Below are 110,157 nucleotides of genomic sequence, written 5' to 3' on the forward strand. Positions count from 1 at the left end.
AGACAAGGTCACAAGGAGGCTAGGCTTGCCTCAAACTCCTCTTCTAACTGAAGATGACTTTGAATTTCTGGTCTCCAGAGTGCTAGGATTACAGCAGTGTTTTGTCACACCTGCATAAACCTCAGTTTCCCCCACAGAGCTGGCATTTCCTCTGCTCAGAGCGGAGGCAGAGAAGGAGACACTCCAAGGAGCCCGCTCTCTTCTGCCTTCCTGTGGCTTTTGGAGCCAAGAAGAGGGAACAATTCACTCCTTTGTTGTACACGCGGTTGTCCCTAACAATGGCATTCTTCAGGAATTAGGATATTAAGGATTTAATAACTACTGGGTCTGCTGTAAAACATTCCATTACACTTCTGGAAAGCGCCATCCTCATCTCTTGCCGGAATCCACCAAGTGTCTTTTAATTAACTCAGTTCTCAATGAGACACATCCTTGGTGCAGTTCACTTTCTGAATGAAGCTACCCTGAAGTACTAATTACTTGGTTTCTAATGCTTAAGGTGCCCTCCCGATGTGGTAGCAAGGGTGGGGCTGACCTGCCGGGACGCGACAAGGTCTTAGTGGGCAGCTAATGGATGCCGGAGGTGAAGTCTCCTAGGATCCAGGTTTCAGAGAATGCATTCTTGTCCTGTGGAGCCACCTGTTTGTGGCGGTTCATTACAGTAACCCTAAGAACTGGTACACCTGGGAGGGATTGAAGACTGCTGGCTGTTACTTGTCTCACTTTCTGTCTTTCTCACTACAGTTGTCCTCCTCCTCCTCCTCCTCCTCCTCCTCCTCCTCCTCCTCCTCCTCCTCCTCATCACCATCATTGTTTTGAGACAGGCTTTCTCTGTGTAGCCTTGGCTCTCCTGGTCTCACTTTGTAGACCAGGCTGGCCTCGAACTCACAGAGATCCACCTGCTTCTGCCTCCTGGAGTGCTGGGATTACAGGCGTGCGCCACCACGCCAGATAGTATCTTCGTTATTATTGAAGCAGGGTCTCACTATGCAGCCCAGGCTTTCTTAGAATTCACAGGTTGTCCTTGAACTCACAGAGATCTCCCTGCTTCTTCGCCTTTCCAAGTACTGGAATTAAAGGTGTGCCTTCCCATGCCTAGTCTCTCTCTCTCTCTCTCTCTCTCTCTCTCTCTCTCTCTCTCTCTCTCTATATATATATATATATATATATATATATATATATGCATGTCTAGGGGAGTTGTGTGTGCACATGTAACCGCAGGTGCCCATGGAGGCTAGAAGAAAGCATTAGGTCATTCCTGGAACTGGCATGCAAGCAGTTGTGAGCCACGCAAAACTTGGATGCTGGGAACTGGAGTCTGGTTCTCTGAAAGAGCAGCAAGTACTACTGAGCCATCTCTCCAGCCCACTCCAGTCCTTTTCACTATGTTGTGCATTTTCCAGATTCTGGCTGGCATAGCACTAGAGTCTGATGCCCTTGGAATGAGCCTTTACTCCTGTATGATTCATTCAAATTATCTATCTATCTATCTATCATCTATCTGTCTATCTATCTATCTGTCTATCTATCTATCTATCATCTATCTATCTATCTTCTATCTGTTGCTCATGTGCGCATGTCCTCTAGTTTTTTGAGATAGGATCTCATGTAGCCCAAGCTGGTCCGGAATTTGCTATACAGCTGGGGAGACTCTCGAACTCCTGATTCTCCTGCCTCAGCCCTCCCCGAGCAGTGCTGGGATCCTGGGCAGCACTCTCAGCCCCCTCTCTTGATGAGACAGGGTCTTGCTATGCAGTTGATGCTCACTTGAACTTTTGATCCTCTCAATAAAGCACACTCACTCATTCTAAAAATAAAAACTGCACTGGGTGTGGTAGCACACACCTTTAATTCCAGGGCTCAGGAGGCAAACACAGGTGGCTCTCCATGTGTTAAAGCCATCCTGCTCTACACAGAGAGTTCCAGGCCAGCCAGGGCTCCATAGTGAGACCCTGCCTCAAAAACAAACAAACAAACAAACAAACAAATAAATTAGGGTTGCCAAGATGGGTCAGATAAAAAAGTACTTGCTGTCCAAGCTAGACAATCTGAGATCAATCCCCGAGACCTATGTGGGGGCAGAGAGATGACTCCACAAAGTTGCTCTTTGACCTCCACATGCACACTATGGCATGAATGCACACACATACACACACACACACATACACACACACACACACACAGGAATCCATAAATATACACATAAATGAAAATACATTTGAATTTTAACAGATATTGCCAGCGGGTGCTTCAGGAACAGGCTGGGCTCCACAGCGCTCAGCTGTCTGCAGCCTCCTCAACACTAGGTATCATTTGTCTTTAATTTACATTTCATTGAAGTCTGAGAGGCAGGAAAACAAGTAGGAGGGAGGAAGGCAAAGGAAAAGGCCACGTTGAGCATGTGGCTGAATGGCAGGAGGGCTCAGGTGTACTATGTATCCCCGGCTGGTGACTCACAAGCAGTCTTGGGCAGACCAGCATAGCAGCCTCGACTGTACGTTCCAGACACCGTGGGATGCATGGGAGATGGAAGAAAGTTCCCTTCCCAGGTGTTAATAAAAGAATGCACCAAGAAGAGACTTGACAGCCTATGAGCATACACAGGGGGAGAAAGTCCCCCTCAGTCACAGTCATAGGGGAGGGGTGTAAGGGGAAAATGGGAGGGAGGGAGGAATGGGAGGACACAAGGGAAGGGATAACCATTGAGATGTAATATGAATAAATTAAAAAATAAAAAAAATGTAAGAAGTCTTGAGGACAATTTCATTTGAGTTTAGAAGGTCCAAAGCCATGCACCTCAGGAGCTGCCTAGAGGAGGGAGGCAGACACTAAGTTTGGCTAACACAGGATCAGCCACATGGCAGATAAACAGCCAATGGCCGCGAGGGAACTTTAGAGGAAGAGTAAAGCCAAGCTCTTACAGAAAGCAAGCTTAGGGGAAGGGGTCAAAAGGAAAGGTGGCTTTTTCTGACTCTCAGGAAATCCTGCCAACTGCAGCACTCTCCCGCAAATGCGCGAATGCACTCGCTTGCTGGCTCGCTCGCTCGCTCGCTCGCTCGGAGGCAGGGATGGTGGGCAATGTTATGTCAGTGCTGGAGAGATGGCTCAAGAGTTAAAAGCCTTGCTGGTTTTCTGTAGGGCTTGAGTTTGGCTCCCAGGACCCAAGTTGCTGGCAATAGCTATAAACAACAGCCCCGGGGGATCTGGTACCCTCTTCTGGCCTCTTTGAGTGCACATGCACACACACATATACAAATAATAAAAGAGTCAAACTTATAAAGGGCACATTATCTCATTAATAAGATAATTATTTTTCCTGTCTCTTTAGCAGGGTAAATCCACCCTCCCTGGTGGGTAGCCTCACCTTCCAAAGGGGTGGCCTTTTAGCCAGGTGATTTATCTAACTAAATGTCTGGTCTCCACCCAGGACAGAGATTCCATTGTTTTGACCATAAGGAAATAGTAGTCATTCAATACAATAACCCTTTAATATAGTTCCTGGTGTTGTGGTGAACACACACACACACACACACACACACACACACACACACACACACACACACCAAGCATTAAATTATTTCATTGGCTACCTCATAACTGTAATTTTGCTACTGTTATAAATTGTAATGTAAACAGCTGTGTTTTCCAATGTCTCAGGTGACCTCTGTGAAAGGGTCACTTGACTCCCAAAGAGGTCGTGACCCTCAGGCTGCAAACCACTGTTTTAATGAGTCTTTTACTATGTATTATAACACAGGCACATGGGTTTTAAAAGGCCCTTCCTGAACCTTCCTGAGGTGGTTTTTGACACAGCACTGATGTTGCAGGCTACAAGAGCCTGAGTGGTTTCTGAGCCCCACAGACAGTCCTTTCTCTCATCTTTGCCCTTCGTGGGGGGCTAACACAGCTGTCCTCAGCAGCCCTGGCTGGACCTGACTACTCCCAGTGCCCATGAGGAGGCCAAGGAAACAATGCAGCCTGGTGAGTCAGCACTTCCAGGCACTGGGCTTGCCAACTCCTAGTCGGGGACAGGCCATGAGTCACAAATTATAGGCCTTCCATATGAGCGCGCTGTTGCCAGCCTGTGAGGCGGCAACGCTGGCAGGGAACTCAGGAGCTGTAGGCTTGGGGCCATGGGAAAAGAAAGGCCCAGACAAGCCTGCAGACTGTAGGGCACTCCTATGGCTTCTCTCCCACCAGCTACCAGGCTGCAGTGCCAACACCTAGGCTTGGACATGCTCTGACACAGGACTTCCTCGGCCTCCGACCAAAAGGAAACTGGCTTTACCAGAGCCTGGTGGTGGAATTGCAAAGCCAGAGTCTTCCCATTTCAGCCATGGAGGGCGCAGTGCCAGAATGCCTGCTTTGTGCTACAGTGGGTAGCCTCTGAGGGGCCACTCCATCACCCGTCAGTCTGCCCCACCCCCACCCCCACCCAAGATACCCCAAGACCTGGAGTTGCCTTGTTCAAGAGCAGGAGGCCAGAGGCCAATGCACTGCCTTTGAGGCCACACAGGCATAATATCTTGGGCAGGCTTTCTGAGCTCTGGCAGATACTTAGCCAACGCATCGGGGGCTTCTAGAAGGTTCTGAGAACTTTCATACTGATATAAAGAAGCCAGGTGCATCCTAACCAAGTTCCTTTCAGCCCAGGACCCCGTTCTTCACAGCAACAAATTTACACACGCCCTAAATCCGATGTCTCCTTCCGATTTTCTTTTTGTTAGAAATGTCTGGGTGGCTGAGGGGAATGCAGAAAGGCACACGGAGAAAGAAATGAGGGTCAAAGCCAGGCTCGGGCAGAGGCCCAGAGAGACTGTGTCTCTCCTTGAGAAGTCCCCTCCCGACCCCCCCCCCCCCAAGGCCTCTCACCCAGGACTTTGCTAGTGATGACTTGTTTACACTTTGGGCTGGTAGCCTTAGCAACTGCAGGGAGCAGCCAAACACAGACTAATGAGCGTGCCTCGGCTACAACGAAGCAGGACTAATGAGAGGCCGGCCCCAAACCTCCACAGCCGAAAGTTCAGTGCCGTGTCTCAGAAACCAGTAGAGATAGGAACATAATCATGATGGGGCCACCATTGAGTGACTGCTTACCCAGGGCTTCCATGCCAGGATACCCAGTTCAAAGCATCCCAGTGCAACCACCAGTCCAGCCACTCTCAGTACCTGACACTGTCCCTAGCACCAGGAAGGTCCTTGGGAAACACAGAACTAAATACACTGAGGTTGGTGTACCCAGGAAAACCGAAAACCACACCTTCTCCCTCTGGTCAAAGTAACCTTCCAACACCCCTTTCTTTCTCTCTCTCATTCTCTCTGTCTCTCTGTCTGTCTCTGTCTCTGTCTGTCTCTGTCTCTGTCTCTCTCTCTCTCTGTGTCTCTGTGTGTGTGTGTGTGTGTCTCTCTCTCTCTGTCTCTTTCTCTCTCCCTCCCTCCCTTCTCTCTCTCTCCCTCCCTCCTTCCCCCCCCCCCTTCCTATTTCTTGAGACAGGATATTACTTGCGGCTCAGGAACTCATTATGTAGCTCAGGCTAGCCTCCAACTCTTTCGACCTTCCCAGTGCTGGGATTACTGATGTGTGTACCTGGACTCAGCAGTAATCCTGTAGCCTGTAGCCTTAGCCTCCCAAGTGCTGAGATTACAGGCACGAGTCACCACACCCAAATGTTTCTATTCTCTCTTCGGCTGGGGGAGGGCATGCGCCACGGCAGCAACTTGGAAGTCAGAGGATGCGTTTGTGGTGTAGGTTCTCTTCTTCCACTTTTAATGGGTTCTGGGGGTTGAAATCCAGTCACCAGATTCTCACGACAAACACCTTTACCTGCTGAGCCTTCTCACTGGCATACTGGCACCTTCTTTCTTTTCAGTTATTTAGTTTGTGCAGTTTTTGTTAATTGTTCTCTCTCTGTCTTCTCTCTCTCTCTCTCTCTCTCTCTCTCTCTCTCTCTCTCTCTCTCTCTCACACACACACACACACACACACACACAGAGCAACAATAACAATAAAAACAAAAACAAGTGCTATTAACCAAGTAGCCATCTCTCCAGCCACCTCCCCCAATTCCCCCCCCCCACCCCCGATTTTTTTGAGACAGGCTTGCACTCTGTAGGCCAGGCTGGCCTTGAACTCACAGAGATCTCCCTGCCTCTGCCTCCTAACTTCTGAGATGAGAAGAATGTTCTACCATAACCGGCTAAGATTTGTATTCTATGTGTGAGTGTTTGCCTATAACGTATGTGCATGCCTGGTGCCTACGGGGGCCGGAACTGGAGTTACAGATGGTTGGGAGCCTTCACGTGGGTGCTGGGAATTGAACCCGGGTCCTCAGCAAGAACAACAAGTGCTCTTAACCACTGAACTGTCTCTCCAGCCTGTGACAACTGCTTTTATCCATGGAACCATACTGCCAGCTCTGACTCAGCTCTGATTGTATTTCAACAGTTTTCCTGCTAACTGCCATTTCCTATTTTGGTATATCCAAAGCAATACGCATTTTCTTGCTTGTTTGGTAATTTAGCTAACACTGTAATAAGACCTCCTCACTCACTCCTCATTTTTGGGGATTGAGCCGGGGTTTCTCTGTGTATGCCTGCTCTGTAGACCAGGCTGGCCTTAAACTCAGAGCCCTGCCTGCCTCTGCCTCCTAAGTGCTGGGATTAAAGGCGCCACAGCTGGCTGGTACTCCACGCCGCCCTCCAGTCCTCTGCACAATTCCTTCCACATTGACTAAGTGATTTGCTTTGGCCAAGAACTGTTACAATTTGCCAGTCAGACACTGGCAAAGCAAACGCGATACCAGCAAAGGCTTGAAGAGCAGCTATCTATGGTGTTTGCCCTGCTTTGTGGCCTGCTGGAAATCCTACCAACACAAGGGCCTGGAATAACCTAATGGAAATGGCACTTGACTCAGCTGCCACCGCCAGGAGGGAATACCAAACAAGATAGCCGCCCTTGGGAGGAGCCCAGCTGAGACCAGCAGCCAAGGTATTCAGGCTGCCCTTCTGAACTGCCAGCCAGAGCCACAAGCATCTGGAATGGTGTTTGGGTTTGGTTTGTTATCCAGCAGTAGGTAACCCATACAAAGGGTAGTCTGTTTTCCTGTATATTTCTTTTTTAATTCTCCTTTTTTAATTAATGTGTACTTGTATCTGTCTGTGTCTATCTGTCTGTCTGTCTGTCTGTCTCTGTCTGTCTGTCTCTCTGTCTCTGTCTCTGCCTCTGCCTCTGTCTCTGTCTCTCTCTCTGTGTTTTCTCATGGAGGTCTGAGGAGGCAGGACAGGATCAGATTCTCCAGAGCTTGAGTTATAGGAGGCTGTGCGCCTCCAAATCCAGCTGTTTTGTTTTGCTTTGTTTTTTTGTTGTTGTTGTTGTTGTTTCTTCGAGACAGGGTTTCTCTGCGTAGCCTTGGCTGTCTTGGGACTCACTCTGTAGTTAGTTCAGGCTCACATCGAACTCACAGCGATCCTCCTGCCTCTGCCTCCTGAGTGCTGGGATTAAAGGCGCGCGCCACCACCGTCTAGCCCCAAATGCAGCTTCCAATGTGGGTTCCAGGTTCTAGGGAGAGGACTCTGGTCATGAAGCTTCTGTAGCTTGAGGAGAAGCTGTTTGCAACTGTTCTTTCCTCACAGTGTCTCTTATTTCACGTGCACGCCGGCAGGTGTCCACAGAGGCCGGAAGTAGACCTCAGTTCCTCTGGAATTATTTTTTTTTAATATTTTATTTAATTTTAATATATGTGCATTGGTGTAGGGGTGTCAGATCTTGGAGTTACAGACAGTTGTGAGCTGCCATGTAGGTGCTGGGAATTGAACCCAGGTCCTTTGGAAGAGCAGGCAGTGCTCTTAACCACTGAGCCATCTCTCCAGCCCCTCCTCTGGAATTATTAAAGCTACAGTCATGGGAGTTTTTGAGCCACCTGACAGGGTTGCTGGGAATGGCACAGGGTTGCTGGGAATGGCACTTGGGTCTGAGGACCATTCTGGGAGCCCAGCCTGCACACTTAATCACTCCAGGCCCGAATTTGCTTTAGTTTGTTCTGCACAGCTCCCCGCCTCAACACACTCCAGACAAGATCTCCAAAATACAACACAGCACAACACCTTTTAGCAATAAAAAAATGAAAGATGTCTGTCCAAAAGATTGGATGTATATAATTCTGTACAATGAGAAACATCTTAAGAAAAAGACAAGCCAAAGGAAATTTGATTGTGTTGTTCCCCCCTACCCCCTACTTTTCAAGACAGGTTTCTTTGTGTTGCCTTGGCTGTCTTAGACTCACTTTGTAGACCAGGCTAGGCACTCGGAGAGAGAGAGAGAGAGCGAGGTGGTCTGAAGGCAGGGCGGTGATGGGTTCAGACGGGAATGAATGGAAATTTAGAGTGAGGTTTGGAACAGAAGGAAATTGTTGTAGGAAGTATATTAGAACAAGTTCGGTAGAAAGGATCCCAGACTTAAGACAATTCTGGAAGAGCCTTCCCAGCACAAGCCACCAATTTAATAATTATAAGAAATAAGGTGATAAGATATCAGGTTTATTACATGAACATGGGAAGAAAAGGAAAGGGGGGAAGGTGGGTACCCCAGAGAGAGGCAGAGCAAGCCATGAGGAGGGTTGGGTCTTTTATAATCTTGGTCAAGGCCACTCCCCCACAGCAGGTAGGCAATGACATCACAGGTAGGCACAGGGGAGCAGAATCCTAACAACACCCAGGGCTTTCAAGGCGCCAGTGCTGTCCTACTGAGCTGTAATCCAAACCCTAATTTACAAATATTTTACATTTTTCCCCTCATGGTTTCTTCTTTTCCCTCGACATTCCTTTGACATGTTTCTTTCTCTTTTCGCGGCCCTCCGCAATCAGAAGTTGTCAATATTACTGCTTAATATAGGAGGCGTCTCCAGATTTACCCAACATGTACTTTCTCCCCCTTATTATTCTTCCATTCCAACCCTTTCAGACTCCAATTTCCTTATATTTCCCCTGTGTGTAGGAGAGAGTGTGTATGTGCGCATGCATGCTGGTGTGTGCGCCTGTATGTGTGCAGGCCTCTGTCTGTCTCTGCCTGGCTCCTTGGAGACAGTCTCTCTCAGAACTTCATACCCACTCACTACTGGGGTTATAGGTGTGTGATGGACCATTTTAGCTTGCTCTTTGGGAGCTAGGATTGGGCCTCTGGTCCTCATAATTGCAAAGCAAGCACGCGTAACTGCTGAGCCATCTCTCCAGTTCTCCTTTCCCCCCGCCCCCCGCCTTTTCTTTTTCTTTCTTTCTTTCTTTCTTTCTTTCTTTCTTTCTTTCTTTCTCCTTTTCTTTTCTTTTTGAGCTACACTCTCATGTACTCAAGGAACATCTTTAACTCTTGGTCCTATGATAGCTCCTAAGCATTGGGGTTACAGGTTTGTGACCTCTCTCTCTCTCTCTCTCTCTCTCTCTCTCTCTCTTTCTCTCCCTTCTCTTTGTTTTTAAATCTTACTAGATAGCTAGGTAGCCTCAAACATAGGATCCTCCTGCATCAACCTTCAGAGTTAACATCCAGCTTTCTGAGGAATGCTCTCTATTGGCGTTTTTGCAAGAGGCAGCTTGCAGATTAGGCCAGGCCAGCCCAGTGTACCCCAGGGACCCACCTGTCTCAGCCTCCTTGGCCCTAACATGACAAGGCTCTCATATGTGGGGTCTTAGGATCTGTCTCAGACCTGGTATTTAAAGGCAAGCACTTTCTAAAGCCTGTGGTCTCCCCAGCTATTTAAACAAACAAACAAACAAACAAACAAAAATGTATTTGGGTCAACAAGATGACTCAGTGGGTACAGGTACCTGCAAGCTCAGGGACCTAAGTTCAATCCCTGGATCTACCTGGAAGAAGGAGAGAAAGAACTCTTGTGAGTCGTGTTCTGACCTGCACATGAGCTGGAGCCCACATATTGTCTTGCTCCACCATTACTAAAGTAAAAATGTAAAAAAATAAATAAAAATTAAAAAAAAAATATATATATATATTTGGTTTTTCGAGACAGGGCTTCTCTGTGTAGCCTTGGCTGTCCTGGATGTAAAAAATAATTTTATAGATGAATTGTGGTGTAACACAGACTGTAGCTGAGGATGACCTTGAACTTCCAATCCTTCTGCCTCTATCTCTCTAGAACCTTTTAATCTTCGCTCTCAGGACACTGAGGCCCATCAGTAACTTGGAGATCAGTCCAGAACATATAAAACCCTATCTCTCAAATAGCAAATGTGTGTGCACATGCAGGCATGTACGCATATAGTCACACAGTCACACACACACACACACACATACACACACAAGCAAACATATACACTAAACCCCAAACCTCCAGGCTTAATTGGTACATTCCTCCAAAGTTTCAAAGTGTATTTAGAAGAAAATAAACTTCCATGGGAGATGGGGACAGGGGGAAAAAGATTGATTTAGAGCAAACTTTAGTTAGTTCCCGTGTCCCTGAGAACCCCAAGTCTCCCCTCAAACAGCCTCCACCTACCACCAAGTTTCAGTTGCTTTTAGATGAAAGTTAAAAAATGAATGGTAAAAGAAATCAAAAGTTTAGAATGACTTACAGTAATAAACTGCCAAGTTCAAACTTCAAAGTATTACCAGAGCTTCAGAGCGAAGGGGATTTTGTGTGTGTGTGTGTGTGTGTGTGTGTGTGTGTGTGTGTGTGTGTTCTCTCAACCTGGCGGTGAAAGATGGGGGGCCCTGCTGTAATGGTCTGTAGCCCAAAGCCCTCTGAATGTAACCGAAGATGACCCATTGCTTGCTGCTTGGCTTCCACTGGCCATCCCCTAAACACGGGGGCTGATGACCTGAGGAATGACCACACAGGGCTGAGGGTCTCTACCCCAGCCCAGTAGCCACTACCTCTTTTTGAGGGAAGTTGCATGAACAGTGTTTTAACACCTAAGTGCCCTAAGAAGACAGGGCAAAGGTGACAGACACGCAGCCCCTGGGTCTCACAGGATGATGGCTTTGCTGGAGGTGGGGGAATATACTCTTCCCTAGCATGTCATTTTTCTTTCTTTCTTTCTTTCTTTTCTTTCTTTCTTTCTCTTTTTTCCCCTGAGACAGGGTTTCTCTGTGTAGCCTTGACTATCCTAGACTCACTTTGTAGACCAGGTTGGCCTCGAACTCACAGTGATCCACCTGCCTCTGCCTCCTGAGTGCTGGGATTAAAGGCGTGTGCCACCACGACTGGCTTCTAATATGTCTTTCAAAGCTCCGCTTCTGAAGACACCGGACCAAGGCTGAGGCAGAATCCAAAGGCAGGGAAACCTTGGAGACATGAGAAGATGAGAAGAAGCAAGCAGCCCCTAAGTGTTGGAGGCACAAAGGCCCATGTGCTCATAGATCACTAGGGAAATCAGGAATGTTGAACACACAGGGGCCTCTTCTCAATTATAGGAGATAAAAAAATATCTGTTTTCTCACCCAGAAGGATTAATAGCTTGGTGGCCTTTTTGCTATCTGTAGAGGCCAACTTCACCCATCTTTTGCTATAAAGACAGATCTCATCTAAATCCCCCAGAATGCTTATCCCTGGCTCTTCCCTCCCTGGACTTTTACCCATCCTTAAGGGAGATAGATGGCTTGCTGACCTCTGTGCTATCTTGGCCAGACACCACAGTAGATTCTAGAACTTTTGGCTATAGAACCCACCCTTGTGACTACATGTACTTAGTAAAGGCATTTTTCTAAGTTGTTACACCTTAAGCTTTATTGTGCACCTAAATCAGAAAGATTGTTGTCCTGGAAACCCTTTCTTAAACAGTACTATGTCTTTTTTTTTTTTTTTAATATTTTATTTACTTTTAATTTATGTGCATTGGTGTGAGGGTGTCAGATCTTAGAGTTACAGACAGTTGTGAGCTGCCATGTGGGTGCTGGGAATAGAACCTGGGTCCTTTGGAAGAGCAGGCAGTGCTCTAAACCACTGAGCCATCGCTAGTACTATGTCTTGAGCCGGGCAGTGGTGGCACATGCCTGTAATCCCAGCACTGGGGAGGCAGAGGCAGGTGGATCGCTATGAGTTTGAGGCCAGCCTGGTCTACAAAGTGAGACCAGGACAGCGAAGGCTACACAGAGAAACTCTGTCTCGAAAAAAAGAAAGAAAGAAAGAAAGAAAGAAAGAAAGAAAGAAAGAAAGAAAGAAAGGAACCCAGCCCAATTAGTAACTACATGAGGTCTCCTTTCCCAGCCATGAACTTGTAATTTTCTAGGAATCTCACCGGAAACCCCATTTACAGGGAAAGGAGGCTTCGTGACCACCTTGTGTGCCCTAGTGGCTCCTACTTTTACCTTATCAGATCGAAAGCACATCCAGGTATCTCCAGGGCCACCTCGTGTCTCATATCAAAAAGACAGAGAGAAGGGTGGTGGTTCTTAGCAGCTTTTGAGATGTAGCCTGAGAGTCACCAAAAGGATACATATAGCTAATGCTAAAGCAACGAGTCATTTAGTTTCTCTTGGATTCATGCTTGAGTATGGCTGATTTACTCTCTGCTCTTCCTAGGAAGCACACCCCACACTTGGTACATCTTAACTTTCTTTTGAGTACCCCTTTTCCTTACGCTTAAGCCTATATTAAGATAGCTTTAAGGCAGTGGGATGACTCAGTGGGTAAAGGTGCTTGTCACCAAGTCTTCCAGCCTGAGTTCAATCCTCACTACCTAATTGGTGGAAAGAGAGGACCAACCCCTGGAGGCTGCCCTCTGACCTCTATACACACACCGTGGCCCAAACACCCACACATATACACACAATAAAATTAAATTTTATTTTGTTTTGTTTTTTTGAAACAGGGTTTCTCTGTGTAGCCTTGGCTGTCCTAAAACTTGCTCTATAGACCAGGCTGGCCTTGAACTCACAGAGATCTGCCTGCCTCTGCCTCCCGAGTGCTGGAATTAAAGGTGTGCATCACCACTGGGCAAATAAATGTGTTTTTGTTTTATTTGGGGGGGGGGGTATGAGACAGGGTCTCTCTGTGTATCCCTGGTTGTCCTGGACTCACTTTGTATATCAGGCTGGCCTCAAACTCACAGAGATGCACACACACCCATCCCCCACCCCCACCAAGCGTTGGAATTGGCTCACTTGGCTGAAATAAATTTTTCGTTTGTTTGTTTGATTGGTTTTTTGAGACAAGGGCCCTCTGTGTAATAGCACTGGCTGTCCTGGACTCTCTTTGTAGACCAGGCTGGCTTCATTAAAATGTATTTGATTGCTGGGCAGTGGCGGCACACGCCTTTATCTCCAGCACTTGGGAGGCAGAGGCAGGCTGATCGGTGTGAGATCAGAGCCAGTGTGGTCTACAGAGAAAGTTTCAGGACAGCCAGGGCTACAGAGAAACCCTGTCTCAAAAAAAAAAAAAATCTTTTTTTTAGCTGGGCATGGTGGCACACGCCTGTTAATCCCAGTACTCAGGAGGCAGAGGCAGGTGGATTCTGTGAGTTTGAGGCCAGCCTAGTTCACAAAGCTGGTCCAGGACAGCCAGGGCTACACAGAGAAACCCTGTCTCAAAAAAAAAATTAATAAAATGCCCACATCAGTTAGTTAAACTATCCAATCCTCAGCATCAAAGCCACTAACCCAGGTTTGGCTTGACTCAAGGTCCCCAGAAGTCCAGGGGAGCTTTTCAGGCTACCAAGGGTGGCAATGTGGAGCTGTGTCGCTGCCCTCTCATCACTACCAGGGACCCTGGAGTGTCGTTGGTACCAGGGAAGCTGGATGCTGGCCATGCCCTAAAGAGTGGCACTGAGCAGTGGGCACAGCCTAAGGGACTCTGGTTGGGAGGCTCTCCTCGGCACCGCCCCATGTGTTTCCACTCTGTGATTCCACCCATATCCCTCAGGCTGGAAGAAGTCAGCCGTGGAAGGCTGCAACGCCAGCAGCCAGCCATCTACAAAAGGGAGACGCTAGCTCCCCAGATCTGACAGTCTAGGGGGCTGTTTCAAAGAACAAACTGGAAAAAGATGTTCTGTCCCTCTTAGGGATGCCATTCAAATTCAGAAGTGACAGGGACTCTGCAGGTAAAGGGACTGGTGACCACACCTGACAACCTGCATTCAGTCTCTGGAACCTACAGGGTGAGGAGAGAGTAGCAATCCACAAATTGTCCTCTGACTTACACACTTACACACACACACACACACACACATGCAAATTTTTTAAAAATTAGAAATTAAGAAGCTTGGCAGAACCGGGTGTGGTGGCGCACGCCTTTAATCCCAGCACTCAGGAGGCAGAGGCAGGCGGATCTCTGTGAGTTCGAGGCCAGCCTGGTCTACAGAGGGAGTTCCAGGACAGTCAAGGTTACACAGAGAAACCTTGCCAAAAAAAAAAAAAGCAGTCCTCTGACCTCTGCATACACAAAATAAATACATGTAAAAGACCTAAATTTAAATGCATAATTTATAGCATATTAAATTTGATATAAAAATTTTCAATTTTTTGATATAAAATAATTTTAAAGTTTCAGGAAAACCGAAAATAACAACAATCTGAACCCAGTAACCAGAGAGAACCAGTGCTAGTCATTTGGTGTCTTGTCCTCAGGCCTCCTCTCCATCACCCCCACCGCGGTTCTTGAGGCTTATAAAGGTTGGCAAACCTAGTATCAAGGGATTTTTAATTTGGGGGTACTCCATGTTCTCTGTGATCTGAAGTCATGCCTTTCCTCTGCTGTAAAGAGTGAACGCAAGGGTTTCTCTCTCTCTCTCTCTCTCTCTCTCTCTCTCTCTCTCTCTCTCTCTCTCTCTCTCTCTCTCTCTCTCTCTCTCTACTGCTCTGGAACTTTCTGCATCTGTCTCCCAATTCCAAACAACATTTTAAGTCTCCTCACATATATTTACGTTTATTTCCTAGCAATGCTAGTAACAGGTCAAAAGTCTGAGCAGGGATTTCACTGGAAACTAGTCCTTGCGCCTCACCCTGCCAGGTCCAGATCCACTAGTGTACTCCGGCCCTGCGCAGATCTCCCCACTCCTTGAGAAGGAAACCCTTAAGTGTTGGAATGGTCCCTGCTCTTGGTCCCCAAAAGAACGCCAAACAACACGCTTGCGCCAAGACACTCAATGGCAGAATCTGCAGGGAAGCCCACTCCAAGCAGAATGGCTCTCCAGAACAGCAAATGTCGGAGCCCTCCTCTTAGGATTAATAAAGAACAAAGGGCGCCCAGTGGGTGTCACCAACCCATTCCCTTGTAAAGAGGTGCGCTACCAAAGTGATGGGCGGGAGGGAGGGGGCGGTCCGCGAAGGTGGGTGAGAGCGGACGGACGAGATGGAGACAACCAATCCAAAGGAGGGGCCTGGGGGCAGCTGCCTCTTCAAAGCTCTCCGGCAGTTTGGGCCAAGAGAGGGTAACCCCCGCTTTTATCCCCACCTAGTCAGGTTCAGCCCCTTAGGGGCTGGATCCGCAAACCTCCAGCGGGTGCCGCCGCCAGCGCTATAGTATGGAAGGCCGAAGCCTGTTCTACCCAGACCAAAAGTAACACCTGAAGCTTTTCCACTGAGCAGAATTCCCCTGAGCTCCGATGTCCCCCATTGGGTTAGAAGAGAGGCTTGAAAGAAATGCGAAGTCTGCTTTTGAGTCACAAAGGATTAGAAACTTCTGCCATTCCCACCCCCACCCTAGTTCCAATATTACTGCAGAGTTGGAGGGGAAGGTGGGGGGCAGTAGGGGGGGGGGGAGGTGTGTCTAGAGGGATCCTGGACAGAGCCTTTCCTAGCCCTCAGCTGGTACGGACAGAACTTAGGCTCCTGCAGACACGGATCCACTCCACCCCACTGGAAGCGGGCTCCTTTGAGCTTCCCCCTTGAGGCTAAGCTTGTCTCAAGTAAACCCTGGTTACAGAAGTTGTTTCTATGGGGTGGGGCCCAGCCCCCTCCACTGTAGAGTATAAGAGGGTCTCAGATACCTGTAGCCCCCCACTCCCAGGAGATAAGCACTCGAGTCCATCTTGCAGACGCCTTCTAAATCCTCCTTCATTCACTCAGCAGTCTGCTGGGTGTCTGTAACTCCGTGCGGGTGTGCTGGGGTCACACCCACGTACAGCTGAGGCAGGACAGACAGGACTTCCGACGTCACTCAGTGAGAGAGAGGGGCGCCCCAGCACATCAACTGCATCAGGACTGGACCCCAGCTGTGTCCCACAGGTGACGGGGCCTGGAGCAGCTCTCTTCCCTTCTCATTCGTGGCAGGTGACCCAGCCTCCCGTGGGACACCTGCAATAAAGAGAGGAGCCAGCAGTCCAGGGAGAGCCTCTTTCCGTTCAAGGACAGATGCTGTTGGTCGAAGACAAGCAAGGAGCCAGTGAATAGTAGGGCATCAAGGCTCTTTGGCAAAGGTGTAAGATAAATGCACCCTAGGCCTGACCTTCAGCCTGCAAACAGACCACCCTCAGGCTACCTAGTTTGCGCAGGTGCAGAGGTAACCCTAAAGGCATCAGGAAGACCTGGGGAAGGCCATGGTTCCTTCTGGATGGTCTTTAGTTGCAAGGGTCTAGGGTCCTGCTTCTCCCCATCCATTGTGACCTCTTGCAGCCATATGAAGGGCTTCCTAGCCCTCAAGCCTTGAGACCTATGGAAGACCTCACCAGGGAATGTTTTCTTGTCCTCACGCACCCCAGCCTCTCTGAGACAACATTCTTTAAAATAAATTCTCTCTCTTTCTCTCTCTCTCTCTCTCTCTCTCTCTCTCTCTCTCTCTCTCTCTCTCTCTCTCTCTCTCCCCTGTGTGTGTGTGTGTGTGTGTGTGTGTGTGTGTACACGTACACACAAGTGCCAAAGTGGAGGTCAGAGGGCAACTTTGTGGAGCAAGTTTTCTTCCACCCTAACGTGGGCCCTAGGAACCAAATTCAGGTTGGGGGAGGTCAAGGTCATTTGCATGCTAGGTCAAATAGGCCTTTAAATAAAATAGACTTCTGTTATCGACATAAATATTACCAACTCCCAAGAAAAACAGCATAGCTAAAGCTGGGAGCTCTCCAACTCCCATGGCCCTGCTCCAGAGGCAGAAGATGGAAGGATCCTCTTGGTCAGCTTTCGGTGTACACTTTTACAAATTTATGTATTTTACATATTTACATATATACACACATGGGTAGATGGATTTACTTGCAGTATATTGTACCTCAATATGTCAGAATATTACATAAAGTTTTGGTTTGTTTTTCTTGTGCATGCTGGGCAAGCAGTCTACATATATATAACCTCTCTATATAGCTCTAATTGCATGTGTGTGTGTGTGTGTGTGTGTGTGTGCATTTATATGTGTGTATGTGTGTGCCTATCTCTCTTCCTCTCTTTCTTTCTTTTATATTTTTATTAATTTATTCATATTACATCTAAATTGTTAGCCTATCCCTTGTATCCTCCCATTTCTCCCTCCCTCCCCTTTCTTTCTTTCTTGTACTGGGGATTAAACCTATGACATCACCTATGTTGGGTAAGCACTGAGCTACATCACCTTCTTTTTACACATTATTTTGACACAAGGTCTCACTAAGTTGCCCAAGTTAACCTTGATCTCACACTTAGCCAGGCAGAACTTGATTTTGGGGTCCTCTTGTTTGGCTTCCCTGTGGCTATGATTATTTACTCTTTGCTGATGGATGTATAGTATTCCAAGTGTGTACCCACTCCCCTACTGTTCAAAACATACAATGTGTTCAGATTGTTACAATCACAAAGAACATTCTAGCAGAGGTCCTTGTATTTAACCCAGCCTGCTTCATCTAAAGGTTGGCTGCTTTGCTGAGCAATGAGCCCTCTATCAAGGCATTCGAGTAAGAGATAAAAAAAAAAAATGTCACTCGAGTTTGGGGATGCTCAAGCTTTGTTGTTCATGAGAGCCACCTGGAGAGCTTTTAAAGCCACTATAGATGCTGAGCCAAACACAGGTGTTTCTGGCTTAGGAGTTGAGGGTGGGACTAGGGATTTGTACTATAGTTTGTTGCCAGGTGGTGACTCTGGTGGCCTCAAACTCACTCTGTAGCCAAGGATGCTCTTGAATGCCTTCCTCATCCTGCTTCTAACTCCCAAGGGCTAGGATCACAGGCATGTGACACCATGCCTAATTCTAATCCAGTGTGTTGTTGTCGTCATCCTCATCCTCATCCTCATCCTCTGTTTGATAGAGTCTGACTGTGTAGCTCTAACTAGCCTGGAACTCATTATGTAGATTATGTAGTACAGAGATCACTGGCATCTGCCTCCTAAGAGCTGGGATTAAAGGCACGAGCCACCTGGTCTAGCTGATCAGGTTGTTTTGAACGAATGTTGGGTATTACTGTATAACCCAGTCTGACCTTACACTTGTGATCATCCTGTTTTAGCCTCCTGAGCAGTTGGTTTTCAGGCTCAGGTGGGGGCTGACCTTTGCTCTTTGATTATTTTTCCATTTGCCTAGGAAGGAAGACTTTTTGAGTGCTAAAATAAAGGTTTGAGGTGAATGTTTAGTCTCTTAAAAGAATAAACAAAGGGTGGTGGGGGGTGGGGGGTGGGGTGGCGCATGCCTTTAATCCCAGCACTTGGGAGGCAGAGGCAGGCGGATCGTTGTGAGTTTGAGGCTAGCCTGGTCTACAAAGCGAGTCCAGGATAATCAAGGCAACATAGAGAAACCCTGTCTCAAAAAACCAAAACCAAACCAAACCAAAACAAGACAAAAAAAAAAAAAAAAAAAAGGATACACAAAGCCAGATGTGGTGGAGCACATCTATAATCCCAGCACTCGGGAGGCAGAGGCAGGAGGATCGCTGTGAGTTCGAGGCCAGCCTGGTCTACAAAGTGAGTGCAGGACAAGCAGGGATACACAGAGAAACCCTGTCTCATAAACCCCAAAAAATAAAACACATACTCAAGAGTACTGGGTATGTGCTAGCCCCCCTCCTCCCCCAACCAGGAAAGGCTTCTCTTATTCAAGTAGGGTGGGGCTGGTCTTCAGACAGGAAGCCATATCCAACCCCTGCCCTCTCAGCCTAGAGACCCCTGGAGAGGATGCTTGCAGAATGGATCACAACACACAAGTGGAGAAAAGAGATCATACCTGGCGGCACACCCTGTCATCCCAGGCAACGGATCAGAAGTTCAAGATTGTTCTCTGCTATAAAGTGAATTAGAGGCCAGTCTGAACTGTGGATACAAGAGACCTTATCTTAAAATCAGCCAGCCAGCAAGCAAACAAACAACATCAGAGGAAGGGAGACTGACTCTGAGATCAAGGGGTCCAGGACAGTGAGGAGAGGGATAGGGGATAACAGAGGGCAAGAGCTGCCAGGCTAGGACAGAGGTCAGGGGCAAGCAGGCTTCATCAGAACCCTGCGTGGAACTCAGGAAGCCAATACGACTGTGGCCTCTTCAGGGACCCACAGAGGGCTGGGCGCTGTCAACACAGACACAGAAACAGCAATGATCCAAGAAGAGGAAGGTGCATCTGGGCCCGGGAGGTCACAGTAGGACCTTCAGACTCACACAGGACGTGGGCATGGATGAGAAGCAAAGATGTCCATGTGTGATGCGGTCCCTGGGGCATCCAGGAAGATGCTTCGACCACCATGCGGTTTGTGGGTAGAAAGAGATGGGGCGGGGCCTTGAGGACATAGTGCAGGAAGACCCTCACAGGTGGCATGGGGAGGGGCTGCCCTTAGGGAACCTGAGGAAGAAGGAGAGATGGACTTTGTCTCCACTGGGGAAGGAAATGGGAAAGAGAGGAGCTAGGGAATACCTCCAGGGCATCGGCAAGGCCATGGGCACAGAACAGGATGGCGTCCCAGGAACACACAAAGAGCTTGTCTCGTCTCGGGACATGCAACTTCAATATGGATTGACTGAACATATGTGTATTGCAGGCCCACTGTATGCAGGCCCACTGTGTGCTCGGCCACAGTCCACCTTCACTGGCAGAGCATTTGATGATCTAGGTCACCCTCCACGCCTGACAACACAAAGGCCTTAGCCCAGCCTTCCTGGAGGAAGCGGTTCTTTGGGGGCGCTTTGCTAGAAGCACCCCCCTCCCCCAAAGCTCACTGATACCCTCAAACATTCATCCCCAGAAGCCCACGCCACCAGGGAGCCGCAAAGCTGAACAGAAAGAGAACATAAGCTGTCGTCAACACAGGAAAAACCCAGGCTTCCTGTTTGAACTTGGGGCAGGTACTGGAAGCTGTGAGTAACGCTGAGGCGGCCTGCGGTGGGGGCTTCTCACCGTGGCTGTGAAGCCTGGCTTCCAATCACTGGCAGGGTGGCAGAGTGGGGGCCCAGAGGGTGTGTGGCTGTGTAGAAGGAACGCTGCATCCACGCAGGCAGGCCACAGGCCAGGCGACATCAAAGCCGGCTGAGCTGCGGTCTCTCAAAGGCTGCTCCTTGTGGTCAGCTGTCCTGGATAAGGGATGAGGTATCAGAGACGGAGGCCATCTGCTGTCACAGTCCCTGCTGGCCTTCATTTGCATAAGACAGCCATTGACCTGTCCTTGGGAACTCATGTTGTCTTCTTTTGCCCAACTTGAAGTCTGGGGTCCACTCTGGACTAAGAGTGTTGAATGTATCCAGAAGCTTCCTGAAGGACCATGGGCAGGGGCTCTTGTCCTCTCTCCCAGTTTCAGACTCGTGAATGAAAAAGGGCCCAACAGAAACTGCCAGGCCTCTGGAGAGGTTAGGCTCCCACACAGGGTAAGTGAGGGGACAGCAGCCACTGACACTTAACTGTGCCCTCATCCTGTATGAGACAGAGTGAGCCAAAGTCTTACCCCATTTATTATTATTGTTGTTGTTATAGATAAGATTTCTTTTCTTTTATGGTTTTTCAAGACAGGTTTCTCTGTGTAGCCCTGGCTGTCCTGGAACTCGATCCATAGACCAGGCTGGCCTCGAACTCAGAAATTCACTGCCTCCCAAGTGCTGGGATTAGAGGCATGCACCACCACAGCACAGCAAAGACAAAGTTTCTTTAAAAACAAAAACAAAAGCCGGCTGTGGTGGCGCACACCTTTGATCCCAGCACTTGGGAGGCAGAGGCAGGCGGATCACTGTGAGTTCGAGGCCAGCCTGGTCTACATAGTGAGTCCAGGACAGCCAAGGCTACACAGAGAGACCCTGTCTCGAAAAGCAACCAACCAACCAACCAAAAACAAACTTTTAAATGTCATCCTTATCATGTGTGTATGTGTGTGTGTGTGTGTGTGTGTGTGTGTGTGTGAGAGAGAGAGAGAGAGAGAGAGAGAGAGAGAGAGAGAGAGAGAGAGAGAGATGTGTGTATGCTGGGGAGGTGAAAGGAACTCTCATGCCACAGTGTATTTGTAGCCATCAGAGGACACCTTTTGGGAATCGGTTCTCTCCATCTACCTCAGGTCATCAGGCTTGGTGGCAAGCCCTTTTACTCAAGAAGCCGTTTTACAAGCCTCTCAATGAGAAAGAGTCTCTTGGATCTCAGGATGCCCTTGAATTTGATGTGTAGTTGAGGATGTTTTGAACTTCTGACCCTCCTGCCTCCATGTCAAGCCTTGGGCTTTTCAAGTTAGATCATAGGCAGATATGGCAGCACAGATCTGCAGTCCCAACACCTGGGAGGCAGAAGCAGGAGGATGCCAAAAGTTCAAGGTCATATATCCAGGCTCTGTAGGGAGAGGCAGGGGTGAGGTGGAGGGATGTTAAATCATAAAATTCATAAAAATTCTAATTCTAGGCTCCGGGAATGACCTGGGCTGCTCCTCAGTACAGAGTTCTTGTCGATCCAGCTCAAAGTCCTGAGTTCTAATCCCAGCTCAGAAGGTTAAAACAACCCCTGAGGTCACTAAGTTGCCGAAGACCAAAGCAAGATTTTACGTTTTGTTTTGTCTTTCTTTATTTCTTTCTTTCTTTCTTTCTTTCTTTCTTTGTGGTACTGGGGTTTCCAACCAGTAAGGCTGCTCCATAAGACAGGGGTTATAGCTCCCTGTATGTCTGCACTGGCCCAGACAGCGACCAGCTTATCACTGCTCATTCCTCTGTAAGCCACAAGATCGCTCTGTGCCTCTGTTTCTGAAATGGGAATATAACAGCTTGGCACATGTGCCTGTTTACTCACAGCTCTGTGGCATCTGCGGAAAGATGTGAAAACACTTAGAAACCTAAATGTTACATTTATGCAAATCCTGGCGATTCACAGACTCACAGCCTGTATAACTTGGCAGTGGCACTCACATCTAAAGAGCTTGTGCTGCGAAGCCTGGAATTTTCTGACGATGAGGTTGAAGCCCAGAGGGGCGAAGTAACTCACCTAAAGTCACACAGTTAGAGGACACAGCGCAAGACTTGGCTTCTCTGATCTAAGCTGGCTTTCACCGCTTACCCTCACAGGCTTGGAGCTTTGGGGTTCATGCTCGCAAGACAGAGCTAAAAATGATGCCTGCCTAGGAGCTCAGCGTAGTGCTCGCCTAGCATAGACAAGGCCCTGGGCTGGGTTTCCTCTCCAGCACAGCACGCACCAGGCCTGGTGGCACACACCTGTAATCCCAGCTCTTGGGAGGTGGACGTAGGAGGAGCAGGAACACAAGTTTATCCTAGCTATACAGGGAGTTCTAGGCTAGCCTGGGCTACATGAGACTCTAAAAAAAAAAAAAGGAATAGGGGAAAATGGGGCTAGAGAGAGATGGCTCAATGGTTAAGAGCACTTGCTGCTCTTCCAGAGGACAGGGGTTCAGTTCCCAGCACCTACATGGTGCCTCCCGACAGTTGCAGTTCCAGGGGATCCAATGCCCTCTTCTGGCCTCTGTGGGCACTGAACACATATGGTTCATAGACATACAAAAAGGCAGGCAAAACAGCCATACACATAAAATAATAAAATAAAAAAACAAATTAAAAAAAAAAGAAAAGCAGACAAAAAGACATTACAGTAAAACCAACAGCCAAAAGAGTGTCTAAGATGCCAGGGAAGCCACTGACTGACACCAGGGAAGAGCTGGGGGCATCCTTGCCTCTTCTATACAGACACAGTAAGGGCCTCAGGATTCTTTCTTCTGTGGTTGCAGCTCAGGCTGGCCCGGAACTGAAGGTCATCCTGCTCCAGCACTCTAAATGCAGAGAAGACAGAAGTGGCTCTTTATGCCTCACAGCCTGCAAACCCTGAGGCGCTCACCTCACTCACAGAAGCAGCAGCAACTCCTAAGACATTGAGATACCCCAGGTTCTAAGGGATACTGGGCACCAGAGGGCCTGCCTTGGTTTTGTATTGCTTTGTTGGGAGGTAGTGTCTTGTTACGCAGCCCAGGGTTACATAGGAACTCAGTCCTTCTCCCTCTCCCTCTCCCTCTCCCTCTCCCTCTCCCTCTCCCTCTGTCTCTCTCTCTCTCTCTCTCTCTCTCTCTCTCTCTCTCTCTCTCTCTCTCTCTCTCTCTCTGTCTCTCTCTCTGTCTCACTCTCTCTCTCTGCAAATCTCCAGTGCAGGCAGGCACAAGGAGCATTTCACAGACTCAGCACTTTCTTCCCGCTGTGGAGCTCAGGTGTCTGATTTTCCCTTGTGACGCTCCTAGTGGTGAGCCGGGGGTACAGTGAGCGGTTTTGAAGGCAGGTTCCTTATCTCTAGTTATCTAAGCATCAAAGGCCACTTGAAGAAAAAAGCAGTTTCAACATCAAACTTGAAGGTTTGACTGTTAAAAGGAAGAGCCGGGACAAAGCGACCACAGCTTTTATCGCACGTTTGTGAAGGTGGCGTGTGGTGGGAATACTACGTCTCAGGTCGGCTGCTGAGAATGCTCTGTGGCCTTTGAACAAAAAACAAAACGGTGGATGGAAACTGCCGGTAATTGTCTTTACCTAGGGTTTCAGAGGGCGCACACCGGGGGCCTTGCGGTTGCGGGCGCTATTTCATGCTGGGGTTCGCGTCCCCGGCCCTGCCTGGCACCCAGTGGAACAGATCAGGCCTCAGATCTGTGTGCACCTGTGGTTCCCGCAAGGAGGCAAGTGGATTACCGCGAGATAGGACAACAATGGAAAGTTTTCACACCTGAAAGGTCTGGGGGAGGGGGAGGGGAGTGCTGTGTGCCCCGGGGGGGGGGGGGGGAGACTCGTGTGCCCCAGAAAAATAAGGAGCCTGAGCAAGCCAGCCCCCTCTCACCCAGGAGCCCCCAGGCTTACCCTGTTGATTTCTATGTCATAGGTCTCTTCTACCGCGGGCGATGCCCTGCTTTGTCTGTCAATAGTTTCTGAGGAAAATAAAGAGAGCAAACAGAACTTTGAAGATGAGAGTTTTTTTTTTCTCTCTCAAAAAGGTTCACGGGGTTAAGGATATGCCTCTGTCGGTAAGAGTGCTTGCTTAGGAACTCACAAAAGCCCTGGGTTCGATTCCCAGAAGCATATCAACGGTGTGCTGGTCCATGCCTTTAACCCCAGCACTTGGGAAGGAGGAGGATTAGAAACTGAAGATATCCTACTGAGTGATTTCAAGGCCAGCCTGGGCTACCTGAGACCCCATCGCAAAGAACACGTTTGTGTTCTACAGATGCACTCTGTGGCACAGCAAAAGGCCTGCTGGCTGTCTCTCAGAGTCGGCTGGCATGGCCCAGACAGGCTTAGTACCAGGGAGCACCCGGCGGTGACACACAAGGTTCATGTGACACACAAAGTTCATGTGCTCTTGATGGGGACAGCGGCAGCTCCAAGGACCCTGCCAACATGGCCAAAGAATTCTGACATTTCCTGACTCCAGAGGAAAACCGTGCAACTTTTCTGAGCAGGAGAATTGGTCCCCAAGTTCAGGAGGAAGCCTTCCCCAGGTCCCAGTGCCAGATGAGGGCCAGAGTGTCAGGGGCTACTTAAAAAGGGGACTCCATGGCCCCTACACTTCAGGCCCACTGGGGGGGGTCAGTAAGCTCCATCAGCCTGTGATCCCATCAGCCTGAAGCCAAATTGTCTTGGTCCATCTTCTGTTGCTAAGATAAAATACCTGAGCTGGGATAACTGATGAAGAGCAGAGGCTGATTTGGCTGACAGTCTGGAGTCCGAGAAGTTCAAGAGCACAGTGGCAGCAGCTGTGAGAGTCTTCTCGTTGCGTTATGACCTGACTGGGTAAAGCCATTAGAGAAACCCCACACTCACACTCCAGCCACCCACACCCCTGACCAGCTCCCCAAGTCCCCAAATCTACATGCCATCGACATATGACTGTGAGGATTGAGTTTGCAACACACGAGCCTTTGAGGGCTACACACTCAAATCACAGCACAGGCCTAGACCTGAGCCAGGTGGGCAGTGGCCTGACCACAGGTATGGAAGAACAGACAAGGAAAACCTTGTAAAAGGACTGAGGGGACAAAAATGAGACCAGAAGAGAGCCAAGTAGAGAGGGCAATGGGGAGGCAGGCTATTGTTCAACGCCCCTGCTGTAGGTTCCCAAAATTAGGGGTTTTTTTTTGTTTTTGTTTTTGTTTTTTTGTTTTTTTTCCGAGACAGGGTTTCTCTGTGTAGCCTTGGCTGTCCTAGACTCACTCTGTAGACCAGGCTGGCCTCGAACTCACAGTGATCCACCTGCCTCTGCCTCCCGAGTGCTGGGATTAAAGGTGTGTGCCACCACACCTGGCTCCCAAATATTTTATATTTGATTTTTCTTCTTCTTCTTCTTCTTTTTTTTTTTTTTTTTTGCAATGTTAGAGGTTAGAGCCAGGGCCATGTCTTCCAGCTTCTAAACAAAAGCTCCACCACTAAGCGCCATCCCCAGCCCCTTAGCTGTTTTATTCTAAAAAGTAACACAGAAGAAAAACTCATCAGGGGCAGTCACACAACAATCTGAGGAGCAAGAAACAGCATGGCTGGGCATGGTGGCTCTTGTCAGGCTGAGGCAAGAGGATGACGGTTCAAAGATATAGTAGGTTAGAGGCCAGCCTGAGTGAGATAAAGTGTGGGGGGGAATGACACTTAGGTGACAGTGCTCCCCCTAAAACCATAGACTATCTAACAAAGTCTCTAATGCCAGGCATGGGAAACCTCCTTTCAAGTTGGTGGTCAGGAGAGTCCTATCACTAACTGTATTCTATTTACTTATAGAGAATATATGTGTGTGTACATATATATATAAACATATATATACTTATATAGAATATATATGCTCATATAATCTCTAACTGCGTTCTATGTACTCATCTCTACACCCACGGGTACATGTAGCACTCACTCCTCACCAAAGAAGCTCCTCTTTACAGCAGACAGAGATCATTGCGGGAAGCCATCGCTGGTCAGAATGCAGAGATCAACTGAGCATGGCGGTGCCTGTCCCCAGTTGATCCATTTTCAACACAACCCCTCCACTTAAGGCTCAGGAGACATGGAGGAAGAGGGGGAGGAAAGACTTTAGAAGACCAGAGCATCTGTCGCTGTGACACAGTCTGTTCTGGGGGGGGGGCGCCTGGAAAGAGCAAGGAGGAGGAATGGGTGGATATAATCAAGATACATTGCACGAACTTCTCAGAGAATTAATAAAAAAACATATTATTTAAAACCAAAGCCCTTGCAAACAGACTAAGGAAATAACAGGAAAGCACGACCGTTCCTGGAAACATCCCAGCTCCACGCCATCTTCATTCAAGATTACCATTACGGCAGCATTCTTTTCTTTTAATGACTTATTTATTCTTATTTTATATACGTTGGTGTTTTGCCTGCATGTATGTCTGTGTGAGGGTGTCAGGTCTCCTGGAACTGGAGTTGCAGACAGTTGTGAGCTGCCATGTGGACACCGGGAAGTGAACCCAGGCCCTTTGGAAGAGCAGTCAGCATTCTTAATGGCTGAGCCATCTCTCCAGTGCCTATGATAACATTCCTAAAAGTTATTTTACTTATACTAATATGTGGCTGTGTGTATGTGCTGTCCCAGGCATTGTATGTTTGCTTATTTGTTTAGCTGTTTTGTTCAAGACAGAGTTTCATGTAGCTCAGACTGGCCTCATATATGGCCAAGGATTGATTGCTGAGCCTATGTTTCCCGAGTCCTCTGATTATGAGTATGCCCTATGGCTCCCAGTGCTGGGAAGTCAAACCCAGGGCTTTGAGCATGCTGGGAAAGCACTCTACTAACAGAGCCACATCCTTTCCCTGGCACTGAACTTTGGATCCTGTCACCTTCGCCTCTCAGGTTCTGGCATTACGGGCAAAGTCACCATACCTGGCTTACTTTGCTTTTGTGAGATAAAGTCTCATTTGCTACACTAGGCTGACCTTAAATTCACTATGTAGCCCAGAGTGGCCTCAACTCACAGCAATCCCCCTCCCTGCCCACCGGACTCCTGAGTACTAGGACTACAGATGTGAGCCATCAGGCTTAAAACCTTTCACTCTCAGTGTAGCTGGCTCCTTGGCTTACCTCAGTGGAACCCTCCGGCCCCTGGCCCCCCCAAGCCAGGGGCCCCAGGCCACCCACAGACTCTAGGCTGTGACCACATACTGCTTTCTCCAGAAGGCTGCTCTGTGGAGGCTGGGGAGGACACAGAGCAGAGTGCGCCCAACGGCCTCTGCAGAACTTTGCACGGGGCATTCTGAGGTTTGCAAACGGCTCGCCCCAGCCTTAGTACCGGATGCCCGTCAAGGAGAATAACACCCATGGCTGCTCTGCTGTCTCCAAAAGCCACTGGGCACTGGGATGGGACAAGAAACCCATGTAGGTCCCAAACGAGAAGCAGGTGGCTTCCTGAGAGCCAATCCTACTGCGGCCTCCTCTTGGTTTCCCTCTCTCCTATGCGGTTCCCATTTGCAAGAAGCTGAGCCTTTAAAGCTCAGATGCAAAATGATCTAAATTACAGTTTGCCACTCCAGCCTGGCTGCTTGGGATTTTGTCGTAAACATTAACGCACAGGCATCCTGATTATAAGGGAGAGGCACAGAAGAGAGCCAGGGAGGGCTGGGGAGTGCCCCCCACACACACACACAAACTGGCCTCTCTCTGCTCCTTTTTGCATGAAGGGAGGGGCCAGCTCAACTCTGCCAGGCACCTTAAGGACCAGGCATCCCAACAGCTAGCCAGGAGGTCCTGAAGCATCACCCTCTATGGACGTGCTGGCCCCTCCTCCCTTAATTCCCATTTCTCAGGCCAAGCTGGGTCCTGCCTTTTCTAGCTATCTGAGGGTGCCCCCACCCCAAGAGCCATTGTGACCTTCACGGAATCTTCCTGGGCATTTGGTTTAGCAACCCACTGCTGTTCTACCACCGGGAGCTTGGCGTCTCTCCTCTTGCAGACCACACCAATTAGCCCTGATTACCAAATGAAGGCACAATTCTCCAGGGTCGCTGTGTGCAAATCCCAGTCTCCAGAATGGGGGTGGGCGTGCGCATGTTGAAGGGGCAGCAGAAGGTGGGGGCGGGTCAAGCCTCCGACCCTCTCAGTGGGATGCGCAGGAGCAATGGTGAGACCCCCCCCCCCCAACCCTGGAAAGTCCAAGATCAGCCTGGCGTGCATGATGGGTGGGGGGAGCTTGAAGCCCCCCTGTCCCTCAACCCAAAACAACACTAGCCTAAGTGGCTACTTCAGGAGAAGTGGGTGTCCCTTCCAGCTCCAGCCTATGTCAGGAAATTCTTTGCCAAGGACCCTCAAGCTCAAAACTGGAGGGTGGGGAGTACCTCCACAGCATCCCTTCCCTCCTCCCTCACCCCCCCCCTCGACAGGCAGCCTGAGGCAAAACATCCTACACCACAGAGAACTTCTAAAAATATGATGTTTTTGTCAGAGAACCACCTACTTCCTTCAGGCTTTGATCTTCACACAAGCCCTTTCACTGACAATAACAGTCCGTGGCTGCCATCTTGTTTTGGAGGCTACAAATCCAAGATCCGGAATCCCAAACTGGGCATGGGAGCCCCTGGACCTTTTGCACATGCGCAGCTGCTGACAGTTTACATAGCTGGTCCCGCCCTGGGTGAGGGGGTCTGGGGTCAGGGACAGAGGCTGCCAGAGCACCTATCGGTCGCAGAACTTCGTTCAAGTTTACGAGATCCCCGTCTAAAAACTAGAACAATTAGTGATAGAAAAACCAGCACTCAAATAAGGGTTTAAGAATGGAGAACCGAGTTGAGCGTGGTGGCGCACACCTGTAATCCCAGCACTTGGGAGGCAGACAGAGGCGGATCACTGTGAGTTGGAAGCCAGCTTGGTCTACAGAGCGAGTCCAGGACAGTCAAGGCTACAGAGAGAATCCCTGTCTCGAAAAACCAAAAAAGAAAAGAAAACAAACAAACAAACAAACAAACAAAAACACCTGGCTTTTAAAACTCAGTTGCACACTGTGAGGAAAGCGTGCGCATGTGTATGTGCGTGTGTGTGTGTGTGTGTGTGTGAGAGAGAGAGAGAGAGAGAGAGAGAGAGAGAGAGAGAGAGAGAGAGACAGAGAGCATTGTATGTGTGTATGTAAGGCTCACTTGTGTTCTATGTGAGCTGTGCCCCAGGGATGTGGGGAATGGCAGTCTTGCTTGTGTGCTCATCAAGTCCACAGGAAAGCAAACCCGCCGGACATGGCAGTGCACATCTGGAGTTCCAACACTCAGGAGTTCCTGAGGTTAAGGCCAGCCTGAGATATATAATGAGACCCTGGAGATGTTGGGGGCAGAAGAAAGAGGAGGAAGTGGGGAAGGAGGGAGAGAAAGGAGGGGGGAAGAAGGAAGAGGGAGGAAGAAAGGAGGAGGGGGAGGAAAAGGAGGAAGGAGAAGAAGGGAAGGAAGGAGGAGGAGGAAGAAAAAGGAGAGGAGGAAAGGAGGGGACACACACACACACACACACACACACACACACACACACACACACACACTCGGCATTTAGGAAGTAGAGTCGGGAGAAGCAGGACCTGCAGCAAAAAGTTTCAAGGTCACTTTTGGCTACACAAACGAGCTTGAGGCCAGATTGTGCTGCCTGCGACCCTGTCTCAAAAAATAATAAAAGGGGCTGAGCACGGTGGCGCACACCCTCGGTCCCAGCACTTGGGAGGCAGAGACAGGCAGATCTCTGGGTTCAAGGCCAGCCTAGGCTACAAAACAAGTTCCAGGACAGCAGAGCTACCCAGAGAAACCCTGTCTCAAAAAATAAATAAATAAATAAATAAATACAAAGAATGGACAGAAAGAAGGGAGGGAGGGAAAGAAAGAAGAAAGGAGAGTGAGAAGAGGGAAAAAAAAAAAAACCAGGAGCCGGCTGAGGCCTGGGGAGATGGCTTATTGGTAGAGAGAGCGCTTGCCTAGCATGCGCAGAGCCTCCAGTTCCACTTCTGACTTCTGAGCACGCCACGCTCACACCTGCAGTCCTAGTCCTAGCACTTGGAAGATAGAAGTAGGAGGATCAGAAGTTCAAGGGCATTGGGGCCCAGCCTGAGATATAAGAGACACTGAGAGGCCAGGCCTGGTGGCACACACCTTTAATCCCTGCACTCGAGAGGCAGAGGCAGGTGGATCTCTATAATTTCGAGGCCATCCTGGTCTACAAAGTGAGTCCAGGACAGCCAAGGCTACACAGAGAGACCCTGTCTCGAAACAACAACAACAAGAGAGAGAGAGACAGAGAGAGAGAGAGAGAGAGAAGAAAAATAGCAAGCCGCAGCCTGAGGCAGCCTGTCCCCACAAGAGGCAAGGCTGATGGGCTGTGCACACACATCCATACACATGATTTTAAAAAGAGAGAGCAAGAAAAAGATTCAAAGCTGAAAATCTCACCTAGCCCAAGCCTTGCAAGTCTGTGAGTGCTCACTGGTTGTCAGTGTCCTTTACTGACTCCAGATGAAACTCCAGATGTGCCCCGCTGTCAGCGTGGGTCCTTGGAGGGATTGCACATCGTCCACCACAGCTCCTGCTTTGGGCACTAAGAAGTGAAATGATCAGGTCAGTGCCAGAAAGGCAGGGTAGGACCACATCAACCAAGCTCTGGGGTAGTAAAGGTGAGGGCACCCCTCCCCACTGCCCAGAGAGAACTGAGCTAAACCTCTTCAGAGGGTATCAGACCAAAACGCAGTCAAGACATCCACACCCCTGTTGGCCAGTTCCTGTTCTGGGAAGCACAGTGGGACCCTACTGCCTCTTCCCCCCCAAACTGTGAGTCTGCTGTGGGCCTCACAAGGAGTGATTGTTATTTCCCTACCTTTGGCAGTACCAGCGCCACTGAGGTGCCCCAGAAATCAAGGCTGTGTGACTCAGCTCAGAGGGCCCAGTGGGGTGGGGGTGGGGTGGCCCCTGCTGCCCTGCTACTTGGCTTAATGTAGGGTCAGCTGGCAGAGAACTACTTCATTCCCACGGGTAGCATGAACTTCCATTGAGTGCTCTGGGAGCCTTCCTGCAGGGTACAGGCCTCTGACCTCAGGCCATCTCTGGTCCTTTACATCTGAACTGCTGATGCCACCAGACACTGGGGACACCTGAGAGCTGAGCCTTGCCTCCCATCAGGTCCAGACTCTGACTCATGGACCCAAAACCAGTCAAAACAGCAGCAGATTGAAAAGGCATGAGATGCAGCTGGGATACAGCTCAGTGAGAGAGCTTAGCATGTCTGAGGCTGAGCATTTGATGCCCAACTCTACACAAAAAGGACAGGGGGACCAGGTTAAAGGCAGGACATGATGCCAGGGAGATGGAGTGGTTCAGAGCACACACTGTTCTTGCAAAAGACCCAAGTAATTCCTGCTGCAGTGAGATCTGATGCTTCTGGCCTCTGTAGGCATGTGCACTCACATTACAAAAAAAAATCTAGAAAACAAAACAAAACCTTTAAAGCCAATTGTAATGGCACGAGTCTTCAATCCCAGAACTGGAGAGGCAGGGACAGAAAAATCTTTTGAGAATGAGGCCAGCCTGACCTGCTTAGTAAGTTTCAGGCCAGTCAGGGCTACAAAATGAGACTGTTCCACAACAGACAAATAAATAAGGAAAGAAAGAAAGAAAGAAAGAAAGAAAGAAGGGAACAGAGACAGCCAGGTAGAGAGCAAGGCATACCTGAGATCTTGGGCATGGGGCTCCTTAAAATAGAAGCCCTCCGTTGTGCCCGCGGTGCCTAGGCAGGTTTGGAATGTCATCGGTCAGCATGTTTCTAAGAGGCCCTGTCCTCCTCCACCCCTGCCCCCTCTTCAATAATTGAGGTTGTGAGGTGGCTCCCATGTGCCTTGGATGTGATTACACTCTGACAAGAAGACTCTGGAGTCACTAAGGTTTCCATGAGACGCTCAGGGTACAGCAATAGGGATCCTGGTGAGACTCCTGCAGGTCATGGCTGGGAAGGGCGAACAGCATTAAGGAAATGTTGATTGTGTTGGAATTCTCAACTCTCAAGCACACTCTGAAGTGGGGGCTCCTTCCCCCACCCACTCCCACCACTACCCACCACAGGAGGCAACCAAGGCATCGGTAACAGACCATGTGGTTTTTTTCGAGTCTCTTGGACAACCCCCGAACAACTAAAAAGGGGTTTCGCATGCTTGGTGTCGGGGGTTTTTGTTAGGTGTCCTATGGCTCTTGGGCAGGGGAGTGTTGTTATCCCAGTTGGGAAAATTTAATTTAAATGCACATATAGATAGCTTCATATGTATTTATAAGTAACTTTAGGTAGATGATAATCTGACTCCTTATGACATTTTCAGACTTCCTTACTGTTAATTTACCCCCCTTCTGTATTTATCTCCCTCTCCACCCCTAATTAGAGTTCCCCCATTCGTAACAGGTGCACCTGCTACTCCCCTCTCTTTTGTTTCTTCCCACCCATAATCTCCCCGCTCCCCTTTTTTTTTTTTTTTGTAAATTCCAATCTTGAGATAAAATCAGTGAGGAAAAGCCTAGATTAAGCCCACTCTGTCCTACCTGAGAAGGAGAGAAAGGCAGGAAGTTATGAGGCCCAGGGTGGATGGTGGTACTGGGCACCAACTTTGCAGGTCTTCTGCAAGAGAAGCTAGCCTCCTGAGCCATCTCTCTAGCCTCCGTTCTGTTTACTGAGACACCTCACTGTGTATGTAGCCCAGGCTGGCCTGGGATTCATAGCTTCCCTGAGGGTTGGGATCACAGGCACGACCCAGCATGCCTGACTGCTGTTTTTTGATATGGGGTGGGGGAGGGGATATCTTATTACCTCCTGTAGACTGCTCCCCACACCTGGGCTCAGCTTCCTGAATGCTGAGACTGTCACCGGGCATTTAGGTCCATATTCATGTCACACAGTTTCCCTGAATCTTAAGCTGGTAAAGGAAAATGGATTTGGTCACAGTTTGACTGAGCTAGGGAGAAAAAAGCCTCCGGGTTTTCTCCATCTTTCCTACAGCCATGTTACAGTTTTCTAGAAAAGATGAAGAAAGAAAGGGGGGGGGGGGAAGCCAGGAACTCGGCAGACTCTAATTGAACTCTGAGGGTATCTCTTCCTGCAAGGCAAGTCCTCCTCTAGCTGGCTCGGCCTTCCGGCCTTTCCCTTCCACCAGACTGGGACACCTAGAGAAATGTTAATTCCTTTGCACTTGTTTCTGCTTCAACAGTCTGACAGCCAGAGGGAGGGAGGGACACAGCCCTCCTCTTTCTTTCTCTCTCCCTCCCTCCCTTCCTCTCACCATCCCTCCCTCTCCCTCTGTACCCCTCTATCAACAGAATTTCATGTAGCCCAGGCTGGCCTTGAACTCACTATATATATATAACCAAAGATAACTTTGAACTTCCAGCCCTCCAGCCTCTGCATTCCAAGAACGAGGATTACAGGCGTGTGCCTCACGCCTGGCCACAAGCATCTTCCCTTAGGTTTTCTCCCCTCTCAAGCTGACTAGACGGCTCAGGAGTGAAAACACCCACCATCAAGCCTGAGGACCTAGCTCAATGCTCAGGCCCCACATGGGGGAGAGAACTGATTCCCAAAAATGTTCCTGGGACTCCGCCACACACATCAGGAAAAAATGGAATAAGCCATATCTTCTGGGGACTGGAAAGATGGCTTGTGAGTTAAGAGCACTGGTTGCCCTTGTAGAGGACCTGGGTTCAATTCCCAGCACCCCACAGCATCAGGCAGCTCACAACCACATAGAACTCAAGCTCCAGGGATTCTGACATCATCTTCTCACACACACACACACACACACACACACACACACATCAGGGCTTCAGAACCGGCCTCTGCCATAAGGCCGCAAGCATGTGCTGCCATTGGCAGTGAACAGGGATGCAGGGCTGGAGACACAGCCAGACACTATCACCCACAAGAGCCAGAGGACTTTTCTTAAGCATCTGTGGACCTGACCCCGGCAAAACTACATGGCTGACTTCAACACAGAAAAGAATTTCAGGATGAGCCAGTACGAGAGCAGGAGTTGATTAAGATTAGAGAGAGGCTTTCAGGGAAAGAACCCTCTCCCCCTCCCCCAAGCACAGGTGTGGGCTTCTCCGGGACTCACATGAACCTGTCTTGGCATTAACCACACATGCCAAGTAGGTTGCCATGTTACATCTCAAAGGATCCCTAAGAAACTTCTTTTTCTTTTCTTTTTTTTTTCTAATCTCTCTCTTTTTGATAAGTGAGATTGCAGGGTGGCTCTGGAGATGTCTGGACGGGATTACAATAAGATAAAAATCAAACCAGAAGCCACTAGGTCACACAGGGGTTAGCTCATATGACTTTTTATTGCAAAGGGTGTTTCTAGTGAGAGCCCTGGAGAAGTGCACGATGACAGCTGGGAAGGGAGAAAGGCCTTAAGGGAGAAAGGCTTGTTGTGTTGGGACAAGAAGAAAAAAATGTTTTTTAAAGACCCCCAAGACTTGCTGGGAGTGGTGGTGCATGCTTTTAATCCCAGCACTTGGGAGGCAGAGGCAGGCGGATCATTGTGAGTTCGAGGCCAGCCTGGTCTACAAATCGAGTCTAGGACAGCCAAGGTAACATAGTGAAACCCTGTCCCAAGAAACAAGCAAACAAACAAAAAAAGGCCCCAAGAATTTTAGCTAACAAGATGCTTCAACCAGCACTGAGGGGCAGAACCCCTTCTTGCCCATGTTCCCAAAATTTTCCTTGTCTTCCTAGCTTACTCCCCACAACCAAGCCAGATAGGACAATTTTTAAAAATTATTAATTATTTTTTTTGACAATTTCCTATATGCATACAATGAACTTTGATCGTACCCCTTCCTCCATTTCTTTTGATTGTTCACCTAGCGTTCACACGGAGGCCCTCAGGGCACACTAAGAAGCAGGTTTCCAGGAGAAGGGGGGGGAACAGAAGGGGGGGCTCTCTCTCTCAGGGAGTGAGCTATGTTGAGCCTCTTCTGGGAACGTCAGGGGACAGAGATGCGCTCCCCCACCCCACCCCACCGAGCGCTGCACTTTGTCCTCCCAAGTCGTCCGGGGTAACCCTATCTTCACCAGTCATTTGCATTCGATTTGCATGTGACACAAAGGCTGGAAAATTCCCCCAGAGGCTTGCTTGCTTTGCTCTCACAACTATAGCACCCGGGTAGCAGACAGGGTATCCTGCCCTTTATCTAGAACCAGGCTCCGTGCAGCCTGGGACTCGGCCTCCTACCTAGAGGTGGTAGCTGCGGTGAAGGTGGCAGCAGCAGTAGACATAGGCACAGCAAAACAAGATACTTTCACGTGTGACTCACACCGGGGGACCAGAAGCAAAATTACAGTGTGAAAACCAGAGCTAGCTGAGTCTGGGGGGGAGGGGGAGGAGAGAGGTGGGGGGGGGGAATCCCCTCCAAATCAAGCTACTTCGCTCTGATAAAACACCCTGGCCATGGCCCAGTGCTCTAGAACCTTCCAAGAAAGTGCCTGCCTCCCGTCTTCTGTGATGGGCAGAGACTGGGTCTCACTGGCACTCCCTGGCCTGGCCCTTTGAGTCTCTGACCAGTTAAGTCTCACAAAGCACACCCAGGCAGCTGGAGATTCATGCCAAGGGTAGGGCCCAGATGGACAAGCTGCTGACTTCAGGCCCCAGGAGCCGCGCCACACTCTCCCCGCCTGGCTTCCTCCTCCTAATGCATCCCATGAGCAATCCCACATGCCTCCAAGGAAATCCTGCATTGCCCAGGACCACCAAAGCTGACTTCTCCAGCCTTGAAGCAATACTTCTCAAAACACGCACCGCGGGGGTGGCAGGCTGCCCCAAAGCCCTTGGCAAAGACCGTTCTCGGCTTCTGACACACCCTTGGGTTCTCTGCCATCTTCTCTCTCTACCCTCAGCGGACCCGCCTGGCTTCAAAAGCTACTCTCACCAAACCTCTGCTGCAACCCCGAGCACTTCCTCCCTCCGAGCTCCTTAGTCCCCTCACCTGTAAAATGAAGCTGCTAATTACGTTCAAAAGATGGCGGTAAAGCATAAATGAGATAAGGAAAACTACTGTGACGGGGAAGGCTCGGCAGACTTTGGTTTCTTTAGCTGTCGTATTTCTTCTCAATTAGACTTGGTTTTTTGTTAACTCTGCCTTTTGCTTGCCGTGTTCCGCTGGAAGCGAGTGTAACACCCGTCCATTTGCTCTGGAAGGCAGATTGGGAAACTGAGACCCAGAGATGGGCTCCCAAACCAACTCCCTAGGTTCAAATCCCATCTCTAGAATTTAGAAGCTGTGTGGCCTTGGGTGTAATCATCTGTGAAGACACCTTCAAGTCTATTGATCTGAAAGTGGCTGGTCCCTCCTGCCGTAAGAATGAGGAATTTTGACTTGGAAGAACGTGATCATGGCTTTGTGGCCACACAAGAAAAAAAAAATTTGTTACTCTGTGTGTGTGTGTGTGTGTGTGTGTGTGTGCACGCGCAGGAGAAATAAACCTGTTTTTTAGGATCCCAAGTGCGGGATTGGAATGGTCTCGTGAGAAAACAGGTGAGGTTAATCCACTAGAAGAGCAACCACCTCGTGCAGGAGCTTGATTGTTGCCAGCTGAAAAGATCCCGTGAACAGACTCTGGGAGGAGATATATAAATGAGCCAGAACTGGAGGCGGGGCTTTCTGGAGACTTGGGATAGTTTTGGCTGTTCATTGCTGCACTTTGAGACACTTCTAGAGAGAACTGCTCGAGGGAAGGCTTCAGGGCTCCAGCTCCTGCTAAGGTTCTGGGTTCTGGTTACTCTAAGTTCCAGCAGAAGAAATCCTGCAGATTGTGCCAGGAGAATCATTCCTCAGAACTGATATCCTTACAGTTTTGTTATTGTGTCCATTAATCCTCATTTCCTATTGTTTTGGTTAGTCGGTTTGTAAGTGAAGTATGCTTGGTGACTAAGTTGTTAATAAAATATATTGGTTAAGAAAATTTAGCCTGTGTGTGTGTGTATGTGTGTATTCATCTGTGCCACTGCACACGTGTGGAAATCAAAGGACAATGTGCAGGAGTTGATTCTCTCCCTCTGTCAGGGATCAAATCCAGGTCATCATCAATTTGGGTACCAAGCATCTTTATCAGTGGAGCCATCTTGATGGCCCAAGAAAATATCTATATTCTTTGGTTTTTCAAGACAGGGTTTTTCTGTGTAACAGCCATAGGTGTCCTAGAACTCGCTCTGTAGACCAGGCTGGCCTCAGCAATCTGCCTGCCTCTGCCTCCCAAGTGCTGGACTTAAAGGCGAGCGCCACCGCCACTCAGCAGTACCTCTGTTCTTACGTCAGGCAACAGGTCTGTGACCCCAGCGCTCAAGCAGTAGAGGTAGGACGATCAGAAGTTCAAGGCCAGCCTGGGCTAGAGCAGACCGTTGAAAATGAAATAGAGCTTGGGAGACAAAGGCAGGCAGATCACTGTGAGATCCAGGCCAGCCTGGTCTACAAAGCGAGTTCAGGACAGCCAGGGCTACAGAGAAACCCTGTCTCAAAAAACCAAAACCAAACAAACAATCAAAAAACAAAATAAAATAGAATAAATAAAGATTTAGGGATACATATTTCAAAAATTCAGAGTGAAATGTCCTAGCCAAGGCTAGTGGCACACACCTGTAACCCCAGCACTTGGAACGTAGGCAGGGAAAACAGGAGTTCGAGGTCCTCATTAGCTACAGGGTGAAATTTGAGGCCAGCCTGAGATACATGAGACCCTGCTTCAAAACACCAGGGTCTCTTCCTGAGAGCTGTTCAGAGATTTCACTGGTGTCACCGGGTGTTGGTGGTCAGTAAATTGGAGTCACCTCTGTCCCTGTCAACGCTGGCATTATTATCCTACTAGCTCAAGTGGCTGAACTGGGGCTACTCTCAGAGACGCTGAGGTCCTTGTCAGCTGTGTGTCACCAATCAGTACTGAAGGTGAGGTTAGTGCAGGAGACTCGGGGACAGTCGAGAAGCTGCCAGAGCTCCAACACAGCCTGTCCCTTCTGTTGGGCCCTGGGTTAACAATTCCATCACAAAGGATTCTTGTGGCCGGTAAACTCCAACATGTCTGACCACCACACCTGCTTCAGAACACACTACCGCAGCCCCTGATGGCCTGTGTGAGACAGAGTCCCTCAGAATACAGAGGTAGCCGCTATTGGAATGGAAAGAGGAATGGGAGTTTACTTTTGAGGAACCCCACAACCAAACAGCAGAACTTGCTCCATACGTCTGCAGGGTAGAGAGCGTCTTCTTCCAGAAACAACCACCAGGGGGCGCCTGCGCACGGCTCCTGCTCTCTCTACTGAATCACAGCCTCCTCTTTGCAAGAGGAGGGGGCTGTTGAATGAGCCCCTGGGTAAGGCTGGCCCAGGGCAATGAATGAGTGGATTGCTTAGTAATGCAATGGCCTCAGCCCCACTCTACCCACAGCTGAAGGTTTGATCCACCTGCATTTTTAAAAAATGCATGTGTATGTGTGCATGGTGTCTCAGGGGCCTGTGGAGGACAGAAGGGGACGTCAGATCTCCTGGGGCAGGAGTTAGAGGTGGCTGTGAGCCACACCACATGGGTGTTAGGCTGTGACTGGCTGTCCTCTGAAGAACAGGAAGCGCTCTTAACTGCTGAGCTGTCTCTCCAGCTGCACACCTAAATATTTTGAGTGTCTTGAATCCCAGGCTGGTCTAAACTCCCTAGGTAGTAAGAGGGTGACTTTAAGGTTCTGACTCCCCTACTCCTACTGGCGCTGGGATTACAAGTGTGCCACCACAATCCAGTTTCTGCATAAAATAAAAATCACTTGTGGGGCCTGAAGAGAAGGCTCAGTGGCGAAGAGCCCTAGCTGCTCTCGCTGGGGGCCCAGGTTCCGTCCCAACACTCACATGGTGGTTCCCAAGTGTCTGTAACTGCGATTCCAGATAATCCAATGACCTCCTCTGGTCTCGGCGGGCTACTGCTTGCATGTGGTACATACGCACACTAAATAAATAAATAAATGTTTACATCTTGCCTGGAGTTAAGGGAACAATTTGCAAGAATTTCCTTCTACCATATTGAGTGCAAGAATAGAAGCCAGGTTGTCAGACTTGGTGAAAGTGCCTTTATGCACTGAGCCATCACACCCCACCTCCCACTCACGCATCTTTTATTCTACAATAGTTATAATAATAATAACTATTGTTTATTATTATTATTATTATTATTATTATTATTATTATTATTATTATTATTATTATTTTGTTTTCCAAAACAGAGTTTTGTAACCAGTGTTTGCTACTTTATGGGTCCTTCCTTCTTCCACCGTTTCAACCTTGAATAAAGTCAGAGGCTGGAAAGGGGCGACTTTATCCTTAGACCACTTCCTGCTGATTGGGGCCTTGAGCTCCTTGGGGCAAGGATATCTAATTCCTTCATGTCGCCGTTTCTTTTTTGTGCACAACTACTTAACAACTCATGACTAACAGCAGCCCACCAACAACCCACTTACTGAGACGCTAGTATTTATATACTCTCTGAAATTTTTCCAGAATTCCAAACAATCACGGAAACTCTCTGCAGCTGGCAAAATCACACCTTTGCTAGAGCACGTGGCAAATCATAGTGAGCTGCTGCAAAGCAAGTTGCATATCCCCAACACCTGGGACTAAAACAAAAACGTATCTTGTAATATTTCTGTGTTTTTTTTTTAATTGTTTTGATTTTTTTGTTGTTGATTTTGTAGTTGTTGCTTTTTGGTTTTTCAAGACAGGTTTCTCTGTGTAGCCTTGACTGTCCTGGAGCTGTCTTTGTAGACCAGGCTGGCCTCAAACTCACATAGATCCACCTGCCTCTGCTTCCTGAGTGCAGGGATAAATACATGTGCCATCACACCCAGCCTATATGTGTGTTTTTTAAAGAAACCAAAGTTCCAAAATTCTCACTACAGGTTTTCTCTGTGTAGCCCTAGCTGTCCTGGAACTCACTCCATAGACCAGGCTAGCCTTAAACTCACAGGGATCTGCCTGCCTCTGCCTCACCAGGGTTGGGATTAGAGATATGTGCTGCCACCACCAAGCTCATGCAATTAAAAAAAAAATAATAATAACATTAAATAGTTTAGTTTCTCATTCCAAAAGCAACAATGCGTTTTGCATGGAATGGTGCTTTTGTTTTGCTTGTTTTATATTCAAGACTTCCTTAGAGCTCATATGTACAGTAGCTCATATCTACAATCCCAGCATTTTGGGAAGGCTGAGGCAGAAGTACTGGCAGAAGTTTGAGGCCAGCCTGGGTGACATATCGAGTTCCAGGTCGGTTTGGGCTAAAGAGTGAAACTCTGTCTGAAAAGTGTACCTATGTTCATGGCCAATAACCGTGAGGAAATCTTACCGGCTGCGAGTCTCAGTTTACCCTGGGCACGCTCACGCCCACAGGGTCTGCCGCTCTGTTCCAGCCTCTTTCTCCAGTATTCAGGAAATACCCTCAGCCTCTCCTCCACAGACCTCCTCACTCCCTGCCCCTATCTCACTTCCAACTGCAACCCCAACACTGCCCCCCACTCCCACCGCCCCCACCACCCGCCCCCCACATTCTCCCTGATCACACTGGTTCTGCCTGTTCTCAGCCCCTCTGAGGCCTGCCTGGCATCTCTCACACCCACCCATTCAGTGTCACCCTCTAGCTTCCTGCTGTGTGTCTGGGCAGCCTCAGTGACAAGTAGGCCCTGTTAACCCTTCCACTGAGCTCCCAACCAGACTAAAAGCTTGTGCCTGGGGTCAACTTTGGGACTTTCTGTGGGTGCAAAGGAAAGGCCTCGTGGGGGAACACAGAGGCTCTGTGGGGTCAGCCTCACGCAAGATTCTCAGCAGCCAAAGCGGGGTGAGGGCTTTCCCCTACAGGCCTGCTGCATCTCTTCCTCAAAGCCAACAGACGAGCAGCCACTCACCCAGGCAGGAGTAGTTTGACACAGACACACAGACACACACACACACACACACACACACACACACACACACACACACACACATACTGCTTTGCAAAAGCGAGACTGGGATAACGCCTTGAAACTGTCACACACACATGCCACTTTGGGACCCCCAGAACAGGTCCCAGCAAAGAGCAGGCAGCACTTCTCTGACAGGCAGAGGCACGAGTTGGGACTAATCTCTGGAGGGTCCCACAATTCGGGTTCCTGACTTCCCAAAATCCAGCTGCTAAGTATGACGCCCAGGGACAGGACTGAGAGCTGCCCAGATGCAACCTGGGCCCTGGCCGGTCTGAATCCAAAGAAACAGTCAAGACCACCCCCCCCCCCATGGAGCCCCAGGGGCTGTGGATTTCAGGAGAACAGTTTCAGCCACAGGACCACAAAGAATCAGGAGTTACAGAGGGGCCCCCGGCTCTCATTTCTTCTCTCTTAGGCACCCAAGAGGGAAAGGACTTGTCTGTAGTCAACAGGCTTCTGTGCCAGACGCTTCCCCCAGGAGTGTGGGCAGCCTGAGGTGGGCACAAAGTTGGAGGGAAGGAGAACAAGCAGGTCACTCCACAAGGAGCTAAAAGCAGGAAAAAGAATCCCTGGGTGCTGGGGATGTGGCTCAGTGGGTAGAGCACACACAGAGCCCTGGGTTCGCTCGCCAGCACCACAGAAACAGAAGGATACCTTCCCAGTGCTTGCGGATAGAGGCAGGAGGAGCGGAAGTTTAAGAGCATCCTCAGCTAAGTAGTGAGTTCCAAGCTAGCCTGGGCTACATGAGACCCTATCTCAAACAACAACAAAAACCCCTTCATTCTGCCACCCCCAGCTCAGAAAGGCCCCAGAGGCCCTCAGAACTGAGGATATTGCAGGTTCCCCTCAGGACAGCTGGAATTAAGGACAGGAAGACAGGGGTATAAATGGGGCCACTTTTAAGCCAGCTCCAACTTCCTTTCACTCCTGTGCAAAAGACTCCGAAACCATTTAAAAAAAAAAAAGACAAGCTTGACCCTGAGGGAAATCCCTTTGTTACTAATAACAGGGCAGTGAACAAAAAGCTCAGTGCAGTGACGCTAAGGAAAGCCACCGTGTCAGCAGAGGCCACCAGGGACCCCAGGTAAAGGAGTTACTTTCACCCTGAGAGCTGATGGCACTCTGAGGACCCAGCCACCAGCCTGCTCCCAGACAGATCCACCCGGACACTGCAGGCACAGGGCAAGAGTCTCTAGAAACACAGCACTGTTCCCCTCAGCGAGGCACAGCTTGGATGACCACTTCTGGGGACAATGGCTTAGACCTGTCAAACCCACATCCCTTATGAGAACTGGGAAGGAGGAGCCGGACTTGTCCAGCCTTGGTGTCTGGAAGAGGCTTAGGAGACCTGGTCTGGTGGATAAGTGGCTATGGGACCCCCGAGACACCCTGTCCTGTCAGAAAACCTAGTGTCTGTGGCTCTGCCATTCAAGGGAGCAACCCATCTCTCTCTCCAGATCACCTGAGAGAAACACCTGGGAACACCTGTGTGTTGACAGCAACCTGGGGGCCTTTACCTGGGCACCCCTGTTGCCTTCTAGTATTTTTACCCTAGGAAAGACAGTTGTCTCTGAGCTGCAGATTTAGATTCAACTTGGAGCCCAAAGACCCAAGGTTGAGCTGTGTGACCTTGGGTGACTCACTTCCTTTTTCTGAGCAACAATTTCCTCGGTCTGTAAAATGGACTGAGACTGCCGAGGGTTGCAGAGCACAGAAGGTAGCAGACAGGAAGGCACTGGTAAACAGTGAAGTTCTGGGCATGTGTCTCGAGTCATCATCCCTGGGCCTACAGCTAGTCCGTGCCGCGCATCCATTCTCTGCCAGTGAAGGAGTTCCAGGCGATGTGAACAGTCCCAGCCCAGCGCCCAAACATACTGCTAAGTAGGGGACCTCGGTTTCCAGCTCTCAGGACCTGTCCCTCCAGATTGTTCATGGTGGCCTAGTTCCCTCCGAAGTATCACCTGCAAGGGACACACAGTTAGCTCCTCCTCTGAACTTGGGACTGTCCATCTCAGAAACCCCCTACTTTCTGGTCCCCATGTGGGAGATTGCTCAGCAGAAATGAAATCTGTAATCCAGCCTCCAGCCAGCAAGTTCTCCAGCCCAAGGGGATGGTTGACATACTGTTACCCATTTTGGGGGGACACCTCCACTCCTTTGAAAAGCTGCCAAGCCAGAGCAAAGACAACAGTTTTAGAATTAATGCTTTCTCTCACTCTTTGACCTTGAGCAAGGCAGGAGATAGTGATCTTCCAGATTCACTTTGTCTAATAACGCTGCCTCCACCTTTAGGCTGCTGTGAAGATTCAACAAGGTAGTTGGGGTAAGGTCCCTTGTACACTCCTGGGTAGAGCAATTAATTTTTATTTGTTTGGCTAATATGGGGCTATGCTGAAAAACAATAACTCTTTAAATTTCTATTTGCTTATTTGTTTTTTTATGACTTTTTGTTCTGAGAGTGCACATGTGAAGGTCAGACATTGTACATGGAGTGGGTCATTTCTCGCTTTCAACCATGTGGGTCTTGGGGATTAAATTCAGGCTATTAGGTTTAGTGGCAAGCTCCTTTAGCCCTTTACTATTACTGTTGGTGTTGTTTGGTTGTGTGTGTGTGTGCATGTGCGTGTGCGTGTGTGTATGAGAGAGGGAAGGGGCATGGCACCTCTGCCACAAGGACAGTTTTATTATGGCAGTGGTTCTCACCCTCCTTTATGTGGATTCTGGGGCTCGAACTCAGGGCATCAGGCTTGCATGACAAGCACTTTACTCTCCGAGCCACCTTGCCAGGTAATCCTCTAATCCTCACAAGAACCCTTGTAGGAGACAGGTAGTGTGATGTCGCCCAGGGTGGTCTCGTGACTTTCCCAAAGTCAATGGCCAAGGCAAAGTTAAGACCCCTGGCGCTGCTCCTCCTCTTCCTCCTCCTCCTCCTCTTCCTCCACTTCTGTCTTTCTCCTTCTCATCCCTGGTTTCATATCAAACTGAAGTAGGCAAGGGGGATTCTACCTCGAAATCTTTGCTCTCTCTGACCCCAGTAGGGTAGAGAGGGTACGTGGCACAAAGCTGGCAGGCTCCACCGCCACACTGGACCAAACTGTTGGCTAAGCCCCCTTAAGATGATCTACTGTAGGGCTCACCCTGAAAGCAGGTCCCAGCACCCATTCGGGCGCGTTACCCTTTCCTGTAGTCAGCTGTCAGGAAGGCTAATGGGACCAAGGCAGAGCAGAGCCACCTGGAAAACAGAGGGAAGACTCGGAGGATGGATAGACTCCTGCGCAGCTTGCGCAGCCTACGCAGGCAGCCTACGCAGCCCCTGCTTCTGCTCCCACGCCTCTAGCGGCAGAGAGCTCAGCTAAGCCTGGCTGCCATGGTCCGCCAGCTCTGACTGGTTGGTATGCTTCCTCGGGCCCAGATGAAATCTCTCGAGTAATTTCATCCCATTAGTCCTGTCTGTACCCTCAGGGCCAGCGCTCCTCCAGCCTGCAGACATCTGGACTCTTGGCTGGAGGAAGCTCCCGGCAGCCAGAGTGTTCTGGATGCTTCTGCAGGTTTCCTATCCTGGTCTCCACTCGCCACCCATGATCACGGCGCTGCAGCCACTTGCCCAGTCGGTGCCACCACGCCACCTCAAGGGCTCACCCCAGCTGATAGTGATTGACAATGCCCACTGCTTATGCAAGCATCCGGCCTGAGCCAGGCACCCAGCAACGTCTGCAACATGAACTCACCCCATCTCCTCAGCTCTGACAGACAAGTATCATTCCTTATCCCCACTTAAGAAGGCTCCAGAGGGTCTTGCCCACAATGCACACAAAGTCAGAGCTCTGGCGGAAAACAACTTGGGTTTTTGAGGTTTGTACAGGTTTTTTATTTAAAGCATTTTTGAAGATGTTATTCTGTGTGTGTGTGTGTGTGTGTGTGTGTGTGTGTGTGTGTGTGTGTGTGTGTTTGGGTATGTATGTATGTATGTATGTATGTATGTATGTATGTATGTATGTATGTATGTGCTCATGTGAGTGCCTGGGAAAGCAAAAGGCTATTGAAATCCCTGGAGCTGTTGTGATCCACCCAATATGGGTGCTAGGAATAAGACTCAGGGTCTTCCGCAAGAGTGATAAGTGCCCTTAACCACCGAGCCATCACTCCAGCACTTTGGTTTTTATTTGTCTGTTTGGCTTTTGTTTGTTTGGCTGGCTTCTTGTTTTATTTTGTTTGTTTTTTGAGACAGGGTCTCATGTGGCTCCAGGCTGGCTTCAAATACATAAAGCCGACACTGGCCCTAACTCTTCAGCCTCTGCTGTAGCTGGAGTTACAGACCTGGGCCACAATGCCAGGCCAGGGTCCAGCTCTTGATCACCAAGAGGCAAAGACAACGGTCAGCAGACAGGAGGCTCTGAGGGACCAAACCAAGAGCCTGGGATGACCTGAGCGGCTTCAGTGCTCACGGCAATGGGAGCTCTCAAGGGAGAAAGGAGCGCTCACCTGCAACGGTGGGAAGACCTTTTAGATTTGGGGAAGACCATCTGTGGCCTTAAAAATGCAAAGGCCTCTCAGACATCGTACAGATAGCAGCTAACACCAAATCCTACCACAATACACTGGACCTTCGTGCGACCGCTGCATCCTCAGGTGGTGAGCATTTATTCTGAAATGAGGGAGCCTCAATTGAGAAAATGCCTCCATGAGATCTGGCAGTAATTAATTCATTATTGATGGAGGGCAAGCCCACTGTGGGCAGTGCCATCCCTGGGCTGGTGGTCCTGGGTTCTATAAGAATCAGGCTGAGCAAGCCATGGGAAGCAAGCCAGTAAGCAGCATCCCTCCATGGCCTCTGCATCAGCTCCTGCCTGCAGGTTCCAGCCCTGTCCTGACTCCCTTTAATGATGGACTACGATGTGCAATTGTAAGCCAAATAAACCCTTTCCTCTCCAACTTACTTTTGGTCATGGTGTTTCATTGCAATGATAGAAAACCTATGACGGCTGACAATTGGGGTTGGGGATTTAGTTCAGTGGTAGAGTGCTTGCCTAGCAAGCGCAAGGCCCTGGGTTCCACCCTCAGCTCCGGAAGAAAAAAAAAAAAAAAAGACAAAATAAGACAGCTGATAATCCAACACAATTGATAAAATGCTTGCCCAGCGAGCATGAAATTGTGGGTTTGCTCTCAGTACCACAGAAACAGAGGGTCTTCTTTGGCTACCTGAAAAAAGAAAAAAGAAAAAAAGAAAAGAAAAGAAAGAAAAACAATCTCAGCCTTTGGGAGGCCGGGGTAGGAAGAAATCAAGTTTCCGGCCAGCTTGGACTTTATAGTGAGTGGTTAGATAAGGAGACTACAGTCCCCACCAAACAGACAGACAGACTGGCAAATATCTAATGAGTTCTCTTGTCTCATGAGACTTCTCTACTTTAGGGGCCTGGGCAGCCCAAACTACTATAGATATGGGTACATCTCTCTTGACGTTATAGGCAGCCCCCACATTGAGGCAACGGCTTGACACCCCCTTTCTGTAATGCTTCTTGACTTTCAGCTCTGGGCTCACGGCCAGGGACCCCTCATTGATCCCCGGAAACCATGTAAAGGGTACCTGTGGGTTTTGGATAATTCTGGGTCCAGAAAACACAGAGGAATCACTTCAATTTTCTCGACAAACCCCTGGTAGATTAGGGACGCAGGCACAGGCCTGGGCCTATCCAGTTCGAGAGAGACTAGTGAACATTCAGTCATCCTAGGCTTACTTTGCTGTCTCTGACCCAGATCATCTTTCTAGTGAGTGAATTTCAGGTGCATTTATTAGGAATCCAGTATGGGATTTGGCCTATAGCGGTAACAGGCCCTCTGAACATGTAGGAATGACTCCTCAATTTCCGCCCCCCCCCACCATCTTAGGCAAAGTTCTTTAGGGCTTCCTCAGTATGAAATATATAGTTAAAATAGCTTTATTATTTAGGTTGTTTGTTCTTGTTGTTGGTTTGGTTTGGTTTTCAAGATAGGGTTTCTTCGTGTGGCCTTGGCTGTCCTGGAACTTGCTCTGTAGACAAGGCTGGCCCTGAACGCACCACGATCCACCTGCCTCTGCCTCCCAAGTGCTGGGATTAAAGGCGTGCGTCACCATGCCCAGCTACTGACCTGTTCTTAAGCTCATGCTGGTCCTGACCTGAGCAGCCACCTTCCTGCCTCAGCCTCCCAAGTGCAGGAATTATAGCATGTTTTATTATGGCAGCTTTCTTCTTTTTATTTTATGTTTTATCCTTATTATATGTACATTATTTTTAAAGATAAGCTCTCTCTCATGTATCCCAAGTTGATTTCCTTGTGGCCAAAGATGTAAACACACACACACACACACACACACACACTTCACACACACACTTCACACACACTTTAGTATTTACTGTGTAAGTATGGCTTTTTGCCCACATGGATGTCTGTGCACGGTGTTCTTGTTTGGTGTCTGCAGAGTCCAGGAGAAGGTGTCAGATCTCCTGAAATTGGAATTACAGACAGTTGTAAGCTGCTGTACAGGTGCTAGGAACCAAACTGGGGGGCTCTGAAATAAAAGTCGGTTCTTTTAACCAGTCCTAACAGTTTTAAAAACGTGTGTATAAGCTAGGAGTGGTGGTGCATGCCTTGAATCCCAGCACTCAGGAGGCAGAGGCAGGTGGATCACTGTGAGTTCAAGGCCAGCCTGGTCTACAAAGTGAGTCCAGGACAGCCAAGGCTACACAGAGAAACCTTGTCTTGAAAACAAACAAAAAAACCAAAAAGTGTGTGTGTGTGTGTGTGTGTGTGTGTGTTGCCAGAGGACAACCTCTCAGAGTCCATTTGTGGGTGCCATCAACCTCCTTAGAGACAGGGCACCTCATTGGTCTGGAAGCTCACCAATTCAGCTGACCAGGAATCCTTAGCTTATGTGGTGCTGGGGACTAACCGCAGAGCTTGATGCAGCCTGGCCAGCACTCACCCTTCTCCATCAAGGAAAAAAAATGGCTCCCTAACACTTCTTGTTCCATTTCTAGGCAGCTGCATCATGCGGCTGTACCATTGCTGTCCTGTGGGCCACACACACACAGATGCCCCCTTACACGCAGAGAGAGACTACACAATTTAAACCACAGTCTGCCTCAGGGTCTGTGTCCAACTGTACCCTGAGAGAAGTCCACCTACAGGGAGCGAACCCACTCGGGGGCCTGCAGCCACCCTTCAGGGGGCTCCTGGGAGCGAACCCACCTGGGGCCTGCAGCCACCCTTCAGGGGGGCTCCTGGCAAGCCCCAACAAGACGGCAAGTGGGCTGGCAGGCAGGAAGAGGGCTGCTCGCTGCTCGCCCCTGACTCTCCCCGCTGTAATTTACTCAATCCGTCTGGGGCTCCTTTGAGCCATTTTTCTGGAAATGCCACATTTCAAGCATCTCCCTGTTAGAAAAGGTCAGAGAGTTCACGAGGGCCTTTCATGTTAAAGGAACTTGAAAGGAGAGGAGAGGAAATGTGCATTTCCAGCCTCAGCTATGATTAAGTGGGCTCAGGCCATGAGAACAGTCGGTTGATTTACATGGCACTACATGAAGAGCCAATTAGCCTAACAACTTCCGAAAAATATCGAGCTGGAGAGCACCCATTTATTAGAGCCGTGGGATGTGCCAGGCTTTGTGCTGAGCTTTTTGCTGGGAGCCAGTGATTCACCAAACACCAAGCGAGCATGAGGGAGAGGCAGGCCCGGATGGGCGGCCATTCCACCCACGAGGATGCCGAAGCTCCGAGGGTCCTTTAACTCCAGCCTTGGAGGGCCGGAGGGTTCACGTGACTCATTTGCATAATGATGACGCCACCACCTGCGGTTTGGCCACAGAAAACTTGGCTCTCCCCCAGAGCTGGCCTGGTCCTCCAACTCTCTGGGAACTTCCAGGGGAGCGGTCACTGAGACCCATCACTGTGAGTGATCTCCCCGCTCTTCTGAAACAGGGTCCTATGTAGTGGGCCCCTGTTGACCACGAACTTCAAGTCCTCCTGCCTGTATCTGCCGGGTGCTAGAACTTTCGGCATGCGCCACCACCCTCTGTTTATATGGGGTCAAACCCAGTGCTTCGCGAATGCTAGGCAAGCATTCTATCCACTGAGCCACGTACCCCCAGCCCTCTATTCCTTCACAGTCTCTCCAGGTAATAAGAATCACCCCCCAAAATCAGCCATTTGTTTGCCAATGCCACACAGCTAGTAAGTCCAGCACTTAGGGGGCAAAGGCAGGCAGATCGTTGAGTTCGAGGCCAGTCTGGTCTTTTAAAAAAAAAAAAAGTTCCAAGACAGCCAGGGCTGCACAGAAAGACCCTATTTTGATGAGACAAAAAAAAAAAAAAAAAAAAAAAAAAAAATCCCTCAGGGATCTTAGGGGTCTGACTGAGATATGAGTGTGTCAGTTAGGTATTGGGTCTGAAGTCTGACCACCAGGAGCTGGCAGCTCGTTTTGAAGCTGTTGACACCTTGGGTGACTCACACAACCTCTCTGAGCTTTAGTCATTCATTAGTCAAATGGGGACAATTGTCCCCATGCCACAAGGTTTAGTGATGATAAATATGACGAAGTGTGTGAAGCTCCTACGGATGCTGCCACACTGTCATCATCTGTCGGGTGACGATCACAGAAATGGTGCTGCCTCGGCAAGGGGCTTCTGCTGAGAGAGACACACCTTCCTATTTATTTATTTTTTTCCTCTCTTCCGATAGAATCTCACTGTGTAGCCCAGGCGGTGTCAGCTCTCCAAACCCTGGGGGCTTTCCACACCCAGATGTATTCCACTCCGCCCCCCCACCCCCACCCCAAGCCCCGCTGACCACTCCAGGTCTCTTGATCCCACTCCTGCTCACACCGTCTTGTGTGAGTGCACAGTAGCGAGTCCCGGGCAAACCTTTAGACGGCAGTGGCGGCGCTGTGTGTGGGTGTGGAGGCGGAGACTCATCCCCTCTACCCGCCCTCCCCTTCCTCAAGCTCCTTTTCTCGCTGCTTGCCTCCCCCTCACTGCTCATCCCAATGGGGTGAGGCTTGGAGCCAGGATGCCTCAGGGCAGTTGTTCCCAGCCTTGGGGTGTTTCACAGCTCTATAAAGTCATCCAAAGAAACTTGAGGGTGGGAGGGTGAACAAATCAGGAAAAAGTATCATTTCTTTTGCCAAATAAGGGCATTTAAAACATTCCTTTTTCTCTACCATTTGAGGATAGGCTACCTCAGCACCAATAAAGCAGAAAGGCCTTGCTCTTTGATTAAAGGGCAACACCAAGCTGGGGGAAAAATTGCTCTAGAGAGAGAGTGAAATCACATCATCACACCTCTCCTTGCCTGACTTCTCCTCATGGATAGAGAGAAAATCGACCCCCAATAGCCCGTGTCAGTTGGGGCCTCATGGTCTGCCAACCGTCATGGAAGCGATTTTGCCTAAACTGAAGTCGCTCATAAACGCAGGAGGATCGGTCGTGCCTTGGCTTAGCGTGATCTCAACTCCTGTGCAACTTTCTCGGTGAGGTGCTCACCCCAAAGCTAGCCCCAGCCCCGACAACCTCGGAACTGAGGTAGGGGGAGGCCTCGCCCCAGAGCCTTTCCTCTCTTGTAGCTTTCCGTTGGAGCCCCCGCCCTGCCCCCTATCTAAAGAGGATGGGGTCAAAACCAGCAGCAAGCTGGCACCTGCGGGAAGAAGACAGGAAAGGCGCCAAGGGCGGGGTTTGCACCGCATCCCTATTGCCAAGCTGAGCACTAATAGCCAAGTCCCCCAGCGCTGGGAAGGGGGATAAATGGGCATCCCCGCCGGGAGCTGAAGGACCCAGAAGCCCCGCTGGCAGGGCGCTGATAGGATCTGAGCGCTGAGAAGCAAGGCCTTGTCTCTTTGATCCTCCGCCAGGCAGGCAGGGCCTGGACCGGGAGGGGCGGTGCGGCTGTCTTCCGGCCGGCTTTGCGCTGCTGCCAGGGGTCCTGTGGGGCCCGGAGTTAGAGAGGCGGCCAGAGTCCTCCTCCACAAATTACCTACTGTTCCAGCTACACTCGAAAGAGGTGGAAGGGTCGGTCCACACTGACTCCCAACATCAAAACCTGGTTGGGGCGGAGGTGTGAGCGTCTTTAGTTTACTGCATCGTTATCCAAAGGGCTTAGTGTCTTGCAGAAGTGTGACCCAGTGAAGGCCACACATGTCCTGGAGGTTTGCGTGGGTACGGCCCTGGGTGCCAAGGAGATGCCACAGAAGATGCGGCCCTAACTAGCTAGGGTGAGCGTCAATGGTCTCTGGAACGCAGCTTCCCAGATTGAGTAGCTGCCTAAAGACCCCCAACACCGAATCTCGTGGCCCCACGTGGCCGCCAGAAGTCTCAGTTCCTGGACAGTAGGCTCTAGGCGTCGAACTTAGTTGGGAAAGTCAAAGCGGGCTGGAAAACACACGTGAGTGGCTATGGTCGTTCCTCGCCTCGGGGCCGCCATGTCATATATTTGCGGTGTTTGAGTTGCACACAGGCAGTCAGTCAATAAATATGTGAGGTGCGAATGCTTATGTCTATATGGGCAGGCGGTCTGGAATCAGGTCCCTGCTCAGCGCAGGGATGGTGAAAGAGGCAGGTGTGTGTGTGTGTGTGTGTGTGTGTGCGTGTGTGTGTGTGTTTGTGTGTGTGTAGGGGGGCTTCCTCCCGCAGCCTCCAGATCAGGCAAAGGATGCTGTTCGCACGAGGTTTCCAAGGCACTACACACGTCCCATGGGTCTAAGGAACGCCACTCTCCGTAGCTGGAGGAGAAACTTGGGTGCAAGTTGTGGCTGTCTTTTAAGGAAGCGAAGTTCCACAGTTTAGTGATGGATTTCAGGCTGGGGTTGGAAATACCTCGAGGAGAGCGAGCCCTTTAAGACATGCCCAGTGGGCCTGTCCCGGACTCTCCAGGGAGCGGAGGGGCGGGGTCCGGAGCGTTAGCTCCTCCCCCGAGGCCCCGCCCCGGCGCCCGCCCCGCCCCCGGCACTCTGCCCGCGGCGCCTTTGATGTTCCGACCCGCCAGCTCCCGAAGCGGCTGTGCCCCGCGCCCTCGCCCCGCGCCCACTGGCCGCTCAGGCGGAGTCAGCGCGCGCTCCGCCCGCCGCGCTCCGGGCTCGGAGCTCCGCACCCTGGGCTCGCCGCCTCCCAGGCCGGCTCGGCGCCCCGGCGGGCGCAGCGCACCATGCCGCAGCTGGACTCGGGCGGAGGCGGTGCGGGCGCGGGCGACGACCTCGGCGCGCCCGATGAGCTGCTGGCCTTCCAAGACGAAGGCGAGGAACAGGACGACAAGAACCGCGACAGCGCCGCGGGCCCCGAGCGGGACCTGGCGGAGCTCAAGTCCTCACTGGTGAATGAGTCCGAAGGCGCTGCGGCAGGCGCCGGGGTCTCGGGTCCCGGCGTCCGGGTACTTGGAGAGGCCGAGGGAGCGCCCGAGGTGAGCCCGGCCCTTTCGTCCCCGGAGGGCCTGCTCTGGAGTTGGGATCCTGCGGACCCGCCCCCTCCTCTCCCCCCCCCCCCGCGCCCATGGCCCTCGTGTGTCCCATCTCTGTAGTCCCTCGTGTCCCCTCCGCCCCTCACGGCCCCTCTGCTTCGTTCTGCAGGCCCTGGGGCGAGAGCACACTTCGCAGAGACTTTTCCAGGACAAACTTCCAGAGTCCCTAGAGGACGGTGAGTTCTGAGTGGCTCAGGAAGGCGCTAGAACCCAGGGTGGGGGAGTGGGGGGCGGGTTTCCCGGGTGCCGCTGAGCCGGAGTCACTTCCGGTGCCCTGACCTTTATAGGAGTAAACAGACCCCCGCCATCTCCTCCTCCTCCTCTCCAGCCCAGGTGATTGACTAATTCTTTGCCTTGAGGAGCAAGCCTTGGCTAAGGTTCCCAGGCAGGAGAGCAGGGCAAGGAGTCAAGCCCCGGCCACCAAGTGGAGACCTGGACTCTGGGTCTTTCCCCCTAAAACTTGGCATTGCGGATATTCCCACCCATTCGTAGGTACCCGTTCCCTGTCAAGTCACGAACTTGAAGGGGGGGACCCCTTGGCTGTTTTTTGTTTGTTTGTTTTACTCTGCTCAGACAGCCTGCAGCCCTTAGAAGCAGCTGGCTAGGCTGGTGTCTCACCCAGCTGTGGTTTTTCCAGGCCTGAAGGCCCCGGAGTGTGCCAGTGGCATGTACAAAGAGACTGTCTACTCTGCCTTCAATCTGCTCATGCACTACCCGCCGGCCTCGGGAGCAGGGCAGCACCCCCAGCCTCAACCCCCACTGGTAAGTGACCGCAGCAAGGCAGGCCCTGTGATGGGCTGGCTACCTCCTTGCCTATGCAGGTGTCGTTTGGACAAAAAGGGACGTCTGCCCAGATGAGCGTTTCCTAGCTGCTTTCTTTACCCGGTCAACAGCCAGCGGAGTCTGACCTGAAAGGAAAGCTGGAGGAGGGAGGGGTACCTGGGCTCTGCTCTTTTTCACCCTCCGTTGGCCTTTGTCTTCCCAACTTGCTCAAGCAGTTGCCTTTGTTGGGTGGCGCTGGGGTTGTGGGTGGAGGTCTTCTGGAAACCGCTGAGCCGAGTCCGTGCCCTTCCCTAGCGTGGTGTGCGCACACGTTGAGCAAAAAGTTTGCGGCTAGCTTTCTCCAGAGAGGCAAGGGAGCTGAGTGTGAGAGGAGCCCGTAGAAGGCCTCATCTTTTCCCGCCTCCTAGCTGTGCCTCAGGAGCTACGTTCTGGTTCCTAAGTCCTTACTAGCAATGCATAAGCCCTCGCTAGGGACCCTTGCCACATGCTGTGGATTTTGAGCAGGCCGGTCTGGTCTCACACACACTAGGAAAGGTTTGCTAAATGTGAATTCAGCTACGTGGATCGGTGTCAGGCTTGGTGACATGGTTGTACTCCTCGTGAGCCAGGCCTTTAGCCCTTTGCTGCAGGTAACATGTGAACAGCTGGTTCTGAGCTGGGTAGCAGCAAAACCTGCTGCTTTTGAAAAGTTCCTACTAGGATTCCAGGCTCTCCTCCGGTGGGAAGTAGGGGGTTCAGAGAGCATGGAGCTCTGTTGGGTGTGGCCGTAAGCCCGGCGCAGGTCGGGAGCCCAGGTTTGGATGGTTAGTGGCAGGGTCAGGCGGCCGACTGCGGATGGACTACAGGAATGGCGGTTCTGAGAGCAGCTGCCTTAGTGAAGCTTTGGGGGATGAGAAGATAGATGTAGGCTGTTCTCTAAAACGGGCTTCGGCCAAGGCTCCCTGTTAGGAGGGGAGGGGGGTCTGGGTCACTTAGCAGAGGAGAACCTGGTAGAGTCTAGAAACGGACTCCTGTTGTTCACCAGTAAGCTGTGCATGTCGACCGACCGTGTGGTCTGCCTGCCTGCCTGTCTTCTGCCCTGAGGTGGCTTGGTATCTGAGGCGCTTCTCTTGCACGTGATAGAGCTGGCTGGTTCCCGACACTACCACCTGCCAATGCCGCTGGCCCTAGATAGAGACTTGTGCCCCGTACAAGCAATGCTTAACAAAGATAACCTTTTAAAATCCCCTAATGGGCATAAAGCCGTTGACCTGGGGGCCAATTGGCATCACCTGCTGCTTTGAGATCACTGGCAGACATTGTGTGCGCTGGGTCTCGGCTCACTGTGGCAACTGTGACTAGCCCAAAGCCCCCAGAACCTTGCTGGCAGGATGGACTTTCAGGGCTGTGCAGCAGCACAGGGAGAGTGCAGAGTGGTTTGGAGGTTTGCTCATAGATTGAGCCAGAGACGGGAGATGCCTAGAGGTAGGGGTGAGGGGTGGTGTTCAGCCTAAGAGAAGGAGAATGGTGGATTCCCACAGTCAGCACCGGTACCATTCACCTGCCTTAGAGCTGTGAGTGTTTTGCTTTGGAGCCCTTCACAAGCTTCAACAGATGGATAGCTATGTGCAACTGTCCCCTGCCCTCTTCCTCAGCCTCACCACTGCCTTATGGTATGAGGGGAAAGTAAGTCGTCCTGACTTCCCTGGCCATGGCATCAGCTCCTGTGCCGAGCTAGAAACAAAGACAAAGCAGAGCTTGTGTTGGAGGGACACCGGGTTAGGGACATAGATGCACAGAGGTGTAGATCTTCCTGGCCCGAGAGAGTCTCTTTAGCAAACCTGATAGAACACACAACAAATAAAGGTCAAACAAGTAAAAGTAGCTGGCAACCCATGAGGAACTGTGTGGGTGTTTCAAGTATAGTTTGGTTTGACAAAGCAAAGTTGGTCATCCCATGTTTTGGGAGCACATTTGTCACCTGACTTCAAGGCTCATGTGTGTGGCACTGGGAAGGACGCCCTTATTCTCTTAACAGGTAAGGAGTGCCTTGCAAGGACCCTGGGGGCAGGGAGTCTTTTGCCAAAGCTGATCCTTTCCCACACTCCTCTGTAGGAAGGCAGACAATGCGCTGCTCGCGCCCTGCCAACTGGGTGGCAGTGGATAGAGTATAGTTCTCCCCTCTGTGCCCAGCCTTTCCTGAGGGCATACAGGAGGTCAGTAGTTACACTGAGGTGCCCAAGACCAGTGGATAGGCCTCCCTAGCTACCAGGGACAGTCTGCTGCAGGGACCTTCTCTTTCCATGGGTACATGGGATGCCTGCCTGGCTACCACATCGGAGACATCTGAACAGGCCAGCTCCAGCCTTGCCCAGAGTAATGAGCAAAATGCCTAACTCACCGCCAACTGCCATGGACCACAGACTCTCACCCCCTGCCCAAGTAGAGGTTTTTTTGTTTTGGTTTGGTTTTTTGCATTTGGTTTCTTTTACACCTACTCTGGGAATGAGAAACTTGTCAAAGTTGGCCCCTCAGCTGCTGGTGGTGGGATGTCTCCTATAGGCTTGTAGGCAAGGTAGTGGCCTAAACCAATCGCCATGGGCGTGTGAGGTCTTTGTTTTTGCATTCGTGTATGTGTATGCACTCATGGATGCTGCTGCATGTGGTGGTGGTGGTGGTGGGGCAGGCAGTGTCAGAGAACAGCTTGGGGGAGTTGTTTCCCTGCTTCCACCATGTGCGTCCCAGGGATCAAACTCAGGTTGTCCCATCATGCTTTGCGGCAGGTCCCTGCTTGTCTTTTTTTTGTTTTTTGTTTTATTTTTTTAAATCTTGTTTCCTTTTATTTGAGACCGAGAATAGCGTGAGGTAGGGAAGGAGAGGAGCGGGCTGTTTTTTTAGGCTGGGTTCTGGGGAGGTGGGCCGCATGAGTAAGGTATTATTGTTTAGGAAGACTCAGACTAGGGGCTTTGCATAACAGTGCTACCCCAAGCAGGTCAGAGATAGCATGAGTCTTTGACCCCTCCTATGGGTTCTTGCTGGAACTTATGACCTGAGGCTTAAGAGCCGTTTGTTTGTTTGTTTTGGATGAATGTTAAATCATCCAGACAGATAGACAGGACAGCTTAGTGGTTGCAGGTAGTTGAGAATAGGGGGTGACCGCTAGTGGCTGTGTGCGCTTCTTTTGGTGGGTGATGAATTATGTTGTGGAATGTCTGTTGTGTAGCCTTACCTAGCTACTAAAAACCGCAGATTGGACCCTTTAAAGTACTTCATGGTATGAGTGTTATGTCTTGACCTTTTTTTTTTTTTTTTTGAGGCCATGGCAGAGGCCACATTTCCCTGTCCCTAGTCCCCACAGCTCTCTGTGGGCCTAACAGCTGTTCCAGTTTGGAGAGGGACTCATGGGTGGGCCCCTGGTTATTGGGTTTCCCTCTGTGCTCCTGGGTTGAGGTCCAGGCTGAAAGCCACACAGTGAACCCTTGAGGGAGCAGAGTTAGGGGTTAAGCAGGACTTGAGGGAGCCAACGAGGAAGCCTTGTGGGCTCCTTGTTGGAGCTGGGTAAGTATCAGCCTTCCCCACAGAGAGGGTTTGCTGCAAGCCCTCATGGTGGTAGGGTACCAGTCTAGGGCACAGTGAGGCTTGTGGAGGGGGAGGTTAGAGGGTGGCACAAGGATGCCACATGACCATAAGCAGGGCTGTCCCTGGGAAGGCCCAGCTATGGGTGTGCTAGGCTAGCCTCAGCATGGGCTGTGAGGGATTCCTGTGAGCGGCTTGTTGTTCAACAGAGGAAGACAAAGAAAGGCCTAGCGTGCACCGTGGACTCCCCCTAGACAGCAGTGTGGATCGGATACATCCCAGACCCTCCTGTTCTCTTTGTCATGCCATCCACCGAGTAGCCACAGGTTTGCTGTCTTACAGATGCCTCCTCCAGGGCCCCCTTGCCTCCCTCTCCCTCCCACAATCACACAGCAGTGAAAAGGGCTCCTTAGGAACTTGGCTCAGATCACATCTCCTGCCTCATCCAACCACCTAGGGCTTCCGTTGCCCTTGGAGGAAAGTCTAAAGCCATCTACGCAGCCTGGGTGCTGAGGCTCCCCTCCCCGTCCCTCACAGTAGCCAGTTCCATGTCCTTGTCCGGCTTACACCTACAAGAGTCCCCCTCCCCTCGGGCTTTTCGCACCTGTGCCCTCAGCTGGCACGTACTGTTGCCCAGCTCTTCACGTGGGCACTACCTTCTCGGCCCTCGCTCAGGCCTGATTCCACATGTCTCCTCCAGGAGCCCCTCTGACCAGTCTTCCTCAGGCCTTGGCTACCTTGCTCACCCTGGCAGCTCATCAGACCAAGGCAGTGGGCACGGTTGTCCGTTGCCGTGCCCTTCCTGGTTTCCCATCTGAACAGTGGACTAGCAGGCACCCTTCTAGAAGTAGAGTGAGGATTTGCAGCTTTGCCAGAGAGCTGCCAGGGCAGTTGAGGGAAGAAGCCATTGGCCATGGTTGGTCTTAGCTCTCCTGGGCCCAGGGCTGGCTTCCCATCCACAAGCTGTGCTTCTACTTTGGGCCAGAGAAGTCTGATTGTAGACCCTGCAGATACAGGGCCGGGGCTGCTGGCCTCCTACCTGGAACCTGCCCTGCCCTGGGGGTGCTTTGGTTTGGAGGGCTCTGTGCAGCCCAGGCAATGCCACATATCAGCTTCTATCTCGCTGATCATTTGGATGGTTTTCCTGGAGTAGAGAGCATCCCGAGCAATTCTGGGAGTACGGCCCCAGGTCCCTCCCTGTAGGTTTCAAGCCTGTGACTGGTCCCAGGCTGGTACAAAGCTTGAGCCCAGCCTGAACGGCCCTGGACTGAAGTGATACTTTGTCTTTGATACTCTGCACACAGTGGGTGGGCAGTGGTCCTGGACTGAAGTGATACTTTGTCTTTGATACTCTGCACACAGTGGGTGGGCAGTGGTCCTGGACTGAAGTGATACTTTGTCTTTGTTACTCTGCACACAGTGGGTGGGCAGTGGGACCTGAAGTTCCCCCTGAGCGCACTTTGTCTTTGTTACTATGCACACAGTGGGTGGGCAGTGGGACCTGAAGTTCCCCTGGAGGGCTGTAAAGGGTTGGTGTAGCCTTTGGACTATCTGCTGCCTCTCCTGTTCTCAAGCTGGCAATCTCTGAGGGTGGTGTGCACCTCACCACCTTGTCAGGGTCAAGAAGCCTACCTCTCAGAGCCCTGCTTAGAGCTGGACTTGTAAGTTCCGCCCTGCCCAGAGCCAGAGAGGTCTGCTTTTGACTCCTTTGGAAAGACTGGGTGAGCTAGCTCACTAGGGCGGAGAGACTGTCCTCAAGGCTCAGAGGCCAGCACAAAGGTTGCTAGGACCACCAGGACCCAGTGTTCTGCCTCAGCTCTGCCTGGCACAGCGGTTGCTCTGAGCCATGGGTTTGGGTTTGCATGCAGTCACAGGAGGGTGTGGGGTTGGCAGGGAGCAGTGTGTGTGCTCTGTAGAGACTACAACACCCCCTCCCTCCCAAAAGCAGCAGGGTTGAGTAGAACTGTTAAACATTCTAGGGGTGCCAGTTTAAAGTCCTATTGCTGAGGTTAGATTGGGTCAGGGTGGGCCCAGAGCCTGGGTGGAGTGGGGAGCAGCTAACAGCCCCTCTGTGCCTGCTCAGGTCAGCTGTGGTCCCAGAGCCTTAGAGTCACACCTCCTCACACCTTGTGACTGGTGTTTCCTGCCTCTGTGTACAAACAAGGCTCTGGTGGAGGAAACAGGTGTTTGGTCAGGTCACAGAAGCGTCGACATCCCCCAGCTGTACCCCCAGCTGTACCGTGCCCGGGTTCTGCAGGAACACCCTTCTGCAGGTGGGGAGGATCTTGTCTTAGCACAAAGTGGAAAAGCATTTAGTTGGAAGGTCTGTCCTCTGCTACTAGGTTTGCCACTTCAAGTCACCTGCCGCCCTCTGAAAGCAAGGACGTGAGGGCTCTGCTCTCCTGGGGGGAACAAGACGTGATATGTGAGGTCTACAGTTGAGTGGACGCTGCCCTGGAGGCCTGGGACTGGGTCAGGGCAGCTTATGGCCCTCTATACCTCAGGCTGGGGTCCCCCAGGCAGCCGTCATCCCCAAGTAGCAATGCCTGCTAGAACCGTGGCTCCACACTCTATTTTTGAGCCACGTGCATGGGAAGTTACGCCACTGCCCACCAGAGCTCAGTCTGTGGAGAGACAAAGAGCAGCTCCCGGAGAGAGAGCCTCAACTCAGCTCTGAGGTTCTGCTCAGCTGGATAAAAAACACAAGAGTGAAAGAGGCTGCGGGGGCAGCTGGTGAGGCTTCCTGAGAGAAGCCTCTGCGGGGAGAGAGTGGGAGGAAGGCCCGGGTGGGGCACGGTTGAGCAGAGAGGCCCAGATGGGCTTGTTTCCCGTCACCTGGACAGACCCAACCCCAGGGTCCTCGAGGAATGTGAGGTGAGGCTGGAAAAGGACTGCCAGAAAGGGTCTGGCATCTGACCTTGGGGCCCAGGCCTCACTGGTTCCAGAGCCTGGGAGGAGTGAGTGGGCACATATAGCGGGTTGGCAGCCCTGGCAGGGCAGGGCGGTGCCCACCACAGATGGTTTGGGTTGGACATGGAGGCGGAGGGCCATGGCAGGCAGAGCTGGCAGCTGGGGCAGGGTGGACACTGGGAGTGGCAGGGTGCTTGGAGGAATGTGAGCTGACTGGGAGGGGTGGGCTCTGGGCTTGTGAGGAGTGGGAGGGTTGGCCAGTGTAAGTCCAGAGAGCCACCCAGGTGGGCCTTGCTGTCATTCAGCCAAGGTAGAGGAGGACCTCTAATCAGAGTTCCATCTAGCAAGGCTCTGAGGTCCCAGGGACTTTAGGAGGTCCCCAGAACCCAGAACATTCTCCACTGCCTCCTTTAGGCAATTTGTAGCCTCCCCTCATACACTGAGGTGCATGCCTTTAATCTCAGGGCCTGGGAGGCTGAGGCAGATGGATTGATAAGAGTTCAAGGCTGGTCTGGTCTACATCGCAAGTTCTAGGACAGCCAGGATTAAAAAATCCAGTTTCAAAAAGCAAAGCAAAACAAACAAACAGAAACCAAAAACCCACAGCAACAAACCACCTTAAGAAACAAAACAAAACAAAACAAAACAAAGGACTCTAAATAGACACTGCCGGGATGGGCCTGTAGCTCAGTTGGTAGAACCTACCCAGCAAGCATAAAGCTCTGGGGTTGATCCCCAAGTTCAAGGCCAGCCTGGGCTACACGAGATCCTGTCTCCAAAGAAACAGACGTGGTCTGAGTAGTTGGTCTCAGGCTGGAAAGCTCTCTTTAGCCCAGGCGAGCTCATCTGTTTTCTCATTTGTGTGTTTGGTTTTGGTGGTCCTGGGGATTGAAACAGAACCCCTCTGCCACTGAGCTATATCTCTAGGCACTCCTCTGGGTGTAGTCCTGTGGAAGAGCAGTCAATGTTCTTAACCACTGTGCCATCTTTTCCAGCCCTCCTGTTTGTACTTTATTTTAATTTTATATGCATTGGTATTTTGCCTGCATATATATGTCTGTGTGAGCGTGTCAGATCTTGGAGTTCCAGACAGTTGTGAGCTGCCATGTGGGTGCTGGGAATTGAGCCCAGGTCCTTTGGAAGAGCAGACAGTGCTCCTAACCACTGAGCCGTCTCTCCATCCCCCTGCTTGTACTTTTTGAGGTAAGGTCTGCTGCTTTTCCTAAGCTGGCCTTGGACCCATTCTGCAGCACTTAGAGCTCTTACGTTCTTCTCGTCTCAGCCTCCTAAACAGTTGGGATCAGAGGCTTGTGCCACCAAAGCTTAATAGAGTCTGTTCTTGTCAGAGATTCTGTCCTATCTACTGCCACTGGCCCATTGGGTACACAGGGCTTCTCTTGGCACGGGCCCTTGGGATGGAGGGCGTCTGTCCTTTGCCTCAGTAGAGCTGGGAAGGGTGTGAGCTTAGGTCTCTCCTGCCAGGAGGCTGCTCTTGTGGCCTGTCCCACCCATGGAGACTGCCTCCCTGGACTGCACCCAGATTCTGCCTCAGAGCCAGAGCCAACCGGTGACACAGCCTTCCCTCGAGGCCCTGACTCTATAGCCAGAACTCCCTGGAGATCAGAGGAAGCAGACACGCTGTCAAATAAATACGCTTCCTCCTCAGCCCCTCAGCCCCCATTAAAACAGCCTCCTCCCTCTCCAAGGACAAGGGAGCTGTCTAGGCCCCACACTGTCTGCTTCCAGATGACGTTTGTATAGCAGAGACTCCAGCCCTGGGTGGGCAGGTCCAGGCCTCAGGGAACAATGGTGTGTTGGCTCAGGATGTGCATGGTTAGCACTGCCCAAGCCCCACTAAACCTGAGCAGGCCTGGGGGCCAATGGTGGTGGGTCACTCCCTTCAAGCTGGTTTTCCTGTGGTGGCTGGGGCCTCTCTGGGTCCCAGTGTCCTCTCCTCAGTGGGTGGGAATCCTGGCCCCAGCAGGATTCTTAAGGTCCAGATACGTGTAAACTGGAAAGGCCTGCTGATAGGGTGGGCCTTGAGTGGGATTTGCTTGTCACTGCAAGGACTGGCCTCACCATTAGGTCCGTGGCTCGGGAAGGACAGGTGATGGGAACCCAGGATGGAGACCCTGAGTAACTCTGACTCGTCTGCCTCTGGTGTCAGGGGCCCAGCCTCCCGGCCCGCTGGGCCGCCATCTGAAACGCATTACTGATGCTTTGTAAACCCCCATCATTTAGCCACATGAAAGAAAGCCTCAGACCTAAAAATAGCTGCTCCCAGAGGACGCCCGCACTGGGGGGGGGGGGGGGGGGGCTCAGCTGACCTCTACACGCCAACCCTCCTCCATGCCGCCTCCCCTGCCCAGCAGCCCCGAATGGCAGGGCTGCACATAACCCACCCAGTGTGGGCAGCCATTGCCTGAGGCTGCTCTATCCAGACAAGACTCTTACTCTACTGGCCAAGGCTTCAGGCCCAAGGCCTCACCTGGGGCAGACTGTCTGGAACAGGACAGAGATGCTTCGGGGTGTGATGCAGACCCTTCCCTAGGCCTGTCCTTGCCTGGAATCCGTGGGAGGCTCCGTGAGCAGCAAGTGGAACCGTCTAGGGCACCGAGGCCTAGCCTAACATTGATCATCTGGCCACTGTCAAGTGTGGGACAGGAGGGTCGCTGGCTGAGGCTGGGGAGGGAAGGGTGGGCCTGGCCGATGGTGGGTGGGGTGGAAAGCCAGAAGCAGGAGGGCCTCCCTGCTGCCAGCGCTGACTCCTCACCCTGCCTTCTGTGGGTTCTGTCTCCCTATGGTCTCTGTGACCAACTGCAAACCACTCTTTTCTCTAAAAATAAACATGCTTATGGGATTGGGGGAAGCTTTGTAGCTATCAAAGGAAATAATAGGGTGCTTAAGAAAATTACATTGCGTTTTAAATAACCAGCACAAAAGTCATTAAGTTTGAAGTTTCACTCAGATCAGATGGCTCTGTGGCTGCCTGGTGGCCAGGCGGGCAGAGGGTGGGTGGGCCTCTGCTGCTTCGAGGCAGCCTGTGGGGAGCAGTAGGGTCTTTGCCAGGCATGGCTGGACACTTGGGGTGTGCCAATTGCGGCAGCCACCCCAGGGCGTGATGGTGGGCTTTGAAACAGCGTGCGGCCCCAGGAGCTGCCCTGCTGTGGTGGCCGCTCTGTGAGTGGGGACAGAAGGAACAGAGGAAGCCACGAGACCCGAGACCAGACGGTTGGTGGCCATGTCAGGTGAAACAAGCAGCTAGGAGGAGAGTCTTCTAGTACTGGGTGCTCCGTGCCCCACTCAGGGGCTGGCCCTCAGCAGGTGCTCAGAAAACAGAACACCCCGTATATCTAGATGTATCTTCCTTCATGCTAGAGAAAAAAAATCCCATACGTTCCAAGTGCTTGCCTGGCATGTCAGCTCCTAGCACCACATAAACTGGGTGTAGGGGTAGACAGACACCTATGATCCTAGGCAGGAGGAGCAGACATTGAGTCAACTCTATGGTAAGTTCAAGGGCCTGTTTTGGCTTTTTTTTTGGGGGGGTCATTTGTTAGAGTAGTGGCTATATTAAACAGACAGACCTGGGTTCAGCTCCCCAGCGCCCATGCAGAGCTTGCTGGTAGTGTACATTTGTAATCCCAGTGCTAGGTAGGCAGGCACAGGCTGACCCAGGAGCTCTCTAGCTAGCCAGCCACACTGGGGAACTCTGGCTTTATTGAGAAGAGACCTCTGTCTCAGAAAATAGAACATGAGAAAAATCTTTGATCTCTGGTTGCCGTGTACCTGCACACTTTTATACGCACATTCCTACACATGCACAGGCACGTATACATAAACACACACATACACACAGCCTGATCTGTTATTGCCATCATTCTGCAGGTGGGGAAACTGAGGCTCAGAGAGGTACCTGGTGGTCAGGATTTGGACATGGCTCTCTCCCTGCTGTCCATGTTCCTCACTGCTTGTCTCCTTTTGCTCTAGAATGTGAGGGACAGTGGAGCTGGGTGGCTTTCCTCTGGCCCCAAGAAGAGACTTGGGCTCTCCCTGCCCCTCTTAGCTCTGGCTGGGGCTGGCCCTCTCCTTGCACATCTGGCAAGGTTAGTCCTCTCAGAGTGAAGAAGGCTGCGTTTCTTGGTTGAGAGACAAGACACCAGGGCTTTTCCTCCCCAGGAGAATGCCACGGGAAAAACAGTTTGTAAATGACCTGGAGCCAGGTTTGATGTGTGGCAGACGAGGTTAGAACTTGTCTGTTGTGGAGTTTTCTTTGCCAGCTCGGTCCTCACTTAGTCCAAAGCCTGCTGCTAGGCCTCTCAGGCCAAGGTACCCCTGTCTGGGATGTCTAGGGTTGGGCTGAAGAATCCTGGGGGAAAGCTGGGAGACGGAGGGAACCCCAAGGCCTGGGTAAGGCACCTACAGACAAGCTTCTTGGGAACCAGAGCCTTTGCCAGCCTCATGGGGACACTTTGAGGACAATGGTTTTGAACTGCCCCTTGTGGTCACTGCAGGCCAGGGAGGAGCTGAGAAGCCTGGCCTGATGGTGCCCAGGCAGTGGTCCAAAGGACACTGAGGGCTTGCAGTCCCAGCTTGGCACAGAGCTGGCGTTCCTGAAAAGCTTTTGTCTAGGGACAGAGGTTGCTTTTGTCTCCCCCCCCCCCCTCCTTTTGATCTTAAGTACCAAAAGAATATTAGCAAACACAAATAAGAACTCGCCTAGGCCTTGACACCAGCTCATGAGCATTTTATAGATGGGAAAGTGTGGATGCCAAAAGACTTGCCCCTGTAAGTGTTGGAGGAGGGATTTGAACCCAGTTCCCCCATAATGCCCTGTTGCTCTGTAGGTAGCATTGATAGTACAGGCAGCTGGGTGTTTTTGGCTCCCCCATGTGTCTCCCTCCTTGCCCCCGGGAGTTTGGTGTTCCCTGCACTGTGTAGGAGCACGGTTCCTACAGGTGTGCAGTGGTGCCATGTGCACAGCCCCTAACTCAGCCTCTTTAGTGGCTTCATCTCAGGACCCTGTGGCTTATCTGGGTGTAGGGGTTGTGGGAGCACTCTGGGGCTGAGAGTCTGCCTTTAGCGGCTTCTTTCTGCATCTTGCCCTGTGACCTTGTGGATGAACGGCTGGACTGAGTCTACATGGAGCTCCCAGGCCTTAAGCTGAAGCAACTTGGAGGGTCAGGCCAGAATGAGCATCTTGGTATGGCCTCCAGGCAAAACTGTCTTCTCGAGGTAGTCTATGCAGTCCAGGTAACTTGGAGGCCCCTGTGCTGCTCTTCATGCATTGAATTGGGGCAAAAATGCATGCTGTCTGAGCACGAGGTCTCCAAGTCTCTTCTCTTCCACTTCTAGCTACTACTGAGCTCCAGAGTCAAGACCTTGACGCACAAACAACTAGCTGAGATTTATTTGGCTGGGAGCTGCCAGCCTAAGTGCTGTCCACGAGGGCTAGCTGAGTGGTAAGGCTGCTGCCAAGAGCCCAAGTGGCTGGACTCAGGTCTGTGCTGCTCACTGCTCACAGGACTGCCCTTTGCTTTGCCATCCTCATCTGTGGAATCTTCGTGCACACCACAGTGGCTTGGGAAGACTGGTAGGAGTCTGGCACAAGGTGGAACTCTATAGACTGCTGGGCAGCCACTCAGCCAGCCGCTGTGGACTGACAGCTCCGAGGCTGCACCTTGCCTTGCTATTCCCAGCCCTCCATCACTGCCTCCAGATGTGCCCCCAGCTGGAAGCACAGAGCTTCTAAACTGCTTCAGTGCCTCACTTTCCCTGTTGCCAAGCCCAGACATTGTTGAGGCCGTATCCATGGTGGGGTTAACGCTGGACACTTAGGAGAAGCAGAGCAACTGCCAGCATTCAGGGCATGCCCAGCCCTCGGCTGCTTACAGAATCCCCAGACAGGGTGTTCGTCATGTTAGCTAGCAGCTCAGCTGCAGCAGCTCCCGGAAGCTTATATTTTCCTCTAAAAACATCCTGTCCTAAGGGGTGTTTACCTCAAAGAGGAGGAAGGAAAGCATAAGTAGACAAATGCATAGAAACCACGAGAGGCCAGGGGCAAGGCCACTCAGCTTATGCACTCAGCTCACTCACTGATGGTGCATCTGGGCTGGGCTGGGTGGAGAAACCTGTGGTTTGCCAAGGCTGTGTGCAGGGACTCTGGTCCTCGCCTCCGGTGAGGCAGTTCTGTTATCTGATGTCAGGGCCAGGAGGCTAGTGGACTAGCCACATGCAATTGGCAGGGCTCTGCAGCCATGGTAACTGCCTTGTTGCTGACAGGTGGATCTAAAGCCTCCTGGTCTAGCGTGTGGCCCGGTTGTCCCCAGCCCCTTTAGCTCTGCTGGCCCCAAGGCCATGGCCCTGGTTCTGTAGTAGGCGTCTGGCACAGGATGTTGGTGAGAAGCTTATAGGTTGTCGTTCCTTGGATAGCACTGTGTCCTGGGTAGTAGGACCTGTGGCCAGGGCTGGGGACAAAAGGAGCAAGGGCTCTTCTAGCCTGTTCCTCTCTGCCAGTCTGAAGTATATCTGCAGAGGAGGGTCTGTGGCAGCCCTCAGGCAGGTGCAGCCCGACTGACTTCCTTTGGAAGGCACAGGAAGCCTGCATCCTGAGAAGTTCATTCCCATGGACTCGGGCACTCGGGAGCATCCTACACAGCAGCTAGCCGAACTCTAAACCTGCAAGTGTCATCACTGCTGGACTGGTGACTCTGTTGCTCTGCACATGGGGAACTGGTCCCCTGTCGCTGTGACCGTGTGAAGACAAGAAGCGAGAATTAGAGGGGACTTTTTCAGTGGCCACCACTGGCTTGTTTAGGGGAGCAGAGCTGAAGATGAAGTCAGTCTGCACAGTGTTCCCCAAGTCAAGGCTTGCGGTTCTGTCCACAGTGTGCATTTTCTAATTAGAGCAAAGACACCCAAGAACTGGTAGCATGTGTGATTGTGACTTTGTGGTCATTCTCAGTGTCCCTCAGGTGGGTAAAGGTGTAGAAGGGAGGAAAGCCAGAAGGCTCAGATACCAGATGGACCCTCCCGAGCCTGACGTGTCCCCAGCTCCCATGGGCTACTGTGACTACATCCAGCCTCCGACTTCCCAGTGCTGCGAGTCCTCTCTTTGAATGCAGGCCCATCGGCACCCACTTGCAGAGAACCAGCCTGGGTACCAGCTTTAGAAAGGCATAATCCCTGAACACAGGGAGGAGAGAAGACATGCAAGGACACAACAGGGAGCCAGCCACACATGGAGGGCTGGAAAAGCCTCCCAGAGGCAGCCGCCTTGATGAGAGGCAAGGGAAGAGCACTCCCGTCTCCTGTTGCAAAGAGTGAGAAGAGGAAGTTCCGAGGTGTGTGACTATCTTGACATCCTTAGTGACCCCGAGAATCCTTGAAGGGGTCCAGCAGGCTATGTGCTATAGATGCCGTCCTCTCCTCATAGAGCTTCTCTTCAATGCCTGCCTCAGATGGGTTGCCTCGTGTGTGTGTGTGTGTGTGTGTGTGTGTGTGTGCGCGCGCGCGCCCGCGTTTCTGAGACAGGGTTTCTCTGTGTAACAACGCCCTGGCTGTCCCAGACTCAATTTGTAGACCAGGTTGGCCTTGAACTCACAAAGATCTGCCTGCCTCTGCTTCCTGAGTACTAGGCTAAGCGTGTACCACCATCATGCCTGCCCGCCCCGTACATTTATACTCAGTTCCACCATTGTGTTCTTGCCAAACATAGCGAACCACCATGACAGTAGCCCAGCTTTCTGCCTAGCTTCTGCCTGAGAGCACAGAGCTTAAAAAGAGCTGATTTCCAAGTGCAGACATTTGGGGCACCAAGGATTCCCCAGGCCTTTGTTCAGGGTCTTGAGAGAATGACCTGAATACCAAGCTTGGAGAGCCAGAGATGGCCAGCTCTCTAGGATGTTCAGGCATTTGCTTGCCAAGCTGGCAGACCCCTGTCCAGGTTAGACGTAGACCTAGGTCTGTGGAGGAGCCAGCATGGCAAGGAGCAAAAGGAACTGTGGAAGAGGCATTGAGACAGAGAGCTGGGTGTTTAGGTTGAACAGGAGCATGCGGGGAGGGTATGTAAATGTGGCTTGGGCCTCCAGGGGGCGGGGAGGGGGTACCACCTTTCACTGTCAGGTAGGGTTCTGATGACTATTTTTAGAATCAGAGGAGCATGGGCTCAAGACAGTGTAAGCTAGTCAAGCTGAGGGGACAGGCTGGATTAGCCTCCTCTGCACCTGGGCTGAGCTCTGACCATGGCGTTATACTTTGGTCTCCTTTCCTACAGAGGTGATAGTCATTGTGCCTGCAAATGGTAGGTTTGTTTGAGGAGGGGTGTCTGGTGCTCAGAACCATCCCTGCCCCATGGTTAACACTCAGTCATTAGCAGATGCTGTCTGTCCTCAGCCTCAGACATTCGTTGCCTGATACATGCTTGGAGCTCAGGGACACATCCTGATACTTGTTCAAGCTTATGTGTCCTGGATGTTCAGGGACACTTCTGGCTCAGACTCTGCCATGGGGCTTTCTTGAAAGGACCTGTTCATCCACCCCCATCAAGCTTGAGGCCAGAGGAAATGGCAACTTTCTTCGCTGGGAAAGTGTTGTGGGGCTCAAGCGTTTGGGGGTTTTTAGAATCAACCGTCAGAGGCGAGGGAGTTTCTCTGCTGGTGGCAACAGGGGCTCTCAGTGAGCTCTCAGCCTTGTGAACAGACCGCTGCGGTCTGCAGGGAAAATGCCGACTGTGTTTATTTTTTACCTGAACCTGCAGGAAGTGGGGGGCCAGAGGCAGCCTAGCTGAGCCCAAGCTCAACTCCAGAGTAGAGACCTGCTTAGGGGTCCCCCATTTCTACCTTGTCCTGATGTGGTGGCCAGGCTAGGTCACTGGAGTTGGGGACAGTAGCTGAGGGTGAGTGTGGGAGTCTTTGAACAGTAAAAACATGCCAGTAGCAGGAAGGACCACCTCTGTCAGGAGGGAGCTGGTCACCAGGTAGCCAGCAGGCTAGATAAGTCCTGGCAGGAGTGACAGGGTGGGCAGCCCTGGAGCCTGAGTCCTAGACCTGTCCTGGAGTGCCACAGGCTGGTGGGAGCAGCTGCCAGAACTCAGGCACAGACAAGGAGTGGGCTGTGGGTGGCTGACGTGGGGGAAATACCAAGTGCAGTTGAGTCCCTGACTCCTGTTTGCATGTTTATATCCCGCTATGCTCTGGCATTTACTGTGTCCTTTCCCTTAGTAGAGAGATCAGGGACTGTGCTGTTGAGGTGTTCAGTGTCTGGTGGGAAGTCAACCCAGACCTGCCTCCTTCCCTTGGAGGCTAGGGACAGTCACCCTCAGGCAGAAGAGGGAGGTGGAACTCAAGTCCCTGAACTTGCCATGCACACGCCAAGCCCTAGGCGACCCCACCCTGTTGTCTGGGAAGTCTGGCACTGAGACAGCCTTGTGCTGAAGCCCTGGAGCGGGACGTTCTACTGGCTGAAGGGGGCAGGGAGCCTTGTGCCAGACGTTTCCCCCTGGCTAGCATCACCGAGCATGGAAGGGGCTGAGGGGTGGGGTGAAGAGGCAGAGGACACAAACTTGGGAAGGACTGGCCAAGCCCTTAGGGCCTGCCCCAGAGTCCTGGCCTCCCAGGGTCTCTAGCTGCTGGTGGGCTCTTTGCCCCACCTCACCCACCCCGTACTTCTGTGGTTGATCTGCAGACTTCTAATTAATGAGGCTTTCTCCCAAATACCAAGCCTACGATCCCCAGGACCCCAAACTGCCTCACCTCACTGCCTTGTACACTCACACACGCACATGCGCTCACACACAGCAGGCAGGAGTTGTAGGCTGAGCTGGATCTCTGAGGCCCAGCCTGAGTTGCACTGCAACCTGGGGCTCAGGAAGCAAAACTGGACCTTAGACAGTGAATGGTGTGCTGCCTTATGCCATGAGGTCTAACAACTCTGGGGTAGGCTGCTGGCTGGCTGACACTGTCTTCAATCTGAGGATAAAAAAGGCCTTAAAGGTTGTCAGGAAGCTTCCTGTTACAAAGGGCTTAGCATTTGCTCCTCAAAACTAGGACAAAGCACTGGGTGGTGGTGGGGCACACTTTTAATCCTCGCATTTGGGAGGCAGAGCCAGGTGGATCTCTGTGAGTTCCTGGTCTACGAAGAAAGTCCAGAACAGCCAGTGGTGCTACACAGAGAAACCCCCATCTCAAAAATAACAAACAAACCCTCTAAGACAAAGCAAGTTTTTGTTTTTGTTTTGTTTTAATGACTCATGAGGCGTGCAAGACTGATATTCTTATTCCTGTCCATCCAATAAGCAAGAGGCTCAGATCAGGATCAGAAATGGTTAGTAGCCTGGAACTTCCAGCTTCCTTCAACCATGGTATACCTCAAATTTTAACCCTGGGTAAGGGTGCTGTGGGATTCCTGGGCAATATAAGCACACATGGTGGAGGTGAGCTGCTCTTAGGGAGCTGGTGGCGGCCACACAGAGCTATCACCAGGCAAGGAGACAGTCAGGGAGGGTTAGGCGGAATGACATCATCTCTGTGTCTGCAGGAGCCTGGCCAAGGAGCGGAGAGGATCAGTGGTCCCAGTGAGAAATGATGGCTCAGATTGGTTGAGGAGACAAGAAGTGGTTAGTCTAGATTGTAGAGGTAGAACATCAGAATCTGCTGAGAAGCTGGGTGTGGTGGCCCATCCCTTTAATCCCAGCACCTGGGAGGCAGAGGCAGGAGGATTGATGTGAGTTTGAGGACAGCCAGGGCTCTGTGTAACAGAAAAACCATGTTTGGGGAGGGGAGGGGGAAAGACAACGAATCCATTGAGAAATTGGACATTGGGGTCAGTGTCAAGAACCACTACAAGGTTGTCTGGTCTGAACAGTTCCTCAGTTAACGCAGGGATGGAGCTGCCAGGAACTGAGGAATCCCACAGCATACCAGCAGAGTCAAAGGTTCTGACCTGAGGACTGAGGGTGTTGCTCAGTAATAGAGCACTTGCATGAGTGTGGAGTTTGGGGACATTTTTTAGGCCTAGAGTTGAGTAGGCATTTGGAAAGTAGAGTCCCTAGCAGTGAGGCTTGGAATCAAATGAGTCAGTTAGGCATTGCAGTGCACACTTCTAATTCCAGCACTTGAGGGGCAGAAAGTTTTTGAATTTTGGTTTTGCAGACCAGGCTGGGCTCCAACTCAGGCAGCCTGCCGCTGCCTCCCACAGTGCTGGGATTACAGGTGTATGCCACCACTCCCGGCTCAGATTTTATTTTTAAGTGTGTGTATATGTATGTGCCTTGGAGGCCACAAGAGGACATTGGATTCTCTGAGCTCTAGTTACAGGCTTCGAAGAACAGCATGTGTTCTTAACTGCTGAGCCATCCTTACCTTAGGAGATAAGTGGATGGGAGAAGCAACACAGGGCTAAAAGAGGAGTGGCCTGGAAAAGTTGGAGGGAGACGAAGCAGCGGGGTATCCTGAAGGCCAAGTGATAGAGGTAGATTTCAAGGAAGAGGGAGGAATCAGTTGTTTCTCACAAGGGTAAGGGATTGGGGAAAATGGTGACCGAACTCAGGATTTTGGAAGTCATTGAGGATGTTGACAAAGGTCTTCCTGGCTAGGTTAAAGGGTGACTGATAGCTGAGATCTGGAGGCAGTGACTGAGGCTGCACCTCAGCCTCAGGGTTCTGTAGAGGGGAAGGGTTGTGAGATGACAGCTGAGACAGTTCACAGACAGGAGAAACAGCAGCCTGTTTGTACCCTACTGGCAGTCAGAGTGTTTGTAAGGCACTCAGGCCTGACGTGTCCACATATCTCACAGCTATCCCAGCTCACTCCTCTCTGCCCTTCCTGCACACACTATGTAGCTCTGGCTATTGCTGGCTTGCAACTATGCAGACCAGGCTGGCCTTGAGCTCAAGAGATCACTTGCCTCTGTCTCCTGAGTCTGGGATTAAAGGGGAACAGGAGCATGCCCAGCTTCAGACATAACTCTTGTTTGTCTAAGGCAGAGGAAAGCCTGGATAGCCCAGGACTTGAAAGGTGCAGCTTACTGCTGGAGGCAGGAATACAGGGAAAGACAGTAGACCAGGACTTCTGTGGAGACATCCTGGAGCTGTGCCCAACTAGAGGCCTCATGCTCTGGTTAGAGCTTCTCTGGCTTTACCCTATGGGGGCAATAGCCAAGTCACACGCAAGGGACCTGTGCTAGGCCTTAGTCACATCCAGAGAGGACACCCAAGACGTAAGAATTGTTCCGCTGACATTCCTGCAACAGATTTCATCTACTTTACCCCAAGTGTTTTCTCTAACTCTCTTGCCCAAGATGTCTCATTTCTTCCTTTTGTGCCACAGGGAGCAGTCATTCTCCCACGAGCTGTCAGCCAGCAGCATCCCCACAGACAAGTTTGTCTGGGTGGAAGGAAGCTGAGCCTCGATTGTAGATACCAGATATCCCCAGAACTGGCCTGCAAGGGCACGCACTGAAGACACTAGGCCTGCCAGCGACTCCCTGTGGCTGAGCTCTCTCAGCCCTCTGAGTCATGCCTTGACATAGAACCACTTTACTGAAAAGTAGGAGTCCTGCAGTGCTAAGGAAACCAGAACGGCGTTCCTGGAGGGAGCCAGATACCACCTTATCTCACCCACGTTAGGGCCAAAGGAGATCCCTGTCCTGTGCTAGCTACTTAGAACTGAGGTGGGACAGTCTGGGAGCTGTAGGAGGAAAAGGCTGCAGCCAGCCATTCAGCCTTATAGAATCAGGAGACTCTGGGACCAGGAGACCAGGAAGGGCGTTGCAGGAGAAAGAGTGTCCCAGAAGAGGCTCACTAGAGGTGGGATTGCATAGGTAGTCTCCAGGACACAAGGTGCCCTCTTCCCATGGCAAACTAAAGAGTTTGACTGCTAGGCTGATCACAGAACTCAGTGAAGGTTTGCATGCTCCTGAGCCTCATGGCCCCCTGCCTCAGAACACTCCATGTTCACCAGCCTCCTGGTCATTTTTCAGCATAACAAGGCTGGCCAGCCCCCACATGGTGCTCCCCAGCTTTCTCCGCTCTATGAACATTTCAGCAGTCCACACTCCACGCCTGCACCTGCAGACATCAGCCAGAAGCAAGGTATGGGTCAGGGATGGGTGTGGGTGTTAATGTTATTCTTACAAAATTTGTTTCTCTCTTAGCCCAGCTATCACACAAATAATCGAGGCTCCATTCTATTAACAAGCCTCACAGCATAAGAACTGAGCAGTTATTACTTTATTCTTAACCCCTTAAGCTAATTTGGCTTCATCCCCGCTTACATCCCAAAGATACTTGCACTTTTTTTTTTTTTAAATACTTGCATTTTATAGCTTTTCTGCTCCAGGATCATATTCTGATGTCTCTTGGACCTCTCCCATCACTGAATCCCGTACTCCCTCTGCTCAGTGATTGGCTGTAAGCTGCTTTATTGGCATACCAGGGGACAATTAGGGAGCAGTATTTACATAATACTGAGACAGGAGAGTCTCAGAACAAAGATCACAACCTGATATGGATGGGGGGGGGGGTACAGAAATTAACATTTGAATTACACAATAACCTTATGCCTGCAGATGGGAGGCCGTTGAGGTGGGAACTCGTGGCCTAAGTTCCTGGCTTCGGAGGCCACATAGGTCGGCCCACATTTTGTAATAGAAGCAGCTGGGGCTTTGCAAACCCAGGGCCCAAAGCAAAGGTCAGAAAGGAAGCAGATGTGGTGGTATACACCTATGATCTGAGTAGTTTGGAAGGCCGAGGCAGGAGGATTGAAAGTTTGAAGCCATCTTGGGCTACACAATGAGTTCCAGATAAGCTTGGGCTACAAAACAAGATCCTGCCTTAGAGAGTTTTTGTTTTTGAAGTCAGAAAGGGACTGAGAGTCTGAGGGCACCAGAGGGCATGGGGAGGTGGTACCAGGTCAAAATGTGAGGCTTCTGGTGCTCCATGCCAGTGTGAGAGCAGCATCCTTGCACTGCTGCAGCTGTAAAACTCAAGCACCCCCCCCATCCCCCCAGTGAGAAAATGGAAAGTGGTGGTTGCGATGGCTGATTCACCTCAGCCTCAGCCAAAGTCATTCTGAAATCCACCATTGTCAGCTGTGGGAAACCTGCTGACTCAATCCTGGGGCTGGGTAGAGCCCTGGCTCTTCAGCCAAGTTCCTCTAGACTAGGGGCTGCCTTCTACCTAAAGACCCAGGTCAGAGTCTTAAGCAAAAGCGCCCAAGGCAGAGCAGCAGTGCACTAGGAACTGGTGAAGTCTGGCCTCTCATTCCTAAGCAACTCCAAGCTTTGTCTCCCTCCAACCAGTGTCCTAAGGCAAAGTCACTCAGCATCTCAGTCCTTGGTCCCTTAACTTTGTCAGAAGGCCATTGCTATTACCACAGGGTAGTTCTAAACAAACCAGCCTCTAGCAAAAGGAAATGGATCTTAGAGGCCTCTGTAGAAGGCTCCAAAGTACAGTACCTGCTGAATGTCCCAACCTCACAGGTCAGGGTGCCCTGCTTACTTGGCCCCTTTCCACTGCAGGAATTCACAGGCCACTGCAGACCCCTGATCTCTCTGGATTTTACTCACTGACATCAGGCAGCATGGGACAGCTCCCTCACACTGTAAGCTGGTAAGTATGAGCCCAGAGAAAAATGACACTGTATTTGCCCTCCCATGTTGTTGAGACCTGAGCTGCCCCGTCTCTGTAGGCAGAAGCTTTAGCCTAACCTAGCTCTTAGCTAGCACTCCTTGTGACTGTGAGCATTCCCCAGGTAGCTTGCCATATTTCCTTTAGGGAGGTAGGAAAGCTGGCCACTCCCTTCAGCCATAATGCAACTAATTCTCCAGAAGGTGAAGAAGAAAAGTTGGACCTGAGCAAGAAGGTGGTATAAACCACCACCAAAGGAGAGGCTTCTGCCTTTCACAGCTGCATGGTAAGCAGGCAGGTAACTTCCTGGTGGCCTCAGTGTCTGCTGCTCGTCTGTCCCATCCTTGGTGGAGCCCTATAAGGCACAGGATCCTTCCTGGTTTCTGGTGCTCACTTGAGCCACACTCATGACCAGCCTACTGGGAGGGTCTACTAAGGCTAGATTAGGCCTGACTGTGGGCTAGAGTCTGTTCTCAGCTGGAATTAGGTCTCAGCAGGCCACTTGGCTGGCCTTTTACTCATTAACCACAGAGTGACCTGAGCAGGTCTCTAACCTAATACAAGTCAGCCTACCCCATGATCTCCCTCAGGACCAAGGTGGGACTCAGCACTCACCCTGATGATGCCAGGCCAGTGCTCTGAACAGGCTCTAGACAGCCTCCTAAGTTCCTTAAGCCTGAAGCTGCAATGACTAGGAAATCTAAACCTTGAGGGGCTATTCCCCAGCAGCCTTGATGGAAAGATGGAGGCCCAGGGAAGGGAAGCTCTATGTTCTTAGCTGCTGCCAGGTGAGGCATGGGTTCTTTTTACCCTCTGCACTGAGACCTGTATGTGCTGGGAAGGAATCTGAGTGCCAGAGAAACACTGCTGGAGCTGACTATGATCTTAGGTCTCTGCCCTTTCAAAAACAAAAGTCTGCCTTGTGGATGGCCAGGCAAGAAGCCAGAAGTTACGGTGCACTGTTAACATTGTCTTGACTTGGAATTATAGGAGCCCAGAGAGACACCTCATTCACCTGGGACCCTTGGGCTTTTGAGTTCAAACAGGAGCTAAAGAGATGAGTCAGCACTAAAGAGCACAGGCTGCTCTTCCAGAGGACCCAGGTTTGGTTCCTAGAACTCACATGGTATATCTAGAGGATCCAATCCAATCTTTTGACCTCTTAGAGCACCAGGCATGCATGTGGTACACAGACACACATGCAGCCAAACTAGTCATGCACATTAGAAAAGAATAAAACCTAAGAGTTGAAGCAAGAAAATTGGGACAGAAGAGCAATCCAGACAGATAGTGTCAATAGGGGGGATACAGTATCAGCTTCTGCAAGAAGGCTGCCAGATGGATGCAGCACACTGTATGTGAGTCCCATCACACAAGGTACAGAAGTCCTTCCCATGTCTGGCTAGCAGTCAGACGGCTAACAGCTGTCTCTCCCAACCACAGGCCCAGCCCTCCTCTCTACCCCCTGTCCCCTTCCTGCGGATATAGACAGCACTTCCCTGCCCCCACTGCAGCCCCTGGCGCCCCCTATCCCAGGTGAGTCCCCTATCCCTACAGCCAGGCCCCTGCTTCCTGTTGCCCAGGCTTCAGTGCCCCCACAGGGCTAATATTCAGACCAATGCTTACCCTGTGTTAGCTGTTTGTCCATCTGTTTGTCTGCAACTTCAGAGTCCCATGCTGCTCTGTGCCTAAGGATACAACTAGAAGCCTCATCCCACGCCACACTGGACAGAGCATCCCAGAGCGGCCAGGACAGCAAGCAATGAGTATATGGTTAACATAGTTCTACTGCTCATCCCTGCTGGGCATCCTCTGAGTTCTGCCCAAGCCATGGCAGCACCTTTTAGATAGTGTCCCTAGCCTCTGTAAGCAGCAAAGGGCAGAATAGTCTCCACACAGCAGGAAAGAGGGGTGGGGTTGAGTGTATATATACACTCCCCTTCATTAAGCTCCTTCTCCTAGTGACACATCTAGTGCCAGGCAAGCCATTTTCAGCAGCCTAGGGTAGGAGGTAGAGATACAGCACCAACAGCTGAATGGGTCACCTGGGCTAACGACAAGCCTCAAGGAGACCTCAACCAGGCATGGTGGGTGAGAGAGGATTATGGGAAGCAATTCCTAAGAAAAGTGGACACAGAAGCTGGAGCTAGCTGAGGGTTCGGGGTATAACGGTGACAGGGAAGAAGGAAGGTGGAGAGAGATGTAGTATGGCTCCTTAGGGTTGTAAAGGCCTCAAGAAACAGGCTAAGTTTTATACTATTGTCTAGCAGGAAACTTGAGCTGGAGTAGGCCAGAAGCATTCTTTCAGTCTGTTGTGTGGAGAGGAGCCTGGAGCAGTAAAGTGGGAGAGCATAAAGGCCCACAGGTAGCCACAGGCTCCTGAGGTTGTTCATAGGTGCAGGATTAATAACCACCTGAATAGCACATCCGTGAATCTTTTGCAATGTCTGTGTATACATATGTGTGTACTTGTGTCCTCTGTGCAGGGACCTCAATGTGTGTTGAAAGTCTAGCCCAAATTTCTGGTTTAGTGTTGCCTTTCATCCTGCCTCCAGGTTCACACATCCATCCTTGATGCTGGGATCTGGGGTACCTGGACACCCAGCAGCCATCCCTCACCCGGCCATTGTGCCCTCCTCAGGGAAGCAGGAGCTGCAGCCATATGACCGAAGCCTGTGAGTTAAAACACAGGCTGGGAGGAGGGGACAAGAAGGTGTGAGCCAGGCAGGTGAGCAGAGTGGTTTGATCAGCCAGGACATCCGTGCCTTCCACCAGGTCCAAGGCCCCCTTCCTGGCATCTCAGAGGACTGCCTGGAGGGCTCTGTCAAGTTTTCCCATGGCTTTGACACTAACAGTTGCTGTGCTGTCTAGGGGTGGGGGGTGGGGGGTGGGGCAGGGGATGCAGGGGGAGATAAGGAACGAAAACTTTTTTTGAGCCAAGAAGGGGATGAGTCTCACTGTGTTTTTCCCACATGGCTACAGTATTGCCCCCTACCCCCAATACAAGGTTTCTGTTTCTTTGTAGACCAGGCTGACCTTGAACTCACAGAGATCTGCTTGCCTCCCCAAGTGCTGGGATTACAGGTGTGTGCCACTGCACCCAGCTGTGGCTATGGTATTCTTGAACAGTTACTTCACTCTCTGCTCACTCACGTAGGGCAAGTCGAAGATTCTACTTACAAACAGCTACATAAAGAGTGGTGGAGCTGGCCTTTAGTCCCATCAGTTGGAAGGCAGAAGCAGGTGGATCTCTGCCAGCCTGGTCTACATAGTGAGTCCCAGGTTGTCCAGGGCTACTCAGAGAAGCCCTGCCTCAAGAAACCCAACAAAACAAAAAAGAGTGGTGGCAATAGTTAATAGTCACTGCTGGGGTGGGGGCACTTTCCAAGTAATATCATCTGGTTGTATGCCCCAGGAAAACACAGGCAGAGCCCAAGGCAGAGAAGGAGGCAAAGAAGCCAATCATCAAAAAACCCCTCAATGCCTTCATGCTTTACATGAAGGAGATGAGAGCCAAGGTCATTGCAGAGTGCACACTCAAGGAGAGCGCTGCCATCAACCAGATCCTGGGTCGCAGGGTGAGGCCATGGGCAAGTGGGCTGGCAGGGATTGCCCCCAATCCCTTTCACCCTGGTACAGCTTCCTAACTCCCTGATACTCCACCCTGGTTCCATGCAGTGGCATGCACTATCTCGAGAAGAGCAGGCCAAGTACTATGAACTGGCGCGCAAGGAAAGGCAGCTGCACATGCAGTTATACCCAGGCTGGTCAGCGCGGGATAACTACGTGAGTGACTAGCAATACACCACAGGGGTGGGTGGGGGAACCTTTGAGGTGCATACCCAAGGCAACAACCTCAACGTGGGAAGGGGAGTTGTCTTTAGAGTATGGGCAAAGTAAGACAGGGAGCCCAAGATTATTTCAGAAGAAAGCTTAAGCAACTTCCCTTAAAGGCAGCTCTCCACTCCAGAATGCATTCTATGCATTCACTTACGGAACTGTTGCCCAGTATTTTGTTTGGCCATGATAGAAGGTGAAGGGCGGGCCCTGAAAATCCCTCCTGTACCCAAATGGGAGATAAGATTGAAAGAGGGAAGGACCCCTTACATGTACCCTATCAACAGTAGCCTTGCAAGAACTACAGTCAAGAAAGAGGAACCCCAAAGTAGGAGAGGCCTATTGACTTGGAATCCCAGAGGTAACGGGCTAGAGATAGCCCAGTGTCCACTTCCTGGAACCAACTATCTTCTCTTGTTCCTGCAGGGAAAGAAGAAGAGGCGGTCAAGGGAAAAGCATCAGGAATCCACCACAGGTAAGGCCTTGCTTCAGTAATAACAATTGAGGTTCCTCTCCAGCTACAGTCCCATTTCAGGAGCAGCCTTGCTCTGGCCCAGAGGGTGGGGTGGAATACTCAGCCAGGAACCTTCAAGGCCTGAGCCCTCTGAAAACAGCTCTGTCTCTTTAAGTCTAATTCCATGTGCAAGTAACAGCGTTAACTGTAGGAACAGAGCCACAGAACCCAACTACTGCACATGATACCCCTATGCCAGCTCTACTCACAGCTAGGTTCTACTAGAGAAACTAATGAGGTTCTATGTCTAAACCAAAAACGTCAGCCAGGACCCAACAGTAAGCACACAGCCTGCTGACAGGTACCTGGCAACTTCCCCATCACTAGTTCCCACTTCTCACAGCAGTGCATAGGGATGCAGAGAGCCCCGAGAACCCACCCTGCTGTAGGCAGGTTCCTATCTCTGACAAGCCATGACATTCTCAACTGTGTTGCCCCCATACAGGAAAGCTGGAGCCTAGGACTAGGGTAGGACAGGAAGAAATACCCTAGCCCTTTCTCTGACGATAGGAACAGGTTTTTCTATTAGGTATAATGACACTGTACCTTCAGCCATATTAGGATATGGGCCAGAGGGAGATAGGACATTGACAAGAATGAAGAAAAATTGCATTAAACATGCAGGTAGTTGGGGGAAGGGAACAGACAGCCCCAAGATAAAGGTCCCCTATGCAATTCTAGAGCCTCTGTGCTAGAAGGATGATCAGCCAAGGGTGGGTAGCATGAGGACCCCCTCCACATTCCATCATTCTTCCACTGACTCTTGTCCAACTGGATGACTGCCTTTTCTCATACCTTGCTCTGGGTCCTAAGGCTTCCCCTGGGGCTGGCTATGCCATGGAGAGGTCCATTCTGTCTGTGGGGGCTATGGGGTGTCTGTAACTGGCTAACACTGATGTTAACTCTTCTCTCTGGGCCCTGTTCTGCCCTGCTACCTGCCTGCTCGCCCTCTGCCCTGTTCTGCCCCTCTGGCATGGCTGTGAGCAGACCCTGGCTCGCCTAAGAAATGTCGTGCTCGCTTTGGCCTCAACCAGCAGACGGATTGGTGTGGTCCGTGCAGGTGGGTTTGTCCCCACCATCATTCTCCTTTTGCTTCAAGCTGCTTCCCTTGTTGCACATGTTCTGCCGGGTCTGCAGCCCCCTCTTTTGGTCCCTCAGTCCCCTAGCAAGCCCTGTAGAGAAGAGAACTCATGCCTTCTAAGAATACAAATGAACAATGAACAAGCTTATGGAGATGACTGGTCTAAGTGAGTCAGTAGAGAGGGAGAAATAGTGTTCTAGAAGGAAAGGCATACATAAGCTAAGGTGGTTCTGGTACCAGCCATGTTTTTTTCCCAGGTCCCCAGGAAGCAAATCTGTGACACATTGGGTGGCCTGAGCCTCTACATCTAGCCCAAAAGTGATTAAGATCTACAAACTCCCTCATTTCTTTCCCCCGTGACAGGGTTTCTCTGTGTAGCCCTAGCTGTCCCAGACTTTGTAGACCAGGCTGGCCTCGAATTTGGAGATACACCTGCTTCCACCAAGTGCTGGGATTAAAGTTGTGCGCCCCCATGCCCAGCTTCTTTCTTTACTATAGAATTCCTGATTAAGGAAAATGAGGTGATGGTATCAGAGACTCTTGGAAATAGTTTGATCACCGGGCAGTGTGTAACTTGCCATCTTGTACCTGATAACCCCAACAAAGGAAGCAGAGGCTAAGAGGAGAGAAGCATTATCTTGGGGAAACAATTGTGTGTGTCATGTGCTCATAGAAGGAAATGGAGACTCCATTCCTAGAAGAGGTCCTATTCCATCCATTTGTGCTGCTCAAGACAAACTATAGCTGGGGATGGGTGTACACTCGTAACCCATTTAAAACAAAGAGCAAAAGACAAACTACCCCCAGAACGCTAGAGTTATTTAAGCAATAGTTACCATGCATTTCTTATACTAACCTGGTGTGAGAACCAAGCTTGCTTACAAGCATCACAGCCCCTTACCTTAATGCCTATCTAATCTCTATAAATATTCATGAAGACCCAAACTACGAGATAGTTCCCCTGGACAACATGAGGATGCCTAAAAAGGTTCCTCTTGCCACCTTGTGGCTGTTTTGTGTAATGCACTTGTCCTAGGCCTGGGCCCTGTAGGGCTAAAGGAATGGGCATAGTTTCCCTGGCTGTGGAAAGAGGACAAAGTGGTTAGCCAGGCCTGTTCAAGAGCAGCCATTATTTTGTTTGTGGTGTATGACTATGGATTCACCCTCTGTTTACAGATAACTCTCTTCACTATTCCTAGGAGGAAAAAGAAATGCATTCGGTACTTACCCGGAGAAGACCGCTGCCCCAGCCCCGTTCCTTCCGATGACAGTGCTCTAGGCTATCCCCGGTCCCCAGCTTCACAGGACTCACCCTCATATCTTCTGCTGCCCCCCTTCCCCACAGAACTGCTTGCTAGTGCAGTGGAGCCAGCACCAACATTCTCAGGTCACTCTACAGCTCTCATTCTTCCAGCCCCGGAGTCCCCAAAGACCCCCCTCAAGAATACACAAGTACAGCAACAAGAATCTCAAAGACAAGCGGCCTAGCTGCCTTGCTTGCTAGGCACAGAACACCAGGCTTGCTCCAGGGGCTCACCCCTAACTAAGGAGATGGCAACAAGACCAGATCATATGGAACCAACTAGGTGTCCTCTTAAAGTGGTGAAGATTACAAAGGCTGCACTACTCGAACCAGAGGCCATCAAATCAAGTGGTGGGGATCAGATCTATGTAGCTGTATTGGCTTACTAAGGGTATCTTGGTGCCTATGGCAGCTACACCTCTTCTCATTGCTGCCTGGCTGTCCCTACTGTGCTTTGAGTTGTTTGGTTTTGCTGCAGGTCAGAGGGGCTGGATTGAGTTCAGCTGCCTGCCTTACAGATGCTTCTCTTGCCCTCTGCCACACTTTCCCTATACCAGTACTTCCTGGACCAAGAATACCTGGTTTGTCACACAAGATGTCTCTGTGGTTGACCAGCCACCAAAGTCTAAAAATGCTTCTCTTAAGGAAACTGAGAAGCTCTGTTTACAAAAAACAAAACAAACAGCTGCTGTTTATAAGCTGGGCCAGAGGGAGCTTTTTACTGTGTTCTTAGTCGTTTCAAGAGGGAATGGGATAGGCTATGTCTAGGCCTTTCAACTTTGGCAACAACTCAATACCAACCTACCTACTACTAGTGAGCAGTAGTCCACTTTCATTAGAATCACTTGGAAGTCTTTCCTGAGAACTCACTAGCATAAAAACCATAGTCAATAACTGAAGCTGGCCTACATGCAGAGTGTACCCTTCCCATCAGGCCCTTCCCAGTTACATTTCCAGCTCCTCTGTCATCAGCGTTAGCTCCTGGGCAGCTGTGGAGGGCAAATCCCAAGCCCTCAACAGCCAGAGCCCATCTTTCATCATTTAGAACTGGCCAGCTTCAGTCTCTCTATGGGGCTACAGGAAGGAAGAGATCTGTTACAACTAAATCAAGGAGGCCATAAAACCTGTCGTGGTAGACACGGTTCATTGCCACATTCTAGAAACCCTTTTTGAGCCTAACTTAACCCTGAGCCTTAAAAAACAAGTTTCTTGTTTGTTTTAACTGGGGTTTTTTTTGTTTGTTTGTTGCAGTCTTCTTACTGTATATAGCCTGAATCCAAAGAAAAGGGGCTATCCATATATTCCACACACCTCAAAACAAACTTTAGTTCCTACTTTAGCCACTGGTTTCTCAATCCAAAGATTATGTTTATTGTCTAGTGTTAAAGGTCGTGAAAAAGACTGGCCAAGTGTGGTGGTATACACCTATAATCCCAGCACTTGGGAGGCAGAGGCAGGTACCAGGGCTATAAAGACTGACCTTATCTCAAGAGGAAAAATGATGTAGTATCCAAAGTATTTTTGTATTGTTAATGCATTGTCATAGAAAAACTTTTTTTAAACATGAGAATAAAGATTCTTTTTACTGGGTTTTTCAATAATAAGCTGTTTGAATTAACAGTGCCTACTAATGTTCCATTTCTTCTACCACAAACCCTAAAGTGTATTTCCTAGTATGTACAAAGATCCCATGGCTGCCCAACTGCAGAAAACAAAAAAACCTCTCTATCACCTACAGGGGCTTGGTCCTGATCACCACAGCTGAGCTCACTTTTCAAGCTCTACTCTTAATCCTTTGACACTACAATTTAAGGCAGGCCAGTCTACTCCCCAGTACCCCTGTGTACCAATGAGTTGGCAGTTGCCATTCAGACATCCGGCAGTCCAACCTGAAATGTATTCAGGATCTACTTTCCTCTAAGGGCAGAGAGAACAAAAAGACACTCCTTACTTACCTCAAGGAAAATGAGCAATCCAGTCTTAAAATTTGATGTCACAAAAGTCCTACACAAAGAATATTCTTACAAGGACTGCCTGCTAAGTATTTTAAGTATTTTCCCCACCGGTTTCAATATAAGACCTGTGAAGTCTGAATGATAACCACTACTTTGCATACTCTCCACCATGTTCAAGTATACCGTGCTAACTTCTAGAGGTCTATCATGAATGTAAATGGTATAAATGCCACCTTAGGAGGGCAACCATTAGACAATGTATGTTCAAGGACAGCTTGACCAGACCATTATCCTGCATTGCAGCTTTCCCTGAATATTCAGCTCACAGAATATTTGCATTTACATCCCAAAGTGCTTATATAGGCCACTGGGAATTATACTCCTGGGCTTTGACGTCTTTCTAAGCAGGATGCTAAAGATGACCAAGCAGTCGTTGGACATCTGTCATAATTTAAAGATTTCTGTTCTGTGGGCCTAGTTGTTTAAAATTTTTTTCAAACTACATTCTTACCAGGTTTTTGTATCTGATCTGGTGTGTCCTTTAGAGTACACCAAGTACATGAACAATACACTCTCTGTGGAGTGCAGAGCTAGTGTGTGTGTTGGACACATTGGCAACTTTGTTCAAAGCAACCCTTTAGAAAGAGACTCCAAAAACAAAATTTGAATCCTCCCAAGTCAGTGCTACATTCCTGAGACCTGAGGAGGTCTTAAGGGCCTGAGAATGGAAACCTAAATCTCACTCCAACCTCTTCACACAGCCATCCAAGAACCAACCTAATTTTCGGAGACATTAGAAAACTGGATATCCCCCTAGCCCTCCTGACCTACACGACAACTGGCACATACCTAGGACTTCCCTGCAATACATTATCTTAACTGCTCCCCTCTGCTGTAGCTGCTTCCCATTCTGTGCTGAATGGATAGTGAGAGCGGAGTGTAGCAAGCTATCAAGGCCTTCCTATGGCTCCCAATTTCCAAGCCCAGTGACTAGACTCTTCTGAGATACACCTGTATCTCAAGTTCCTTTTGGCTGTGGAACCCAAGCCAAATCAGTCGTATTTCTGCTAAGGAAAAAACAGGGTTAAGAACACCTAGCCTAGTAGACAGAAATGGAATATCACTTTACTTTCTGCTCTTTCCTGCATCTGCCTGGGAAAATAGAAGGGGCAAGAACTGCAAGACCATGTTAAATCCTACTTGCCAGGCCAGTGTGTCAAGAATTTAATTAAGACCCTAAATTAATTATATAAAACTGAGCTGGCTTTTCTCTGTGGTTAGGAAGGCTATGCTAGCTTCCTTGGGTCTCTTCAGAGCTTTCTTCAAGTTCCTCTGTGCTTCCAGTACTGTAATTACTTGGGAGGTGAACACAGAAGAACACAAGGGTACACACTAAGCTATAGGCTAGCCTTGGCTACATTGAGAGAATAGCACACAAGATGGGAGAAGCTCTTTAGGCTTTAGGAGTTTAAAAAGTCAGTAATACCAATATTCCATAGGATTCAAAGTTAAAGGCCCACTTCAAGTACAGAGTCAGACCCTACTTCAAAATCAAAGCAGTTTGCTGGCAAGCAGGGTGACCTGAGCTTCATTTGTTGAGAAATTACTCCAAGGTTCTCTGACCTCTTATATGAGCTCCTTAATGTACATGTTTGTGCACACACAAATTACAAAATTCTTAAAAGATCTGGCCAGTCGTGTGGTACATGCCTTTAATCCCAGCACTTGGGGAGGCAGACAGGCGAAGTGCTGTTGAGTTCAGGTCTACAAAGGACAGCCAAGGCTACAGAGAAACCTTGTCTTGAAAAACCAAAATCAAACGAAAAAGCTGTGAAGATACTACTATAGTTACAAGGTAACTTTCTTCTAGGGTATGAGAATTTAGAGCTAATAAACACAAGACCCTGGGATCAAGTCCTTGCAGGAAGGGGTACATAAAATAAAAGATGACAGGCCAAACTACTGTCACAGGAGTTTCCAGCATTGCACTGAATTGTAAGTGGTAGCTATGCACTTTTATGGGTACAGGCAGAAAATGACATTCTTCAGTCTTAGCTGCCAATCACCAATCTGACAAAAAATCTAGGATGTAGCTCTGTTAGTAGAATATTTGCCTGGCATATAAAAAGTCATAGGTTCAAATACCAAGGCTATGAGTTTCCTCTCAATCTCTTTCTGCATCTAACTCATCTACTTCATGGGGTTTCTCACTTCTGATCCTTAGGAGTGCATGGAAAGGTGCTGCTAAGTAAAGGTATGCCGGGCCATGATGGGGCCTCCAAGTCCTAGATCAATGATCATAAAAAACAAGACCGAAAGGCTAAAATCATAGCAGATGTTTTCAACGTGCTCAGGGCCATGCAGGACTGAAGCAATGGAGGCAAGACTCCAGCTTCCACTACCACCTTCAAGTCAGTGTTAAAAAGGAGAAAGGAGTGGGAGTGTGGAACCTTTAATCTCAGCACTTAGGAAGCAGAGGCAGGCAGATCTCCATGAATCTGGGGCCAGCCTGGTCTACACAGAAAAATCCTGTTTCAAAAATTGGGGGCAGGGAGGAACCGGGTGGTGGTAATCCACACAAGTTCCTGGACAGCCAAGGCTGTCTTGAAAACATGTTTAGAAAAAAGTTTAAAAAAAAAAAAAAGACGCAAAGTGAAAATACACCCCTGAAGAGTGAGGTCCAGTTCTATGGATAATGGGTCCCTCACTGCAGGTGGCAGCCTGGAAAACACTTGGTAGACAAATTAAAGGAATGAGTACTTGGCAGAAGGAGGAAAAGACTTCCAGTTTAATATAAGCCTGGAAAAGAGCTCAACACCAACACCTATACCTGTTTGGTGAACAGCAGACACAAATTGCCAACCTTCCCTCAGATAAGCTATCAAATCTATCTACCTGGACCCTAAGATTATTTTTCATTTGTCTAAAAGAGTAGAAATCATATTGAGACTATTGAGCATTCTCAGATCAGGTTCTTGGGAGAAGGAAATTTAATATAGACCAATATAGCAGTATATTATATAGTGAGAGAATCTACAGCAGCCACCAAGAAAGACTAGGCTATAGCTTTCAAAAAAATCAAGGAGCAAACATACTCAGCACGTCCTCTGCCCATTCCATCTTTGAAAACAGACAGTGATGTCCCTACTGCCATTCTTCAAATTCTTGGCTTATTAAATTACAAAACCTACAATAAACCCAGGCAATTCCAGCCACTGGAGATGCTGAAATTAAGACTGCTATGTCATGAGTTGAGATCAGCCTGGGTCACACACCAAGACCTGGCACTTCCTCCTCTCAGCCTCAAAAAAGGCTATTGTTCTTAGAAGTTGACATTTGCTTTATAAACACAATATATAATAATAATCCTAGAGCTTTTAGCGAAGACTTGAGTTTTTCCATACAAGCAGTGTTACTAAACTGGGTAATACAGGCACATGCCTTTAATCCCAGCACTCGGGAGGCATAGGCTGGTGGATCTCTGTGAGTTTGACGCCAGCCTGGTCTACGAGGTGAGTCCAGGACAGCCAAGGCTACACAGAGAAACCCTGTCTGAAAAACCAGAAGAACAAAAACAAAACCTAAGCACTGCTTTTTTGAGACAGGGTTTCTCTGTGTAGCCCTGGCTGTTCTAGAACTTGCTCTGTAGATCAGGCTGGTCTCAAACTCAGAGATCTACCTGCCTTTGCTTCCCAGTGATGGAATTAAAGGCATGCTCCACTGTCCACAAGAATCTCTTCAATTAAAAAAATAACCATATTTAACTCATTTAGTAAGTGAAGAAACACATTTACATCCACAAAAGCAACTGTTTACTACCTACTGTATTACTTTTTATTGAAAAGCATCTTGACTTAGGATGGCTATTTTCTGAGTTTTTGCCATACACTTTGTTAAAGGTTAAATTACTTTTTACATGCAAGTAGTGTGTTTTCCCATGTGGGAACACTTGATAGTAAAAAGATGACATACCACAGAAAGTGTTTTTTTAAGTGAAAAGCTAACAAATTGTCTAGTTACAGATCCCCGCACCACCCCCAAAAAAAAACCCCACAAACTGGGTAGTGAACTAAGTCTCTAGGCAACATATTCAAAACTGAGACTGAAAATTAAAAAAACAAGATCTCAGATCCAATTAATAGGGACCAGCTGCACATAAGCTTCCCAGAAGCAAAGAGGTGGGAAGACGTCCTAACAACCTCACTCCCTACATTAACTTCAAGTTGCCTTGTTCCAGTTTCCAACCCATGAACAAAGACCTTTTCTTAATTCTATTTCAGAATACTTCTCAGAAGTTGCCTTATTTACAAAGCCAACTTTGAGAGGCTCACTGAAGTTAATTAGACAATGAACAAGGCATAAGTCGCTTTACAGAATGAGGGATTTCCACAGAGAACCCATAGTTCAGTTTTATTCAGAGTAATGAGTGGGGAAAAAAGAAAGTAACTTCTGCTCATAGAAGAAACTCAGCCACAGGTCTGATCTGTACTGGAACTACACATGCAGTGAGGACAAGCTGCGTTTGTCTACTGTTCTCTAATATTAACAATTATAAACAGAGCAGTGCAACTAGCATTTGGAACCACCCTTCTAGTGTTACAGTGTCAGGCACAGCACTTCACTTCTCTTCACACCACTGGTTCTCTTTGCGTACCTAGAAGAGACAGACAAGGAAGTAACTTGAGTGGTCTTTTCTGAGATGGCTAAGCACTACATATACTATTACCATCAGTAGACTGTGTGATGTGAGGTCAGAACGGAAAGCTAAGAAAACACTATGCTAAGTAAGAGTGGACTTGGTAACTCCCTTTTGTAAACCACTGAACAGCAGATGCAACTGAGAGCTCTAGTCCCACTCTTCAAAGCTGGCAAGCAAATCCAACTTAGCCACTCTTGTATTATCAGGCCTTGATCTCTTGTTTTTGTTTTGTTTTCAAGACAGGGTTTCTCTGTGTAGCCTTGGCTGTCCTGGACTCACTTTGTAGACCAGGCTGCCCTCAAACTCACAGTGATCCGCCTGCCTCTGCCTCCCAAGTGCTGGGATTAAAGACGTGCGCCACCACGCCCGGCTCAGGCCCTGATTTCTAAAGGCAACTATTTATGGCCTATACAAATGTCCCAGGTAGCCGGGCGGTGGTGGCACACACCTTTAATCCCAGCACTCAGGAGGCAGAGGCAGGCGGATCACTGTGAGTTCGAGGTCAGCCTGGTCTACAAAGTGAGTCCAGGACAGCCAAGGCTACACAGAGAGACCCTGTCTCGAAAAACTAAAAAAAGGGGGAAAAAAAATCCCAGGCAAAAAACCTAAAATCTGATTATAAAAAACCCCTTTAGCTCAAAATCTGTTTTTTTAATGCTTATAAAGAACATTATCAGGCTGAACACGACTCAGAGATTAAGAATGCTATTATCGTGGAGGATTTGTTTATCCCACCCATACTCACAGTCACCTGTAACTCCAACTCCAGAGAATCCAATGCCCTCTTCTGGCCACCGCATGGCCAGACTAAAAATTAAAGTCTTCAAGAACAGCATCATCTAAGTGCTTAGATCCAGAGATAGACCAAAAGTATATAAGACAGAGGCGCACATCATCCCTCTGTATCAAGACGTTTGTTGTTACTGTTTTTCCCCCCTAAGACAGGGTTCTTCTGTGTAACCCTGGAACTCAGGCACAGCCTGCTTCAGCCTTCTAAGTGCTGGGATAAAAGGCATGTGCCACTACACCCAGCTGGTATCAAGGCATTTAAAAAGGCAGACTAAATAAGTGCACTGATAAGCTGTAGCACTAGCCCAAGACTTCATGAAGGGCCTTTTTTCTTGTCATGGTATAAGTAGGTTCCAGTTTCTTTTAAAAAAATAAATAAATAAGGGGCTTAAGAGATGGCTCAGTGGTTAAGAGCACTGTCTGCTCTTCCAAAGGACCTGGGTTCAATTCCCAGCACCCACATGGTACCTCGTAACTGTTTAACTCCAGTTCCAAGGGATGACACTCTCATACCAGTGCACATAAAATTAATTTAAAAAAAATAAATAATCAAAGATAGGCTGTGTGCTACCTACCTGGGCCTCCTCCTCTTCAGTAAAGTCATTTTTGATATTGAAGGTTTTACGAATCTCCTCAGGAGTTTTCCCCTTAATCATATTGGCCACAGTCTTGCATGTAACATCAAGCAAACCTTTGATGTCTAAGTAGTTTGCAGCCTGTAAATGATAGCTGGTTTTTAGTCATGCGTACTGAATATTTGAGTGATTAACAATTTACATCAAATCGAGCATAAAATGACACACCTTTGAATGAACTCTATGAAATTCTCTGTCCTTTAACACTGATTACTTTCGATGTGTCTTCAACTTTCACTAATTTCCTCTTATATTCTGCTTTACCTTTATCCCAGATTTTAGGTGTTTATCTCAACTCAGTTAAAAATACTAATTTAAATTTTTTCTTTGGCTTATAAATCACTAGGAAATTACTGGATTTTCAAATATTTGATATTTTTTTTTCCAGATTTTGAGACAAGGTCTGTGTAGTCCTAAATGTCCTAAAACTTGCTATGTAGACCAGGTTAGGTTGTCCTCAAACTCAGAGTTCATCCTGCCTCTGCCCCCTATATTCTGGGATTAAAGGTTATATACTACCACACAGCCTCAGACATTCTTTTATGCTTCTATCACTGAGTTCAGAGAACACTTTGTATAACTTGAATACATTTAAATTGGAGGATTTTATGGCCCAGAACTTGTACTATCTTGACAAGAATTTATATGGCTATAATTAAAGGTAATGTCCTACATGTAAACAAGCTGTTCAAGACAAGCTATTCAATAGTGTTCCTGAACACTTGTTGTAATTACTGAGAAACAATATTAAAGTTTCTAACTATGACTGCACAATTGTGTATTAACCTTTGTGTTTCACTATTTTACTTACTTTTTGAAGTTCTGTTTCTGGGTAGATGTCTGACTATGTACTCTTTTCTTGTTTTTGTTTTTCCAGACAGGGTCTTTCTGTATAGCCTTGGCTATCCTGGACTCACTTTGTAGACCAGGCTAGGCTCGAACTCACAGCGATCCACCTGCCTCTGCCTCTGGAGTGCTGGGATTAAAGGCGTGTGCCACCACACCCAGCTGATTATGTACAGACCATCCCCCAACAATGTACTCTTAATGAAGCAATCCCTTTATTATTACGAAATAGTCCCCTTTAACTCTAAAATATAACCACCATTCCAGCTTTCTTTTGATTTGTGTTAGCATACTTCTTTTCCATCTTTGATTCTAAATGGGCCAATTTGTTTCACACAAGTAGCAAAAAGTTTTGCTTTATCTGACCTGATATTTCTCCCTCTCAAAAGTGCTGAGACCATTTACATTTAATGCAACTACTAATATACATAACATTGCATATGAGTCTAGATAATATCCACAGTTGAAGATGCAGCTACCAAATTCAACCCTTTAAGTAGTGAAGGCTCTGCAACAGAACTCCCTTACACATTAACATACCAGAATAAGTTCAAAAAGTGTTCCTTGGTCAACTTTCAGGAATTCTTGGTCCCAAACAGGAATATCATCGGTCCTCTTTTCTTTGTTCTCATCATCCTCAGGAGGAGGAGGGTCATCCTTGTGGTGGGTGCACCACTGAATGACCTAGAAGAACAAATTCTTATGCATTCTGTTATAAGACTTTCAGTTCAATGCTGTGAGCCTCAATCCTACATTGGGGTTAAGAACTAGCTAAGGTGGTTAGCAAAAAGCTGACCCAATTTTTAAGAAAAAAAAATTTTTTTTTTCATTATTAGCACATGCACACACTAACACACAGAGAAAACACAAAATTCAGGGCCAGTAAGATGCCTGTTCAACAAGCATAAGGAGCCCATTTTGAATCCTCAGTATCTACATAAAAAGGTTGAGACAGCATGCACTTTGCAACTCCTAATACTGGTGGTGTTAGAGGAACTTGCTGGTTGCCAGTCTAGCTCTAAATTCAGGAAATAGAGAAAGCAATAGTTCAGGAAACCTAATGTCTTCCTCTGGCTTCAAGTATACATCCAAAACACACGTGTGCATATACCACACACAAACCAAATTTCTGACTTACACAAACAATGGAAGGACTAAAAGCTTCGTTCATTATGAAACTAGATGGGTGTGGTGGCATGTAGGACCCATAAGGCAGCAGCAGAACTGCTTCTAAGTTCAAGGCCAGCCTGAGCTATCAAGCAAGATCCCCTCATCATCTTCTTCTTCTTCTTTTTTTGAGACAGGGTTTCTCTGTGCAACCTTGGCTGTCTTGGACTCACTTTGTAGAGCAGGCTGGCCTTGAACTCACAGCGATCCACCTGCCTCTGCCTCCCGAGTGCTGGGATTAAAGGCATGTACCACCACCACCCAACCTAAGACCCCCATCTTAAAAACAAAAAACAACAACAACAACAAAACCCAACCATCTTCTAGCATGAAGGTGTGTACATGCAAGCAGAGCACTATATACTATAAATAGACAAATCTTTAAAAACAAGACAATCAAGCCAAGAGGTGGCACTTTACATCTTTAATATAGGTGCTCAGGAAGCAGAGGCAGGTAAAATCTCTGAATTTGAGGCCAGCCTGTGTCTACAAAGCAAGTTCCAGGACAGCCAGGGCTTTACTGAGAAACCCTGTCTCGAAAACAAAAAAATAAAAAAATAAAAAACAAACCAAAGAAATAAAACTAAATCTACCCCAAAAAAAGACCTTACCTGGACTAGGGCTTAGCTCAGTAATAAAACATTTATTAAGCATGGTTGAGACCCTAATTTCAATCCTCAATACCAAAATAAGAAAAACAAAATAATCACTTACTTTTTTTAGAATTGCTGCATTAACATTTGGTAAAGGAACAGGATCATCATCTCCCTCATCATCCATTCCCAAATCTAAGAAAACCAGGAGAAAAGCCATTATTTGTCAACTTTGTAACAAATAACAACATTCTGTCCTAGTAAGGGTTTCTATTGCTGTGAAAAAACCCCAAAAGCAAACTGTAAACAATTTATTTCATCCTATACTTCCAGGTAACAGCCAGTCAAGACAGGAGCTGAAGCAGGGCAGGAATCTGGAGGCAGGAACTAAAATGGAAGGCACTGCTTACTGCCTTGCTCCTCTGCCTTACTCAGCCAGCTTTCTTATACAATCCAGGACCTGGAGATGAGACCACCTACAGCGGGCTGGGCCTTCCTACAATCATTAATCAAGAAAATGCCACACTGGCCAATCTTGTGAGGGCATTTTCTAAATTGAGGTTCCTTTTTCTACGAATGACTCTAGCTTGTGTCAAGCTGACATAAACTAGCTAATATGGTTGGGCATGGGGGCACATACCTGTCAGTGATTTAATGAAGCATGGATAACTGAACAACAATCTGGAAAAGCCAAACCCCATCTTTTTAAAAATTAGCCAAATTTTTATTTGTTCATTTCTTATATTTCAAGTACTTTTTTTTTTTTTTAAAGTTTTTCAAGACAGAGTTTTTCTCTGTATTATCTTGGCTGTCCTACACTCACTTTGTAGAGCAGGCTGGCCTGGGACTCACAGTGAGTGAACCACTTGCCTCTGTCTCCAGAGTGCTGGGATTACAGACATGCGCCACCATGCCCATCCTGAAGTACTCTTTAGGGCTATCCTTGGTCTGAGTTTCTTTGTTATAGTCCTTAGCCACTACACAACTACAATCAATCACTTTACAGGGTTTCCCTTCTCCATCAATTTGCACAACAATCTCTAACTCTACTTGAAGGAGAATCTAATGTTTTCTTCTGGCCTATATAGGGACTGCATGCACAGAGTACACATAAATACATGCAGGCAAAACACTTGTACATAAAAAATATGAAAATCAAATGAGAAGTCAAGTGAGAAAGTCAAATGAGAAGTCTAAGGTCAACCATTAGATACTCTAGATGAGAACCAAAATAGACCTTGAACACAAGGCACTCACTAAGGTCCTTTACAAGTTTCAGCAGTTGTAAAAAGAAAGCATCTCCTCTCTCCTAATAATTCCACTACTTGTCCTAGACTCATTCCCTGCTTAAACAAAACAAAAAGCAAAGCCTTAAGTTCATATATATTAAAAAGAACCCCCCCCCCCCAAGATACTGTTAGGAGAATCTATACTGTAGAATTTCTCTTTGGATGACTGAGATATTGATATTGCAAGGCAACAAAATATAAAGCTCTTTGGAAGAAGGCTTAAGTAATACTAAGGTCTTGATGGCTACAAGAATTGCTTCTTTAGTATTTAGATATACTGTGGGGTTTTGTTTATTTTCTCTGTGTAACAGAGTCCTGGCTGTCCTGGACTTGCCTTGTAGACCAGGCTGGCCTCAAACTCAAAGATCTGCCTGTCTCTGCCTCCCGAGTACTGGCACTAAAAGGCATGTGCCACCATGCCTGGCTGAGATGCTATTTTTTCTTTAAGACCATGTATGAAGCTGGGCACGGTGGCACACACCTGTAATCCCAAAACTTGGGAGGCAGAGGCAGGCGGATCACTGTGAGTTTGAGTCCAGCCTGGTCTATAAAGCTAATCCAGGACAGCCAAGGCCACACAGAGAACCCTGTCTCAAGAAACCAAAAAAGACTATATGAAAGCAAAATATATTCATTTAAGCTATTTTGTTTCAGGGAATTTTGACAGACACATGTATTAAAGCAATCCACATGCACACAGATTTTCACTTCTGATTATCCCGAATTTAAAAAGTTTCATTTTAGGGAGCTGGAGAGATGGCTCAGCGGTTATGAGCACTGTCTACTCTTCCAAAGGACCTGGGTTCAATCCCCACCAACCACATGGCAGCTCACAACTGTCTACATCTCCAGTTCGGAGGGATCTGACACCTACATACCAATGCACATAAAAACAAAACAAAATAAAAATTTTAAAGTTTCATTTTATTTTTTAAAGTCATATGAAACTAATTAGAGGCACTGCAGATACAAAACAAAGCAGTAAGACGACAAATTCAAAGAACTCGAAATCTCAAGAGGCTAGAATCATATAAGCTACAGGTACTTCAGATGAAACCACTCAGTTTTGAGACCACAAAGGATACAGAGGGAAGAATCCTTTAACATTGCTATCTACTTACTACTGAAATCAAAGCCAATCTGCACAAGTTTCTAGACAACTAATGCTCTTAAAATTACCAAATGCTTCTTTGAAGCAGCACAGGATAGATCAGCACATCAGGCAGCCACTAAGATGAGTAAGTACTTCAATTGGCAAACAAGTATTCATGGAGCAAGTTTGCTGTTACTCACCTACCTTTACAGAGCTACTTAGACCACCCTCTCTTTATTGTGACCATTCCATATTCCTCCACTCAACAGGTACTTGACTACAGGACATACCAAGGGGTTTACAGACTTACTAGAAGGGATCTACAATGTTTGTTACCAGAATGTAGAACTTCAAGTGCCACATGATATGTACCAAATACCAAAGAGAATGTGTCCAGCTTTTAAAAAGACTCATGGCTGGGTATGGCGGCACACGCCTTTAATCCCAGCACTCAGGAGGCAGAGGCAAGTGGATTGCTGTGAGTTCCAGGTCAGCCTGGTCTACAAAGCCAGTCTATGGTGTTGCAGCAGTTTCATCAAAATGTCAAGAAGACAGAAAAACTTGTTTTTAAAATAGATCTTGGAGCTAGAGAGATGGCTCAGTGGTTAAGAGCACCAACTGCTCTTCCAGAGGTCCTGAGTTTGATTCCCAGCAACCACATGGTGGCTCACAACCATCTGTAATGTGACCTGATGCCCTCTTCTTGCCTACAGGTGTATACAGGCAGGCAGAACACTATACATAATAAACAAATAAAAATGCATCTTGGTTAAATAGCACATGCCATGCAAGCATGACCACCAGGTTCAATGATCCTCAGAACTCACAACAGAGGGACAGAACCAACTCCCAAAAGTTGTCCTGCAGTATGCACATATATACACAACATATAGAAACACCTAACAATAACTATATGCAGGGACAGCTCAGTGGTTATGAGAACTTGTTACTGTTTTTTTGGGGGGAAGGGGGACTCAAGACAGGGTTTCTCTGTGTAGCCTTGGCTGTCCTGGACTCCATTTGTAGACCAGGCTGGCCTCAAATTCATAGAGATCCACCTGTCTCTGCATCCTGAGTGCTGGGATTGCAGGCATGTACCCAGCTAAGCACTTATTACTTTGCAGGGGACCTAGGTTTGGTTCCCAGGGTCCCACATCCAGCAGGTCCAGTTCCAGAGAATCTCATGCCTCTTTGTACCTTTGCATAAACATGGTGTGGTACACAATACACATGCAGGCAAAATAGCTATACAAAGAAAATAATTTTTTTAATTCAGATGTGGATTTTTTACAAAAGTCTTCAACAGTATCCAACCCATGGAGCTTACTTCCTCCAATCAAAGAGCAAGCAGTTCTATTTGGCTGCCATACAGTAAGACAAGCCTTAAGTGCTTTGATTTTTATCATTAGGGGAAAAAAAAAACCACCCTGAAACACTTGTAAATCCAATTTACTTGAAACAAAATGGACTATTATAGCCAGGCATGGTGGTATGTGCCTTTAATCCCAGCTCCCAGAAGTCAGAGGCAAGTTCTGAGTTTCTGAGTTCGAGGCAACCTAGTCTACAGAGGTAGTTCCAGGACAGGCACAACTGCACAGAGAAGCCCTGTCTCAAAACTAAAAAACAAAAAACAAAAAACAAAAAAAAGAAGAAAGAAAGAAGGGCCAGGCTTTAATCCCAGTACTGGGAGGCAGAGGCAGAGGCAGGTGGATTGCTGTGAGTGTGAGGCCAGCTTGGTCTACAAAGCAAGTCCAGGACAGCCAAGGCTACACAGAGAGACCCTGTCTCGAAAAAACAAAAAGGGAAGGAAGGAAGGAAGGAAGGAACCAGGGGCTGGAGAGATGGCTCACTGGTTAAGAACACTACCTGCTCTTTCAGAAGTCCACTTAGCAAATCTTAAAAAACAAAAAGTCCAACACTTTGATAGTTCATGGTTTTATTCATACAACAAAGGAAATTACTTCACTCTCAAGCTTAGACTGCCTCAAATAAACCTAATACTTGTAAGTTACAGGCCCTCATCCTAAACTTATACGCCCTCTTTCTTCACACCAAGGCTTCATAACTTACCTTCCAGCATGGTCTTGATGGTAACAGATTGTTTGGCAATTTCTACGTCAACTTCAAATATCTCTCCATCAGAACTCTGTAACTTTATCGAAGGCATCTAAAAAATAGAAATTTAAGAGCTATTAATTCATTCCACAAGACATTTCATCAACTAGTCTGTCAGGAAGCTGTAACTTACAGTTACTGTACAGTTCTAAGATCTTCACAGCAAGCCTATAATTGTTCTTGTTAAAAGAAAAAATTTCAGAGCCAGTGTGGTGGGGCACACCTCTAATCCCAGCACTTGGAAGACAGAGGCAGGTGTGGATCACTGAGTTCGAGGCCAACTTGATCTACAAAGCTAGTCCAAGACAGCCAAAATAACAGAGAAATCCTGTCTGTCTCAAAAACCTAAAAAGAAGATGACAAAAAAAAAGAAAAAATTTCACAAGTACAGCTCCTTTAAACATCCTGATGCCTTTAATCCCAGCACTCGGTAGGCAGAGGCAGGTGGATCTCTGAGTTTGAGGCCAGCCTGGTCTATATAGTGAGTATAGGACAGCCAAGTCTACATACATGGGGGGGGGGGGAGAGAAATCAGCCTGAAAGGTCCACTTAAGGCAGTACTGAATTTACACCGGTATTAAGCGCATGCCTTTAATCCCAGCACTTGGGAGGCACAGGCAGGTGGATCTCTTGTCCAGGCCAGCCTGGTCTACAAAGCAAGTCCACATCAGCTGAGGCTACACAGAGAAACCCTGTCTCGGGGGAAAAGACAGCTGGTATTAAGAGCTATCTGTATTGGGTGAGAGAAATAGCTCAGCGGTTAAGAGCACGGTCTGCTCTTCCAGAGGTCCTGAGTTCAATTCCCAGCAACCACATGGTGGCTCACAATCATCTATATGTAATGTGATCTAATGCCCTCTTCTGCCATGCAGGTATACATGCAAATAGAGTACTCATATACATAAAATAAAGTATTTTTGCTTTAAAGTTATATATGCTTATTTATTTTTGTTTTTCAAGACTGGGTTTCTCTGTGTAGCCTTGGCTGTCCTGGAACTCATGGGGGCTGGAGAGATGGCTCAGTGGTTAAGAGCTCTGACTGCTCTACCAGAGGTCCTGAGTTCAATTCCCAGCAACCACATGGTGGCTCACAACCATCTATAATGTGATCTGATGCTCTTTTCTGGTCTGCTGTGTACATGGAGGCAGAGCACTGAATATATAATAAATAAATATCTTAACAACAAAAGGCATGAGCCACCACCACCACCTATATTTTTGACATTTACTTTTAGAATGTGTGTGGGTGTGCATATACCTTAGCACATATTTGAAGGTCAGAGAACAAGCTGGAGGAGGCAGCTCTCTTTCCACTGTGTGAGTTCCAGGGATAAAATTTAGGTCATCAGGCTTGGCAGCTGAGCCATTTGCTAGCCCTTCAAAAATTTCAATATACTCCAGACGTGGTGGTGCACACCTTTAATCCTAGCACTCGGGAGGCAGAGGCAGGTGGATCACTGTGAGTTCCAGGCCAGCCTGGTCTACAAAGTGAGTCCAGGACAGCCAAGGCTACACAGAGAGACCCTGTCTGGAAAAACCAAAAATTTTTGCTATATGCTTTTCATACTCCTTTATGCTCACATGGAGTAATAACTACCCAATCTAAAATATTAACTGCCACGATTAACTACCTACCTGAAGTCAGCCCAAAACAAAAATATCAAATAAAATTAAATTTCCTACAATGAAATCTACAAGTGAAAAACAAGTAAACTAGGGCTGGAGAGATGGCTCAGAGGTTAAGAGCACTGGCTGCTCTTCCAGAGGTCCTGAGTTCAATTCCCAGCAACCACCTGGTGGCTTACAACCGTCTATAATGGTGTCCTCTTCTGGCCTGCAGGCACACATGCAGGCAGAACACTGAAAAAAAAAAAAGTAAACTACTACAAAGAGTAGACTAGGATATGCTTATTTAGCTAAACAAATACAACACACAAGAAAATAAAAGACATATATAAACAGATGTCAATATGATCTCCTAAAACCCGTAAGGAGCTTAAATTTAGAAGAGTTCTTTTGAATTTTTCATCACCTACTCATCAATTGTCCAAGTTTGAGATCCTCTAAGTCCCTACAAAAACCTACTTCAAAAACGTATTTAAAGTAGAGGTGGTGACCCTCGCCTTTAATCCCAGCACTTGGGAGGCAGAGGCAGAGGCAGAGGCAGAGGCAGAGCCTGGTCTACAGAGTGAGCTCCCTACAGAGAAATCAGTCCTATAACATCCACTTTTTGGAGGGCTGAGGGTCATAAATTCAAGGACTGCCTAGATTACATAAGGAGTTTAGGCCAGCCTTGGAGGAGCTCCGAAAAAACTTGCTTCAAAATGAAATACAAAAGACGCTGGGATTATAGCTCATCGGTATAAGAATTCCCTAACCTGTGTAAGGTCCTACTTCAATCTGCAGCACTATACTCTCCCCTGCCTAAAAGGTAAGCCAGGACATGTCATAATGCCAGCATTTGACAAGAAGCAGAAGGATCCGAAGTTCAAAGCCATCTTACTGACACAGAGGAAGTAAATTTAAGGCTAGCCTAGGTTTCCTAAGACCCTGTCTCAAAAACTGAACTCAACAAGCAAAAACCCTCCAAAAACCAAAAACCCTATGAACTCAGATAAAATATGAGCCTTTAGGGGAAAAATTTATTTATTTATTTATTTATTTATTTATTTATTTTTATGTATACGAATGTTCTATCTGCATGTACACCCACAATGCCAGAAAAGGGCATTAGATCACATTTATAGATATTTGTGAGCCACCATATGGTTGGTAGATTTCTGGAAGAGTAGAGAGTGCTCTTAACTACTGAGCCATCTCCCCAGTCCCTGTATAAAATGTCTTTTTAAAAAGCAAGCAACTAACTCCTATTATGATTTGAGTTTGAGGAAACACCACACAAAAACAAATCTAATACAGCATTTTCTTATCTTCATACTTCTCCCTCATTCCTCCAAAAGAGGATTAGTTCAACAGCTTTTTAAAATCCACATGCAACTTTTTTTTGGTAGTTTGGTTTTGTCATTGTTTTGGAGGGGCATTGGTGTTTTGCCTATATGTGTATCTGTGAGAGGGTGTTGGATCCTCTGGAACTGGAATTACAGTTGTTAGCTGCCAGGTAGGTGCCAGGAATAGAACTCGGGACCTCTAGAAGAGCAGCCAGTGCTCTTAACTGCTGAGCCATCCCTCCAGCATCTGTAGTATCCTAAATACAGTGTTCCTCTGTATTGCCTTGGCTGTCCTGGAACTTGCTCTATAGTGGGGGCTAGTCTTGAACTCAGACATCAGCTTACCTCTGCCTCCAGGGCTGGGACTAAGAGCCCCACAACAACCCCTGACTCACATGCAATTTTTTTTTGGGGGGGGGTGTCCAAGACAGAGTTTCTCTGTATAGCTTTGGCTATCCTGGACTTGCTTTGTAGACCAGGCTGGCCATGAATTCACAGCGATCCTCCTGCTTCTGCCTCCCAAGTGCTAGGATTAAAAGCATGTACTGCCACAGCCGGCGTTCACATGTAACTCTTAAAGTCTGTGCTTCTGAGGTGGACATATTCTTTCAATGTTACTATCGGATTATCAATAATGTGAATTTACACAACAGTACAGGGTTTGGCATTTAAAATAGCTATTGTACCCATTTTAGGGTCAAACACTTAAGACACAGCACATCTCTTAAAATATTCATTCAGCCTTCCTGAGACACTTGTCCCCATTCCTCAAGTAAACAAGATAGTGAGAAAGGGGTCAGGGAGAGATAAGGCTGTTTTACAATCATCCATTGAAATATGTGGCTCTCCCTCATTCATGGTTAGAGAATCAGATTTCACTTTTCAACTCACAAACATGTCTGCTTCTCCATGTTACTCAGTGCTTGCCAATGCAGAACTGAGAAGCTCAAAGCAGCAGACCCTATAAGCCAATAGTAAAAGTTAAAAATAAAAAGGCCAGTTTATAACAGCAAAACATGTTTTTTATTGTCCCTAGTACTCTAACGAATATTCCAAAACAAGTCTAACTTTTGTCGTTGACAAAATTACTTTAAACGACGAATCCATACTCCCTGTAAATAATCCATAATAAAGAAAGATGTGCCTAGTCATAGTCAAATTTAGGTATAGGTTACTCATAAGGGAGCCAGGATCTTACTAAATAACAGGGAGGCAATCGGTTAATCTGTAATTCAATGCACTCTGTAATCCTAGACTTAACTTTTGTTGTGTTGGCATTAAGTGCAAATTTTTTAAGTAACAGTGCATGAGATTTCGATTTGATATGCTTTCAAAAGCCCCTTCTTCAGTTCTCTAAATTCTTGGACTTGGAAAACAACCATGCAAGGCTGGCATAATGAGAATTCTAGTACACCAGACTTTAAAAGCAATCCTGTTTTAGGTGACCCGAAATACTGACACTTGTTATGAGACTGGTGGATGGAAGAGACTATTTCTTCTAAGCCACAGACACATTCTTACTGTGACACGGTGATGGAAAAGTGCAAGTCTCCAAACCTGAGGACTCCATTAGAAAGTGAGCCAAAAGGCAGGTGTTAACACTATCCCTTAAAAAAAAAAAAAAAAAAAAAAACAACCCAGACATCTCAAGTTTTAGCGTCAAGGGCTCCTAAAAGTCACACACCTCAGAGGACCGGGGTCTATTACAGTAGTAAGTTCAGAGACTGCAGGTTATGACAAAACAAGGCACAGAAATATGGAGTCTGTTCCCCGCAGATTCTGGGGTAGAATAGGCAAAATAGGGAGCTAGTGACGCCGGATACAGGGGGAAAGGGAAGGAGCCGGAATCAAGTAGCAACGAGTAGCCACCAGATCTGGGTGGGCAGGGATACCCCGACTCAAAGCCCCTCCACCCGCCCGCCCGCCCTGGGGAGCAGCAGGCCTATCGCTGAGGCGGGCCCGGCCCGAAGCCTAGGCCTTGCAGCTGTGTTCGGGCCCGACCGCCGCCCTCCGCGGAGCAGCAGGCCGGTCACGGGGCTCGCCTCACACCCTCGCGGCGAGTGCCGAGACGATACGTGACCCTAGGAGGCCTGACCCGGCCGAGTCGCGCCTCCCGCCGTCCGGGGTCCGCCACCGGGCCGGGCCCCCCACCCCCCCACGGCGGCTCAGGGTACGCCAGGCCGAGTGGCGGCCGCCACCGCCACCGCCTCGTGCAGGCCACAGCAACCGCGGGGCTCCCACCCAGCCCTTCCTCGAGGGGCTACGGTCCGGTCCCGCTCGCGGGCGGCTACTCACGGTGCTCGGTCTCAAGACCGTGGGCCCGAGGTGGACGAGCGGCGCTCACACGAGAGGAGAGACACCGAGGGCAAGGCCACTACAGCGGCGGCGCCGCGCGGCGTCGGCTTTTATACGAGCGGGAAGCGGGCGTCGAGGACCCCGAGCTCGTGACGTCACACAGCCGGCCGGGCTGGCTGTTGAGATCGCCTGACGGCAGGCGGAGGGCGGCGAGGTAAGCCCTAAGCGCCGCAGGAGGCGGGGGAGGTCTACGGGAGAGATGCTGAAGGGCGGCGGATGGAGGGGCGGCTAGGCAGGAGAGGGGCTTCCGCCTTACTCCGCTGTCCTCAAGAGCGCCGTGCTCTCTCTCCATGCGGACGCTGGCACCGGCTGAGGTACCATCGCGACCCAAAGGGTCTTTCAGGCAGGGGCTGTCTTTAACTGCTTAAAAGATCCGAGTCCTGAAAAGCCTGGAGACAACACGCCGCAAAACTGGTTGTGGGTGTGTGCCCTTCCACTTAAAGGATTCACCTCAGCCTGAGCATCGTTACTCTCCTAATAACCGAAAGAAGTGACGTTGTGTTTGCCGACCAGGGATGTTGTTCCACCGATAATGAATTTTTTAAAAATCGTAGGGCATGTTGAGGCAAGATATCACTTTAGCCCAGGCGGTCTAGCACTTGAAATATTCCTGACGTGGTACACCCTGTTTGTTTGATTTTAAAAGTTTTATTTTGTTTTTTAAGACAAGGTTTCATTTGGTAATGGGTGACCACAAATTCCTTATGTACACCAGGTTGGTTAAAACACACGGTCTTCCATCAATGCTGGGACTACAGGCATTCTTCACCAAACATACTTGCCTGATAATTCTTTCTGTTTTGTTTTATTTTGAGGCAGGTCTCACTATGTAAACCAGGCTTGGAACTCACTATTTTTTTTTAACTTTTTTTTTTTTTGGTTTTTCGAGACAGGGTTTCTGTGTAGCCTTGGCTGTCCTGGACTCACTTTGTAGACCAGGCTGGCCTCGAACTCACAGCGATCCGCCTGCCTCTGCCTCCCGAGTGCTGGGATTAAAGGCGTGTGCCACCGTCGCCCGGCTTTTTTTTTTTTTTTAAACATTTTATTTAACTTCAAATTATGTGTGTTGTTGTGAGGGTGTCAGATCTTGGAGTTACAGACAGTTGTGAACTGCCATGTGGGTGCTGGGAATTGAACCCGGGTCCTTTGGAAGAGCAGGCAGTGCCCTTGACCACTGAGCCATCCCTCCAACCCCAGAACTCACTATTTAAACCAGGCTGACTTTGAACTCAGCTCTGCCTGCCTCCCAATTGTGAGCGCTTCCTTTAAAGGCATGCACTACCTTATTAGATATTTTTAACCTTTACTTCCTACCCTTTTAACTCTGAAGAAGCTTCCAGACCCCATTTAGCCATTGTTGCAGTGAAGCTTTCCAAGCCTAGAGAGAGAAACCACCGACGTAGCAGTGAGGATGCGGAGTAAGCATGCTCTCTGTCCTGTGTGTGCGCGGCCTGGCCTGTGAGGCCATTGCTGGGGAGCCACCAGTAAACCAGGACAGTCAAGCCCAACCTAAACAGGCTATGTTGTATGGGCAGCTCAAAGGAAGCCGTGAGAAGGTCGCTAGAATGAAACAGCTTTGAAGTAATGGGAGAAGCCTGAAAGCACTCATCTGGCCTCATCCCAGGCAGAAACTGTGCAGTTGCCCTGCCCTGCCCTGCCCTGCTGTGTCTAGGGAGCATCACTATCCCCAGCAAGGCGCCTGGCTCACCTGGCTCACCTAGCCAATGAGCACGTGATGGTATTCCTAACACTGCAAAGACAAAAGACACTTCCACGCAGGGCCTCCTAAAGAAACCAGAGACTACAGTTTCTCTAGGACGAGACTGAGCAGAGAGGCCAAGCAATGGCTTGAATTACCAGGTCTTTTTGTCTGTAGGCTACGGTCTCCAGTGTCTGCCAGGTGCCACCGCTGATGACAGAAGATGAAAGGCCTACAGTTCTCAGGCTTTTTCCTGCAGCACAGCTCCTGCTTCAGGCCTCCTGGGAAAGCCCGCTGGAGAGCCTTTTCCTCCACCTGGCATAAACCTGGTGGGTATCTTAAGCAGTGTTGGGCAGTGCTGGGTCATACAGCTAGCCTAAGAAACCAGCACACAGGTCTTGGCACAAAATAGGTATGTTTTTCCAGATGTATGAGAGCTGCTGATATTAGAGTTACCAAGAGATGACTGGAGGAGAAATGGAGATTTTGGTGCTGGGAAAAGTTTAGCATCCTCTGGGTTGAAACCTTGCTATGCCCTGACTATATAAGGTATGAATTATTTCACGAAAGATGCAGATGAAATTGTTTGACTAAAAGAAATGGAACTAAGCATCTGGGGCGAAAGTTGGGTGCTTTTGTATATTTTTCTGTCATCTGGATATGGATTCACAGGAGTGTATTACACATTAATTTTTTCCCTGCAATGTATTGGAAACAGCACTACAACTAGTGTATTGAAAATCTATTCTCTGCGTCTGGGGGTGTGGTTCAATTATTAGTGTGCTAGCCTAGCATGTGTGAGGCCCTGGCTTTGAGTCCCAACACCCCTATAAACTCTACGTAATAGTATGTGTCGGTATGTGCTCAGGAGGTGGAGGCAGGAGAATCAGAAGTTAAAGGTCACCCTCTGTACTCAGTGAGTTCAAGGTTAGCCTGTTCTACATAACTTTGAGCCAGTCAGGGCTATACAGAAAGAACCTAAATCAAAAAAGAAAAAAAGAATATTATGTATACAGTGGTTTTGCTTGCATGTACACCTGCACACCAGAAGAGGGCATCAGATAGTTGTGAGCCACCATGTGGTTGCTGGGAATTCAACTCAGGACCCCTGGAAGAGCAGCCAGTGCTCTTAACCTCTGAGCCATCTCTCCAGCCCCCAAAAAAGAATTCTTAAGTGAATAATACAGTAACTAATTGGCTCCAGTCAAGCAAAGGCAGATGAGCTCATTTTCAGTGTAATGAATCTAGCCTGGGAGCAGGTTTTTCTGCTTTTTAAACTATCCAAGGTGATTCTTAAGCTCAGAGTAAGTGGAGAAACTTCTGTAGTAAGGCCTCAATGATAACACATTGCCAGGAAGGAGCCAGCAGTATTTATAAAAATAAAAAATAAATTAAAAAAAAAAAAAGACTGGATCAGTGTCACAGTTTTTAAATCAACCCTACTTTCTCTGGAACCCTCCATCCAAGAGCCAGGATGGCTGCAGAATTGCAGGGCATAAGCTGGGAGCGATGCATCTCTATCCAGTGTATTAGTAGTTGTCAGTCTAGCTCTGAAAGAACTGGCTCCACAGAGTCGCTTGGGTGTCAAAACCCCTTGTTTGCCCTGATGACACACACATGGAACACTAGCACTCAGAAGAAGAGACGGGAAAAGCAGAAATTTGAGGTCAAGGCTGGGTTACATAATGAGTTTTAGAGCAACCTGAGTATACACAGACACCCTGCCTTGAAAATGACACCAAACCAGGACTGGAGAAATGGCTCGGTGGTTAAGAGCTCTTCCAGAGGACTTGGGTTCAATTCCCAGCACCCACATGGCAGCTCACAACTGTCTGGACTTCCAGTTCCCGGTCATCTGACACTTTCACAACAATGCACATAAAATAAAATTAAATAATTTATTATTTTAAATAAACCAAATAAGTGAATAAAAAATTAAAGAACAATAGAGCCAGGTATGGTGGCACATGCCTGTGATCCCAGCACTCGGGGAGAAAGAAGCAGGGGGATCTGTGAGTTTGAGACCAGCCTGGTCTACACAGAGAAACCCTGTCTCAAAAAAACAAAGGAAGAAAGAAAAAGGAAAGAAAGAACAATACACCATTCGATGAGAGAAAGACAACAGAACTGAAAAGGAGGGACTTTCCCAGTAGCTTGACAGTCCGGAAGAACTCAACCCTGCCCCTCCAGTGCTATAGACAAGTTCTGATACATACTGTTTCCCAGGCTACAGCCTCCAGGCAAAGTGAACGCCAAGGAATCAGGCAGGGCACTTGGGAAGATGCAGTTGTTCTGATAAATTATTTCTGAAGATGATTTGCCTTAGTGAGTCTCCACTGCTGCAGTGTCCACAAAAAGATTCCTGTGAGTACCAGCCTTCTCGGTGGGTTTGTTGTTGTTTGTTTTGTTTTTATTTATTTATTTTTGTTTGTTTGTTTTTTGAGACAGGGTTTCTCTGTATAGCCCTCACTGTCCTGGACTTGCTTTGTAGATCAGGCTGGCCTTGAACTCACAGAAATCTGCCTGCTTCTGCCTCCCAAGTGATGGGATTAAAGGTGTGTGCCACCACTGTCCAGCTTCAGTGGATTTAAAAGAGGATTTGGGGCCTTCAGAGATGTCAGCACTTAAGAGCACTTGCTGCTCTTGCAGTGGACCCAAGTTCAGTTCCCAGCACCCATGTTGAGTGGCGTGCCTCACAACTACCTGTGACCCCAGCTTCAGAGAAACCAGTGACCTCTTCTGGCCTCTGCAAGTGGGACTGCACTTACACAGTGCACTTACATAAATGCAGGCAAACACTCTCTGCTGGCTAGTTTTATGTCATCATGACACAAGGTAGAGTCATCAGAGAAGAGAGAACCTTAGTTGAGAAAATGCCTCCGGGCTGGAGAGATGGCTCAGCCATTAAAGGCTAGGCTCACAACCAAAAACATAAGAGAACATGCCTCCATTGGATATGGCTGTAAGTCATTTTCTTAATTGGTGGTCAATGTGGGAGGGCCCTGCTCATTGTGGGCAGTGCCACCCCTGGACTAGCAGTGGTCCTGGGTTCTATAAGAAAGCAAGCCATGAGGAGCAAGCCAGTAGGCAGCACCCATCCCATGGCCTCTGCATCAGCTCCTGCCTCCTAGTGCCTGCCTCACTGCTTTTGATGATGAACTATTATATGGAAATGTGTGCAAAATAAAGGGCTTAGGAATGTAGCTTAATGGGTAGAGCGCTTGTCAACACACGCGCACACTCTCGAGAAAAGCCCTTGGCTCAATCTGCAGCACTATGCTGACTAGCCATAGTGGTGCACATTTTTGATCCTAGCACTTGAAAGGTGAAGACAGAAGGACCAGAAGTTCAAAGCCACTGTTCGCTACATAGCAAGTTGGAGGCCATCCTGAGATACAAGAGACCCTGGCTCAGTCAGCCAATCAACCAATAAATCAATCAAATGACACTTAGCTCAGAATTCAGCCCCTGCTCCCTTTCTCAGACATCCCCCTGGAGGGCAGACTGTAGACTCTTGATGTGTGTTCTAGGCCAGAAGATGGCATCTACGTTAGTTAAGCACTTATGTACCAGTTTCCTCAGAAAGAGAGACAACATCCCTCCTCGGAGGGAATCTCCTGATGACACCACAATGTTCTAAAGGGAGTGGAAATTGTCATCCTGCCAGTCAGTGTCTTAACACTCAGGAAATAAACAACTCAGTGGCTTCAGTACCTGTGAGTGGCCAGGTTCACTAGGAAGTAAGGAACACAGCGAGACACTAGCAGAAAAGTCCCAGCTGCCTGGAAGAGATAGAGACCAAAGCTCAGCCTGTTGAGCTACCTGCAAACTGTGCAGCGTGCTCCACGTTTCTGGCTTTTATGAGCCATCACCTATGCTGGGGGTGGGCTTTTAGTGACACAGATGTCTTTGGGACATTTCTGCTCTTGTAAGTAACCCCTCACCTATATTCAACCCTAATAAAACCTGCCTGAAAAAAACAAAGCTCACCTTAATGGTGAGCTCAGGGTTGCGTACTTCGCTCTGTCATCTGTTCTCTAGCTGGGCTGATCAGAATTTTGTCCGTATCTTTTCCAAGAAGCGCGGCACACAACAGCAGTAACTCAGCGTGCTCTTTCCGAATCTCCTGGCTGCATCTGCTATTGTGTTGCCTTTCTGCCCAGTCCTTGATGGCCACTCTACAGCTCACAACCCGCCTCTGTTACATAATCTTGAGTGAACTACTTTTTCTCTGAGCCTTGGCTCTCCTCCTGTGTTGGAAGAACTGGAGAACTGAAAAGGAGGAGACCTGATAGTGGCAGTTTGCCGAAAGGCTGGGAGCAGAGGAACTGAGCCCAAAAAGAGAGCAGTTAGTGCCAGTGTGAATCTGAGAATAGGCTCTCTCCTCCCTCCCCCCACTCTTCAACCCAGTAACAGGGACAAATCAAAACCCCCAGATAATTGCTGAGCCGTCTCTCCAGCCCACTCCACCAAGATTTTCTTGCTAAGAATTTACAGATATTAGGAGGCCGAGGCAGGAGGATTGCAAGTGTGAGGCGAGCCTGACTATGTATAGAGATCATATCTCAGAGCTTTATTGGTAGAATACTGACCCAGTGTACTAGTTAGTACTGTTGCTGTAACATAGCCTGAGAAAAACGACCTAAGGGAGAAAGGCTTTATCTTGGCGCACAGTAGGTCCTGGCGGGAGGAGGTTAGGGCAGCTGGGCACACTGCACCCGTGGTCACGGAGAAGCAGAGCACAACCAACAAACACATGTTCAGTTAGCTTTCTATATTTTCTTCTTTTTAAAAATTTATGAAGCCAGGCACAGGATTACAGTACTCCTGTAATCCAAGCACTGGGAGGCAGGAGCAGGAGGATCTCTGTGAGTTCATGGCCAGCCTGGTCTACAAAGTGAGTCCAGGACAGCTAAGGCTACACAGAGAAACCCTAAAAATTGTGTGTTTGTGTGTGTGTGTGTGTGTGTGTGTGTGTGTGTGTGTGGTCTCCTCAGAGACCAGAGGAAGTGTCAGATCCCTTCAGACTGGGGTTACAGGCAATTCTAAGCTGCCAGATCTGGGTACTGGGACCCAAATGCAAGTCCTTTGCAAGAGTCCAAGCATTCTTAACTACTTGGCCAGTTTTCCAGCCTGAGATTTCTCTCTTTTTCTGTAGTCTACGCCTCAAGCCCCAAACAAATGGTGTAGCCTCCATTAGAGTGAGGCCTCTCACTCCATTGACTTAATCTGAATAATCCCTCACAGGGGTGTTTACAGCAGTGGCACTCAGCTTTCCCAGTGTCAAGACCCTTTAATACAGTTCCTTATGTTGTGGTAACTCCCAACCATAAAATTATTTTCGTTGCTACTTTCTAACTGTAATTTTGCTACTGTTATGAACTGTAATGTAAAAATCTGTGTTTTCTACTACACCAACCAAGGACAATTCATGCAGTAAACATTGAACCCCTACTCAGATCTAGCCAATGGACAGGACATTCTCCACAGTTGAGTGGAGAACAGGGACTGACTCTGACACAAACTCTGGTACCCCATATTTGACCATGTCCCCTGGTGAGCCTGGTGGCTCGCAGAGAAAGGATAAGCAGGCTACCAAGATGAGACTTGATAGCCTATAATCATATAGTGGGGGAGGAGGTCCCCCTCAGTCACAGACATAGGGGAGGGGGGAATAGTGTGAAAGTGGGAGGGAGGATACAAGGGATGGGATAACAATTGAGATGTAATCTGAATAAGCTAATTAAATTAAAAAAAAAATCTGTGCTTTCAGCGGAGGCATGTTGGTGTACACCTTTAATCCCAGAGGCAGGTGGATTGCTGTGAGTTCAAGACCCGCCTGGTCTAAAAAGTGAGTCCAGGACAGCCAAGGCTACACAGTGAAACCTTGTCTTGGAAAAAAGAAAAAAACAAAAAACCTGTGTTTTCCCATGGTCGTAGGTGACTTATGTGAAAAGGTCTTCTGAAAGCCACGGGCTGGAGAAACACAGGTTGAAGAGCGCTGGGTTAGAGGTTTCCCTCCTCGGTGGTCCTAGATCTTGTCAAGTGGACACTAACCATCACACTCTGGGGTCAACTGTGGGGGAGTGCTAGTCAAAGAAGAGAGCTGCCATTTTGGTTTTGTTGTTGTTGCTGTTGTTGTTTTCGAACAGGGCTTCTTTGTTTAGCCTTGGCTATCCTGGACTCACTTTGTAGGCCTCGAACCCACAGAGATCCGACTGCTTCTGCCTCCCTTAGTGCTGGGACTATAGGCGTGCACCAGTGCACCCAGCTGAGGGCCGCCATTTCAGGCTCATGCGGCTACAGGTGCACAAAAATCATGCCGACCCGCTGCTGCACACCTGCTTTAAACTTCTTGTGTGGTCTGGGGTAGGTGCTTTCCCCTTGCTGTCACTCTTCTCATCTGTAAGTCAGACCTTAATAATGGTAATGAGATGTCACAGTTTTTGACAAAATTATTCATGTCACTGGAATGGCTAAACTTAAAAGGCTGACAATATCAAGTGCTGACAAGGACATCGAACAACTGACATCTCAAACACTGTTGTTGGAAATACAAGTTGGTGAAGTGCACCAACCGGCAGTATCTACTAAAGATAAAAATACAAGAACCCTTGGAGGGCAGTAGTGTTGTACACCTTTAGTCCCAACACTCA

The 110,157-nt window shown here is 49.1% G+C and overlaps 2 protein-coding genes and 2 long non-coding RNA genes across 14 annotated transcripts; 2 read left to right on the top strand and 2 right to left on the bottom strand.

The window, feature by feature from the left end:
• Positions 1–14,785: 14,785 nt before the first annotated feature.
• Positions 14,786–26,333, bottom strand: LOC311585940. Of its 2 annotated transcripts, XR_014775391.1 has the most exons (4): positions 26,164–26,333; positions 24,125–24,192; positions 19,059–19,144; positions 14,786–16,237 (listed from the first exon to the last, which is right to left on the bottom strand). It is a non-coding gene; the product is annotated as an uncharacterized lncRNA (long non-coding RNA). The 2 variants fall into 2 exon arrangements; XR_014775392.1 differs by lacking the exon at positions 14,786–16,237 and having other exon boundaries at positions 18,961–19,144.
• Positions 26,334–52,130: 25,797 nt separating this feature from the next.
• TCF7 (transcription factor 7) lies at positions 52,131–87,394 on the top strand. Of its 10 annotated transcripts, none has more exons than XM_084764147.1 (13): positions 52,131–52,652; positions 52,819–52,885; positions 53,347–53,471; positions 72,936–73,047; positions 74,475–74,565; positions 76,027–76,119; positions 76,252–76,356; positions 77,139–77,258; positions 77,999–78,161; positions 78,262–78,369; positions 78,847–78,895; positions 79,922–79,994; positions 81,215–87,394. In XM_084764147.1, the coding sequence occupies exons 1-13, from the start codon at positions 52,401–52,403 to the stop codon at positions 81,501–81,503; spliced, it is 1,647 nt and encodes a 548-aa protein (XP_084620273.1). In that variant the 5' UTR covers positions 52,131–52,400; the 3' UTR covers positions 81,504–87,394. The 10 variants fall into 10 exon arrangements, with proteins under 10 accessions (XP_084620273.1, XP_084620271.1, XP_084620275.1 ...); XM_084764149.1 differs by having other exon boundaries at positions 52,261–52,652; positions 81,192–81,317; XM_084764144.1 differs by lacking the exon at positions 76,252–76,356 and having other exon boundaries at positions 52,261–52,652.
• A 242-nt stretch (positions 87,395–87,636) lies between these two features.
• On the bottom strand, positions 87,637–101,880 carry SKP1 (S-phase kinase associated protein 1). Its single transcript, XM_084764161.1, has 6 exons — positions 101,743–101,880; positions 96,455–96,551; positions 92,124–92,197; positions 90,783–90,926; positions 89,337–89,477; positions 87,637–87,927 (listed from the first exon to the last, which is right to left on the bottom strand). The coding sequence occupies exons 2-6, from the start codon at positions 96,549–96,551 to the stop codon at positions 87,892–87,894; spliced, it is 492 nt and encodes a 163-aa protein (XP_084620287.1). The 5' UTR covers positions 101,743–101,880; the 3' UTR covers positions 87,637–87,891.
• Positions 101,881–101,992: 112 nt separating this feature from the next.
• Positions 101,993–109,606, top strand: LOC311587409. The gene is made up of 3 exons (XR_014775855.1): positions 101,993–102,116; positions 105,728–105,865; positions 109,442–109,606. It is a non-coding gene; the product is annotated as an uncharacterized lncRNA (long non-coding RNA).
• The last annotated feature ends 551 nt before the right edge of the window (positions 109,607–110,157 follow it).

Source organism: Acomys minous (genome assembly GCF_964271855.1).
Source record: "Acomys minous genome assembly, chromosome: 16".
NCBI lineage: Eukaryota > Metazoa > Chordata > Mammalia > Rodentia > Muridae > Acomys > Acomys minous.

Coding starts and splice junctions, on each gene's coding strand:
- TCF7 (XM_084764147.1), top strand. CDS start 52,401: ATGCCGCAGCTGGACTCGGGCGGAGGCGGTGCGGGCGCGGGCGACGAC. Junction 52,886..53,346: donor TCCAGAGTCCCTAGAGGACG/GTGAGTTCTGAG, acceptor TGGTTTTTCCAG/GCCTGAAGGCCCCGGAGTGT. Junction 79,995..81,214: donor GATTGGTGTGGTCCGTGCAG/GTGGGTTTGTCC, acceptor CACTATTCCTAG/GAGGAAAAAGAAATGCATTC.
- SKP1 (XM_084764161.1), bottom strand. CDS start 96,551: ATGCCTTCGATAAAGTTACAGAGTTCTGATGGAGAGATATTTGAAGTT. Junction 92,198..96,454: donor CATCAAGACCATGCTGGAAG/GTAAGTTATGAA, acceptor TGGTTTTCTTAG/ATTTGGGAATGGATGATGAG. Junction 90,927..92,123: donor ATGCAGCAATTCTAAAAAAA/GTAAGTGATTAT, acceptor TTGTTCTTCTAG/GTCATTCAGTGGTGCACCCA.